General features: G+C 47.2%; 1 protein-coding gene and 1 pseudogene across 1 annotated transcript; one reads left to right on the top strand and one right to left on the bottom strand.

Moving 5' to 3' along the window:
- The first annotated feature begins 36,893 nt into the window (after positions 1-36,893).
- Positions 36,894-142,424, top strand: plg (plasminogen). The gene is made up of 19 exons (XM_072265975.1): positions 36,894-37,129; positions 37,224-37,359; positions 43,897-44,003; positions 64,767-64,881; positions 64,960-65,099; positions 66,453-66,573; positions 75,744-75,862; positions 79,648-79,810; positions 79,970-80,091; positions 82,161-82,317; positions 86,884-87,077; positions 89,671-89,819; positions 91,373-91,469; positions 95,433-95,547; positions 97,887-97,961; positions 107,734-107,871; positions 114,544-114,650; positions 122,545-122,690; positions 140,574-142,424. The coding sequence occupies exons 1-19, from the start codon at positions 37,084-37,086 to the stop codon at positions 140,736-140,738; spliced, it is 2,412 nt and encodes an 803-aa protein (XP_072122076.1). The 5' UTR covers positions 36,894-37,083; the 3' UTR covers positions 140,739-142,424.
- On the bottom strand, positions 59,294-59,869 carry LOC140201964 (polyadenylate-binding protein 1A-like; annotated as a pseudogene).
- Positions 142,425-144,179: the final 1,755 nt, after the last annotated feature.

Below are 144,179 nucleotides of genomic sequence, written 5' to 3'. Positions count from 1 at the left end.
GTGAAGTTCCGCTTGGATATTCGGTTGTGTGAGGTTCCCCGTAGATAATCGGTTGTGTGAGGTTCCCTGTGGATATTCAGTTTTGTAGGTTCTGTGTGGATATTCCGTTGTGTGAGGTTCCCTGTCGATAATCAGTTGTGTGAGGTTCCCTGTCGATAATCAGTTGTGAGAGGTTCCATGTGAATAATCGGTTGTGTGAGGCTCCTTCTGGATAATTGGTTGGGTGCTGTTCCATGTGGATATTCGGTTGTGTACGGTTCCGTGTAGATAATCGGTTGTATGAGGTTCCCTGTGTACAATCGGTTGTGTGAGGTTCCCTGTCGATAATCGGTTGTGTGAGGTTCTGTGTAGATATTCAGTTGTGTGAGTTTCGATGTGGATAATCGGTTGTGTGAGGTTCCCCTTGGATAATCGATTGAGTGCTGTTCCCTGTGGATAATCGGTTGTGTGAGGTTCCCTGTCGATAATCGGTTCTGTGAGATTCTGTGTGGATATTCAGTTGTGTGGGGTTCCGCGCGAATAAACGGTTGTGTGGGGTTCCGCGTGGATAATCGGTTGTGTGAGGTTCCCTGTGGATAATCGGTTGTTTGAGATTCCCTGTGGATAATCGGTTGTGTGAGGTTCTCTGTGGATAGTCGGTTGCCCGTTGTTCCCTGTGGATAATCGGTTGTTGGGGGTTCCGCGTGTATAATCGGTTGTGTGAAGTTCCGTCTGGATAATCCATTGGCTGCGGTTCCCTGTAGAGAATCGGTTGGGTGCCTTTCCGTGTGGATAATCGGTTGTGTGAGGTTCCCTGTGGATAATCGGTTGTGTGAGGTTCTGTGTCGATAATCGGTTGTGTGAGGTTCCCTGTGGATAATCGGTTGTGTGCAGTTCCCTGTGGATAATCACTTGTGTGAGGTAACCTGTGGATAATCGGTTGTGTGAGGTTCCGTGTGGATAATCGGTTGTGTGAGGTTCGCTGTGGATAAACGGTTGTCTTAGGTTCCCTGTGGATAATCGGTTGTTGGGGGTTCCGCGTGTATAATCGATTGTGTGAAGTTCCGTCTGGATAATCCATTGGCTGCGGTTCCCTGTAGAGAATCGGGTGGGTGTGTTTCTGTGTGGATAATCCGTTGTGTGGGGTTCCGCGTGGATAATCGGTTGTGTGAGGTTCTCTGTGGATAATCGGTTGTGTGATGTTCCCTGTGGATAATCGGTTGTGTGAGGTTCCCTGTGGATAATAGGTTGTTTGAGGTTCCCTGTGGATAATCGGTTGTGTGAGGTTCCCTGTGGATAATCGGTTGTGTGATGTTCCCTGTGGATAATCGGTTGTGTGAGGTTCTTTGTGGATAATCGGTTGTGTGAGGTTCCCTGTGGATAATCGTTTGGGAGAGGATCCCTGTGGATAATCGGGTATCTGAGGTTCCGCGTCAATGATCGGTTGGGTGAGGTTCCCGACGGAGAATCGGTTCGGTGACGTTCCCTACGGAGAATCGATTGTGTGAGCTTCCATGTGGATAATCGGTTGTGTGAGGTTCCCTGTGGATAATCGGTTGAGTGAGGTTCTCTGTGGATAATCGGTTGTGTGATGTTCCCTGCGGATAATCGGTTGTGTGAGGTTCCGCATGGATAATCGATTGTGTGAGGTTCCCCTTTGATAATCGATTGAGTGCTGTTCCCTGTGGATAATCGGTTGTGTGAGGTTCCCTGTCGATAATCGGTTCTGTGAGATTCTGTGTGGATATTCAGTTGTGTGGGGTTCCGCGCGAATAAACGGTTGTGTGGGGTTCCGCGTGGATTATCGGTTGTGTGAGGTTCGCTGTGGATAATCGGTTGTTTGAGATTCCCTGTGGATAATCGGTTGTGTGAGGTTCTCTGTGGATAGTCGGTTGCCCGTTGTTCCCTGTGGATAATCGGTTGTGTGAGGTTCCCTGTGGATAATGGGTTGTGTGAGTTTCCGTGTAGATAATCTGTTGGCTGCGGTTCCCTGTAGAGAATCAGTTACGTGCGTTTCCGTGTGCATAACCGGTTGTGTGAGGTTCTGTGTTCATAATCGGTTGTGTGAGGTTCCGTGTGGATAATCGGTTGTGTGCAGTTCCCTGTGTATAATCACTTGTGTGATGTTCCCTGTGGATAATCGGTTGTGTGAGGTTCCGTGTGGATAATCGGTTGTGTGAGGTTCGCTGTGGATAAACGGTCCTCTGAGGTTCCCTGTGGACAATCAGTTGTTTGGGGTTCCACGTGTATAATCGATTGTGTGAAGTTCCGTCTGGTTAATCCATTGGCTGCGGTTTCCTGCAGAGAATCGGTTGGGTGCGTTTCTGTGTGGGTAATCACTTTTGTGGGGTTCCGCGTGGATAATCGGTTGTGTGAGGTTCCCTGTGGATAATCGGTTGTTTGAGGTTCCCTGTGGAAAATCGGTTGTGTGAGGTTCTCTGTGGATAATCGGTTGTGTGATGTTCCCTGTGGATAGTCGGTTGTGTGAGGTTCTGTGTGGATAATCAGTTGTGTGTGGGTCCCTGTGGATAATCGTTTCGGAGAGCATCCCTGTGGATAATCGGATGTCTGAGGTTCCGCGTCAATAGTCGGTTGTGTGAGGTTCCCGACGGAGAATCGGTTCGGTGACGTTCCCTACGGAGAATCGGTTGTGTGAGCTTCCATGTCGATAATCAGTTGTGTGAGGTTCCCTGTGGATAATCGGATGTGTAAGGTTCCCTGTGGATATTCAGTTGTGTAGGTTCTGTGTGGATAATCGGTTGTGTGAGGTTCCCTGTCGATAATCAGTTGTGTGAGGTTCCCTGTCGATAATCAGTTGTGAGAGGTTCCATGTGAATAATCGGTTGTGTGAGGCTCCTTCTGGATAATTGGTTGGGTGCTGTTCCATGTGGATATTCGGTTTTGTACGGTTCCGTGTAGATAATCGGTTGTATGAGGTTCCCTGTGTACAATCGGTTGTGTGAGGTTCCGTGTCGATAACCGGTTGTGTGAGGTTCTGTGTAGATATTCAGTTGTGTGAGTTTCGATGTGGATAATCGGTTGTGTGAGGTTCCCCTTGGATAATCGATTGAGTGCTGTTCCCTGTGGATAATCGGTTCTGTGAGGTTCCCTGTCGATAATCGGTTCTGTGAGATTCTGTGTGGATATTCAGTTGTGTGGGGTTCCGCGCGAATAAACGGTTGTGTGGGGTTCCGCGTGGATAATCGGTTGTGTGAGGTTCCCTGTGGATAATCGGTTGTGTGAGGTTCTCTGTGGATAGTCGGTTGCCCGTTGTTCCCTGTGGATAATCGGTTGTTGGGGGTTCCGCGTGTATAATCGGTTGTGTGAAGTTCCGTCTGGATAATCCATTGGCTGCGGTTCCCTGTATAGAATCGGTTGGGTGCCTTTCCGTGTGGATAATCGGTTGTGTGAGGTTCCCTGTGGATAATCGGTTGTGTGAGGTTCTGTGTCGATAATCGGTTGTGTGAGGTTCCCTGTGGATAATCGGTTGTGTGCAGTTCCCTGTGGATAATCACTTGTGTGAGGTAACCTGTGGGTAATCGGTTGTGTGAGGTTCCGTGTGGATAATCGGTTGTGTGAGGTTCGCTGTGGATAAACGGTTGTCTGAGGTTCCCTGTGGATAATCGGTTGTTGGGGGTTCCGCGTGTATAATCGATTGTGTGAAGTTCCGTCTGGATAATCCATTGGCTGCGGTTCCCTGTAGAGAATCGGGTGGGTGCGTTTCTGTGTGGATAATCGGTTGTGTGGGGTTCCGCGTGGATAATCGGTTGTGTGAGGTTCTCTGTGGATAATCGGTTGTGTGATGTTCCCTGTGGATAATCGGTTGTGTGAGGTTCCCTGTGGAGAATAGGTTGTTTGAGGTTCCCTGTGGATAATCGGTTGTGTGAGGTTCCCTGTGGATAATCGGTTGTGTGATGTTCCCTGTGGATAATCGGGTATCTGAGGTTCCGCGTCAATGATCGGTTGGGTGACGTTCCCGACGGAGAATCGGTTCGGTGACGTTCCCTACGGAGAATCGATTGTGTGAGCTTCCATGTGGATAATCGGTTGTGTGAGGTTCCCTGTGGCTAATCGGTTGAGTGAGGTTCTCTGTGGATAATCGGTTGTGTGATGTTCCCTGCGGATAATCGGTTGTGTGAGGTTCCGCATGGATAATCGATTGTGTGAGGTACCCTGTGGATAATCGGTTGTGTGAGGTTCTGTGTGGATAATCGATTGTGTGAGGTTCCCTGTGGATAGTCGGTTGCGCGTTGCTCCCTGTGGATAATGGGTTGTTGGGGGTTCCGCGTGTATACTCGGCTGTGTGAAGTTCCGTCTGGATAATCCATTGGCTGCGGTTCCCTGTAGAGTATCGGTTGGGTGCCTTTCCGTGTGGATAATCGGTTGTGTGAGGTTCCCTGTGGATAATCGGTTGTGTGAGGTTCTGTGTGTATAATCGGTTGTGTGAGGTTCCCTGTGGATAATCGGTTGTGTGCAGTTCCCTGTGGATAATCACTTGTGTGAGGTAACCTGTGGATGATCGGTTGTGTGAGGTTCCGTGTGGATAATCGGTTGTGTGAGGTTGGCTGTGGATAAACGGTTGTCTGAGGTTCCCTGTGGATAATCGGTTGTTGGGGGTTCCGCGTGTATAATCGATTGTGTGAAGTTCCGTCTGGATAATCCATTGGCTGCGGTTCCCTGTAGAGAATCGGGTGGGTGCGTTTCTGTGTGGATAATCGGTTGTGTGATGTTCCCTGTGGATAATCGGATGTGTAAGGTTCCCTGTGGATATTCAGTTGTGTAGGTTCTGTGTGGATAATCGGTTGTGTGAGGTTCCCTGTCGATAATCGGTTGTGTGAGGTTCCCTGTCGATAATCGGTTGTGTGAGATTACCTGTGGATAATCGATTGGGTGCTGTTCCCTGTGGATAATCGGTTGTGTGAGGTTCCCTGTGGATATTCAGTTTTGTAGGTTCTGTGTGGATATTCCGTTGTGTGAGGTTCCCTGTCGATAATCAGTTGTGTGAGGTTCCCTGTCGATAATCAGTTGTGAGAGGTTCCATGTGAATAATCGGTTGTGTGAGGCTCCTTCTGGATAATCGGTTGGGTGCTGTTCCATGTGGATATTCGGTTGTGTACGGTTCCGTGTAGGTAATCGGTTGTATGAGGTTCCCTGTGTACAATCGGTTGTGTGAGGTTCCCTGTCGTTAATCGGTTGTGTGAGGTTCTGTATAGATATTCAGTTGTGTGAGTTTCGATGTGGATAATCGGTTGTGTGAGGTTCCCCTTGGATAATCAATTGAGTGCTGTTCCCTGTGGATAATCGGTTGTGTGAGGTTCCCTGTCGATAATCGGTTCTGTGAGATTCTGTGTGGATATTCAGTTGTGTGGGGTTCCGCGCGAATAAACGGTTGTGTGGGGTTCCGCGTAGATAATCGGTTGTGTCAGGTTCCCTGTGGATAATCGGTTGTTTGAGATTCCCTGTGGATAATCGGTTGTGTGAGGTTCTCTGTGGATAGTCGGTTGCCCGTTGTTCCCTGTGGATAATCGGTTGTTGGGGGTTCCAGGTGTATAATCGGTTGTGTGAAGTTCCGTCTGGATAATCCATTGGCTGCGGTTCCCTGTAGAGAATCGGTTGGGTGCCTTTCCGTGTGGATAATCGGTTGTGTGCAGTTCCCTGTGGATAATCACTTGTGTGAGGTAACCTGTGGATAATCGATTGGGTGCTGTTCCCTGTTGATATTCGGTTGTGTGAGGTTCCCTGTAGATAATCGGTTGTGTGAGGTTCCCTGTGGATATTCAGTTTTGTAGGTTCTGTGTGGATATTCCGTTGTGTGAGGTTCCCTGTCGATAATCAGTTGTGTGAGGTTCCCTGTCGATAATCAGTTGTGAGAGGTTCCATGTGAATAATCGGTTGTGTGAGGCTCCTTCTGGATAATTGGTTGGGTACTGTTCCATGTGGATATTCGGTTGTGTACGGTTCCGTGTAGATAATCGGTTGTATGAGGTTCCCTGTGTACAATCGGTTGTGTGAGGTTCCCTGTCGATAATCGGTTGTGTGAGGTTCTGTGTAGATATTCAGTTGTGTGAGTTTCGATGTGGATAATCGGTTGTGTGAGGTTCCCCTTGGATAATCGATTGAGTGCTGTTCCCTGTGGATAATCGGTTGTGTGAGGTTCCCTGTCGATAATCGGTTCTGTGAGATTCTGTGTGGATATTCAGTTGTGTGGGGTTCCGCGCGAATAAACGGTTGTGTGGGGTTCCGCGTGGATAATCGGTTGTGTGAGGTTCCCTGTGGATAATCGGTTGTTTGGGATTCCCTCTGGATAATCGGTTGTGTGAGGTTCTCTGTGGATAGTCGGTTGCCCGTTGTTCCCTGTGGATAATCGGTTGTTGGGGGTTCCGCGTGTATAATCGGTTGTGTGAAGTTCCGTCTGGATAATCCATTGGCTGCGGTTCCCTGTAGAGAATCGGTTGGGTGCCTTTCCGTGTGGATAATCGGTTGTGTGAGGTTCCCTGTGGATAATCGGTTGTGTGAGGTTCTGTGTCGATAATCGGTTGTGTGAGGTTCCCTGTGGATAATCGGTTGTGTGCAGTTCCCTGTGGATAATCACTTGTGTGAGGTAACCTGTGGATAATCGGTTGTGTGAGGTTCCGTGTGGATAATCGGTTGTGTGAGGTTCGCTGTGGATAAACGGTTGTCTGAGGTTCCCTGTGGATAATCGGTTGTTGGGGGTTCCGCGTGTATAATCGATTGTGTGAAGTTCCGTCTGGATAATCCATTGGCTGCGGTTCCCTGTAGAGAATCGGGTGGGTGCGTTTCTGTGTGGATAATCGGTTGTGTGGGGTTCCGCGTGGATAATCGGTTGTGTGAGGTTCTCTGTGGATAATCGGTTGTGTGATGTTCCCTGTGGATAATCGGTTGTGTGAGGTTCCCTGTGGATAATAGGTTGTTTGAGGTTCCCTGTAGATAATCGGTTGTGTGAGGTTCCCTGTGGATAATCGGTTGTGTGATGTTCCCTGTGCATAATCGGTTGTGTGAGGTTCTTTGTGGATAATCGGTTGTGTGAGGTTCCCTGTGGATAATCGTTTGGGAGGGGATCCCTGTGGATAATCGGGTATCTGAGGTTCCGCATCAATGATCGGTTGGGTGAGGTTCCCGACGGAGAATCGGTTCGGTGACGTTCCCTACGGAGAATCGATTGTGTGAGCTTCCATGTGGATAATCGGTTGTGTGAGGTTCCCTGTGGATAATCGGTTGAGTGAGGTTCTCTGTGGATAATCGGTTGTGTGATGTTCCCTGCGGATAATCGGTTGTGTGAGGTTCCCTGTGGATAATCGGTTGTGTGAGGTTCCATATGAATAATAGGTTGTGTGAGGCTCCTTCTGGATAATTGGTTGGGTGCTGTTCCCTGTGGATATTCAGTTGTGTGCGGTTCCGTGTAGATAATCGGCTGTATGAGGTTCCCTGTGTACAATCGGTTGTGTGAGGTTCCCTGTGGATAATCGGTTGTGTGAGGTTCTGTGTCGATAATCGGTTGTGTGAGGTCCCCTGTGGATAATCGGTTGTGTGCAGTTCCCTGTGGATAGTCACTTGTGAGAGGTACTCTGTGGATAATCGGTTGTGTGATGTTCCCTGTGGATAATCGGTTGTGTGAGGTTCCCTGTGGATAATAGGTTGTTTGAGGTTCCCTGTGGATAATCGGTTGTGTGAGGTTCCCTGTGGATAATCGGTTGTGTGATGTTCCCTGTGCATAATCGGTTGTGTGAGGTTCTTTGTGGATAATCGGTTGTGTGAGGTTCCCTGTGGATAATCGTTTGGGAGGGGATCCCTGTGGATAATCGGGTATCTGAGGTTCCGCATCAATGATCGGTTGGGTGAGGTTCCCGACGGAGAATCGGTTCGGTGACGTTCCCTACGGAGAATCGATTGTGTGAGCTTCCATGTGGATAATCGGTTGTGTGAGGTTCCCTGTGGATAATCGGTTGAGTGAGGTTCTCTGTGGATAATCGGTTGTGTGATGTTCCCTGCGGATAATCGGTTGTGTGAGGTTCCGCATGGATAATCGATTGTGTGAGGTACCCTGTGGATAATCGGTTGTGTGAGGTTCTGTGTGGATAATCGGTTGTGTGAGGTTCCCTGTGGATAGTCGGTTGCGCGTTGCTCCCTGTGGATAATCGGTTGTTGGGGGTTCCGCGTGTATAATCGGTTGTGTGAAGTTCCGTCTGGATAATCCATTGGCTGCGGTTCCCTGTAGAGAATCGGTTGGGTGCCTTTCCGTGTGGATAATCGGTTGTGTGAGGTTCCCTGTGGATAATCGGTTGTGTGAGGTTCTGTGTCGATAATCGGTTGTGTGAGGTTCCCTGTGGATAATCCGTTGTGTGCTGTTCCCTGTGGATAATCACTTGTGTGAGGTACCCTGTGGGTAATCGGTTGTGTGAGTTTCCGTGTGGATAATCGGTTGTGTGAGGTTCGCTGTGGATAAACGGTTGTCTGAGGTTCCCTGTGGATAATCGGTTGTTGGGGGTTCCGCGTGTATAATCGATTGTGTGAAATTCCGTCTGGATAATCCATTGGCTGCGGTTCCCTGTAGAGAATCGGGTGGGTGCGTTTCTGTGTGGATAATCGGTTGTGTGGGGTTCCGCGTGGATAGTCGGTTGTGTGAGGTTCCCTGTGGATAATAGGTTGTTTGAGGTTCCCTGTGGATAATCGGTTCTGTGAGGTTCTCTGTGGATAATCGGTTGTGTGATGTTCACTGTGGATAATCGGTTGTGTGAGGTTCTGTGTGGATAATCGGTTGTGTGAGGTTCCCTGTGGATAATCGTTTGGGAGAGGTTCCCTGTGGATTATCGGATGTCTGAGGTTCCGCATCAATAATCGGTTGTGTGAGGTTCCCGACGGAGAATCGGTTCGGTGACGTTCCCTACGGAGAATCGATTGTGTGAGCTTCCATGTGGATAATCGGTTGTGTGAGGTTCCCTGTGGATAATCGGATGTGTGAGGTTCCCTGTGGATAATCGGTTGTGTGAGGTTCCATATGAATAATCGGTTGTGTGAGGCTCCTTCTGGATAATTGGTTGGGTGCTGTTCCCTGTGGATATTCAGTTGTGTGCGGTTCCGTGTAGATAATCGGTTGTATGAGGTTCCCTGTGTACAATCGGTTGTGTGAGGTTCCCTGTGGATAATCGGTTGTGTGAGGTTCTGTGTCGATAATCGGTTGTGTGAGGTCCCCTGTGGATAATCGGTTGTGTGCAGTTCCCTGTGGATAGTCACTTGTGAGAGGTACTCTGTGGATAATCGGTTGTGTGATGTTCCCTGTGGATAATCGGTTGTGTGAGGTTCTTAGTGGATAATCGGTTGTGTGAGGTTCCCTGTGGATAATCGTTTGGGAGAGGTTCCCTGTGGATAATCGGATGTCCGAGGTTCCGCGTCAATGATCGGTTGGGTGAGGTTCCCGACGGAGAATCGGTTCGGTGACGTTCCCTACGGAGAATCGATTGTGTGAGCTTCCATGTGGATAATCGGTTGTGTGAGGCTCCCTGTGGATAATCGGATATATGATGTTCCCTGTGGATATTCAGTTGTGTCGGTTCCGCGTGGATAATCGATTGTGTTAGTTTCCGAGTGGATAATCGGTTGTATGAGGTTCCCTGTGCCCAATCGGTTGTGTGAGGTTCCCTGTCGATAATCGGTTCTGTGAGGTTCTGTGTAGATATTCAGTTGTGTGAGTTTCCATGTGGATAATCGGTTGTGTGAGGTTCCCTTTGGATAATCGATTGAGTGCTGTTCCCTGTGGATAATCGGTTGTGTGAGGTTCCCTGTCGATAATCGGTTGTGTGAGATTCTGTGTGGATATTCAGTTGTGTGGGGTTCCGCGCGAATAATCGGTTGTGTGAGGATCCCTGTGGATATTCGGTTGTGAGAGGTTCCGTGTGGATAATCGGTTGTGTGAGGTTCCCTGTGGATAATCGGTTGTGTGAGGTTCTGTGTTGATAATCGGTTGTGTGAGGTTCCCTGTGGATAATCGGTTGTGTCAGTTTCCGTGTGTATAAACGGTTGTGTGAGGTTCCCTGTCGATAATCAGTTGTGTGAGGTTCTGTGTTGATAATCGGTTGTGTGAGGTTCCCTGTGGACAATAGGTTGTTTGAGGTTCCCTGTGGATAATCGGTTGTGTGAGGTTCTCTGTGGATAATCGGTTGAGTGATGTTCCCTGTGGATAATCGGTTGTGTGAGGTTGTGTGTGGATAATCGGTTGTGTGAGGCTCCCTGTGGATAATCGTTTAGGAGAGGTTCCCTGTGGATAATCGGATGTCTGAGGTTCCGCGTCAATAATCGGTTGTGTGAGGTTCCCGACGGAGAATCGGTTCGGTGACGTTCCCTACGGAGAATCGGTTGTGTGAGCTTCCATGTGGATAATCGGTTGTGTGAGGTTCCCTGTGGATAATCAGTTGTGTGAGGTTCCGCGTGGATAATCGGTTCTGTGAGGTTCCCTGTAGATAATCGGTTGTGTGAGGTTCCCTGTCGATAATCAGTTGTGTGAGGTTCCCTGTCGATAATCGGTTGTGTGAGCTTCCATGTGGATAATCGGTTGTGTGATGTTCCCTGTGGATAATCGGTTGTGTGAGGTTCTGTGTGGATAATCGGTTGTGTGAGGCTCCCTGTGGATAATCGTTTGGGAGATTTTCCCTGTGGATAATCGGATGTCTGAGGTTCCGCGTCAATAATCGGTTGTGTGAGGTTCCCGACGGAGAATCGGTTCGGTGACGTTCCCTACGGAGAATCGGTTGTGTGAGCTTCCATGTGGATAATCGGTTGTGTGAGGTTCCCTGTGGATAATCAGTTGTGTGAGGTTCCGCGTGGATAATCAGTTCTGTGAGGTTCCCTGTAGATAATCGGTTGTGTGAGGTTCCCTGTCGATAATCAGTTGTGTGAGGTTCCCTGTCGATAATCGGTTGTGTGAGGTTCCATGTGAATAATCGGTTGTGTAAGGCTCCTTCTGGATAATTGGTTGGGTGCTGTTCCCTGTGGATATTCAGTTGTGTGAGTTTCCGTGTGGATAATCGGTTGTGAGAGGTTCGCTGTGGATAAACGGTTGTGTCAGGTTACCTGTGGATAATCGATTGGGTGCTGTTCCCTGTGGATAATCGGTTCTGTGAGGTTCTGCATGGATAATCGATTGTGTGAGGTGCCCTGTGGATAATCGGTTGTGTGAGGTTCCCTGTCGATAATCGGATGTGTGAGGTTCCCTGTGGATATTCAGTTTTGTAGGTTCTGTGTGGATAATCGGTTGTGTGAGGTTCCCTGTCGATAATCTGTTGTTTGAGGTTCCCTGTGGATAATCGGTTGTGTGAGTTTCCGTGTGGATAACCGGTTGTGTGAGGTTCCCTGTGGATAATGGGTTGTGTGAGTTTCCGTGTAGAATATCCGTTGGCTGCGGTTCCCTGTAGAGAATCAGTTACGTGCGTTTCCGTGTGCATAACCGGTTGTGTGAGGTTCTGTGTTCATAATCGGTTGTGTGAGGTTCCGTGTGGATAATCGGTTGTGTGCAGTTCCCTGTGTATAATCACTTGTGTGAGGTACCCTGTGGATAATCGGTTGTTTGGGGTTCCACGTGTATAATCGATTGTGTGAAGTTCCGTCTGGTTAATCCATTGGCTGCGGTTTCCTGCAGAGAATCGGTTCGGTGCGTTTCTGTGTGGATAATCGGTTTTGTGGGGTTCCGCGTGGATAATCGGTTGTGTGAGGTTCCCTGTGGATAATCAGTTGTTTGAGGTTCCCTGTGGATAATCGGTTGTGTGAGGTTCTCTGTGGATAATCGGTTGTGTGATGTTCCCTGTGGATAGTCGGTTGTGTGAGGTTCTGTGTGGATAATCAGTTGTGTGTGGGTCCCTGTGGATAATCGTTTCGGAGAGGATCCCTGTGGATAATCGGATGTCTGAGGATCCGCGTCAATAATCGGTTGTGTGAGGTTCCCGACGGAGAATCGGTTCGGTGACGTTCCCTACGGAGAAGCGGTTGTGTGAGCTTCCATGTGGATAATCAGTTGTGTGAGGTTCCCTGTGGATAATCGGATGTGTGAGGTTCCCTGTCGATAATCGGTTGTGTGAGGTTCCCTGTCGATAATCGGTTGTGTGAGATTACCTGTGGATAATCGATTGGGTGCTGTTCCCTGTGGATAATCGGTTGTGTGAGGTTCCACGTGGATAATCGGTTGTGTGAAGTTCCGCGTGGATATTCGGTTGTGTGAGGTTCCCTGTAGATAATCGGTTCTGTGAGGTTCCCTGTGGATATTCAGTTTTGTAGGTTCTGTGTGGATATTCCGTTGTGTGAGGTTCCCTGTCGATAATCAGTTGTGTGAGGTTCCCTGTCGATAATCAGTTGTGAGAGGTTCCATGTGAATAATCGGTTGTGTGAGGCTCCTTCTGGATAATTAGTTGGGTGCTGTTCCATGTGGATATTCGGTTGTGTGCGGTTCCGTGTTGATAATCGGTTGTATGAGGTTCCCTGTGTACAATCGGTTGTGTGAGGTTCCCTGTCGATAATCGGTTGTGTGAGGTTCTGTGTAGATATTCAGTTGTGTGAGTTTCCATGTGGATAATCGGTTGTGTGAGGTTCCCCTTGGATAATCGATTGAGTGCTGTTCCCTGTGGATAATCGGTTGTGTGAGGTTCCCTGTCGATAATCGGTTCCTTGAGATCCTGTGTGGATATTCAGTTGTGTGGGGTTCCGCGCGAATAAACGGTTGTGTGGGGTTCCGCGTGGATAATCGGTTGTGTGAGGTTCTCTGTGGATAATCGGTTGTGTGATGTTCCCTGTGGATAATCGGTTGTGTGAGGTTCCCTGTGGATAATAGGTTGTTTAAGGTTCCCTGTGGATAATCGGTTGTGTGAGGTTCCCTGTGGATAATCGGTTGTGTGATGTTCCCTGTGGATAATCGGTTGTGTGAGGTTCTTTGTGGATAATCGGTTGTGTGAGGTTCCGCATGGATAATCGATTGTGTGAGGTACCCTGTGGATAATCGGTTGTGTGAGGTTCTGTGTGGATAGACGGTTGTGTGAGGTTCCCTGTGGATAGTCGGTTGCGCGTTGCTCCCTGTGGATAATCGGTTGTTGGGGGTTCCGCGTGTATAATCGGTTGTGTGACGTTCCGTCTGGATAATCCATTGGCTGCAGTTCCCTGTAGAGAATCGGTTGGGTGCCTTTCCGTGTGGATAATCGGTTGTGTGAGGTTCTGTGTCGATAATCGGTTGTGTGAGGTTCCCTGTGGATAATCGGTTGTGTGCTGTTCCCTGTGGATAATCACTTGTGTGAGGTACCCTGTGGATAATCGGTTGTGTGAGGTTCCGTGTGGATAATCGGTTGTGTGAGGTTCGCTGTGGATAAACGGTTGTCTGAGGTTCCCTGTGGATAATCGGTTGTTGGGGGTTCCGCGTGTATAATCGATTGTGTGAAGTTCCGTCTGGATAATCCATTGGCTGCGGTTCCCTGTAGAGAATCGGGTGGGTGCGTTTCTGTGTGGATAATCGGTTGTGTGGGGTTCCGCGTGGATAGTCAGTTGTGTGAGGTTCCCTGTGGATAATCGGTTGTGTGAGGTTCCATATGAATAATCGGTTGTGTGAGGCTCCTTCTGGATAATTGGTTGGGTGCTGTTCCCTGTGGATATTCAGTTGTGTGCGGTTCCGTGTAGATAATCTGTTGTATGAGGTTCCCTGTGTACAATCGGTTGTGTGAGGTTCCCTGTGGATAATCGGTTGTGTGAGGTTCTGTGTCGATAATCGGTTGTGTGAGGTTCCCTGTGGATAATCGGTTGTGTGCAGTTCCCTGTGGATAATCACTTGTGTGAGGTACTCTGTGGATAATCGGTTGTGTGAGGTTCCGTGTGGATAATCGGTTGTGTGAGGTTCCCTGCGGATAATCGGTTGTTTGAGATTCCCTGTGGATAATCGGTTGTGTGAGGTTCTCTGTGGATAGTCGGTTGCCCGTTGTTCCCTGTGGATAATCGGTTGTTGGGGGTTCCGCGTGTATAATCGGTTGTGTGAAGTTCCGTCTGGATAATCCATTGGCTGCGGTTCCCTGTAGAGAATCGGTTGGGTGCCTTTCCGTGTGGATAATCGGTTGTGTGAGGTTCCCTGTGGATAATCGGTTGTGTGAGGTTCTGTGTCGATAATTGGTTGTGTGAGGTTACCCGTGGATAATCGATTGGGTGCTGTTCCCTGTGGATAATCGGTTGTGTGAGGTTCCGCGTGGATAATCGGTTGTGTGAGGTTCCCTGTAGATAATCGGTTCTGTGAGGTTCCCTGTGGATATTCAGTTTGGTAGGTTCTATGTGGATAATCGGTTGTTTGAGGTTGCCTGTCGATAATCAGTTGTGTGAGGTTCCATGAGAATAATCGGTTGTGTGAGGCTCCCTCTGGATAATTGGTTGGGTGCTGTTCCCTGTGGATGCTCGGTTGTGTGCGATTCCCTGTCGATAATCGGTTGTGTGCGGTTCCCTGTCGATAATCGGTTGTGTGAGTTTCCCTGTGGATAGTTGGTTGGGAGAGGTTACCTGTGGATAATCGGTTGTGTGAGGATCTGCGTGGATAATCTGTTGTTTGAGGTTCCCTGTGGATGATCGGTTGTGTGAGGTTCTGTGTGGATAATCGGTTGTGTGAGGTTCCCTGTGGATAGTCGGTTGCGCGTTGTTCCCTCTGGATAATCGGTTGTTGGTGGTTCCGCGTGTATAATCGGTTGTGTGAAGTTCTGTCTGGATAATCAATTGGCTGCGGTTCCCTGTAGAGAATCGGGTGGGTGCGTTTCCGTGTGGATAATCGGTTGTGTGAGGTTCCCTGTGGATAATCGGTTGTGTGAGGTTCTGTGTCGATAATCGGTTGTGTGAGGTTCCCTGTGGATAATCGGTTGTGTGCAGTTCCCTGTGGATAATCACTTGTGTGAGGTACCCTGTGGATAATCGGTTGTGTGAGGTTCCGTGTGGATAATCGGTTGTTTGAGGTTCGCTGTGGATAAACGGTTTTCTGAGGTTCCCTGTGGATAATCAGTTGTTGGTGGTTCCGCATGTATAATCGACTGAGTGAATTTCCGTCTCGATAATCTATTGGCTGTGGTTCCCTGTAGAGAATCGGGTGGGTGCGTTTCTGTGTGGATAATCGGTTGTGTGGGGTTCCGCGTGGATAGTCGGTTGTGTGAGGTTCCCTGTGGATAATAGGTTGTTTGAGGTTCCCTGTGGATAATCGGTTGTGTGAGGTTTTGTGTCGATAATCGGTTGTGTGAGGTTCCCTGTGGATAATCGGTTGTGTGCAGTTCCCTGTGGATAATCACTTGTGTGAGGTACTCTGTGGATAATCGGTTGTGTGAGGTTTCTTGTCGATAATCGGTTGTGTGAGGTTACCCGTGGATAATCGATTGGGTGCTGTTCCCTGTGGATAATCGGTTGTGTGAGGTTCCGCGTGGATAATCGGTTGTGTGAGGTTCCCTGTAGATAATCGGTTCTGTGAGGTTCCCTGTGGATATTCAGTTTGGTAGGTTCTATGTGGATAATCGGTTGTGTGAGTTTGCCTGTCGATAATCAGTTGTGTGAGGTTCCATGAGAATAATCGGTTGTGTGAGGCTCCCTCTGGATAATTGGTTGGGTGCTGTTCCCTGTGGATGCTCGGTTGTGTGCGATTCCCTGTCGATAATCGGTTGTGTGGGTTTCCCTGTGGATAGTTGGTTGGGAGAGGTTACCTGTGGATAATCGGTTGTGTGAGGATCTGCGTGGATAATCGGTTGTGTGATGTTCCCTGTGGATAATCGGTTGTGTGAGGTTCTGTGTGGATAATCGGTTGTGTGAGGTTCCCTGTGGATAATCGTTTGGGAGAGGTTCCCTGTGGATAATCGGATGTCTGAGGTTCCGCATCAATAATCGGTTGTGTGAAGTTCCCGACGGAGAATCGGTTCGGTGACGTTCCCTACGGAGAATCGATTGTGTGAGCTTCCATGTGGATAATCGGTTGTGTGAGGTTCCCTGTGGATAATCGGTTGTGTGAGGTTCCATATGAATAATCGGTTGTGTGAGGCTCCTTCTGGATAATTGGTTGGGTGCTGTTCCCTGTGGATATTCAGTTGTGTGCGGTTCCGTGTAGATAATCAGTTGTATGAGGTTCCCTGTGTACAATCGGTTGTGTGAGGTTCCCTGTGGATAATCGGTTGTGTGAGGTTCTGTGTCGGTAATCGGTTGTGTGAGGTTCCCTGTGGATAATCGGTTGTGTGAGGTTCTGTGTCGATAATCGGTTGTGTGAGGTTCCCTGTGGATAATCGGTTGTGTGCTGTTCCCTGTGGATAATCACTTGTGTGAGGTACTCTGTGGATAATCGGTTGTGTGAGGTTTCTTGTCGATAATCGGTTGTGTGAGGTTACCCGTGGATAATCGATTGTGTGAGGTTCCGCGTGGATAATCGGTTGTGTGAGGTTCCCTGTAGATAATCGGTTCTGTGAGGTTCCCTGTGGATATTCAGTTTGGTAGGTTCTATGTGGATAATCGGTTGTTTGAGGTTGCCTGTCGATAATCAGTTGTGTGAGGTTCCATGAGAATAATCGGTTGTGTGAGGCTCCCTCTGGATAATTGGTTGGGTGCTGTTCCCTGTGGATGCTCGGTTGTGTGCGATTCCCTGTCGATAATCGGTTGTGTGCGGTTCCCTGTCGATAATCGGTTGTGTGAGTTTCCCTGTGGATAGTTGGTTGGGAGAGGTTACCTGTGGATAATCGGTTGTGTGAGGATCTGCGTGGATAATCTGTTGTTTGAGGTTCCCTGTGGATAATCGGTTGTGTGAGGTTCTGTGTGGATAATCGGTTGTGTGAGGTTCCCTGTGGATAGTCGGTTGCGCGTTGTTCCCTCTGGATAATCGGTTGTTGGTGGTTCCGCGTGTATAATCGGTTGTGTGAAGTTCCGTCTGGATAATCTATTGGCTGCGGTTCCCTGTAGAGAATCGGGTGGGTGCGTTTCCGTGTGGATAATCGGTTGTGTGAGGTTCCCTGTGGATAATCGGTTGTGTGAGGTTCTGTGTCGATAATCGGTTGTGTGAGGTTCCCTGTGGATAATCGGTTGTGTGCAGTTCCCTGTGGATAATCCCTTGTGTGAGGTACCCTGTGGATAATCGGTTGTGTGAGGTTCCGTGTGGATAATCGGTTGTGTGAGTTTCGCTGTGGATAAACGGTTTTCTGAGGTTCCCTGTGGATAATCAGTTGTTGGTGGTTCCGCATGTATAATCGACTGAGTGAATTTCCGTCTCGATAATCTATTGGCTGCGGTTCCCTGCAGAGAATCGGGTGGGTGCGTTTCTGTGTGGATAATCGGTTGTGTGGGGTTCCGCGTGGATAATCGGTTGTGTGAGGTTCCCTGTGGATAATCGGTTGTGTGAGATTCTCTGTGGATAATCGGTTGTGTGATGTTCCCTGTGGATAATCGGTTGTGTGAGGTTCTGTGTTGAAAATCGGTTGTGTGAGGTTCCCTGTGTATAATCGTTTGGGAGAGGTTCCCTATGGAAAATCGGATGTATGAGGTTCCGCGTCAATAATCGGTTATGTGAGATTCCCGACGGAGAATCGGTTCGGAGACGTTCCCAACGGAGAATCGGTTGTGTGAGCTTCCATGTGGATAATCGGTTGTGTGAGGTTCCCTGTGGATAATCGGATGTGTGAGGTTCCCTGTGGATATTCAGTTGTGTAGGTTCTGTGTGGATAATCGATTGGGTGCTGTTCCCTGTGGATAATCGGTTGTGTGAGGTTCTGCATGGATAATCGATTGTGTGAGGTACCCTGTGGATAATCGATTGTGTGAGGTACCCTGTGGATAATCGGTTGAGTGAGGTTCCCTGTAGATAATCGGTTGTGTGAGGTTCCCTGTGGATATTCAGTTTTGTAGGTTCTGTGTGGATAATCGGTTGTGTTAGGTTCCCTGTTGATAATCAGTTGTGTGTGGTTCCCTGTTGATAATCAGCTGTGTGAGTTTACATGAGAATAATCGGATGTATGAGGCTCCCTCTGGATAATTGGTTGGGTGCTGTTCCCTAAGGATGCTCGGTTGTGTGCGATTCCCTGTCGATAATCGGTTGTGTGAGGTTCCCTGTGGATAATCGGTTGTTTGAGGTTCCCTGTGGATAATCGGTTGTGTGAGGGTCTCTGTGGATAATCGGTTGTGTGATGTTCCCTGTGGATAATCGGTTGTGTGAGGTTCAGTGTGGATAATCAGTTGTGTGAGGGTCCCTGTGGATAATCGTTTCGGAGAGGTTCTCTGTGGATAATCGGATGTCTGAGGTTCCGCGTCAATAATCGGTTGTGTGAGGTTCCCGACAAAGAATCGGTTCGGTGACGTTCCCTACGGAGAATCGGTTGTGTGAGCTTCCATGTGGATAATCGGTTGTGTGAGGTTACCCGTGGATAATCGATTGGGTGCTGTTCCCTGTGGATAATCGGTTGTGTGAGGTTCCGCGTGGATAATCGGTTGTGTGAGGTTCCCTGTAGATAATCGGTTCTGTGAGGTTCCCTGTGGATATTCAGTTTGGTAGGTTCTATGTGGATAATCGGTTGTGTGAGTTTGCCTGTCGATAATCAGTTGTGTGAGGTTCCATGAGAATAATCGGTTGTGTGAGGCTCCCTCTGGATAATTGGTTGGGTGCTGTTCCCTGTGGATGCTCGGTTGTGTGCGATTCCCTGTCGATAATCGGTTGTGTGCGGTTCCCTGTCGATAATCGGTTGTGTGGGTTTCCCTGTGGATAGTTGGTTGGGAGAGGTTACCTGTGGATAATCGGTTGTGTGAGGATCTGCGTGGATAATCGGTTGTGTGATGTTCCCTGTGGATAATCGGTTGTGTGAGGTTCTGTGTGGATAATCGGTTGTGTGAGGTTCCCTGTGGATAATCGTTTGGGAGAGGTTCCCTGTGGATAATCGGATGTCTGAGGTTCCGCATCAATAATCGGTTGTGTGAAGTTCCCGACGGAGAATCGGTTCGGTGACGTTCCCTACGGAGAATCGATTGTGTGAGCTTCCATGTGGATAATCGGTTGTGTGAGGTTCCCTGTGGATAATCGGTTGTGTGAGGTTCCATATGAATAATCGGTTGTGTGAGGCTCCTTCTGGATAATTGGTTGGGTGCTGTTCCCTGTGGATATTCAGTTGTGTGCGGTTCCGTGTAGATAATCAGTTGTATGAGGTTCCCTGTGTACAATCGGTTGTGTGAGGTTCCCTGTGGATAATCGGTTGTGTGAGGTTCTGTGTCGGTAATCGGTTGTGTGAGGTTCCCTGTGGATAATCGGTTGTGTGAGGTTCTGTGTCGATAATCGGTTGTGTGAGGTTCCCTGTGGATAATCGGTTGTGTGCTGTTCCCTGTGGATAATCACTTGTGTGAGGTACTCTGTGGATAATCGGTTGTGTGAGGTTTCTTGTCGATAATCGGTTGTGTGAGGTTACCCGTGGATAATCGATTGTGTGAGGTTCCGCGTGGATAATCGGTTGTGTGAGGTTCCCTGTAGATAATCGGTTCTGTGAGGTTCCCTGTGGATATTCAGTTTGGTAGGTTCTATGTGGATAATCGGTTGTTTGAGGTTGCCTGTCGATAATCAGTTGTGTGAGGTTCCATGAGAATAATCGGTTGTGTGAGGCTCCCTCTGGATAATTGGTTGGGTGCTGTTCCCTGTGGATGCTCGGTTGTGTGCGATTCCCTGTCGATAATCGGTTGTGTGCGGTTCCCTGTCGATAATCGGTTGTGTGAGTTTCCCTGTGGATAGTTGGTTGGGAGAGGTTACCTGTGGATAATCGGTTGTGTGAGGATCTGCGTGGATAATCTGTTGTTTGAGGTTCCCTGTGGATAATCGGTTGTGTGAGGTTCTGTGTGGATAATCGGTTGTGTGAGGTTCCCTGTGGATAGTCGGTTGCGCGTTGTTCCCTCTGGATAATCGGTTGTTGGTGGTTCCGCGTGTATAATCGGTTGTGTGAAGTTCCGTCTGGATAATCTATTGGCTGCGGTTCCCTGTAGAGAATCGGGTGGGTGCGTTTCCGTGTGGATAATCGGTTGTGTGAGGTTCCCTGTGGATAATCGGTTGTGTGAGGTTCTGTGTCGATAATCGGTTGTGTGAGGTTCCCTGTGGATAATCGGTTGTGTGCAGTTCCCTGTGGATAATCCCTTGTGTGAGGTACCCTGTGGATAATCGGTTGTGTGAGGTTCCGTGTGGATAATCGGTTGTGTGAGTTTCGCTGTGGATAAACGGTTTTCTGAGGTTCCCTGTGGATAATCAGTTGTTGGTGGTTCCGCATGTATAATCGACTGAGTGAATTTCCGTCTCGATAATCTATTGGCTGCGGTTCCCTGCAGAGAATCGGGTGGGTGCGTTTCTGTGTGGATAATCGGTTGTGTGGGGTTCCGCGTGGATAATCGGTTGTGTGAGGTTCCCTGTGGATAATCGGTTGTGTGAGATTCTCTGTGGATAATCGGTTGTGTGATGTTCCCTGTGGATAATCGGTTGTGTGAGGTTCTGTGTTGAAAATCGGTTGTGTGAGGTTCCCTGTGTATAATCGTTTGGGAGAGGTTCCCTATGGAAAATCGGATGTATGAGGTTCCGCGTCAATAATCGGTTATGTGAGATTCCCGACGGAGAATCGGTTCGGAGACGTTCCCAACGGAGAATCGGTTGTGTGAGCTTCCATGTGGATAATCGGTTGTGTGAGGTTCCCTGTGGATAATCGGATGTGTGAGGTTCCCTGTGGATATTCAGTTGTGTAGGTTCTGTGTGGATAATCGATTGGGTGCTGTTCCCTGTGGATAATCGGTTGTGTGAGGTTCTGCATGGATAATCGATTGTGTGAGGTACCCTGTGGATAATCGATTGTGTGAGGTACCCTGTGGATAATCGGTTGAGTGAGGTTCCCTGTAGATAATCGGTTGTGTGAGGTTCCCTGTGGATATTCAGTTTTGTAGGTTCTGTGTGGATAATCGGTTGTGTTAGGTTCCCTGTTGATAATCAGTTGTGTGTGGTTCCCTGTTGATAATCAGCTGTGTGAGTTTACATGAGAATAATCGGATGTATGAGGCTCCCTCTGGATAATTGGTTGGGTGCTGTTCCCTAAGGATGCTCGGTTGTGTGCGATTCCCTGTCGATAATCGGTTGTGTGAGGTTCCCTGTGGATAATCGGTTGTTTGAGGTTCCCTGTGGATAATCGGTTGTGTGAGGGTCTCTGTGGATAATCGGTTGTGTGATGTTCCCTGTGGATAATCGGTTGTGTGAGGTTCAGTGTGGATAATCAGTTGTGTGAGGGTCCCTGTGGATAATCGTTTCGGAGAGGTTCTCTGTGGATAATCGGATGTCTGAGGTTCCGCGTCAATAATCGGTTGTGTGAGGTTCCCGACAAAGAATCGGTTCGGTGACGTTCCCTACGGAGAATCGGTTGTGTGAGCTTCCATGTGGATAATCGGTTGTGTGAGGTTGCCTGTGGATAATCGGATGTGTGAGGTTCCCTGTGGATATTCAGTTGTGTAGGTTCTGTGTGGATAATCGGTTGTGTGAGGTTCCCTGTCGATATTCGGTTGTGTGAGGTTACCTGTGGATAATCTATTGGGTGCTGTTCCCTGTGGATAATCGGTTGTCTGAGGTACCGCGTGAATAATCGGTTGTGTGAGGTTCCGCGTGGATAATCGGTTGTGCGAGGTTCCCTGTAGATAATCGTTGTGTGAGGTTCCCTGTGGATATTCAGTTTTGTAGGTTCTGTGTGGATAATCCGTTGTGTGAGGTTCCCTGTCGATAATCAGTTGTGTGAAGTTCCCTGTCGATAATCAGTTGTGAGAGGTTCCATGTGAATAATCGGTTGTGTGAGGCTCCTTCTGGATAATTGGTTGGGTGCTGTTCCCTGTGGATATTCGGTTGTGTGCGGTACCGTGTAGATAATCGGTTGTATGACGTTCCCTGTGTACAATCGGTTGTGTGAGGTTCCCTGTCGATAAACGGTTGTGTGAGGTTCTGTGTAGATATTCAGTTGTGTGAGTTTCCCTGTGGATAGTCGGTTGCACGTTGTTCCCTGTGGATAATCGGTTGTTGGGGGTTCCGCGTGTATAATCGGTTGTGTTAAGTTCCGTCTGGATAATCCATTGGCTGCGGTTCCCTGTAGAGAATCGGTTGGGTGCCTTTCCGTGTGGATAATCTGTTGTGTGAGGTTCCCTGTGGATAATCGGTTGTGTGAGGCTCCTTCTGGATAATTAGTTGGGTGCTGTTCCATGTGGATATTCGGTTGTGTGCGGTTCCGTGTAGATAATCGGTTGTGTGAGGTTCTGTGTGGATAATCCATTGGCTGCGCTTCCCTGTAGAGAATCGGTTGGGTGCGTTTCCGTGTGGATAATCGGTTGTGTGAGGTTCCCTGTGGATAATCGGTTTGGTGTTGTTCCCTGTGGATAAACGGTTGTGTGAGGTTCCCTGTGGTTAATCGGTTGTGTGTGCTTCCCTGTGCCTAATTGGTTGGGTGCTGTTCCCTGTAGATAATTGGTTGGGTGCTGTGCCGATGTGTGTGGTTCCCTGCTGATGGCCAGGAGGTGTCTGTTTTTACCTTCATGTCATCCACAGCCATTCGACAATACCGGATGAAGGAGTAAAGGGCTGTTGTTCCTCTTTGTGAGCAGTCTGTGGAGGACTGTGCGAGTGAGAACAGAGGTGGAATGTTATCTGATACCTTTGCTTCTGAGAGGTGACTTGATAATAGATAATAAAAGTCATAGACTGACTGAACAGCCAGAGACTTTTTTCCCAGGTTGGAAATAGCTAATTCAAGGGGACATAATTTTAAGGTGATTGGTGGGAAGTATAGAGAGGATGTCAGAGGTAAGTTCTTTACACAGAGAGTGGTGGGTGTGTGGAACTCCTGCCAGGGGTGGTGGTAGTGGAGGCAGATACATGAGGGACATTTAAGAAACCTTTAGATAGGTACATGGCAGGACACAGTGAGAGTGAGGAGTGAAGCTGTGTTACCTGGAGCGTCTGCAGGACTGGAGAAGCTATGAATGTTCTCAGAGCAGGGAAAGTAAAGTGGGAGATCTCAAGGGGCCGAATATGCTGCATTACTGCTCGATACGGAAACTGCACTGCGACAGACAGTAAGGCTCGACAATGGGTGGTCAAAACTGTCCAACGCATCATCACACTGACCCTTCCCATCAAGGACACACATACAGAAAGGTGCCGGAAAAAAAGCCAGCAATATCAATGAAGGATCCAACTCGCCCTGCTCATGGACCATTTACCCCATTCCCATCAGACAAGCATCCTCACCCAGACCAGCAGACTCAAAAACAGTCACTCTCCCCAAGCAGTCAGGCTGATCAACACCCCCACCCACTAACCCACCCCTCAGCACCCCCACCCACTGACCCACCCCACCTTCAGCACCCAACCCCTCCACAACTCCACCCACTGACCCACCCCTCAACACCCCCGACCACTGACCCACCCCTCCACACCCCCACCCACTGACACAACCCTCCACACCTCCACCCACAGACCCACCCCTCCACACCCCGCCCACTGACCCACCCCTCAGCACCCCCACCCACTGACCCACCCATCCGCACACCCACCCACTGACCCACCCCTCCACACCCCACCCACTGACCCACCCCCATCCACTGACCCATCCCTCCACACCCCACCCACTGACCCACCCCTCAGCACCCCCACCCACTGACCCACCCCTCCACACACCCACCCACTGACCCACTACTCCGCACACACACCCACTGACCCACCCATCCGCACACCCACCCACTGACCTACCCCTCAGCACCCCCGATCACTGATCCACCCCTCCACACCCCCTCCCACTGACCACCCCTTCACACCCCACCCACTAACCCACCCCTCCACACCTCCACCCACTGACCCACCCCTCAGCATCCCCGATCACTGACCCACCCCTCCGCACACCCACCCACTGACCCACCCGTCCACACCCCACCCACTGACCCACCCCTCCACACCCCCACCCACTGACCCACCCAACACCCCCACCCACTAACCCACCCCTCAGCACCCCCACCTACTGACCCATCCCTCCGCACACCCACCCACTGACCCACCAATCAACATCTCCACTCACTGACCCACCCCTCCACACCCCCACGCACTGACCCACCCCTCAGCACCCCCACCCACTGACCCACCCCTCCACACCTCCACCCACTAACCCACCCCTCCACACCTTCACCCACTGACCCACCCCTCCACACACCCACACACTGACCCACCCCTCAGCACTCCCACCCACTCACCCACCCCTCAACACCTCCACTCACTGACTCACCCCTCCACACCCCCACCCACTGACCCACCCCTCAGCACCCCCACCCACTGACCCACCCCTCCACACCTCCACCCACTAACCCACCCCTCCACACACCCACCCACTGACCCACCCCTCCACACCCCCACCCACTGACCCACTCCTCCACACACCCGCCCACTGACCCACCCCTCCACACACCCACACACTGACCCACCCCTCAGCACTCCCACCCACTCACCCACCCCTCAACACCTCCACTCACTGACCCACCCCTCCACACCCCCACCCACTGACCCACCCCTCAGCACCCCCACCCACTGACCCACCCCTCCACACCTCCACCCACTAACCCACCCCTCCACACACCCACCCACTGACCCACCCCTCCACACCCCCACCCACTGACCCACTCCTCCACACACCCGCCCACTGACCCACCCCTCAGCACCCCCACCCACTGACCCACCCCTCAGCACCCCCACCCACTGACCCACTCCTCCACACCCACTCCCACTGACCCACCCCTCAACACCCCCATCCACTGACACCCCTCCACACCCCCACACACTGACCCACCCCTCCACACCCCACCCACTGACCCACCCTTCAACACCCCACCCACTGACCCACCCCTCCGCACCCCCACCCACTAACTCACCCCTCCACACCCCCACCCACTGACCCACTCCTCAACACCTACACCCACTGACCCACCCCTCCACAGCCCCACCCACTGACCCACCCATCAACACCCCACCCACTGACCCACCCCTCCGCACCCCCACCCACTAACCCACCCCTCCACACCCCCACCCACTGACCCACACCTCCGCACACCCACCCACTGACCCACCCTTCCATACCCCACCCACTGACCAAACCCTCCACACCCCCACCCACTAACCCACCCCTCAGCACCCCCACCCACTGACCCACCCCTCCACACCTCCACTGACTGACACACCCCTCCGCACACCCACCCACTGACCCACCCTTCCATACCCCACCCACTGACCAAACCCTCCACACCCCCACCCACTAACCCACCCCTCAACACCCACCCACTGACCCACCCCACCACACACCCACCCACTGACCCACCCCTCCACACCTCCACCCACTGACCCACCCCTCCACACCCCCACCCACTGATCAACCCCACCACACCCCCACCCACTGACCCACCCCTCAACACCCACCCACTGACCCAACCCTCCACACCTCCACCCACTGACCCACCCTTCCACACCCCCACTCACTGACCCACCCCTCAGCACCCCCACACACTGACCCACCCCTCAACATCCCCACCCACTGACCCACCCCTCCACACCTCCACCCACTGACCCACCCCTCAACACCCCCACTTACTGACCCACCCCACCACACCCCCACCCACTGACCCACCCCTCCACACCCCCATCTACTGACCCACACCTCCACACCCCCACCCACTGACCCACTCCTCCACACCCACACCCACTGACCCACCCCTCAACACCCCCACCCACTGACCCACCCCTCCACACCCCACCCACTGACCCACCCAACACCCCCACCCACTGACCCACCCATCAACACCCCACCCACTGACCCACCCCTCCGCACCCCCACCCACTAACCCACCCCTCCACACCCCCACACACTGACCCACTCCTCCGCACACCCCCACCCACTGACCCACCCCTCAACACCTCCACCCACTGACCCACCCCTCCGCACCCCCACCCACTGACCCACCCATCAACACCCCACCCACTGACCCACTCCTCCGCACCCCCACCCACTGACCCACCCCTCCACAACTCCCACCCACTGTCCCACCCCTCCACACACCCACCCACTGACCCACCCCTCCACACCCCCACCCACTGACCCACCCCTCAGCACCCCCACCCACTAACCCACCCCTCCGCACCCCCACCCACTGACCACCCCTTCACACCCCACCCACTAACCCACCCCTCAACACCCACTCACTGTCCCACCCTTCAGCACCCCACCCACTGACCCACCCCTCCACACTCCCACCCACTGACCCACCACTTCCGCACCCCCACCCACTGACCCACCCCTCAGCACCCCCATCCACTAACCCACCCCTCTGCACCCCACCCACTGACCCACCCCTCCACACCCACACCCACTGACCCACCCCTCAGCACCCCCACCCACTGATCCAATCCTCCACATCCCCACCTACTGACCCACCCCTCCACACTTGCACCCACTGACCCAACCCTTAAATCCCCCATCCACTGACCCAACCCTCCACACCCCCACCCACTGACCCAACCCTCAAATCCCCCACCCACTGACCCACCCCTCAACATCCACACCCACTGACCCATCCCTCAGCACCCCCACCCACTGACCCACCCCTCCACACCCCCACCCTCTAACCCACCCCTCCACACCCCCACCCACTGACCCACACCCACTAACTGACCCACCCCCCCACACCTCCACCCACTGACCCACCCATCAACACCCCACCCACTGACCCACCCCTCCACACCCCCACCCACTGACCCACCCCTCCACACCCCAGCCACTGACCCACCCCCCACACCCCCACCTACTGACCCACCCCTCAGCACCCCCTCCCACTGACCCACCCCTCCACACCTCCACCCACTGACCCACCCCTCCACACCCCACCCACTGACCCACCCCCCACACCCCCACCTCCTGACCCACCCCTCCGCACACCCACCTACTGACCCACCCATCCGCACACCTACCCTCTGACCCACACCTCAGCACCCCCGATCACTGACTCACCCCTCCATAATTCCACCCATTGACCCACCCCTCTACACCACCACCCACTGACCCACCCCTCAGCACCCCCGACCACTGACCCACCCCTCCACACCGCACCCACTAACCCACCCCTCCACACCTCCACCCACTGACCCACCCATCAACACCTCCACCTACTGACCCACCCCTCAACACCCCCGACCACTGACCCACCCCTCCACACACCCACCCACTGACCCACTCCTCCACACCCCCACCCACTGACCCACCCCTCCACAGCTCCACCTACTGACCCACCCCTCAACACCCCACCCACAGACCCACCCCTCCACACCCCCACCCACTGTCCCATCCCTCCACACCTCCACCCACTGACCCACCCCTCCACACCTCCACCCACTGACCCACCCCTCCACAACTCCCACCCACTGTCCCACCCCTCCACACCCCCACCCACTGACCCACCCCTCCACACCCCAACCCACTGACCTACCCCTCCACAAGCCCACCCACTGACCCACCCCACCACACCCCCACCCACTGACACACCCCTCAACACCCACCCACTGACCCACCCCTCCACACCTCCACCCACTGACCCACCTCTCCACACCCCACCCACTGACCCACCCCTCAGCACCCCCACCCACTGACCCACCCCTCAACACCCCGACCCACTGACCCACCCCTCCACACCTCCACCCACTGACCCACCCCTCAACACCCCCACCTACTGACCCACCCCTCCACACCCCCACCCACTGACCCACCCCTCCACACCTCACCCACTGACCCACCCCTCCATACCCCACCCACTGACCCACCCCTCAGCACCCCCACCCACTGACCCACCCATTCGCAAACCCACCCACTGACCCACCCATCCACACCCCACCCACTGACCCACCCCTCCACACCCCACCCACTGACCCACCCCTCAGCACCCCCACCCACTGACCCACCCATCCGCACACCCACCCACTGACCCACCCCTCAGCATCCCCGATCACTGACCCACCCCTCCGCACCCCCACCCACTGACCCACCCCTCCACACCCCACCCACTGACCCACCCCTCCACACCCCCACCCACTGACCCACCCAACACCCCCACCCACTAACCCACCCCTCAGCACCCCCACCCACTGACCCACCCCTCCACACCCCCACCCACTGACACACCCCTCCACACCCCACCCACTGACCCAACCCTCCACACCCCCACCCACTGACCCACCCCTCCACAACTCCCACCCACTGTCCCACCCGTCCACACCCCCACCCACTGACCCACCCCTCCACACCTCCACCCACTAACCCACCCCTCAACACCCCCATCCACTGACCCAGCCCTCCACACCCCCACCCACTGACCCACCCCTCAGCACCCCCACCCACTGACCCACCCCTCCGCACCCCCACCCACTGAACACCCCTTCACACCCCACCCACTAACCCACCCCTCAGCACCCCCACCCACTGACCCACCCCTCCGCACACCCACCCACTGACCCACCCCTCCACACTTGCACCCACTGACCCAACCCTCAAATCCCCCATCCACTGACCCACCCCTCAACACCCACACCCACTGACCCATCCCTCAGCACCCCCACCCACTGACCCACCCCTCCGCACCCCCACCCTCTAACGCACCCCTCCACACCCCCACCCACTGACCCACCCCATCAACACCCCCACCCACTGACCCACCCATCAACACCCAACCACTGACCCACCCCTCCACACACCCACCCACTGACCCACCCCTCAGCACCCCCACCCACTGACCCACCCCTCAGCACCCTCACCCACTGACCCACCCCTCTCTCCACATCCCACCCATCAACACCCACCCACTGACCCACCCCTCCACACACCCACCCACTGACCCACCCCTCAGCACCCCCACCCACTGACCCACCCCTCAGCACCCCCACCCACTGACCCACCCCTCCGCACACCCACCCAACGACCCACCCCTCCACACCCCCACCCACTGACCCACCCCTCCACACCCCCACCCACTGACCCACCCCTCCACACCTCACCCAGTGACCCACCCCTCCACACCCCCACCCACTGACCCACCCCTCCACACCCCCACCCACTAACCCACCCCTCCACACCTCCACCTACTGACCCACCCCTCAGCACCCCCACCCACTGACCCACCCCTCCACACCCCACCTACTAACCCACCCTACCACACCTCCACCCACTGACCCACCCCTCAGCACCCCCCACCCACTGACCCACCCCTCAGCACCCCCTACCCACTGACCCACCCCTCCACACCCCCACCCACTGACCCACCCATCAACACCCCACCCACTGACCCACCCCTCCGCACCCCCACCCACTAACCCACCCAACACCCCCACCCACTAACCCACCCCTCAGCACCCCCACCAACTGACCCACCCCTCCACACCCCACCTACTAAGCCACCCCTCCACACCTCCACCCACTGACCCACCCCTCAGCACCCCCACCCACTGACCCAACCCTCCACAACCCCACCCACTGACCCACTCCTCCACACCCCCACCCACTGACCCACCCCTCCACACCCACACCCACTAACCCACCCCTCCACACCCCACCCACTGACCCACCCCTCAGCAACCCCACCCACTGACCCACCCCTCCACACCCCCACCCACTGACCCACCCCTCAGCACCCCCACCCACTGACCCAACCCTCCACACCCCCACCCACTGACCCACCCATCCGCACACCCACTGACCCACCCCTCCACACCCCCACCCACTAACCCACCCCTCAGCACCCCCACCTACTGACCCACCCCTCCACAACTCCACCCACTGACCCACCCCTCCACACATCCACCCACTGACCCACCCCTCCACACCCCCACCCACTGACCCAGCCCTCAGCACACCCACCCACTGACCCACCCCTCCACACCTCCACCCACTGACCCACCCCTCAACACCCCCATCCACTGACCCACCCATCAACACCCACCCACTGACCCACCCCTCCGCACCCCCACCCACTGACCCACCCCTCCACACCCCCACCCACTGACCCACCCCTCCACACCCACACCCACTGACCCACCCCTCAACACCCACCCACTGACCCACTCCTCCACACCCCCATCCACTGACCCAACCCTCCACACCTCCACCCACTGACCCACCCCTCAGCACCCCCTCCCACTGACCCACCCCTCCACACCCCCACCCACTGACCCACCCCTCCACACCCCAGCCACTGACCCACCCCCCACACCCCCACCTACTGACCCACCCCTCAGCACCCCCTCCCACTGACCCACCCCTCCACACCTCCACCCACTGACCCACCCCTCCACACCCCACCCACTGACCCACCCCCCACACCCCCACCTCCTGACCCACCCCTCCGCACACCCACCTACTGACCCACCCGTCCACACCCCCACCCACTGACCCACCCCTCCACACCTCCACCCACTAACCCACCCCTCAACACCCCCATCCACTGACCCAGCCCTCCACACCCCCACCCACTGACCCACCCCTCAGCACCCCCACCCACTGACCCACCCCTCCGCACCCCCACCCACTGAACACCCCTTCACACCCCACCCACTAACCCACCCCTCAGCACCCCCACCCACTGACCCACCCCTCCGCACACCCACCCACTGACCCACCCCTCCACACTTGCACCCACTGACCCAACCCTCAAATCCCCCATCCACTGACCCACCCCTCAACACCCACACCCACTGACCCATCCCTCAGCACCCCCACCCACTGACCCACCCCTCCGCACCCCCACCCTCTAACGCACCCCTCCACACCCCCACCCACTGACCCACCCCTCCACACCTCCACCCACTGATCCACCCCTCTCTCCACACCCCCACCCACTGACCCACCCATCAACACCCCCACCCACTGACCCACCCATCAACCCCCACCCTCTAACGCACCCCTCCACACCCCCACCCACTGACCCACCCCTCCACACCTCCACCCACTGATCCACCCCTCTCTCCACACCCCCACCCACTGACCCACCCATCAACACCCCCACCCACTGACCCACCCATCAACACCCAACCACTGACCCACCCCTCCACACACCCACCCACTGACCCACCCCTCAGCACCCCCACCCACTGACCCACCCCTCAGCACCCTCACCCACTGACCCACCCCTCTCTCCACATCCCCACCCACTGACCCACCTCTCCACACCTCCACCCACTGACTCACCCCTCCACACCTCCACCCACTGACCCACCCCTCAGCACCCCCACCCACTGACCCACCCCTCCGCACACCCACCCAACGACCCACCCCTCCACACCCCCACCCACTGACCCACCCCTCCACACCCCCACCCACTGACCCACCCCTCCACACCTCACCCAGTGACCCACCCCTCCACACCCCCACCCACTGACCCACCCCTCCACACCCCCACCCACTAACCCACCCCTCCACACCTCCACCTACTGACCCACCCCTCAGCACCCCCACCCACTGACCCACCCCTCCACACCCCACCTACTAACCCACCCTACCACACCTCCACCCACTGACCCACCCCTCAGCACCCCCACCCACTGACCCACCCCTCAGCACCCCCTACCCACTGACCCACCCCTCCACACCCCCACCCACTGACCCACCCATCAACACCCCACCCACTGACCCACCCCTCCGCACCCCCACCCACTAACCCACCCCTCAGCACCCCCACCTACTGACCCACCCCTCCACAACTCCACCCACTGACCCACCCCTCCACACCTCCACCCACTGACCCACCCCTCCACACCCCCACCCACTGACCCACCCCTCAGCACCCCCACCCACTGACGCACCCCGCCACACCTCCACCCACTGACCCACCCCTCAACACCCCCATCCACTGACCCACCCATTAACACCCACCCACAGACCCACCCCTCCACACCCCCACCCACTGTCCCACCCCTCCACACCTCCACCCACTGACCCACCCCTCCACACCTCCACCCACTGACCCACCCCTCCACAACTCCCACCCACTGTCCCACCCCTCCACACCCCCACCCACTGACCCACCCCTCCACACCCCAACCCACTGACCTACCCCTCCACAAGCCCACCCACTGACCCACCCCACCACACCCCCACCCACTGACACACCCCTCAACACCCACCCACTGACCCACCCCTCCACACCTCCACCCACTGACCCACCTCTCCACACCCCACCCACTGACCCACCCCTCAGCACCCCCACCCACTGACCCACCCCTCAACACCCCCACCCACTGACCCACCCCTCCACACCTCCACCCACTGACCCACCCCTCAACACCCCCACCTACTGACCCACCCCTCCGCACGCCCACCCACTGACCCACCCCTCCACACCCCCACCCACTGACCCACCCCTCCACACCTCACCCACTGACCCACCCCTCCACACCCCACCCACTGACCCACCCCTCAGCACCCCCACCCACTGACCCACCCATCCGCAAACCCACCCACTGACCCACCCCTCCACACACCACCCACTGACCCACCCCCATCCACTGACCCATCCCTCCACACCCCACCCACTGACCCACCCCTCAGCACCCCCACCCACTGACCCACCCCTCCACACACCCACCCACTGACATACCCCTCCGCACACCCACCCACTGACCCACCCATCCGCACACCCACCCACTGACCCACCCCTCAGCACCCCCGATCACTGACCCACCCCTCCACACCTCCACCCACTGACCCACCCCTCAGCATCCCCGATCACTGACCCACCCCTCCGCACCCCTACCCACTGACCCACCCATCAACACCCCACCCACTGACCCACCCCTCCGCACCCCCACCCACTAACCCACCCCTCAGCACCCCCACCTACTGACCCACCCCTCCACAACTCCACCCACTGACCCACCCCTCCACACCTCCACCCACTGACCCACCCCTCCACACCCCCACCCACTGACCCACCCCTCAGCACCCCCACCCACTGACGCACCCCTCCACACCTCCATCCACTGACCCACCCCTCCACACCCCCATCCACTGACCCACCCATTAACACCCACCCACAGACCCACCCCTCCACACCCCCACCCACTGTCCCACCCCTCCACACCTCCACCCACTGACCCACCCCTCCACACCTCCACCCACTGACCCACCCCTCCACAACTCCCACCCACTGTCCCACCCCTCCACACCCCCACCCACTGACCCACCCCTCCACAGCTCCACCTACTGACCCACCCCTCAACACCCCACCCACTGACTCACCCCTCCACACCCCCACCCACTGACCCACCCCTCCACACCCCAACCCACTGACCCACTCCTCCACACCCCCACCCACTGACCCACCCCTCCACACCCACACCCACTAACCCACCCCTCCAAACCCCACCCACTGACCCACCCCTCAGCAACCCCACCCACTGACCCACCCCTCCACACCCCCACCCACTGACCCACCCCTCAGCACCCCCACCCACTGATCCACCCCTCCACACCCCCACCCACTGACCCACCCATCCGCACACCCACTGACCCACCCCTCCACACCCCCACCACTAACCCACCCGTCAGCACCCCCACCCACTGACCCACCCCTCCACACCCCCACCCACTGACCCATCCCTCCACACATCCACCCACTGACCCACCCCTCAGCACCCCCACCCACTGACCCACCCCTCAACACCCCCATCCACTGACCAACCCATCAACACTCACCCACTGACCCACCCCTCCGCACACCCACCCACTGACCCACCCCTCCACACCCCCACCCACTGACCCACTCCTCCACACCCCCATCCACTGACCCAACCCTCCACACCTCCACCCACTGACCCACCCCTCAGCACCCCCTCCCACTGACCCACCCCTCCACACCCCCGCCCACTGACCCACCCCTCCACACCCCACCCACTGACCCACCCCCCACACCCCCACCTACTGACCCACCCCTCAGCACCCCCTCCCACTGACCCACCCCTCCACACCCCACCCACTGACCCACCCCCCACACCCCCACCTACTGACCCACCCCTCCGCACCCCCACCCACTGACCCACCCCTCAGCACCCCACCCACTGACCCACCCCTCCACACCTCCACCCACTGACCCACCCCTCAGCCCCCCCACCCACTGACCCACCCCTCCACACCTCCACGCACTGACCCACCCCTCAACACCCCCACCCACTGACCCACCCCTCCACACCTCCACTCACTGACCCACCCCTCCACACCCCCACCCACTGACCCACCCCTCCACACACCCACCCACTGACCCACTCCTCCACACCCCCACCCACTGACCCATCCCTCCACTCCCCACCCACTGACCCACCCCTCCACACCCCCACTCACTGACCCACCCCTCCAGACCTCCACCCACTGACCCACCCCTCAGCACCCCCACCCACTGACCCACCCCTCCACACCCCCACCCACTGACCCACCCCTCCACACCCCACCCACTGACCCAACCCTCCACACCCCCACCCACTGACCCACCCCTCCACACACCCACCCACTGACCCACTCCTCCACACCCCCACCCACTGACCCACCCCTCCACACCCCACCCACTGACCCACCCCTCCACACCCCCACTCACTGACCCACCCCTCCAGACCTCCACCCACTGACCCACCCCTCAGCACCCCCACCCAATGACCCACCCCTCCACACCTCCACCCACTGACCCACCCCTCAGCACCCCCTCCCACTGACCCACCCCTCCACACCCCCGCCCACTGACCCACCCCTCCACACCCCACCCACTGACCCACCCCCCACACCCCCACCTACTGACCCACCCCTCAGCACCCCCTCCCACTGACCCACCCCTCCACACCCCACCCACTGACCCACCCCCCACACCCCCACCTACTGACCCACCCCTCCGCACCCCCACCCACTGACCCACCCCTCAGCACCCCACCCACTGACCCACCCCTCCACACCTCCACCCACTGACTCACCCCTCAGCCCCCCCACCCACTGACCCACCCCTCCACACCTCCACGCACTGACCCACCCCTCAACACCCCCACCCACTGACCCACCCCTCCACACCTCCACTCACTGACCCACCCCTCCACACCCCCACCCACTGACCCACCCCTCCACACACCCACCCACTGACCCACTCCTCCACACCCCCACCCACTGACCCATCCCTCCACTCCCCACCCACTGACCCACCCCTCCACACCCCCACTCACTGACCCACCCCTCCAGACCTCCACCCACTGACCCACCCCTCAGCACCCCCACCCACTGACCCACCCCTCCACACCCCCACCCACTGACCCACCCCTCCACACCCCACCCACTGACCCAACCCTCCACACCCCCACCCACTGACCCACCCCTCCACACACCCACCCACTGACCCACTCCTCCACACCCCCACCCACTGACCCACCCCTCCACACCCCACCCACTGACCCACCCCTCCACACCCCCACTCACTGACCCACCCCTCCAGACCTCCACCCACTGACCCACCCCTCAGCACCCCCACCCAATGACCCACCCCTCCACACCTCCACCCACTGACCCACCCCTCCACACCCCCACCCACTGACCCACCCCTCCCTCAGCACCCCCACCCCTCCACACCCCCACTGTTGTAGTCTGAGCTGCTGTCCACACAAATGGCTGCTCAGTGACTTCACTGATTCCCCACATCGCAGTGTGCTGTCTTCCTGCCCCTTGTACAGGACCCCACGTTGCCTCGATATTCACACAGCTCCATTTGAATTCTTTAATTCACAGCTTTATTTTGTTGTGCCAGAAAGAGGCCACCTCGACAAACATGCCAGACACCCCAAAAGTGATCCATTCTCTCCAGTTTCAATTACTCAGCATCACAAATAGGCTCACAGCTGCTAACAGACTTTAAGAAGCAATCACAGTAGGTGTCCCACATGTTCACACACAGCCACCATTTAATACACCAACCCCACCCTCCATGTTCACAGTGACACAGAATCTGCCGGCAGGCTGGGCTGGATTATATTTTCCGGACTCCCATGTTACTGGCTGTCAATAACGATGAGGTGGCAGTACCAGTGACTTTCCCCTTCTCTGTTCATATCAGTTCACCCAACAGTTCCCTTCCCACTCTCCTTGCGGACAACCGGTTCTCTGTTCAGCCACCATCTTCAAATCGTCTCCACCTTTTCAAATCTCTCACTAGCTGCATGCCTTTTCCCAAATTTCCATTCTTGCTCATCCCCAAGTTTTCTGTGGGTGTGTATTTAGCTGTCAAGACTCACAGCTTGGGAAAGCGATGGAACTGATGGCTTTGTGATACAAAGATAGTTGGAGGGCCAGGTAGTGTTGAGGAAGCAGATAGGTGCAGAAGGACTTAGACAGATTGGGAGAAAGGGCAAAGAAGTGACAGATGAAACATAGTGTGAGGAAGTGTATGGTCATGCACTTAGGTAGAAGGAACAAAAGTGTAGACTAAACCCTCTATGTTCTATTGTCATAGACACAAGTACATGTATGCATAAGTGCAATGAAAAAGCTACTTGCAGCAGTATCACAGACATAGAGCATCAGATGAGCAGAATTCACAAGAAGAAACATAAATTTTATGCACTGGCAAATCTGTTCAGGTATGCAAAGATAAGACAGGGCACTTCTTGGGGCTCCAACCTTGCATGCAGCCTGGGTCTATTGTCCGACTCTGCATACGCCAGTGAATGCCAAGTTCCCTCACGCTGCATCTGTGCTCAAGCACGTCCACCACCAGAGCAGATCCAACTGAGTGAACTTTGACACCAGCATGGGCCTCGGTTTTGTAACCAGATTTCTCTGACACTCAAAAATAAGGCTGGCGAAGGTGAGCGTTCTAAGTGGTCGGGGAACACTGGCAGGGTTTGTGAACTCTTTGTTTAGAGAAGGATCCACTATCTCGAAATGCAAAGTTACCCTGTGTGCCTCGGGATGTTTGTTCATTGAAGCAAGAATTCCTGTCAGCAACAAGGACCCACAGGCTTAACAAGCACTCCCAACTTGTCTGAAACCTGGATTTAAAATGCTTCTTTGTTTGAGACTCTTTTTACTGACTTTGGCATATTATGGTGAGTGAAATTCATCACTGATTTGGCAGCTCTTATGTGAGAGGTGATTGTTATCAGCAAAACATAATAATACAGAAGCTTATTTTTTTCACAGTGCAAGGTGATATATTGAGTGACTATGCTGAAACAAAAGGAGCCTGGATTTCTTCTGTGAGAGAAGTGAGGTATCCCCTGCTCAGTGTTGAAGAATGTGCAGCAAAGTGTAATGCGGAAAGCACCCTTCTCTGCAGGTAAACTTTACTTCTTATAAAATAGAACTTCCCTCATACAGGACTGGTTTGTTAATAAGTTTAAAAATATACTGGACAACAACTTTTTTGAAGGCTTGTTTCCTCAGTTTTGTTTTGGTCATGATGGACCACTTGAAGCTGAACACAAATATAATTTCAGACTACTTGTATCACAGAGGAACTTGGAGAAACAAGAAATTAACTTTTATTGAATATAATGTGTTAAATTGCATAATGGTGCTGATATTTTCAATAGTGCAACTAAGGTAAAAATGTTTTGTTGATGGTTTTCATTTGTACTCAATGTCTGAGGCTTCCTGCTTCAGTGTCCAACAATAATTAGCCAGAATCGATGGATTCCAGTTGCCCTGATACCATTTCTCCATGACCGCAATGTCCTGGTGAAACCTTTCACCATGCTCGTCACTGACAGCGCCAAGATTTGCAGGGAAGAAGTCTGAATGGGAATACAGAAAATGAACCTTTAGTGACATGTTGCACTTCATGGTTTTGTCTGCTTGGAGCATGTTGTCAGCCAGCTGTACGTACCTTGGTGCTCTGTAGTTGCCAAGGAAATTTTCAGACGACATCCATGCGATTTTCTCTGGTCCCACCAGAAGTTCTTTGAATTGCCTGCCATTGATGACCTCTTCCATTTGTAGACCATCAATTAATCTTAGCATCAGTTATTCTGACTTGAATTATGAATTGAAATAACAAATATAGGTGATTTCAATAAAATGGTGTGTGATAGGGAAATTTCATGGCGATTTTCATGACCAGCAGCCCAAAGTCCATCAGATACACACAAAAATATTCAACAAGCAAAATCTTTGTCCTTCGGTGATATCCATCAGGTGGTTTGCACTTGTGTTTCTCAACCAGAAGACTGGAGACCTGTGTGGTGTCCTGAGCAGTTGCTGCCCAGCGAGAATGGGGTAAAACTCAGCCTCTTGCTTGCAACACTGTGTGTCCGACAGAGTGATCAGCAGCACTGGGGCTCCACAGAGGACTGTCCTGTCTCCCTTTCTCTTCACCATTTACACCTCGGACTTCAACTACTGCACAGAGTCTTGTCATCTTCAGAAGTTTTCAGATGACTCTGCCATAGTTGGATGCATCAGCAAGGGAGATGAGGCTGAGTACAGGGCTACGGTAGGAAACTTTGTCACATGGTGTGAGGAGAATTATCTGCAGCTTAATGTGAAAAAGACTAAGGAGCTGATGGTAGACCTGAGGAGACCTAAGGTACCTGTGACCCCTGTTTCCATCCAGGGGGTCAGTGTGGACATGGTGGAGGATTACAAGTACCTGGGGATATGAATTGACAATAAACTGGATTGGTCAAAGAACACTGAAGCTGTCTACAAGAAGGGTCAGAGCCGTCTCTATTTCCTGAGGAGACTGAGGTCCTTTAACATCTGCTGGACGATGCTGAGGATGTTCTACGAGTCTGTGGTGGCCAGTGCTATCATGTTTGCTGTTGTGTGCTGGGGCAGCAGGCTGAATGTAGCGGACACCAACAGAATCAACAAACTCATTCGTAAGGCCAGTGATGTTGTGGGGATGGAACTGGACTCTCTGACGGTGGTGTCTGAAAAGAGGATGCTGTCTAAGTTGCATGCCATCTTGGTCAATGTCTCCCATCCACTACATAATGTACTGGGTGGGCACAGGAGAACATTCAGCCAGAGACTCATTCCTCCGAGATGCAGCACAGAGCGTCATAGGAAGTCATTCCTGCCTGTGGCCATCAAACTTTACAACTCCTCCCTTGGAGGGTCAGACACCCTGAGCCAATAGGCTGGTCCTGGACTTATTTCCTGGCATAATTTACATATTACTATTTAACTATTTATGGTTCTATTACTATTTATTATTTATGGTGCAACTGTAACGAAAACCAATTTCCCCCGGGATCAATAAAGTATGACTATGACTACTACTACTACTACTCTTGTGCTCTCCTGGCTTGGAGTACTAAGGCACTGCTTTGATGAAGACACAAGAGACTGCAGATGCTGGAGCTGCAACCAGCATTCTGGAGGAACTCGGAGGATTAGGCAGCATCAGTGAGGGGATAGGTCCCTCATGAAGCGTCCACATTTCCTCTCAGTCCACAGATCGGAATCAGGTTTAACATCACTGGCATATGTTGGAAATTCATTGTGTTACTGCAACAATACAAAACATAATAATATAAAAACAATAAATTAATGTATCTGCCTTTACTACTTCCCCAACAGTGCATCCCACATACCCACCACTCCGTGTATAAGTCCCACCTCTGATATTGCCCCCCCACCCCTATATTTTGCTCTCATCACCTTAAAGTTTTGCCCTGGGAAAAGATCAGAATCAGGTTTAATATCACTGGCATATGTTGTGAAATTTGTTATTTTGTGACAGTAGTAAAAATAATCAACAAACTATAAATTACAATAAGAACTATATATAAAAAATTAAATTAAATAAGTAGTGCAAAAATAGAAGAAAAAAATAGTGAAGTGCTGTCCACGGGTCCGTTGTCCATCAGAAATCTGATGGTGGAGGGCAAGAAACTGCTCCTGAAACTTTGAGTGTGGGTCTTCAGACCCCTGTACCTCCTCTCTGATGGTGGAATGAGAAGAGGGCCGGCATGTGCTGGGTGGTATTGCTCAACTTGCTGAGTGCCTCCGGCGTATTGCCCTTTGTTCTTTTGATGACACCATCTCTATTCTGGTCAAATCCAATATGAAAAAAGAACATTACTCTCTGTTTCACTGGCAATTAGAAAATTTAATTGTTCCAGAGCATCCTCCCTGGATATACAACAGATTTCTCTGACTGATTGTCTGGTTATTTGCCTCGTGCGTAGGAACCTTTCCTTCAGTTCAAGGAGTATGTAACTGACGGATTAGTACTCGGGCAGTGAAAATCTTCCCAGCAAGGGAGAGAGCAGATTCACACTTAGAATACGATTCTCTTCTCAGTGTTTCGACACTTGTTAAGCCTCATGCTTATTTCAAGTACTTGCAGTTATGATATGACACCTTCAGATTTTAAAATGCGATAGGACGCAGCAACAGAGTGGGTCACTGTGACCTGGAGCCTGTGGCTGTGACAACATAAAATGTTTGAAGCAAATTTCAGCCCTGTAGCTTCAGTGGTGGAACAATCAAATTGCTTGAGATCCAGCTTTTCAAAGTAGTGTGGAATAGGACTCCAGGGCCTTAAATTCTGCAGGAGGTCCAGTGCATCATTAGTAAAGAGGGCTTCTACCAAATTTATGGCTGTGCAAAAAGAAGTCATGTGACCAATGCAAGGCTAAAAAGGCCCTGAGGACCATTACACAACATCTTTACGCTTTTATAAACCAGCGTAGAAACAGTGGAATCACAAGAGACTGCAGGAGCTGGAAATCTCAAGCAGCACACAAAGGAGGTGAAGGACATCAGCAGGTCAGGCAGTGCCTATGAAGGCAGACGGACAGTTGATGTTTCAGGTTGAAACCCTTCATCAGGACCAGAAAGAAATGGGGGTGGGGTGGGGTGGAGGTTGGGCTCGCCAGTATAAAAAGGTGGATGGAAGGGGTGGAGCAGGAGCTGGCAGGTGATAGTGGATCCAGATGTAGGTGATGATGGGCAGGTGAGGGAGGGAGGGGAGAGAGTGAATGACGTAAGAAGCTGGGAGGTGATAGGTGAAAATGACAGCGGGCTGAAGAAGATGGAACCTGATAGGAGAGGACAGTGGAGGGAGGGAGGTGGCAGGGGGAGCCAGTGGGAGGCATGTATCGGTGAAGGGCAGATGGAAAGTGTGGGGTAGGGAAAAGAGGGTACAAATAAAACAGTGGGAAATTATTGTAAATTTCTATTACATGGCAGAGTTGATGAAGAACACTTAAAAAGCTGCTTTCTGCACTGAATGGCATTGGCCTCGGTGTGTTCAGTCTTGCCTATGTTGCTGAGGTAACGGTGATTGTGAACAACATCAGAACAACTGGCTAATGCCCAGCTGTCCTGATTTTGAAATGAAGATTGGGAGTTTGGGATTTAGAGCAGGCTCCCTGTGGTAGCACCTCAAATCAAAATCTCCCCGGTGGCTTGGTGTGGATTCCAGCTCATCACAGTGTATTCTGTTTGGTGTGGATTCCAGCTCATCACAGTGTATTCTGTTTGGTGTGGATTCCAGCTCATCACAGTGTATTCTGTTTGGTGTGGATTCCAGCTCATCACAGTGTATTCTGTTTGGTGTGGATTCCAGCTCATCACAGTGTATCCTGTTTGGTGTGGATTCCAGCTCAGCACAGTCTATTCTGTTTGGTGTGGATTCCAGCTCATCACAGTGTATTCTGTTTGGTGTGGATTCCAGCTCAGCACAGTGTATTCTGTTTGGTGTGGATTCCAGCTCAGCACAGTGTATTCTGTTTGGTGTGGATTCCAGCTCATCACAGTGTATTCTGTTTGGTGTGGATTCCAGCTCATCACAGTCTATTCTGTTTGGTGTGGATTCCAGCTCATCACAGTGTATTCTGTTTGGTGTGGATTCCAGCTCATCACAATCTATTCTGTTTGGTGTGGATTCCAGCTCATCACAGTCTATTCTGTTTGGTGTGGATTCCAGCTCATCACAGTGTATTCTGTTTGGTGTGGATTCCAGCTCATCACAGTCTATTCTGTTTGGTGTGGAGTCCAGCTCATCACAGTGTATTCTGTTTGGTGTGGAGTCCAGCTCATCACAGTGTATTCTGTTTGGTGTGGGTTCCAGCTCATCACAGTGTATTCTGTTTGGTGTGGATTCCAGCTCATCACAGTGTATTCTGTTTGGTGTGGAGTCCAGCTCATCACAGTCTATTCTGTTTGGTGTGGATTCCAGCTCATCACAGTGTATTCTGTTTGGTGTGGATTCCAGCTCATCACAGTGTATTCTGTTTGGTGTGGATTCCAGCTCATCACAGTGTATTCTGTTTGGTGTGGGGTCCAGCTCATCACAGTCTATTCTGTTTGGTGTGGATTCCAGCTCATCACAGTGTATTCTGTTTGGTGTGGATTCCAGCTCATCACAGTGTATTCTGTTTGGTGTGGATTCCAGCTCATCACAGTGTATTCTGTTTGGTGTGGATTCCAGCTCATCACAGTGTATTCTGTTTGGTGTGGATTCCAGCTCAGCACAGTCTATTCTGTTTGGTGTGGATTCCAGCTCATCACAGTGTATTCTGTTTGGTGTGGATTCCAGCTCATCACAATCTATTCTGTTTGGTGTGGAGTCCAGCTCAACACAGTGTATTCTGTTTGGTGTGGGGTCCAGCTCATCACAGTGTATTCTGTTTGGTGTGGATTCCAGCTCATCACAGTGTATTCTGTTTGGTGTGGATTCCAGCTCATCACAGTGTATTCTGTTTGGCGTGGATTCCAGCTCATCACAGTGTATTCTGTTTGGTGTGGATTCCAGCTCATCACAGTGTATTCTGTTTTGTGTGGATTCCAGCTCAGCACAGTCTATTCTGTTTGGTGTGGATTCCAGCTCATCACAGTGTATTCTGTTTGGTGTGGATTCCAGCTCATCACAATCTATTCTGTTTGGTGTGGAGTCCAGCTCATCACAGTGTATTCTGTTTGGTGTGGAGTCCAGCTCATCACAGTGTATTCTGTTTGGTGTGGATTCCAGCTCATCACAGTGTATTCTGTTTGGTGTGGATTCCAGCTCATCACAATCTATTCTGTTTGGTGTGGAGTCCAGCTCATCACAGTGTATTCTGTTTGGTGTGGAGTCCAGCTCATCACAGTGTATTCTGTTTGGTGTGGATTGCAGCTCATCACAGTCTATTCTGTTTGGTGTGGATTCCAGCTCATCACAGTGTATTCTGTTTGGTGTGGAGTCCAGCTCATCACAATCTATTCTGTTTGGTGTGGGGGCCAGCTCATCACAGTGTATTCTGTTTGGTGTGGGGTCCAGCTCATCACAGTGTATTCTGTTTGGTGTGGATTCCAGCTCATCACAGTGTATTCTGTTTGGTGTGGATTCCAGCTCAGCACAGTGTATTCTGTTTGGTGTGGATTCCAGCTCATCACAGTCTATTCTGTTTGGTGTGGATTGCAGCTCATCACAGTCTATTCTGTTTGGTGTGGATTCCAGCTCATCACAGTGTATTCTGTTTGGTGTGGAGTCCAGCTCATCACAATCTATTCTGTTTGGTGTGGGGGCCAGCTCATCACAGTGTATTCTGTTTGGTGTGGGGTCCAGCTCATCACAGTGTATTCTGTTTGGTGTGGATTCCAGCTCATCACAGTGTATTCTGTTTGGTGTGGATTCCAGCTCATCACAGTGTATTCTGTTTGGTGTGGATTCCAGCTCATCACAGTGTATTCTGTTTGGTGTGGAGTCCAGCTCATCACAGTCTATTCTGTTTGGTGTGGATTCCAGCTCATCACAGTGTATTCTGTTTGGTGTGGATTCCAGCTCATCACAGTGTATTCTGTTTGGTGTGGATTCCAGCTCATCACAGTGTATTCTGTTTGGTGTGGATTCCAGCTCATCACAGTTTATTCTGTTTGCCAGGGCCTTCCTCTATAATCCAAAGGATCAGGACTGCATCCTGAAAGCGGAAAACAGTCGCATGCAGGAGGAGCTGAGAAGAACAAACACTATCCTCTATGAGAAAAAAGGTAAAGTTTAACTAGCTGAAAAATACGCAGACAACATATTGCAAGTTAAACACCAAGAAGTGTAAAATAGCAACAGTAATTACAGGTAGCAGCATCGAATAGAATCCTGGAGTCATACAGCATGAAACAGGTCCTTCAGCACAACTGGACCATGTCTTCCAAAGTTCCCATCGCAGCTAATCACATTTGCCCATGTTTGTCCCATATCCCTCTAAACCTTTCCTATCCATGTCCCTGTACAAGTGTCCTTTAAATGTTAATGTACCTGCCTCAGCCACTTCCTCCAGCTTGTTCCATACATGTACTCCCCTCTAGGTGAAAAAGTTGCTTACTTACACCCCCCCAAAAAAATTCTCCCCTCTCATCTTAGACCTCTGCCCTTCAATTTTTAATTCCCTGACCCTGGAAGAAAGGATTGTGGAATACTTATAGAAGATAGAAGAGTGTGGCACAGAGACAGGACCTGCGGCTCACGATGCCTGTGCTGACCAGGATGCTAATTTTTACCAGTTCCATCTGCCCACACCCAGTCTTTTACCCTCCATTTGCTGCCTATCTTAAAGAAAAGCTAATTCCAGTGAGATTTGAAGACCAGATAATGGGGGAGCACTGAGTTTGTGATAGGCTCTGGGTGTGTGATCAGTCTCCCCATTCAGCCAACCCCCTACCCCGCTAAAATGGTCAACAACTTACAAGGAGGTTGCTCGGACTTGAGGACCTGAGTTATAGGAAAAGAATAAATAGGTTAGGACTTTATTCCCTGGAGCGTAGGAGAATGAGGGTAAATTTGATAGAGGTTTACACAATTTTTGGGTGTACAAACAGGGTAAGTGCAAGCAGGCTTTTTCCACTGGGGGTGGGTGAGAGTTAAACCAAAGGTCACGAGCTAAGGGTGAAAGGTGAAATGTTTAAGGGAGACATGAGGGGAAACTTCTTCATTCAGAGGGTGGTGAGAGTGTAGAATGAGCTGCCAGCTGAAGTGGCAAATGCACGTTTGATTTCAACACTTAAGAGAAGTTTGGATAGGTACATGGATGGGAGAGCTATGATCCGGATGTAGGTCCATGAGACTAGGCAGCATAATAGTCGGCATGGACCAGGTGGCCAAAGGGCCTGTTTACGAGCTGCAGTGTTCCATGACCCTCTGACTCCAATTCTATGCTTTCCAGCATCCTCTGCATCTCTGGCAAAACATTCCAGTGACCAAGGTCCTCTCTACTGTCACATCTTTAGTAGAAATTCCACAGTAGGGGCCAACTTTCAGTTTGTTAAAAATTGAAATTACTATTGATATTGTCTTATTTCAAAGTTCAAAGTTCAAAGCAAATTTATTGTCAAAGTACACTTAAGAGAGCTTAAAGGAGAAGTCTCTTAGGGGAAAGTGATCATAATATGACCAAATTCACCCTGAAATTTGGGAAGGGGAATCTGAAGTTGGATGTGTATCAGTATTGCAGGAGGGTAAAGGGAATTACAGAGGCATACAAGAGGAGCTGGCCAGAATTGATTGGAAAGGAATACAGGCAAGGATGATGACAGAACAGCAATGGCTGGAATTTCTGGAAGCAATTTGGAAGGCACAGGATATATACATCTCAAAAAGAAAGAAGTATTCTAAAGGCAAGATGATATAACCATGGCTAACAAGAGAAGTCAAAGCCAACATAAAAGCCAAAGAGAGGGCATATAATAGAGCAAAAATTGGTGGGAAGTTAGAGGATTGGGAAGCTGTTAAAAACCACCAGAAGGTGACTAAAAAAGTCCTCAAGAAGGTAAAGATAGAATACAAAAGTAAGCTAGTCAATAATATTAAGGAGGATACCAAAGGTTCTTCAGATACATAAAGTGTAAAAGAGAAATGAAAGTGGATATCGGACCATTGGAAAAGGATACTGGAGAGGTAGTAATGGGGACAATGGTGGGCACACTGAATAAGTATTTTGCATCAGTATTCAATGTGGAATACATTAGCAGTTTGGTGGAAATTCCAGGTGTCGGTGTCATGAGGCGTGTGGGGTTACCATTACTAGAGAGAAGGTTCTTTGGAAACTGAAAGGCTTGAAGATAGCTAAGTCACCTGACCAGATGGTGTACACCCCAGGGTTCTGAAAGAGGTGGGTACAGAGATTCTGGATGCAGTAGTAATGATCTTTCAAGAATACTAGATTCTGGAATGGTTCTGGAAGACTGGAAAATTGCAAATGTCACTCCACTCTTCAAGAAGGGAAAGAAGCAGAAGAAAGGAAACTATAGGCCAGTTAGTCTGACCATAGTGGTTGGGTGGACGTTGGAGTCAATTATTAAGGATGAGGGCTCAGGGTACTTGGAGGCACATGAAAAAATAGGCCATACTCAGCATGGTTTCCTCAAAGGAAAATCTTGCCTGAAAACTCTGTTGGAATTCTTTGAAGAAATAACAAGCAGGATAGACAAAGGAGAATTGGTTGATGTTGTGTGCTTGGATTTTCAAAAGGCGTATTTCAAGCTGCAACACATGCAGCTGCTTAACAAGCTATGAGCCCATGGTATTACAGAAAAGGTTCTAGCAGGGATAAAGTAGTGGTTGATAGGCAGAAGGCAAAGAGTGGGAATAAAGACTGTCTTTTCTGGTGACCCACAATGGTCTGTGTTGGGACCCAGTTTTCTTACGTTATATGTCAATGGTTTGGAGGATGGAATTGATGGCTTTGTTGCCATCAATTCCATCCTCCAAGATAGGTGGAGAGGCAGGTGGTTTTGAGGAAGTAGAGAGGGTACAGAAGGACTTAGACAGAATAGGAGAATTGACAAAGAAGTGGCAGATGGAATACAGTGTTGGGAGCTGTATGGTTATACACTTTGGTAGAAGAAATGAACGGATTGATTATTTTCTAAATGGAGAAAAAATACAAAAAAATTGAGGTGCAAAGGGACTTGAGAGTCCTTCTGCAGGTTTCCATGAAGGTTAATTTGTAGTTGCAGGTTGAGTCTGTGGTGAGGAAGGCAAATGCAATGTTAACATTCATTTCAAGAGGACTAGAATATAAAAGCAAAGGATAGAATGTTGAGACTTTATAAAGCAGTGGTGAGGCCTCACTTGGAGTATTGTGAGCCATTTTGGGCTCCTTATCTTAGAAAGGAAGTACTGAAACTGGAGAGGGTTGAAAGGAGTTTCACGAAAATGATTCCTGGATTTAATGGCTTGACATATGAAGAGTGTTTGATGGCTCAGGGCCTGTATTCACTAGAATTCAGAAGATTAAGGGGTGATCTAATTGAAACCAATCAAATGGTGAAAGGCCTTGATCGAATGGATGTGGAGAGGATGTTTCCTATGCGGGGAAAGTCTCAGATCAGAGGACACAGCCTCAGATTAGAGGGGTGTCCTTTCAGAGTGGCAATGAGGAGGAATTTCCTTAGTCAGAGAGTGGTGAATCTGTGGAGTTCTTTGCCACAGGGAGCTGTGGAAGCCAAGTATTTATGTATATTTAAGGCAGAGGTTGATAGATTCTTGATTCATTTGGGCATGAAGGGATAGGGGGGAAGGCAGGGGATTGGGGAGGCGGAGGAAAATGGATCAACCATAATAACATTGCAGAGCAGACTCGATGGGACAAATAGATTCTGCTCCTATATCTTATTGTCTTATTGTCCTTGAAAGCGAGGCTGTCGGTTCATATGTATAGGTCAGACGTACCAAGAGGCAGTGAAAAGTTTTTGTTGCATGTTTTCAAATACATTATTCGTTACAAAAGTGATCAAGGTAGTAAATAGGATGAATGCAGAACACAGTGTTGCAGTGCAGGTAGACTGATAAGGTGCAAGGGCTGGATGAGACGGTCCTGGAGAGGAAGGCAGAAGAGACTTACTGGAAAATATCCAGGGTTGAGCAGCTTTCAGCACCTGAGGTTGATGGGACAAACTGGGCCTGTTCTCCCTGGAGCAAGGTAGGCTGTCAGGAGATCTGATGAAGATGGAATAGATCATGATGGATTTAGCAAGGTAAAGGAGGGAGTGACGAGTAATCTGCTGGAGGTATTTGGCAAGTTGAACAGTAACTGTGGGGGTGAGTGGCAACGGGTGGGGCAGAAATTGTTGCCATTTTTTGGGTCAAAATCCTACATCATGGCCCGAAATATTGACAATTCCAAAAGCCCGTGTGGAGGCCCCCTACTGGAATTAATCCAACCCCTCTTCCCAATCCCCCATTCTGAGGAATTAGGAGAGGGAAAACTCAGTGGAATGAGAGGAGATACAAGCAGGGTAAAGCAGAACCAAAGCAACTGACGACAGAACAAGATCTTTAAGAAAGAAGATATTTCTCCTGAGGCTCACACCACAGTCTCCCTCACTGTCTAGAGATCTGTAGGATAACCCAGCAGTGTGATCAGACCCTTCTATTCCCTCTCAAATTGAACCAGATGAATTCTGTCTGTTCCCATAAGTACATTCACATTTTCCAGCCTGGGAATGTCTTCCACCCCGCTACCACCCCCTCTACTGTTCCTCATCCACTTTTCTGAACATGTGTGCCCTCCCTACTTTCAAGTCACTTTTCCATTATTGACACAACATCAAATTCCCAAACATCCATCTGTGCTTATAGTTCACTGACCATCTACACTGTCCTTTGTGGCTTTAGACATTCTAGAACCTCACAATTCACTCTGTCATGGCTTTGCACCTTACTGTCTGCCTGTACTGCACTGCAATTTTTCTGTAAGTGTACTATAGATTCTATATGCTCTCATTACTTTTCCCCTGTTCTACCTCAGTAGAATATAGAACATAGATCATTACGGCTTTGGGTAGGCCCTTTGGCCTACAATGTTGTGGTAAATTAATTAAACCAATGATTAGAAATTAATATAATCCTTCTCTTCTTATTAACCACATCCCTCCATTCTCTGTAAATTCAAATATCTTTCCAAAACTCTTTCAAGCATTTGTATGCTCTCTACCTCTATCACCATCCCTGGCAGCACTCTGTATAAAAATGCTAGCCTGCAGATCTCCTTTGTACTTTATTCCTCTCACCTTAATTATCCAGTACTAGATATTTTGACTGCAGGAAAGGCACACAGGCTGTCTCCTCTATCCATGCCTTGCATAAATGTATAAACTTCAATCAAGCCTCCACTCAGCCTCCACAAACTGTAGCTTGTCCAACATCTCCTCATAGCACAAGTCCTCCAAAGCCAGACAGTTTCCTGATAAACCATCTCTGCACTCTCTCCAAAGACTTCACAGACCTTCTGTAATTGGGTGACTGAAATGAACACAATACTTGAAATTTAGCCTAACCAGAGTTCAAAGTCAAAGTAAATTTATTATCGAAGTGTGTATCTGGCACCATATGTTACCTTGAGATTAATTTTCTTGCAAGCACTTACAGGAAAATATAGGAATACAATAGAATGTATGAAAAACTATACATAAACAAAGACCGACAAACAGCCAATGTGCAAGAGAAGGTATATTGTGCAAATAAAACAATAAATAAGTAATACTGAGAACATGAGTTGTAGAGCCCTTTAAAGTGAGTTTGTAGGTGGTAGAATCAGTTCAAAGTAGGGGCGAGAGAAGTTATCCACATTGGTTCAGGAGCCTGATGGTTAAAGACTACTAACTGCTCTTGAACCTAGTGGTGTGGGATCTAAGGCTCCTGTATCTTCTGCCAAATGACAGCAGTGAGAAGAGAACATCTCCTGGATGGTGGGTGCAATGAGCTCTTTGGGCCTGTGTGGAGCACTGGAGAGCATTGGGTTCCAAGAGTTTTTAGAGCTCCTGAATTGTTTAACTGTTGTTTAAAGAGATTTTTTTGTTTGGAGTTCCTTGTGCTTTCGCTCGAGCGACATACTCTTTATAATGCAGTCTCCTGGTGTTTTCTGTTTAAACTTGCTAAGTTTATTTTGATAGGCTTGAGGATTCTGTATTACTTGTAATATTTAATGGGACGCCTGATTAGCACTAATCGTGGGGTCCTAGTTTAGAGAATGCCAGATCTTGCAGTGTCACTCAGCCAAGCTACCGATGTTCTGTTGGAATCCTTATGAACAAACTTTGGTCGCCATCTCTACATTGGAGTCTGTCTTTCCTCCGCACTTGGGTTCCAACACTGCCTGTGCACATTGTGACAGGTGGGGCTCCTTGATGATGGATGCTGCTTTCTTGTGGCAGTGCTCCTTGTAGATGTGTTCAGTGGTGGGGAGAATTCTGCCTGTGATGGACTGGGCTCTATCCACCACTTTCTGTCGACTTTTCCATCTATGGGCATTGATGTTTCCATAGCAGGTCGTGATGCAAGTAGTCAGGATACTATACCTTAACTAATGAAACCAAACATGCCAGATGCCTTCTTTACCACCGCATCAATCTGCACAGCCGCATTTAGGGAGCCATGTACCTGAATCTCAAGATCCCTTCATTCATCAGCACTGTTAAGAATCCTGAAAAAGTACTTTTAGAACAGAACAGGCCCTTCAGCCCATCATGTTGTGCCAACATTTGAACCTACTCCAAGATCAATCTAACCCTCCCTCCCGCATAGCCCAGCATTTTTCTTTCATCCATGTGCCTATCGCAAGTGTCAAGTACTAGAAGAAATAGGTGAGAGATGTGGAACTGAGAGGCGGAAAGCAAGGGAAAGATAATGAACAAGGACACAAAGAGAAAGGAGATTCATCTCACCTCCTCACTCCCTCATCACTGGGCCAATCAGTCTGGTTTCCCAGAGGAGAAATGGCAAATAGTAGAGGGCTTATTCATTATGTGGTGGTGTTGAGTTGCTGCCACGTGATTGGCTGATTAGATATTTGCATCAACAAGGAAACTGGACAAAGAAGTGACAGATATGATATGGTGTCAGAAAGTGTATGGCCATGTTCTTTGGTTGAAGGAATAAAGATGTAGACAAGTTTCTAAATGGAAAGCAAATTCAGAAATTGGAAGTGCAAGGGGACTTGGGAGTCCTCATGCAGTATTCCATAAACTTTAAACTTATGCTGTCAAGTTTTTGGTTTCCTGGGAAAAAGATAGTATGCATTCAGATGACGATGTAATTAGTGAGTTATCACCACCAATAGTGCATGGAGAATTACCTCACCCTTTACTGTCAGTGGCATTGATGAATGTTCCAAAACCACGGCCAAATGAAATGCGTTATGGACGTTCCTCATAACATTGACATTATCAAAAGCTGTGCTTTCTCCTGCCTTCAAATCTTCCCCAGTTTTTGCCGAGCATGAGCTTCTAAGCAGGAACTTTAATGAGAAACAATGTTTGCCAAGATGTTCTCCCCACTCATTCCTTCACCTGTTCATCCCACCTTCACTCCCTATCCTTCTTCACTCCTATCCACCAGCACTTGGACCATTAATGTTTAACCGGGAGGAAGTTGGAGTTTGACTAATAATCAATAGGTTTCATACAGTCCTAGAGGTTAAACAAACATGAAACCAAAATTTACAAACACACTGTTTGAAATCCAGAATGGTCTTGGACTGAAATATCAACTCTTTATTCATTTCCATAGATACTGCCTGACCTGCTGAGTTCCTCCAGCATTTTGTGTGTTACTTTGTCTTCCAGCATCTGCAGAATCTCTGGTGTCTACAAACATACTTTTTGGATCATCATATTGCAGATTTCAGATCTCTTTTTGGAGACAATTCTTTTTGTTATCCAATGAATGGCAAACCACTCTGTAGAAAAATTTGCCGAGAACAATCATGGACATAGAAAGACCATGGCCGACCTCATCATACGACAAGGCACATAATGAATGAACAAGCTTCCCATTATGCTAAAAGGCTGCAACTCATTCCATCGAAAGTAGAGAAAATTATACCGTCTGAATTTATTTTGCAACTACGTCCTTCCAGGCAGCATCTGGGGAATTTGTCACACTGGCCTCTGTTCAATTTCGGCCACATTTAGTTTTTGCTGCCGCAGTGATGACAGTAGGGAAAACTGAGACCTCAAGCTAGGTAACCGGGTTCAGAATGGAAGCCACATGTCATTCAAAGCTCTAAATAATACCCCTGATCTTGATGGGTGATTGTAACCACAGTTAAATAATTACATTTTATTTGAACAGTATGCTACAAAAGAATGCTGAACTGCTTCAAAGCATAACCCATTCCCATTCATTGCTGCATCCCCATCTACATCCTCGTTACCTGCTGACTTACCAGTGGGTAAGCTGCACTCTACTGTCTTGCTCCTGGGTGTGGGGATCCGGAGGGTGGCTGGGGCGTGCATCCAGATTCAGGGCCGCAGTCCCTCACATTGCGAGGCAGCAGCTCTACCCTGCCACTCACTAACACACGAGACAGGGAGAACTTAACTAACCAGTAGCCCAGCCATCGTCAGGAGGTGTGTGAGTTTCTCACCTTGGATTAGACGAAGAAGTGTGACCATTTCCCAATCCTGTAACTGCTGTTCCTGATATAAGCTGCGGTACCATGTTGTATGATTTTGGATATAAAAGAGGATTAGAATATAAAAGCAAGGATGTAATATAATATAAATAATGTAATATAAAGGCTTTATAAGGCATTGGCCAGACTATACTTGGAGTATTGTGAGCAGTTTTGGGCCCCTTGTCTAAGAAAAGATGTGCTGGCAACACACACAAAATGCTGGAGGAACTCAGCAGGCCAGGCAGCAACTATGGAAAAGAGTACAGTCAATGTTTTGGGCTGACAAGATGTGCTGGCATTCCAGAGAGTCCAGAGATGAATCACGAGAATGGTGTCAGGAATGAAAGGGTTAATGTATGAGGAGCATTTGAAGGCTCTGGGCCTGTACTTGCTGGAGTTTAGAAGAATGGAGGTGGGGGGGGGAGGGAAGATCTCATTGAAACATACTGTATATTGAAAGGCCTAGGCAGAGTAGATGTGGAGAGGATGTTTCCTATAGTGGGTGAGGACACAGCCTCAGAATACAAGGACATCCCTTTAGAACAGAGATGAGGAGGAATTTCTTTAGCCAGAGGGTTGTGAATCTGTGGAATTCATTGTCATAGATGGCTGTGGAGGCCAAGTCATTGGGTATTTTTAAAGTGGAGGTTATAGACCCTTGATTAATAAGGGCATCACTGGTTATAGAGATACGGCAGGAGGATCAGGTACAGAGGGGTTATAAATCAGCCATGATGGAATGGCGGTGCAGACTTGATTGGCTAGATGGTCTAATCTTTCTCCTACGTTTTATGGTCTTTTGGTCTCATGGATTCATGGATAAGTCAGCCATTGGTATTAGACGAAAGCCTTAGCACAGGGAAGTAAGAGTGAGGAATCTATGGATGTGACGTAGCTGAGGAGTTTGGTGCTGTTTTAGTGGTAAGGCAGAAACCAAGTCTAAGGGTAAAGAGAATGGAGCCCTCAAAACGGAATGATACTGATTCAAATTCAGATTTATCACACATACGTCGAAAAATACAGTGAAATGTGTCATTTGCATTAACAACCAACACACCCATGGATGGGCAGGGAGTCGTCACACATTCTGGCACCAGCGCGGCATGTCCACAATGTTCAACACAGCACACAACAGAGCAAAATAAGAAAATAAGTCCCTTCTCCACCCTGCCAGCCCCTCACTCACACTACCCCTCCTTCATCCCGATGACAGGTGGTCGATATGATTTTTAATTTTGTGTGCCAGCTGTGTGTGGACCTCATGGGACAGTGGCCAATTTCTCACGTGCCAACAAGAAAAGAGTCCATCAGCCTGCGGCTGAATGTGCAGTGCCCCCAACAGCTTTGCTGGCTGTCAAGCAACTGGGCAGGACCCCCTCCCTCACTATGGTGTGCATTAATCTGAGGGTATATTTAAACTGGAGGTTGAAGTGTTCTTGTTTAATAAGGGCACTAAAGGTTACGGGGAGAAGGCAGAAGAATGGGGTTGAGAGGGATAATAAATCAGCCATGATGGAATGGTAGAGCAGACTTGGTGGGCCAAATGGCCAATTTCTGTTCCTATGTTTTATGGACTAAATCAGGAGAACACTATTGGGCTCAGCTACTGGATGACAAAGAGAGAAATCTCCCTATCTGAAATCCGTAATTTGTAATATCCAATGTTCTATGTCCCATCTTCTAGATACCACTGGTAAGCAGTTTGTTGCCACGACGGCTGACACCTCATTGCTAGTGTTAGCTGGAATCATGGGAGACGGGTAGCTCATGCAGGGAGTTGTAGCAAGGCCAAAGCAGCACACACAAAATGCTAGAGGAACTCCACAGGCCAGGCAGCATCTAATGAAGAGAGTAATAGTCAACACTTTGAGCTGAGAACCTTCATCAGGCCAGTTCACTGAACTCCTATGGTTCCGCAGGAGAGAAAAGCACTGCACAGGTCATAGTAAAAAAAAAGTGTGATATCGCTAAGGCTTCTATAAAAGTGGATAAGTCTCCAGGTCCGGACAAGATATTCCCTAGGATCTTGAGGGAAGTTAGTGTGGAAATAGCAGGGGCTCTGACAGAAATATTTCAAATGTCATTAGAAACGTTGATGGTGCCGGAGGATTGGCGTATTGCTCATGTGGTTCCATTGTTTAAAAAGGGTTCTAAGAGTAAACCTAGCAATTATCGGCCTGTGAGTTTGACGTCAGTGGTGGGTAAATTGATGGAAAGTATTCTTAGAGATGGTGTATATAATTATCTGGATAGACAGGGTCTGATTAGGAACAGTCAACATGGATTTGTGCGTGGAAGGTCATGTTTGACAAATCTTATTGAACTTTTTGATGACGTTACTAAGAAAGTTGATGAGGGTAAAGCGGTGGATGTTGTTTATATGGACTTCAGTAAGGCCTTTGACAAGGTTCCACATGGAAGGTTAGTTAGGAAGGTTCAATCGTTACGCATTAATATTGAAGTAGTAAAATGGATTCAGCAATGGCTGGATGGGAGGTGCCAGAGAGTAGTAGTGAATAACTGTGTGTCAGATTGGAGGAGGGTGTGTAGCGGTGTGCCTCAGGGATCTGTACTGGGTCCGATGTTGTTTCTCATATATATTAATGATCTGGATGATGGGGTGGTAAATTGGATTAGTAAGTATGCAGATGATACTAAGATAGGTGGCATTGTGGATAATGAAGTAGGTTTTCAAAGTTTGCAGAGAGATTTAGGTCAGTTTGAAGAGCGGGCTGAAAGATGGCAGATGGAGTTTAATGCTGAAAAATGTGAGGCGCTACATTTTGGTAGGACTAATCAAAATAGGACATACATGGTAAATGGTAGGGCATTGAAGAATGCTGTAGAACAGAGGGATCTAGGAATAATGCTGCATAGTTCCCTGAAGGTGGAATCTCATGTGGATAGGGTGGTGAAGAAAGCTTTTGGTATGCTGGCCTTTATTAATCAGAGCATTGAGTATAGGAGTTGGGATGTAATGTTGAAATTGTACAAGGCATTGGTGAGGCCAAATTTGGAGTATTGTGTACATTCTGGTCACCAAATTATAGGAAAGATGTCAATAAAATTGAGAGAGTACAGAGGAGATCTACTAAAATGTTACCTGGGTTTCATCTCCTAAGTTACAGAGAAAGGTTGAACAAGTTAGGTCTTTATTCCTTGGAGCATAGAAGGTTGAGGGGGGACTTGATAGAGGTATTTAAAATTATGAGGGGGATTGATAGAGTTGACGCGGATAGGCTTTTTCCATTGAGAGTGGGGGAGATTCAAATAAGAGGACATGATTTGAGAGTTAAAGGGCAAAAGTTTAGGCGTAACATGAGGGGGAACTTCTTTACTCAGAGCGTGGTAGCTGTGTGGAACGAGCTTCCAGCAGAAGTGGTTGAGACAGGTTCAATGTTGTCGTTTAAAGTTAAATTGGATAGATATATGGACAGGAAAGGAATGGAGGGTTATGAGCTGAGTACAGGTCAGTGGGACTAGGTGAGAGTAAGAGTTTAGCACGGACTAGAAGGGCCGAGATGGCCTGCTTCTGTACTGTAAATTGTATATGGTTATATGGTTATATACTGCGCAATGGACCAGCCTGAACCAGGCTCAGACAGGGTTGGATGCCTTGTGGGCGATTGTGCTGGCCAGTGGGGAGATTTGAAAAGAACTTCACTGACGTTGGTTCTGTACTGCAGCCAAGGTGAAAGAGCAGCCAAGAACTGTGGTGACAGGTTCATCCAAGAGTCCAACAGCAGAGGGATTGAGCTGTCCTTGAACCTTGAACATGATCTCAAGCCTCTTTATCTTTATAGGTTTCAGGAGTTATGGCTAATGTTGGGAAATGCACCCACTGAATTCACGTCACGGACAGTTAATGTAAATCCTTCATCCAAGAATATGTCATGTCTGCAATAGGGTTATTGAAAACTGTGGAATTTGTCAATACTGGGTCTCGCACTGTGGAGCTATTAAGTTTTGTTTATCCAGTGTTGTGGTTGAGAGAACTGGAAAATGAGCAGCTTCATGTTAAAATAGGTTTATAGTTTTCAACTGTGTTTCAATGGGTTCATGTCAATAACAATTTCTTTTTGTATTGTAATTGATTAACTAATTTAATATAGACAGACAGTTATTCTTAGCGACACACACAAGATCTCTGCAGGTCAGGTAGCATCTATAGAAATTAATAAACAATCAACATTTCAAGCTGAGACCCTTCTTCAGGACTGAAATGGAAGGGGTCAGAGACCAGAACAAAAAGGTGGGAGAAAGAGAAGGAGGCTAGTAGGTGGTGATTGGTGAAGCTAAGTGGGTAGGAAAGGTAAAGGGCTGGAGAAGAAGGAATCTGATAGGAGAGGAAAGTGGAGCATAGGAGAAAGGGAAGGAGGAGGGGACCCAGGGGAGGTTATAGGCAGATGAGAAGAGGTAAAAAACCAGAGTGGGGAGTAGAAAAAGGGGGAGGGAAAAATAAATTACCGAAAGGAAAAATCAATGTTCATGTCATCAGGTTGGAGGCTTTGCAGATGGAATGTAAGGTGTTACTCCTCCACTCCGAGGTTGGCCTCATCTTGACACAAGAGGAGGCCATGGACCGCGATGACAGAACAGGAATGGGAATTGAAATGTTTGGCCACCAGGAAGCTCCACTTTTGGAGGATGGAGCAGAGGTGCCCCAAATTACAACAGGTCTCACCAAAGTATAGGAGGCTGCATCGGGAACACCAAACTCAATAGAAGACTCCAGCAGATTCACAGGTGAAGTGTTGCCTCACCTGGAAGAACTGTTTGAGGGATGAGGTGAATGGGGAGATGTAGTAGTTAGTCCCCTAGCAAGGATAAGTTCCAAAGTTCCATGAGGGAGTTTAATGGGGACGGACTAATGGACTAGGGAATAACGGAATGAATGATCCCTACGGAAAGTGGGGGGAGGAGGTAAAGATATGTTTAGTGGTAGGATCCCTTTGAAGATGGCAGAAGTTGCAGAGGATGATGTGTTGGATGCAGAGGCTGATGGGGTGGTAGGTAAGGACAAGAGGAACTCTATCACAGTGGGAGGATGGGGTGAGTGTGGATGTTTGGGAAATGGAGAGGATGCGGGTGAGGGCAGCGTCAACAGTGGAGGAAGGGAAACTCCACTCTTTAAAGAAGGAAGACATTTCTGATGTCCTGGAAGGGAAGGCCACTTCCAGGGAAAAGATGCGGCAGAGGTGAAGAAACTGAGAAAAGAGAATAGCATTTTTCAAGGAGAAAGGGTGTGAGGAAGTACTGTATAGTCAAGATAACCATGGGAATCAGTAGGTTTATAAAAGACGTTGTTTGACAGTTTGTTTCCAGAGGTGGAGAGAGATGGAGACAGAGAGATCAAGAAAAGGGAAGAAGGTTTCAGAAATGGACCAAATGAATTTAAGGGCATGACGGAAGTTAGAGGCTAAGTTTATAAAATTGATGAGATCTGCATGGGTGCTTGAAGCAGTAACAATGCAATTATCAATGTAGTGAAGCAAGAGGTGGGGAGTATTATTAGGGAAGACTTGAAACATAGGCTGTTCGATGTAGCCAATGATGAAACAGGCATAGCTGGAACCCCTCAAGTCTGGGGGAAGTTGGGGGAGCCAAAGGAAAAATTGTTGAGCGTGAGGATCATTTTCACCAGACGAAGGAGAAATAATTGGTTCTTTTGCTAAGAAAGAAGCAGAGGGCTTTGAGGCCTTCTTAATTGGGGATAGAAGTGTAATGGGACTGAACATCCATGGTAAAAATGAGGCAGTCAAGGACAGGGAATTGAAAGTTACTGAGGAGAACAAGAGCATGTTATTCTGGTTCTCTTGTCCCAGGCTTTGAGACGTACGCTCTGCGGCCATTTTGTTACCACACGTGCCCAATAAAGTGGCCACTGAGTCTGTGTCCAAGGGCTTCTGCCACTGCAGCCTGTCCACTTCAAGCTTCGACATGCTGTACGTTCAGAGATGCTCTTCTGCACACTACTGCTGTAACGCTTGTTTATTTGAGTTACTGTCACCTTACTGTCAGCTTGATCCAGTCTAAATGTCCTCCTCTCACCTCTCTTATTAACAAGGCATTTTTGCCCACAGAACTGTTTTTTGCACCATTCTCTGTAGCTCTAAAGACTGCTACGCATGAGAATCCCAGGAGATCAGCAGTTTCTGAGATACTCAAATCAACCCCTGGGGAACCAACAATTAAAGTCATTTAGATCACATTTCTTCCACATTCTGATACTTAGTCTAGTCTGAACAACGACTGAACCTCTTGACCATGTCCGCATGCTTTTATGCACTGAGTTGCTGCCACGATTTGCTGATTAGATATTAGCATTAACAAGCAGGTGTATGGATGTAAGGATAAAGTGCCCACTGAGTGTACATTAAATGTGTTTACTAATTTTAAGATCTATGTGATACATTCCAGGCATCACTGTTAGTTGAGCACTGTTGATCTTCAATAAACAATGTTTAGTTACAGGCACGACCCTTGTCACTTGTCCTACTGAACAGCAGTACAAAAGGGTCTACTTTCTCCTTCTTCAACAGACCCTTGGGATCGAGGGTGACTTGCTCCCACCCTGGTTCTGGGGTGTCTGGTGAGGGCCAAGTGAGCACAGCGGGGTCTTCCCACAGACATTAACCACTGGGACAGGCAGGTGAGTAGCACATTAAGTGGTGGACACCTTCCAACAGTTAAACACTCCTTCTCCATCAGGGGTTCCCAGACTGGGGTCCATGGACCCCTTGCTTAATGGTATTGGTCCACGGCGTAAAAAGGTTGGCAACCCCTGCTCTGCATATTCCCAGTGTGGTTGTCAGCACAATTCCTGAATGCGCCATCTCCTCTCTGAGCGACTGTGGGCCTGCGGCTGCCAGGAGTCCATGGGAAAGGTTAATCATACATGAAACATCTGAAATACAGTATATATTCAGCTTCGCGTTCTTTGCGGGATTTAAATCAACCTACAAAAAGTTTACAATCATTAAGAAGCATGCTGTTCATTTTTTCCATGGCTCGCTCTGCTGCCTCATGGGTCTCAAAGTGAACAAATCCATAGCCCTTGGAGCCATTTTCATCGCAGACAACCTTTCAAGACAGGATGTTCCCAAAAGCTGAAAATGTGTCATACAATGCTTTGTTATCAATTGAATTATCCAAGTTCTTAATAAAGATGTTGCCAACTCTAGATTTCCGCAAAGATGGATCAGGCTGAGACCACATAGTACAAACAGGCTTGCCTTTGATAACATCAAAATTCATTGTATCCAAAGCCCGCTCAGCGTCGGCCGGCTGCTGGAAGTTGACGTAGGCGTAGCCAAGTGAGCGGCGGGTGATCATGTCCCTGCAGACGGGGATGGAGAGGATGGGCCCGGCCGGCGAGAACTTCTCGTAGAACATCGCCTCGGTCATGCTGGGGTGCACGTCGTCCACGTAGAGCGAGGCCATGGGGTAGCTGGGCGCGCTGGAGTTTATCGCGGCCGAGGTTGCGTGTGTGTGTGTGTGTGTGTGTGTGTGTGTGTGTGTGTGTGTATGTTGTTATGGGGGGTGAAGGGAGACGGCTGACTGGTCACTCCGGACTCACTCGAGCTCGATAGCAGTGCGGGCGGGCCTTGCAGATGGCGCTCCTCTTTTCCCCCCAAAAAAAAGCATGCATGCATGTTTAAAAGAATGAACAGATTACAGAAATTAAACAAGAAAAAATGAGGAAGTTGGAGGAAGGAAATGAGGGCATACGGAGACGGCGTTGAGCGGCGGCGGGGTCCCAGGAGGAGGTGGCGGCTGGGCTGGGAAGAAGGGTAGTTATGGAAAGTATGACAATTAAAGAAGAGGAAGTACTGGAGCTTTTAAGGAATATAAAAGTGGATAAGTCTCCGGGTCTGGACAAGATATTCCCTAGGACCTTGAGGGAAGTTAGTGTGGAAATAGCAGGGGCTCTGACAGAAATATTTCAAATGTCATTAGAAACGGGGATGGTGCCGGTGAATTGGTGTATTGCTCATGTGGTTCCATTGTTTAAAAAGGGTTCTAAGAGTAAACCTAGCAATTATCGGCCTGTGAGTTTGACGTCTTTGGTGGGTGAATTGATGGAAAGTATTCTTAGAGATGGTATATATAATTATCTGGATAGACAGGGTCTGATTAGGAACAGTCAACATGGATTTGTGCGTGGAAGGTCATGTTTGACAAATCTTATTGAATTTTTTGATGACATTACTAAGAAGGTTGACGAGGGTAAAGCGGTGGATGTTGTCTATATGGACTTCAGTAAGGCCTTTGACAAGGTTCCACATGGAAGGTTAGTTAAGAAGGTTCAATCGTTAGGCATTAATATCAAAATAGTAAAATGGATTCAGTAGTGGCTGGATGGGAGATGCCAGAGAGTAGTGGTGGATAACTGTGTGTCAGATTGGAGGATGGTGTGTAATGGTGTGCTTCAGGGATCTGTACTGGGCCCAATGTTGTTTCTCATATATATTAATGATCTGGATGATGAGGTGGTAAATTGGATTAGTAAGTACGCAGATGATATTAAGATAGGTGGTGTTGTGGATAATGAAGTAGGTTTTCAAAGCTTGCAGAGAGATTTAGGCCAGTTAGAAGAGTGGGCTGAAAGATGGCAGATGGAGTTTAATGCTGAAAAATGTGAGGCGCTACATTTTGGTAGGACTAATCAAAATAGGACATACATGGTAAATGGTAGGGCATTGAAGAATGCTGTAGAACAGAGGGATCTAGGAATAATGCTGCATAGTTCCCTGAAGGTGGAATCTCATGTGGATGGGGTGGTGAAGAAAGCTTTTGGTATGCTGACCTTTATTAATCAGAGCATTGAGTATAGGAGTTGGGATGTAATGTTGAAATTGTATAAGGCATTGGTGAGGCCAAACTTGGAGTATTGAGTACAGTTCTGGTCACCGAATTATAGGAAAGATGTCAATAAAATTGAGAGAGTACAGAGGAGGTTTACTAAAATGTTACCTGGGTTTCATCTCCTAAGTTACAGAGAAAGGTTGAACAAGTTAGGTCTTTATTCTTTGGAGCGTAGAAGGTTGAGGGGGGACTTGATAGAAGTATTTTAAATTATGAGGGGGATAGAGTTGACGTGGATAAGCTTTTTCCATTGAGAATGGGGGAGATTCAAACAGGAGGACATGAGTTGAGAGTTAAAGGGCAAAAGTTTAGGCGTAACATGAGGGGGAACTTCTTTACTCAGGGAATGGTAGCTGTGTGGAACGAGCTTCCAGCAGAAGTGGTTGAGGCAGGTTCGATGTTGTCGTTTAAAGTTAAATTGGATAGATATATGGACAAGAAAGGAATGGAGGATTATGGGCTGAGTGCAGGTCGGTGGGACTAGGTGAGAGTAAGAGTTTAGCATGGACTAGAAGGGCCAAGATGGCCTGTTTCCGTGCTGTAATTGTTATATGGTTATGTGGTTATATAGAGTATATGAACTATACTGAATATTGAAACGCCGAGATAGAGTGGACGTTTCCTATAGTGGGGGGGGGGGCGGGGGGGACACCAGGACCAGAGGGCGCAAGGATGCCCCTTTAGGACAGAGATGAGGAGCAATTTCTTTTAACCAGAGGGTGGTGAATCTGTGGAATTCAGTGCCACAGATGGCAGTGAGGTAGAGTCATTGGGTATATTTAAAGCGGAGGTTGATAGGTTCTTGATTAGTAAGGACTGCTTCGAGGCAGTGACTGGGTCGCATTGAAGAACTGATCTGAGGACCTGAATGACTACACCAGGGTCGTTACAGACTTTATGAAAACAGCTGTAGATTATTGTGTCATTCAGTGTCCACCCCAATCAGAAGCCCTGGATGAACAGTGAAATCCAGAATCTGCTGAGAGCCAGATCAGAGGCATTCAAGTCTAGAGATCAAGAATGCTACAAGAGATGCAGGTATGATCTCAGGAAAGCCACCTCTCAGGGAAAGTGGAGATTCTGGACCAGACTGGAATCAGGGAGGGATGTTCAACAGCTGTGGCAGAGTTTGGATGTTATAATCTTCTGCAAAGTTAAATCTAGTGACATGGGGAACCACAGAGCTTTGCTTCTAGATGAGCTCAATGTCATCTATGCTTGCTTTGACCACCAGAACAGGGAGGAACCATTACACACCCCCAAGTCTCCCGATGATCCTTTGGTCTCGTTATCTGAAGATGACGTGCAGGCTGCCTTCAAGAGAGTGAATCCAAGGAAAGCATCCAGTCCGGCGGGGTAACTGGCCGAGTACTGAAGACCTGTGCAGACTAACTGGCTGGTGTGTTCACAGATATGTTCAACCTCTCGTACTGGCAGTGTGTGGTACCCACCTGCTTCAAGCAGGCTTTAATCGTACCAGTGCCCAAGAAGAGTGTGGTAACCTGTCTAAATGACTATTGCCCAGTGGCACTTACATCAGTAGTGGTGAAGTGTTTTGAGAGGCTGGTGTTGAAGCCTATCAGCTCCTGTCTGAATGGTGACTTGGATCCGCTCCAATTCACCCACTGAATCAACAGCCCTGGAACATCTGGACAGCAAAGACCTATACATCAGGATGCTCTTTATTGATTACAGCTCAGCATTTAACACCATTATTCCCTCAAAACTAATCAGTAAACTCCTCGATGCTCCTTGTGCAATTGGGTCCTGGATTTCTTCACTTGCAGACCCCAGTTAGTTTGGATTGGCAAAAACATCTCCTCCACGATCTCCATCGGCACAGGTGCACCATAAGGCTGTGTGCTTAGCCTCCTGCTCTACCCGCTTTACACACATGACTGTGTGGCTAAGTACAGCTTCAACACCATATTCAAGTTTGCCGATGACACCACTGCTGTGGGCTGTATCAAAGCTAGTGATGATTCAGCATTTAGGAGGGAGATTGAAAACTTGGCTGAGTGCTATCATTACATCAGCCTCTCAAGGGGCCCAAAGGATCATTGGGGACCTGAGTCACCCCAACCACAAACTGTTCCAGCTGCTACCATCCGGGAAGCGGTACCACAGCATAAAAGCCAGGACCAACAGGCTCCGGGACAGCTTCTTCCACCAGGCCATCGGACTGATTAATTCATGCTGACACAACTGTATTTCTATGTTATATTGTTGTATATACTATTTATATAAATAACTATAAATTGCACATTGAACATTTAGACAGACATAATATAAAGATTTTTACTCCTCATGTATATGAAGGATGTAAGTAATAAAGTCAATTCAATTGAATTCAATTCAATGTCATAAGACCAAAGAATTGATTGTAGGTTTCTAGAGAGGAAAACCCAAAGTTCATGAGCTAGTAATCATCAGTGAATCAAAGGTGGAGGCAGTCAGTAACTATAAAATCTTGGGTGTCACTATCTCAGAGGACCTGTAAATATAAATGCAAAGAAAGCACGACAGCTCCTCTACTTCCCCAGGAGTCTGCAGAGATTTGGAATGTCATCGAAAACCTTAACAAACTTCTACAGATGTGTTGTGGAAGGTGTGCTGATTGGTTGCCTGGTATGGGAACACCAATGCCTTTGAGCAGAAAATCCTACAAGTGGTAGTAGATTTGGCCCAGTACATCATGGGTAAAATCCTCCCAACCACTGAGCACATGAACATAAAACATTGCTGGAGAAAAGCAGCATCCATCTTCAAAGATCCTCACCACCCAGGCCATGCCCTTTTCTCACTGCTGCCATCAGGTAGAAGGTACAAGAGTCTCAGGACTCTCACCACCAGGTTCAGGAACAGTTAACACTCCTCAACCATCAGCCTCTTGAACAAAAGAGGATAACTACACCCGTTTTATTTCGGATGTTCCAACAACCAATGATCTCCCTTTAGGACTCGTTATCTTATTATTCATGATCTCATTATTTTTTGCTATTCATTTATATTTGCATTTGCACAGTTTGTTGTCTTCTATGGTCTTGCTCTTTCTACTACAGTAAACTGTCCTATAGATTTGCTGAATACACACGCAGGAAAAAGAAGCTCAGGGTTGTATGTGGTGGCATGTAGGTACTCAGATAATAAATTTTACTTTGAAATTTGAACTTTGAACTTCAAACTGAGGTGAGAACTAGTAGAAGTTTGTAAGACTATGAGAGACATAGTTCAGGAAGATGGATGGTATCTTTCTCAAAGTCTCCAGTACCAAAAGATTGAGGGTTGCTCTCATTAAAGCCTGTTGAATATTGACACCTTTAAAGGTCAAGGGTTACACGAAGAAGGCAGGAGAATGAGGTTGAAAGGGATAATAAATCAGTCATGATGGAATAGTGGAGCAGACTCGATAGTCCGAATGGCCTACGTCTAACTGTCTTATAGACACTGCTGAGTATAGCATCACTGACAGGTTTGTTCTCTATTCGCCCAGTTTTTCTCTTGGAATGCAAATCAGGCAATGGAGTCACCTACAGAGGAACGGCCTCAAAAACTCGCTCGGGAAGGACCTGCCAGACCTGGAACAGCATGCAGCCACACATACTGAAGTTTGTATTCAGCTAAAAGTCTGAAAAGTTTCTAAAACGGGTTTGATAACTGAGATTTAACACTTTATTGTCATTTAGCTACACACCAGAAAACAGTCCACACGCGGATCTGGAGGCAAACTATTGCCGAAATCCTGACAATGATACAAAAGGCCCCTGGTGCTACACTCAAGATCCGGGAAGGCGCTGGGAGCACTGCCAGATACCCAGCTGTGAAGGTACAGGCCTGCGGGGAATACTGGGTCGCCTGTAGACTATGACCTCAGAAAGTGGGAGCCAACTGGCTTCCTGGAAGAAGGAGGAGAACAAGGTCTTATAGCTGGCAAGGTGTTCCACAGAACCCAGCAGCTGCTGTCCACAGCCTACTCACATGACGTTGGGCTTTGTAGATGGCAGCAGGCTGGTTAAAGTGATTTATGGTGGGGAGGATTTGCAGAATATCAGAAGATGTGGAGGCTCTTGGAATATTGTGCAGGATTCTGTTCACTCCATTATAGGAAAGGTGGGGAGGGTGGAGAGAGTTCACAGGTCTACTGGGATACTGCTTGGTTTGGAGGACATGTGCTACAAGGAGAGGTTGGACTTACCAGGGTCGTCCGTGGAGCAGCAGAGGCTGATGGGAGACCCTGTGAAATTTTAGGCTATTATGAAAAGCTTAGTATCTTGCTCCCAGGCTCAAAATGTCTAACACTAGAGGGCATTCATGTAATTAGAGAAAGGGGAAGTTCAAGGATAAGGCATGGGGAAATTTTTTTGCAGAGAGATATTAGTACCCGGAATGTGTAGCAGTGGAGGGAGATATGATAGTGGCATTTAGGAGACTATGCTGGCCAGTGGTCGAGTGGCATCAGCACGGAACTTCCAGGCAAAAGGTCACGAGTTCGAATCCAGCCGGCTCCTTGCACACTTTCCATCCGTGCTGGGTTGAGCGTCGAGCTAGCAACTCGGCCTCGTAAAACGAATGTTAAAATGCCGCCCAATGCATCACAAGGCGCGGAGAGGAACAAGAGTTAGGAGGCTCTTAGATAGGCTTATAAAAGTACAGTAAATGGAGGGATATGGACACTGCAAACTTTAGGTATCATTAGCATAGTTAGTTCAGCTCAGTGTCAAGGGGCTGAAGGGGCTGTTCCTGTGTTGCACTGTTTTATGTCCTGCATTCTAATAGATTAGTAATGTCTGTATGCAAATGAAATTCGAAGTACAGCATTTCCCTGAACGTAGCCCTGAACAACGGTGGGTTTTATTTTTGGACTGGTCGTCATTAAAAGACAAATAAGTTGTACTAAACTTAACTTAACCAAGCCAGGAGAACTATGATCCCTGTTATAAAAGTAAGGGTGTGGAGTTAATGCAATAACTGTGCTTACCAAGAGGGACCAAGTGACCAGGAATTGTTGCAGTTAAGTGGAGGAACTGCCTGCAATAGATCTCTCCCACTAAACACATAAGAGAGAGGATTAAAGAAGACCCTGGCATACATCAAAGTGTAATTGGGGAAGTAACACTCAGCGGTACTTGACAGATATCCTGTTGCCGCGGTAACGGCTATCTTTTGCTTTTGATTACAGCGGACTGCATGTTCTGCAGTGGAGAGAACTACCGCGGGAGAGTTTCCCAAACAGAAGACGGCATCACGTGCCAGCATTGGGACTCACAAAGACCCCACCTCCACGGGTACAATCCAACCTCGTAAGTCAAAGGTCAATGGGAGACACCATAAACATGTGAGATTCTGCAGGTGCTGGAAATCCAGAGCAACACACACAAAATCCAGAGTAACACACACAAAGTGCTGGGGGAGCTCAGCAAGACAGGCAGCATCTATGGAGAGAAACAAAGAGTCGACAGTTCAGATGGAGACCTTCTCCATGGATTCTGCCTGACCTGCTGAGTTCCTCCAGCAGATTGTGTATGACAGACACCACTCGAGCCACCAACAATCCAGAAATTCCTTCCTATTTTCTCTACTTTCTTGAGGTCAAGAGGTCAGAAATATTGGAGCTCACACCTTGATCATTTGTTGAGGCAGATGGGTGGGAAGGAACTACAGACTACCAGATACAGGAGGTTATTCATCAATGTGGAACATATGCATGGAGCAGGAACGATAACACAGTAGTGGGATTAAACATTTTTACTGAGTCCCATTAGCCATGATATACTCTGAGGAACTTACAGTGCAGAAGCGATGAACTGCACCTGTCAAGACAGAAACACGTGCACTTGAAAACCCGTGCAAAGGGAGTGGGCCTCCCATGCGCAGGAGGCTCAGCTGATTCATTGTACAAACAAACAGCTGCATGCACACTTACCACATTCTCGCCATCCATCCGATACAGTTTAACCAAGAGTGCGAGGGTTACTTAAACTTTGTGACCCTGTCTCTTCCTCCTAAGACGAGTGCCCCTCTCTGCTGGTGAAGAGGCTTCCTGCCACTTTGCTCTCCAATTCGCCTTGACTTCTTTTTCAGACACGATTCTTGCTCTTCTGTCTCCTGTCAAAGTCAAGATCAAGTCAATTGTCACGTGCACAGATACACTTGCACAGGGGTGATGGAAAACTTACTTGTTGTGGCCCGAAATGTTGCCTGTTTATTCCTCTCCATGGATGCTACTCGGCCTGCTGAGTTCCTCCAGAATTTTGTATTTTCCAGTGTCATAGGCATACCATTCACAAGAAGAAATAAATTATGCATAACTTTTACAAGAAAGAACACAACTGGAACAAAAAGTAATCAAAGTCCAATCTGGTGCAAAGTGATCAAAGTAATCATAGTATTGCTATACTGAGATAGTGATTAGATTTTTGCTGGTTAGCTCAGCAGGATGGTTGAAGGGAAGTAGCAGTTCTTGAAACTGGTGGTGTGGGACTTCAAGCTTTTGTACCTGCTGCCTGATGGTAGTTGTGAGAAGTGAATGACAATGTTGACAACAGCTGTTCAGACCAACAACCAGAGAAGGTGCCATTCACCAGGAATTTGAAGTTAAGATTCATGGTTCAATTTCACCCAACATTCAGGATTCAAGTTTATTTGTCACTGCTACATACAGTGAAATGCATAATTTGAGTTAACAACCAACACACCCAAGGATGCACTGACGGCAGCCTGCAAAAGTCGCCACACTATAGGATGTTTACTATTGTGGGGAAGTCGAGGACCAGAAGACACAGCCACAGAATTGAAGGACGTCCCTTAAGAACAGAGATGAGGAGGAATTTCTTTAGCCAGAGAGTGATGAATCTGTGGAATTCATTGTCACAGATGACTGTGGAGGCCAAGTCATTGGGTATATTTCAAATGAGTCTGCTCTGCCCTTTCTTCATGGCTGATCCACTTCCCTTCCCAGCCCCAGTCTCCTGCTTTCACCCCATACCGTTTCATGCCATGAATATAGCCAATGACTTGGCCTCCACAGCTGCCTGTGGCAAAGAATTCCACAGATTCACCACTCTCTGGCTAAAGAAATCCCTCCTCTACTCCGTTCTAAAGGACGCCCCTCTATTCTGAGTCTGTATCCTCTGGTCTTAGACTCTGCCATCATAGGAAACATTGTCTTTACATTCACTCTATTGAGGCCTTTCAACAGTTGTTAGGTTTCAATGAGGTCACCCCTCATTCTTCTGAATTCCTGTGAGTGGAGGCCCAAAGCCATCAAATGCTCATCATATGATAAGCCTTTCAATCCTGGAATCATTTTCATGAACCTCCTTTGAACCTCTCCAATATCAGCATATCCTTTCTTAGGTAAAAGGCCCATAACTGCTAACAACACTCCAAGTGAGGCCTCACCAGTGCATTATAAAGCCTCAACATTACATCCTTGCTTTTATGAAGATTCTAGTCTTCTTGAAATGAATGCGAGCATTACATTTGCCTTTCTTACCACCTGACTCAACCTGCAAATTAACCTTTAGGAAATTTTGCACAAGGACTCCCAGGTCCCTTTGTGCTTCAGATTTTTGAATTTTCTCTTCATTTAGCAAATAGTCTACACTTTTATTTCTTCTACCAAAGTACATGATCATACACTTCCTGACACTGTATTCCATCTGCCATTTCTTTGCCCATTCTCATAATCTGTCTAAGTCCTTCTTCAGCCCCTCTACTTCCTCAAATCTACCTGCCCCTCTACCTATATTTGTATTGTCTGCAAACTTGGGCACAAAATCATCAATTCCGTCATCTTAGTCATTGACATGTAATGGAAAAAAGAAGCGGTCCCATCGCAGACTCTAGTGCAACACCACTATTCACTGGCAGAAAAGGCTCCCTTTTTTCCCACTCTTTGCCTCCCACCAGTCAGACAATGCTTCATCCATGCCAGAATCTTTCCTGCAATACATAAGCTCATTGCTTGAAAAGCAACCTCATATGTGGCACCTTGTCACTGATTCTCCTTTGCCTAATCTGCTTGTTATTTCTTCAAAGAATTCCAACAGATTCGTCAGACAAGATTATCCCTTGAGGAAACCATGCTGACTGTGGCCTATTTTACCATGTGCCTCCAAGTACCCTGAAATCACATCCTTGACAATCGACTCCAACATCTTTCCAACCACTGAGATCAGACTAACTGGTCTATATTTTTCTTTCTTCTGACTCACCCCCTTCCTGAAGAGTGGAGTGACATTTGCAACTTTCCAGTCCTCCAGAAACATACCAGAATTTAGTGATTCTTGAATATATCATTACTAATGGCTCCACAATCTCTTCAGCCACCTCTTTCAGAACCATCTGATCCAGCTAACTTATCAACCTTCAGACCTTTCAGTTTCCCAAAAACCTTCTCCCTAGTAATAGCAACTTCACCAACTTCTGACCCCTAACCCTCTTGAACTTCCACCATACTGCTAGTGTTTTCCACAGTGAAAACTGATGCAAAATATTTCTTCAGTTCATCCATCATTTTCTTGTCCCCCATTACTACCTCTCCAGCACCATTTTCCAGCAGTCCATATCTACTCTCACCTCTCTTTTCACTTTATGTATCTGAAGAAACTTTTGGTATCCTCTTCAATATTATTGGCTATCTAACCCTCATAGTCCATCTTTGCCTTCTTTATGACTTTTTTAGTTGGTTTTTAAAAGCTTCCCAATCTCCTAACTTCCCACTAATTTTTGTTCTATTACATGCTTCTTTCGCTCTTTGACTTTTTGTCAGCCATGGTCGTGTCATCCTGCCTTTAGAATACTTTTTCCTCTTTGGAATGTAAATACCCTGTGCTTTCTGAATTGCTCCCAGAAATTCCAGCCATTGCTGCCTTGTCATCATCCCCGCCAGTGTTCTTTTCCAATCAACTCTGGCCAGCTCCTCTCTCATGCCTCAGTACTTCCCTTTACTCCAAAGTGATACTGATACATATGACTTTAGCTTCTCCTTCTCAAACTGCAGGGTGATTTCAATCATATTATGATCACTTGTCCCTAATGGTTCATTTACCTTAAGCTCTCTAATCAATTCAGATTCATTGCACAACACCCAATCCAGAATAGCTGATCCCCTAGTGGGCTCAACCACTAGCTGCTCTAAAAATCCATTCATAGGCATTCAAGAAATTCCTCCCAATCTCCCTGCACATTGAAATCCCCCATGATAATCGTAACACTGTCCTTTTGACTTGCATTTTCTATCTCCAGTTGTAATTTGTAGACCACGACCACATCTTTGCTATTGTCTGGGGATCTGTGTACACCTCCCATCAGGGTCTTTTTACCCTTGCAGTTCCTTAGCTCTAACCACAATGATTCAACACCCTCTGACCCAATGTCACCCCTTTCTAATGATTTAATTTCATTTTTACCAACAGAACCACACCACCCCTTCTGGCCTACCTGCCTGTCCTGTCGATACAATATATATCTTTGAATGTTAAACTCCCAGCTGTGATCTTTTTTCAGCCATGACTCAGTGATGCTCACAACATCATGCATGCCAATCTGTAACTGTGCTACACGTTCATCTACCCTTATACTGTATATTGTGCAAATTCAAATATAACACCTTCAGTCCTGTATTCACCCTTTTTGATTTTGTCCACCTTTTACTTTGTAACTCATCCAGTTGACTGCAATTTTGTGCTGTCATCAGGTTCTCCTTGCTAGTCTCACTACCAGCTGCCTCTGTTTGTAAACCAGCTACCTCATCTTCAGCACTATCACTCTGGTTACCACCCCCCTGCTTAAACAAATTAGCTTAAACCCTCTTGAACAACTCTAGCCAATCTGCCTGCAAGAATATTGTCCCGTCTATGGTTCAGGTGTAGCCTGTCCCTTCTGTAAAGGTCATACCTTCCCCAGATCCAATGATCCATAAATTTGAACCCCTCCCACTGCACCAGTTCCATAGCCACACACTCATCTGCCAAATCAAATGATTTTCATCATCTCTGGTGTGTGGCATGGTCAGCAATCCAGGATTTCTACCCTGGAGGTCCTGTTTTTCAGCTTTCTACCTAGCTCCCTAAAATCTCTCTTCAGGACCTCCTTACATTTCCTACCTACGTCATGGTGCCAAAATATACCAAGACCATAAGACCATAAAACATAGGAATAGAATTAGGCCATTTGGCCCATTGAGTCTACTCTGCCAGTTCATCATGGCTGATCCAAATTTCCTCTCAGCCTCAATCTCCTGCCTTCTTCCCATATCCCTTCATGTCCTAACTAATCAAGAATCTATCAACCACCGTCTAAAATAGACCGAATGACTTGGCCTGTGGCAACAAATTCCACAGATTCACCACTCCCTTGCTAAAGAAATTCCTGCTCATCTCCATTCTAAAAGGACATCTCTCTATTTTGAGGCTGTGTCCTCTGGTCTTAAACATCTCCGCCATAGGAAACATCCTCTCTACATCCATTCTATTGAAACTTTTCAACATTCGATAGATTACAATGAGGTCACCCCTCATTCTTCCGAATTCCAGTAAGTAGAGGTCCAAAGCCATCAAATGCTCTTCATTTGACAAGCCTTTCAATGCCAGAATCTTTTTTGTGAACCTCCTTTGAACCCTCTCCAATGTCAGCACATCCTTAAGGGTCCCAAAATTGCTCACAATACTCCAAGTGAGGCCTTGCTAGTGCTTTATAAAGCCTCAATATTACATCCTTGCTTTTATCTACTGGCTGATCACCTTCCCCCTTTGGAATGCTATGGACCCAATCTGAAACATCCCTCACCCTGGCGACTGTGAGGCAATATACCCGCCGGGTGTCTGCATCGTGTCCACCACAGAATCTCATCTCTGTTCTTCTGACAATGGAATCTCCTATCATCACTGCAAGTATCTTCTCTTCTGAACTGAAACACCAGACATAGTGCTAGGCTCCCTCCAGTAGGTTGTCTCCATCAACAGTATCCAAAGCAGTATACTTATTGTTGAGGGGAGCGGCCGCAGGTGTACTCAACACTGGCTGCCCACTTCCCTTCCTTCTCCTGACAGTCACCCAGTTACCTGTCTCCTGCAATCTAGCTCCTGTCTATCACCTTCTCATTCTCTCATATGAGCCGAAGGTCATCGAGCTGCAGCTCCAGTTCCTTGACATGTTCTCTGAGGAGCTGCAGCTCGGTACATCTGATGCAGGTGTGGTTATCTGGGAGGCTGGAGGTCTCCCAGAATTGTCTTGTCTTGTCCTGTCTTGTCCATACTGTACCAACCGCCACCGCTGGCCTATAAATGTGCAGGAGCAATGTGTGGTTAAGTGCCTTGCTCAAGGACACAACACATTGCCTCAGCAGAGGCTCGAACTCGTGACCTTTACATCACTAGTCCAATGCCTTAACCACTTGGCCACACGCCAACACACAGAGAACAAAACACTGCCCCTGAGGCCATCCCCATGGCACAAACTTTGCCCTAAATGAGCAATGAATAACTAAGAAGAAAAAGAGAGAAACTTACCAGATACTTACCTCGCCAAAGCCTGATCTCACCTAAGCCTAATGAGCAAATGCCACTCCAAACACCAGCCCGCTCAAAAGAATGGCTGCTCCAGGAATTGCCGCTCCACTTGTGCTTGCGTTATTTTTATTCACTCATTCTAATGAATCCTGCTCAGTGATTGGTCGCAGTCCAACTCCAAAATGTTGCTGTGAAGATCTGCTTTATAATCCTGAGTGGGAACCTGAGTGAAAAGGTAGCTGCCTTTACAAACTTCTGCTCAGTGATTGGCTGCAGCGCGATGCCTATGATATTCAGCCATGGCAGAATGGCAGAGCAGGCTCAATGGGCATAATTCTGCTCCGATGTCTTATGGTCTTATTCCTATGCCAACATAGCATCCCCACAATGCTCAGCAGAACAACACAGAATGCAACAAGCAACAGACAACAACAGCAAAACAAGCCCCATCCCTCCCTACCACCCACACACATACTCAGTCCTCTAACCTCAAAGGACTGTTCTCCTTTGGCTTCCAGCCACCAATGGACTTAGATTTGGACTTGCAGACACTGGACCTTTGACTTCCCCAGTGTACTCCCAGAGACTTGCAGATTCTGTGCTCTGGCCAATGGGCCTAAACTTCCGGACTTCCGATTCAGTCCTTGGCATCAACCCCAGGACCCGGCGATCAGGCCTCGAACTCCTGACTTGCCGACGCTGGGATCCCAGAGGGTCACTGGACCTCGTTCCTCCTGCCCACACAGAACTCCAGAACCCACCAACAACTCTCTTACCCCGACGGTCCACCACTCCATCCACACTAATCTGCTGGACATCTCAGATAGGTCCACAGATGTGCCACCTCTGCATTGCTGGCCTTCAAACATGGACCGGAGGCGTAGACTCCAACCTGTCCTCCAGGCTTGGCCTGCTGAATTCCTCCTGCATTTTGTGTGCATTCTTTGTCTCTGAAACCATCTCTATGAACCTGAAAGAAACACTAAAGAACAACTGAAATTGAGGTTTCTGCTCAATGCCATCTCGAAACATTCATCCAAAGGGGATGTATTTTCTTTTATTCATTCTTCAGTATCTCATGTATTGCCTTTCTCTGACCGCCCTTGATGGAGTGGCAGTGAGCTTCCCTCTGGTCCTCCTGGTGAAGGTGCTGTTGGGCAAGGATATCCAGGATTTAGATCCAGTGACAATGACGAGCCAGCAATATGTTTCTGCACCAGGATGATGGGCAATGTGGAGGGAAGCACAAAGATGGCAGTGTTCCTGTGTTGCATTACCCTAATCACACCACGCAAGTCATTGGTACGGGTGGGTAATGGAGTTGCGGCTGCTACCCCACATTTCCTGTGACCTGTGCTCGATCCCAGTCTCAGGCACTCTCCGTTTGGAGTTTGTACATCCTCCCTGTGGCCTCATGGCTTTTCTCCGTCTGTTGCAGTTTCCTCCTGGGTCGCAGTGATGGAGCGATTTGCAGTGTAAATCGCCCCTGGAATAGTTAGCAGTGTCAGGACTGGGGGCTGTTACGGGCACATGGGAAAGGACAGGCTGCGGGGAGCAAAGGCACTGATGGCAGCTAGCATAGAGTCGATGGGGTGAAGGGCCTCCTCCTATGTCGCAAGTATCTATTGTCATGTACCCCGTGACGGGGTAAAGAAACCAGCAGAAATAGAAACCACTTTGGAGTCCAGTATTGCTAAAACTAATAATATTTATTAGTAACTACGCAATACAGTAATATAAATGAAGATAAATCACACAGGTTAGCAATGAATATATATATAAGTACATAAATCAGTAAGTGTGGAAATATATGTATGAAAACCAAGCTTCTTTAAGTCTAGGGGTAAAAAGATACAGTCTTACGATGTTGAGTAAAGTTCAGTTCAGTTCAGTTTGTGGTATTTGAGTAGTGATGGAGAGAGAGAGAGAGAGAGAGAGAGAGAGAGAGTTGAGTCTTCAGGTGAGCTGATGCCGTCGATCTTCTCGTCCTCCGAAATCTTTTACAAGTCACCGACTGTGATTTTAACCAGGGGGACCAGTTTTCCTGTGGTGGAGCTATCACCCCAGCAAGGGTGGACACATAGACAGCTCCCCACCAGTCAACTCCTTCTTCACTGTTGGAATAGCAATTTGGGATCGATCCTCCAAAACCCACTTTCTCTGCTGGCACAACAATGCTCATTCAGTGTCCAGAACATGTGTCTGAGGTCTGTATCATCTAACCTCCTATTTATTTCTCTGTGCTGAGCATCACCGGTCATTCAAAGAGTCTCTCCTTCCTTTGTCTGCAAGGAAATGCAAGCAGGCAACAAGTCCTTCAAAGTAACATCAACAACCTGCCTTTGGTCACCATAGCAACTTTCGAGCTGCTCGGTGCTGTCTCCAAACCCAACTCAGTAGAAATCCAAAGTTACTTCCAATGCCTTAAAGTGACAGTCCAACCGTTAATCTCCCTCTCTCTCTCTCTCTTTCTCTCTCTCTCTCTCTCTTTTCAAAGGCAACATATCAGTGGTAAATAACTCTTTCTCTTCAAAAGCACAGTTAATAGGAGTACTCCAGGATCTTCTCACACTATCTATCTAGATAGATATTATATAGATATAATTGTGTGGGCACATGGCCATGTGGTTAAGGCTAGCTACCTGAAGGTCGTGAGTTCCAGCCCCAGCCGAGGGAACGTGTTGTGTCCTTGAGCAAGGCACTTAATCACACATTGCTCTGCGATGACACTGGTGCCAAGCTGTATGGGTCCTAATGCCCCTCCCTTGGACAACATTGGTGTCGTGAAGAGGGGAGACTTGCAGCATGGGCAACTGCTGGTCTTCCATATAACCTTGTCCAGGCCTGCGCCCTGGAGAGTGAAGACTTTCCAGGCACAGATCCACGGTACCGCAAGACTAACGGATGCCTTTAAATAATCAAAGTGAAGAATATCCAAACAATGTTCCTCCCTTCAGTTTTCCTGATAAATATCTGGAGGAGAACTACTGTCGGAATCCAGACGGGGAGCCCAGGCCATGGTGTTTAACGACAGACCCCCAGAAAAGATGGGCATTCTGCAATATCACGCGTTGTGGTGAGTGCTCTCATTCCTTTGCTGACTCTTCCAGATCCAGGGGAAGAGTGAATGATCATCTTTTTGTCCCCTTTCCCAAACCTCCAGCCGCTATTCACTGATATACTCTATGTCCCCCTCAAGCTCCTGGCTCCATCCACCCACCACACAAACACCTCATCCACAGCATGTTGATCAGCAAGTGAAATTATGATACTGTGGCCAGTCACGAGACGCAGTTACTGGAAGGGTAGGACTGGCAGCTCAGTGTTAGATTCCATTGTTTTAGGCATGATAGAGGGGGAGGTATTAAAAGGGGAGGGAGGGGTGGCATTACTCACCAGTTTCAGACAGGGCAGATGGGAGAACTCATCTACTGAGTCAACATGGCTGGAACTGAGGAATAAGAAAGAGGTGACCACGTTAATGGGATTATATTATAGACCCACCCAGTAGTCAGCAGAATTTAGAGAAGCATTAGTTGTAGAGAGATAGCAGATTGTTGCAGAAAAATAAAGTTGTGATAGGTGACTTTAGCCTTCCACATATTGACTGGGACTTCCATACTGTAAAAGGATTGGACGGGATAGAGTGTGTCATATGTGTCGGAGAAGGTTTCCTTATTCAATATATGAAGGTACCAACAAGAGAAAGCACGATACTGGATCCACTGTTAGGGAACGAGACAGGACAGGTGACAGAGGAGTGCTTGGGGGAATACTTCGAATCTCGTGATCATAACTCAATTAGTTTCAAGATAATTATGGAGAAGGATAGGGATGGTCCTTGGGTTGAGATTCTAAATTGGAGAAAGGCTAATTTTGATGGCATTGGAAAAGATCTGGCAGGTCTGGATTGGGATAGGTTGTTTTCTAGCAAAGCAAAGCTTGGTCATTGGGAGGCCTTCAAAAGTGAAATATTGGGAGCACAGAGTTTGTATGTTACTGTTAGAATAAAAGGCAAGGCTAACTGATTTAAGGAATCTTGGTTTTTGAGGATATTGCCGTCTAGTTAAAAAGAAGAGGGAGGTGAATAGCAGGTATAGGCAGCAAGGAACAGGAACACTTGAGGTACTTCAGGGGTATAAGAAATGCAACAAACATTTAAATCAGGAAGGCTTGAAAAAGTGTAAGGCTGCACTGCCAGACAAAGTGAAGGAGAATTTCAAGGGCTTCCACGGACATTTTAAGTGCAAAGGGATAGCAAGGGACAAAACTGGTCCACTTGAAGATCAGCGTGATCATCTATGCATGGAGCCAAAAGAGATGGGTGAAGTTGTTGCCTCTCTTGTGATTGCAAGACCCTCTTGGACGTTGGTGGTATGAAATGCTGCAAGTCCAATTCCTTGGTCTATTGGTAAACAGTGGGGGTGGAAGGCACGGGACTTGCTGGCTTCAGTGATGGTAAGGACTGGGCCTTAAGCAGCAGTGTCGCCTGTTTGCAGCAGTCCAGGAGAAGGCGTTGAAGCCAACATGGCGTTCACGCTGGAGTCGGTGCTGCCCCCTAGTGTTTGCTTGGCAGAAGATAAGTTGAATTGCGTTTAACTGCAGTCCGCTACAACATTCATGGACTCAGGGACTTGGACTATATTTTATTGGGTGACTGTATTTTACTGCTATCTTATATGTGATTGCTATCTTATCTGCCTGGTGCTGTGTGTCATTGCTGGTACTGCGTTTTGAACCCTGGCCCTGGAGTAACGTGTTTCATTTGGTTGTATTCTCGGGTACTCATGTACGGTTAAATGACAATCAAACCTGAACTTAAACTAATGCAGAAATTGCAGGCACCTTGGAAGAGGTATTTAAAATCCTTAACCATGGGTAAGATGTCAAAGGACTGGAGGGTAGTTTAGTTCAGCTGCTCAAGAAAAGCTCCAAGAGTAAATTGGGAAATTATAGGCCAATGAGGCTGACGTTAGTAGTGGCTAAATTATTGGACAGAATTCTAAGGGACAAGATGTATACATATTTGGAGAGATAGGGTCTGACTAGGGATAGTCAACATGGCTTTCTGCATGGTAAGTCAAGTCTAACCAATCTTATAAAGAGCTTCAAGGAGGCTACAAGGAAAGTTGATGAAGGAAAAGCGGTGGACATTATACATGGCCTTTGACAAAGTCCTACATGGGAGGCTGGCCAAGAAGGTTCAATCAATTGCATTTAGGATGAGGTGGTAAATTGGATTCAACATTGGCTTAGAGGGAGAAGCCAGAGCGTGGTAGTAGATGGTTACCTCACTGATTGGAGGCCTGTGACTAGCGGTGTGGTGCAGGGATCGGTGCTGTTATTTGCCATCTGTTTTTAAGATCTGGATGATAATGTAATAAACTAGATCAGCAAATTTGCAATGACACCAAGATTGGGGGCATAGTGGATAGTGGGGAAGGCTATCAAAGCTTGCAGTGGAATCTGGACCAGCTAAAAAAATGGGCTGAAAATGGCAGATGGGATTTAATACAGACAGGTGTGAGGTATTGCACTTTGGGAAGACAAACCAGCGACAGGTTTGCACAATCAATAGTTGAACACTGAAGACTGTGGTAGAACAGAGAGATCCGGGAAAACAGATCCATAATTCCTTGAACGTGGCATCACAGGTAGATAGAGTTGTGAAGAGAGCTTTTGACACATTGGCCTTCATAAATCAGAGTACTGAGTACAGGAGTTGGATGTTATGTTGAAATAGTCGTAAGATGTTGGTGAGGCCTAATTTGGAGTATTGTGTGCAGTTCTGGTCACCTACCTACAGGAAAGATATCAATAAAATTAAAAGAGTGCAGAGAAAATTGAAAAGGGTGCTGCTGGGACTTGAGTACCTGAGTTACAGGGAGAGATTGAACAGGTTAGCACTTTATTCCCTGGACCGTAGAAGAATGAGGAGAGATCTGATAGAGGTATATAAAACTATGAGGGGTATAGATAGGGTAAATGCAAGCAGGCTTTTTCCACTGTGGCTGGGTGAAACTAGAACCAGAGGTCATGGGTTAAGGGTGAAAGGAGCAATACTTAAGGGGAACCTGAAGGAGAACTTTTTCACTCAGAGGGTGGTGAGAGTGTAGAATGAGCTGCCGTTGGAAGTAGTGGATGCAGATTCAGCTGCAACATTGAAGAGAAATTTAGTTAAGTCGGTGGATGAGAGGGGATGGAAGGTTATGAGCCAGGTGCAGGTTATGGGACTGGGCAGAAGAGCAGTTTGACAGACTAAATGAGCCAAAGTGCCTGTTTCTGTGCTTTAGTGCTCTTTGACTCTATAGTTTCCCCATTACCACCAATTCCCTCGCTACTATTACCGCTCCCTTAAGTCTCACCTCCTTTGCTTAACTGAATCCAGTACCTGAATCTGAATCTGACTCTGGTAGGGCTTTGTGTTCCTGGTTTTCATCTTCCTCCAGCAGTCGTCTTTCATCTTCACACTCTCCTCACTCCACCTTTGTCCTTCTGTCATCCACCTGCCACTGACTCCCAGCTCTCCCTCCCTTCCTGTCATCTTACATCCCTCCGCAGTCCTCCAATTGCCTCCAAACCCTATCTCACCACTCCCCCTCTCCTCTTTACACTGTCCATCTTCCCTCTACAGTCTCCGTGCTGTTGCAGTGTTTCAACCCAAAATGTCCACAGTTCCTTCCATCCCCGGAGATGCTGTTCGACCCGATGAGTTCCTCTACCAGATTGTTTGTTGTTTTGTTCTTTTGGTCCGCCCTGTCCTTGGGAAAGTAGGAGCAGCTCCCCCTGATGTTACCCAGATGAGAGTGCAACCCCTCAGTAGTATAACAAGTGCTGTTGTTTCTTCCGCTGACCCTCCAGAGGAAGATCCTCCTGCCATTGAAGCAGAGATGGAGTGTTACACGGGCAAGGGCCATAACTACCGGGGAACCGTATCAACAACCATTTCCGGTGAAACCTGTCAACGCTGGAGCTCTCTAGTCCCGCACAAACACTTGAGAATCCCCGAGAATTACCCCTGCAAGTAAGTGGTCATCTGACTCCATCCCTGAATCTCCCGCCTGACTGATTCAGGTTAGATTGCGTGAGAGGGAAATCCTATGTGGGAGGCATCGGGAGGAGGGTCGGCGGGGGGGAGAAATTCCTCCTTTTTGATAACCCACTGCTCCTCTGTCCATTTCAGAGGACTGGAGGCTAACTACTGCCGGAACCCAGACAACGAGAAGGAGCCCTGGTGTTACACATCCAACCCAAGCATCCGATGGGAATACTGTCAGGTGCCAAAGTGTGGTGTTCAGCAAGCAGGTGAGGAAATCCTCAGATCCTGAGAAAGGAAGAAGATTTGATCGAGGTTTACAAAATGATGAGGGGGCGTAGATAAGGTAAACACAAGCAGGCTTTTTATGCTGAGGTTGTGTGAGGCTGGAACTAGAGGTCATGGGTTAAGGGTGAAAGGTGAAATATTTTAAGGGGAACCTGAGGGGCAACTTCTTCACTCAGAGGGTGGTGAGAATGTGGATCGAGCTGCCAGAGGAAGTGGTGGATGTGGGTTTGATTTGAACTTTTAAGAGAAGTTTGGATGAGTACGTGGGTGGGAAGGGTATGGAGGGCTATGGTCTAGATGTGGGTCAATAGGACTGGTCAGAATAACAGCTCAGCAGGGATTAGATGGGCTGAAGGTTCTGCTTCTGTGCTGTAGTTCTCTATAACTCTTTCCCAGTTCCCGCCCCGACTCTCTCCACAGGGATCTGAAGTAGGTAGCTCTCTACATTGGTCATTGATGCAGTTTGGGTCAACCGTTGCCGCTGGGTGGATCTGGGATGGTGCTGTTTTCTCACATCTTTGCAGCTATTATTATTTTCCCCAGATGCCACCCAGAGATAATGAAGCTTCTTGTTGCTTTGATTATTTGTGCATCTGGATGGGAATATGCATGCCCCCTGCTTCTCCCTACCCCAACATGACCATGATAACTCCTTCTCACCAGCTCCCAGTTGCCAATTCAGCCTCCATGTCCTCTGGTAGACAGGGTGGGGGGAGGGCATCTCACATCCATCCCTTTACAGTTTATCCTCTCTAGGAATCTCACAACAGAGTTCCCCATCCCCCAGATAACACCTCCACCTGCCCAAGAAAACAGCAGTTCAGCTGAACAGTAGCCCATCCTTCTTGTGCAAAGAGCTCTTCAAATAGTCCCCATCCCTCCTAGCCCACAACTGTCCCTTTTAAAAGAAGTATCCATTTCATTTTTGAAACCAGCCTGAGACATTAACCACAGTCCGCTTTGGATGCTACCTCACCTGCTGAATAGTTCTGGACCCACAAAGTAAGAAAAATTCAGTTAAGCATCTCCAAATTTAGCCAGCTGTCAAATTTGTCTCACACCTAGAATTTTTCCGAGTGTCCTTCAGAACTTGGAACATAATCAGTGAATGTTTTTAAAGGTCTGTAAAGGTTAGAAAAAAAGCTAAACTTCAAAAATACCCTTTAAATAATTAAAGTAACATCAACAAATTAAGACCATGCAAAATAGCTAATATTTACCAGGGCCCCTCCCAGCCACCCCTCTCTTCTTGCTGTATCTATGGGGAGATTTCCCATATCTGTAATTGGCAGTGCATTGGCAATAGATACTCCCAGCAACAGAGTTTGGAAATAAATTAATAACTGATTAAAAATAGTAAACCATAGATTTTCTATCTGTTTATGGATAATCATCATTTTCAATAAGTTACCTTGTGAAGCCAGTAGATTAAAATAGGGACACATGAGATTCTGCAGATGCTGGAAATCCGGAGTAACACACACAAAATGCTGGAGGAACCCAGCAGGTCAAGCTGGAAAGGAAGAAACAGTTGACGTTTCAGCCTGAGACCTTACTTCAGGACTGGAAAGGAAGGGGGAAGTGACCAGAATAAGAAAGTGGGGATAAAGGAAGTACAAGCAGGTGACACCAGGTGAGGAAGAAGTTGAGTGGGTGGGGGAGCGGTGATGAAGTGAGAGCTTAAAGGTGATAGTTGGAAAAGATGAAGGGCTGGAGAAGAAGGAATCTGCTAGGAGTGGAGAATGGACCATGGGAGAAAGGGAAGAAGGAGGGGCACCAGGAGTGAGGTGATGGGCAGGTGAGGAGAAGAGAAAGGGTAAGAGGGGAGCCAGAATAGGGAATGGTAAAAGAGAGGAGGGGAAAGGGGAAGAAATTGCCTGAAGGTAGAGATATCGATATTCATGCCGTCAGTTTAGAGGCTACCGTGAGGGAATAAAAGGTGTTGCTCCTCCAGCCTGAGAGTGGCCTCATCTTGGCGGTAGAGGACACTGGCAATGGAAAGCCAATGCTTGGATCAGAATGTTCCCAAAATTTTGCTGTTTATTTTTAGTGTCAGTTCATGAAGGTGGACCCACTGACTGCTATGTTGATAGCGGGTTGGACTACCGCGGAACTACTGCTGTGACCTTGACAGGGAAACGATGCCAGGAATGGGCGTCAATGAGACCACACAGACATGAAAAGACACCGAGGAATTTCCCTGAAGCGTACGTAATACAGAAACATTTAAATTATACTAGACTCTTAGGTTCAGTAAGAATAGAATTTAAAAGCATTCTCAGGACATTTCACACCATATTACGTCTGGGTAGCCTCCAACCTGTCAGCATAAACATCAATTCCTCTAACTTCTGGTAATTTCTTCCCCCCTCCCCTTCTCCCTTTTTCCATTCCCCATTCTGGCTCCCCTCTTTTCTCCTCACCACCCTCTGATGCCCCTCCTCTTGTCCATTCTTCCATGATCCACTCTCCTCTCCTATTGAATTCCTTCTTCTTCAGTACTTTACCTCTTCCACCAATCATCTCCCAGCTTCTCATTTTATCCTCCCTCCCCCATCCACCCACCCACCTTACCCCTCATCTGGGGTCACCTATCGCCTGCCAGCTTGTACTCCTTCCCCTCCCCCCATCTTCACCCATCTTCTCTCAGAAGTTTTCATGTTTTATTGTTCTACAACATTGAAATCACAGTAGATTTCATCAGGCTGATCAACAGAAAAAGACTCTTTGTGTCAAAGTGAAAACAGGTCTCTACAAAGTGATCTAAATTAATTACAAATCTAAAACACAAGATAATTGATTGCATAAGTACTCACCCCATTCAATATGACACACCAAACTATCACTGGTACCCAGCCAATTGGTTTTAGAAGTCAAATAATTAGTTAAAAGGAGATCATTCTGTGCAATCAAGGTGTTTCAATAGATTGTAGTAAAATACACCTGCATATGGAAGGTCCAGTTATTTGTGAATCAGTATCCTGGCAAAAATTACACCACAAAGACAAAATAACACTCCAAGCAACTTCACAAAAAGGTTATTGAAGTCAGGACATGGATACAAGAAAATTTCTAGGTCACTGAATACCTCTTGGAGTACAGTTACTTAATCATCAAGAAATGGAAAGAATATGGCTCAGCTGTAAATCTGCCCAGAGCAGGCTGTCCTCAAAAACTGAGTGACCGTGCAAGAAGGGAACTAGTGAGGGGGGCCACCAAGAGACCTGTGGCAACTCTGGAGGAGTTACAAGCTTCAGTGGCTGAGATGGGAGAGACTGCACATATAACAACTGTTGCCCGGGTGCTTCACTAGTCACAGCTTTACGGGAGTGTGGCAAAGAGAAAGCCACTGTTGAAAAAAAAAAGTCACATGAAATCTCGGCTAGAGTTTGCTTGAAGGCATGTGGAGACTCTGAATCAGCTGAAAGAAGGTTCTATTTTCTGATGAAAACAAAATCGAGCCTTTTAGGCATCAGACTAAATGTTATGTTTGGCGTAAGTCAAACACCACACATCATCAAAAACACACCATGCCTACCATGGTGGTGGCTGCATCAGGCTGTGGGGATGCTTCACTGCAGCAGGCCCTGGAAGGCTTGTGAAGGTAGAGGGTAAAATGAATGCAGCAAAATACAGGGAAATCCTAGAGGAAAACCTGATGCAGTCTGCAAGAGAACTGTAACTTGGGAGAAGATTAGTTTTCCAGCAAGACAACGACCCCAAGTACAAAGCCAAAGATACTCAGGAATGGCTTAAAAACAACAAAGTTAATATCCTGGAGTAGCCAAGTCAGAGACCAGACCTCAAACCAACCGAGAATTTGTGGTTGGACTTGAAAAGAGCTATTTACTCACGATTCCCCTGCAATCTGACAGAGCTTGAGCAGTTTTGTAAAGAAGAATGGGGAAGAGTTCCAGATGCCCACACAGATTCAAGGCTGTAATTGCTGCCAAAGACCCATCAACTAAATACTGACTCGAAGAGGATGAATAATTATGCAATCAATTATTTTATGTCTTATATTTGTAATTAATTTAGATCACTTTGTAGAGATCTGTTTTCACTTTGACAAGAAAGAGTATTTTTCTGTTGACCAGTGTCAAAAAAGCCAAATTAAGTCCACTGTGATTCAACGTTGTCAAACAATAAAAGATGAAACTTTTCAGGGGGTGAATACTTTTTACAGGCACTGTGCTGTCCTGCTGACCACTATCCTATATATTCTATGGATGTTCTATAGATTTCTGAATCTAAATGGCCAGATTTCCATGAATCTGGATGAGGCTCCCATGTGGAACCTTGTCAAATGCCTTATTAAAATCCACGTAGACAACATTCACAGTTCTACTTCATCAGTGTTTCCTTGTCGCTGGTCTTAAACCCTGAAAATGCCTTTCTTACACCTCTTCAAGAGTGCCTTCAGATAGACTGCAGATCAAGTTTATGGGCGTAAATGCCATGAAAATTGGCTTCTTGCAGCAGCAGTGGCTCGATGCTGAGATGCATCCCAGGACGCTCTGGGATACACTATCAGTGATGTAACCTGGGGAAATCGGGTGTTTTGGCTCTTTCAACACCAGACACTCTCTCCCAGCCTGGGCTGATCAGGTCCGGGCTTGTGTCCTAGTAACATTGGTCCATGGGTCACACCTCTTGATCCTCAGCCATCTGGAGGCTCACTCAGCGTCTCTGTGACAGTTCTGATGGCTCTTTTCTTTGCCACCCTGGTAATTCTAAGGAGAGAGTAGGTTCTGCAGGGCAAGCAGCCAGCAAAACCTCTACACCCCACCTCTACAGACTCACATCGTGCCCTCCAGCCCTGTCGCTGGCACTGTTCTACCAGCTCCTGGTACTTGGCTTTCTTACACTTTGAACCTCCTCAATCCGGTCTTCCCAAGGAACTGTCCGCTCTACCATGACGACCTGTGTCGAGGTTTCTGACAGAATGACCATGTCAGGTCTCAGTGATGATGATACAATGAAGTCAGGGATCTTTAATTGCTTGCCAAGATTGACTTTCAGTTACCAGTCAGATGCAGTGGCGAGCAAGCCTGCCGGTGACCTGGGCTGAGGCTGTGGTTGGTCTCCAGCTTTGACAAAGGCTATGGGCTTTCTGGGTTAGTGGAGGTGCCTGCTGTTGTTAATGGCCGAGGTGACTGCCTTCAGCACCTGATCATGGCACCAGTGCCAGCGGCCTTTTCCCAAGGCTTCTGGGCAGCTGCTGAGGATATGGTCCATTGACAGTACATTACAAACATGCTGATCATGGATTACAAAAGCTTTAACATTATAGCTTACACAACACAACAGACAAAAATAACATAACAGCATTAGTGCATCACATCTATGTCACTTTCAGGTTAAATACACAAAGTCTGAATTACAGACAAGTCTCAAAGAAAGAACAAAGAACAATACAGCACAGTACAGGCCCTTCAGCCCACAATGTTGTGCTGACCCTTAAACCCTGCCTCCCATATAACCCCCCCACCTTAAATTCCTCCAAATACCTGTCTAGTAGTCTCTTAAATTTCACGAGTGTATCTGCCTCAGGCAATGCATTCCACGCACCAACCACTCTCTGAGTAAAAAACCTTCCTCTAATATCCCCCTTGAACTTCCCACCCCTTACCTTAAAGCCATGTCCTCTTGTATTGAGCAGTGGTGCCCTGGGGAAGACGTGCTGGCTGTCCACTATATCTATTCCTCTTAGTATCTTGTATACCTCTATCATGTCTCCTCTCATCCTCCTTCTCTCCAAAGAGTAAAGCCCTAGCTCCCTTAATCTCTGATCATAATGCATACTCTCTAAGCCAGACAGCATCCTGGTAAATCTCCTCTGTACCCTTTTCAATGCTTCCACATCCTTCCTATAGTGAGGTGACCAGAACTGGACACAGTACTCCAAGTGTGGCCTAACCAGAGTTTTATAGAGCTGCATCATTACCTCGTGACACTTAAACTCTGTCCCTCGACTTATGAAAGCTAACACCCCATAAGCTTTCTTAACTACCCTACCTACCTGTGAGGCAGCTTTCAGGGATCTGTGGACATGTACCCCAGATCCCTTTGCTTGTCCACACTACCAAGTATCCTGCCATTTACTTTGTACTCTGCCTTGGAGTTTGTCCTTCCAAAGTGTACCACCTCACACTTCTCCAGGTTGAACTCCATCTGCCACTTCTCAGCCCACTTCTGCATCCTATCAATGTCTCTCTGCAATCTTTGACAATCCTCTACACTATCTACAACACCACCAGCCTTTGTGTCATCTGCAAACTTGCCAACCCACCCTTCTACCCCCACATCCAGGTCATTAATAAAAATCACAAAAAGTAGAGGTCCCAGGACCGATCCTTTTATGTTTTGTACCTTCAAAACATTAAACTTTTTTTTTATTTCAAAATATACTTTATTCAAAAATAAAACTATATACAATAAACCATTCAATAACTTTCCATCCTTTACATATGTTGCCATTATAGTCAGTACGTATCCGTACTTAGGCCACCCACATTAAACTAATTCAAAGGAAAACAAGTGAACCAAGAGATACGAATCTAAGCAAGTCGCGCACATATCATATGTTAGTGTCATGACGTATGCCACACGTATTGGATGAACAAAAATGCTTAATCAAACAATATACTTACAATATGACTCAAATACTACTGAACCATTAAATACGTTAACATCTCTCTCCAAGTAGGCTCAGACTGTACAGATACTCAGCCCTGAGAGGCTGCTGATTTCTTTCTACTTTAAATCCGCAGGGGGCTGGTTAACAATTTTTGCCGAAACCCTGACGATGATGAGGCACCTTGGTGCTACACAACCAATCCACTCGTCCGGTGGGAATACTGCAGGATTTCCAAATGCGAGACCCCGGAATCTCAACGGCCTCAAGTAAAACCCGTCCCTGTAGCTCCCACAGCAGAGGCAGAGCAGGTCCCCGCCGCCTCAGAGGGTAACTTAATGTAACGTTTTATCCTTGTGTCCAGTGTGGAAACCTGAAATCAAAACAGAAAGCTTTGAAATACTAGGTAGATCATATTTATGGAAAAGGAAAGACAAATTATTAATGGGAAGCATTAATTCTGTTTCTGTCCCCACAGATTATTGACCTATTAAATTTGTTTCTCTTTTCCCTGGATGCTGACTGGTGTGCTGAGGGTTTCCAGCATAGAGCCACAGAACACTGTAGCACTCAAACAGGCCCTTCCCATCTGTGCCGAACTGTAATTCTGTCTCGTCCCATTGACTTGCACCTGTACTCATGGACTCATCCAAATTTTTCTTAAGCGTTAAATCAAACCCGCATCCTCCACTTCAGCTGCAAGCTCATTCCACACTCGCACCACCGTCTGAGTGAAGACATTCCCCATCAGGTTTCTCTTAAATATTTCACCTTTCACCTTTAACCTATTGGTCCTAGCTTTACCCAGCTTCCGCAGAAAAAAGTCTGCTTGCATTGATACCCCTTATAATTTTGTATCTCTCCTCATTCTCCTATGCTCCAAGGAATAAAGTCCTAACCTACTCCCTGGTTTTTTATTGCAAAAGGTTTTGCATTTCACTGCAGCAGACCAAAAAACACTGTAATCTTTCTTTGAATTCCTTCTCCTTAGTCTAAATACACCACTGTGTAACTGGGTGTTGGACTTCCTAACCAACAGACCTCAGGCAGGGTGAACAACCACTCCTCCCTCCCCATCATCCTCAACACGGGCCCGCCCCCAGGACTGATGGCTGAGCCCATTGCTGTACACTCTGCTCACACACGACGGCATGGCAGGAGGGCTCGAGAACGGGTGGTCAAAGCCGCCCAACACATCACTGTCACCAGCCTACCCACTCTCGAGGACACATGTAGAAAAGGGTCTGGAAAAGGGCCAGCAATGTCATGAAGGAATCCACACACCCTGCTCATGAACTGTTTGTCCCACTCCTGTCAGGGAGAAGGTTATGTAGCATCCACGCCAGGACCACCAGACTCAGAAACAGTTACCTTCCCCAAGCAGTGAGGCTGATCAACACCTCCTGTCAGTCACCTTATGTACAGCACAGCGTCACTTTACGGGCTCACAATCAATCTATGAATACTTGTATAAGCTGTCTTATGCATTTATATTTATCCTGTCTTTTTTCGTTATTGTGTTCTTGATCTTTTGTGTTTTATTTTGTGCAGCATCGGATTCGGAGTAACAATTATTTCTTTCTCCTTACACTTGTCTACAGGAAATGACATTAGATGATCTTCAATCTTAACTGAGATCAGCAGTTTCTGAGATACTCAAACCACCCCTTCCGGCACCAACAATCATTCCACGGTCAAAGTCATTTAGATCACATTTCTTCCCCATTCCGACGTTTGGTTTGAACAACAACTGAACCTCTCAACCGTGGCTGCATGCTTTTATGCATTGAATTGCTGCCTCATGTTTGGCTGATTAGGAATTTGCAATAATAAGTAGGTGTACAGGTGTAGTCACTGAGTGTAAAATGAACAGGATTTGCTCTCAGGCAGAGGTGAAACCTACCTATGAGGCAGTGATATGATCAGTGCAGTACAGACTCCATCAGCAGTTTGTAACACACCACAAGTGTTCCCAGGGTCTACCTTCTGGGGTATGCAATGGCTGTGCATTCAAGGGATATAATTGATGTCTTTCCCATGCTGGTAGATCTGACTGTCAATATTGGTTTATGATCCATCTTCTCCTTTTGGTATAGGGTGTGAAGGGGGTGGAGCCACATCTCTACGGAAGGAGGTATAAGGCATTCCTTTCCTCTGCTAATCTGCAGGTCACTCTTGGGCAATGTGTAGCACCTGCTTAGCCCCCTGATCAGGGTCATATAAAGCCATGAGAGAAGGTGGTGGATGGTCCTATGAGCAGCTGGTGCAGATCACAAATCCTGGTTATGCGACCACTGATACCAACCAGACAACCTCTGGGGTCACCCATCTTATAAAGGCACTGCCCAGAAGAAGACAATGGCAAACCACTTCTGTAGAAAAATTTGCCAGAGACAATCATGGTCATAAGACCATGATGGACCACTCATACAACACAGCACATAATAATGATGATGACATAATATGGAGAGAAATGAAATGGGCTTAGAGCGGATGGTTTCTCAATGATCAGCACTGACTCATGGGGGCTGTATCTATGTTGAGTGACCCTTCCCTAACTGAAAGGGCATGTGACCTCTGTCGAGCATTCCCATTGGCTCACATGGGTTGTCTGGGGAGCATAATAATTCTGGGGCCTCCCCACCCATGAGCTGTTGATGAGAAACTCATTTGGACTCCAGTGGAGTAACCACACATTCAAGCCAAATTTCAGGGTGAAAATTAAAAGAGATAGGTAGCCATTATGATCAGTACAGCAGAGTTGGGCCAAAGAGCCTATTTCTGTGCTTTGACTCAATGAGTTGTTGATACCTTCTTCCTTCTCAGTTCATTAAGACCCCCCCCAACACCTTGTCTCAGAGATCATACAAACATAGAACTCACTTTGTCCTCCCCCCTCCAAATTTTAATTATGTTTTGTCAGATTGTATGATCAGTAACGGAGAGACATATCGTGGGACCCGCTCGACCACGTCAAGTGGCCGGACTTGCCAAAACTGGTCATCGATGACCCCCCACTTCCACAGAGCCTACACCCCCGACTCCCACCCTGAAGCGGGACTGGAAAGAAACGTGAGTTGAGCAGGGGTCTCGGGCTGGAGTGGCACAACAATGCAGCGAATCTACATCGCTGGTTCCATACTGTCCCAGTCCCCTGTTAGAGGGGCTGAATGGTCTCACTTATAAAGCAGGAGGGGGAAACTGAGGGTATGCAAGCCATCCTTGCAAGCTGAGCACCAGCACAATGTATTGAAATCCTACTTCACCTCACTTTTCACGCTTTCCCTCTTTCATTTTGTGTCCTGCGTTATATCAAGTTCCTGTCAATGGCTGGATGTGGCAAAGGAGTAAGAGCCCTGGCCATTCACTGCATGCTTCTGCTCTTTTCATTCACACAGGCGGAAACACTAATGCTTCTTTTACAACCATGAAAGGATTAATATGTAAGGAGCATTTGCTCCCCCTGGGCCTGTACTTGCTGGAGTTTAGAAGAATGAGGAGGAATCTCATTGGAACCTATCGAATATTGAAAGGCTTAGATAGATTGGAGAAGATGTTTCCTATAGTGGGGGTCTAGAACCAGAGGGCACAGTCTCAGAATATAAAGAAGTCACTTTAGAACAGAGATAGGTAAGAATTTCTTCAGCCAGAAGAGACTTATTGCCTGCAGAGGCCAGGTCACTGGGTATATTTGAAGGTTGATAGGTTCTTGATTAGTAAGGGTGTCAAAGGTTATGGCGAGAAGGCAGGAGAGTGCAGTTGAGGGGGATGATAAATCAGCCATGAAGGAATGGCGGAGCAGACTCAATGGGCCAACTGGCCTAATTCTGCTCCGATGTCTTATGGTTACCTGTGCAGTGATAGACATCCTTGTCCCCTAAGCTGTCTCTGACCTCACCCAGTTCCTTCTCGCTTCAACTCTTCCTTCCCCCATCATGTTGGTTGGGACTGAGCCACCAATGAGAGACCGTGTACTTCAGTTGACCACCAATGAGAGACCGAGAGCATCAGCTGACCACCAATGAGAGACCCTGTGCTTCAGTTGACCACCAATGAGAGACCCTGTGCTTCAGTTGACCACCAATGAGAGACCTTGTGCTTCAGTTGCCCACCAATGATAGACCACGTGCTTCAGCTGACCACCAATGAGAGGTCATGTGCTTCAGCTGACCACCAATGAGAGGTCATGTGCTTCAACTGCAAACTGGATGACCAGAGGCAGCTAACTGTGAAGGCCAGTGTTGTGTCATTACAATTCCAATAGGGGTACAACTATGAGTGTACACCTTGGCAGAATCCATGACTGACTTGGAGAAACATTTCCAAGAGGTGCTTCTTTAATTCCTGCTTTTTGCAAATCCCCCTGCCTTAAAAATTGACAATTAGCGTAATATGTCACAGAGAGAACGTACGAACTCCTTACAGACAGCAGCAGGAATTGAACTTGGGTTGCTGGAGCTGAAATAGCATTAATCTAACCGCTATGCTACCATGTTGCCCCACTATCTCTTCACGTGGTTCAGCAGCCAAATTCATTATATAACATTGTTACCGTATTTATATATTATTCTGTTTATATCAAGCTTTTGTTACTGCTGTTCTAAAATGCTTCTGTTTAAATACAGTATTGCCGAAATCCAGACAGGGATCTCAGAGGCCCATGGTGTTACACAACAGATCCAGATAAGCGATACGACTATTGTGATAATATTCCACGATGTGGTAAGTTGCATTGCTGTGCTATCTCTGTATGTCTAGCACAAAGGGCCGTCAGTAACCCTGATTGCGTATCTCCACTGTCCTCAATGAAGTCAACTTGAGTTTACTGTCAAACATGCAAGTATCTGTCTGCACAGGTGAAATGAAAAACCTATTTGTAACAGTATAGCCATCCGTCCCACAACCTTTGACTTCCTGCCATCGGGCAGAAGGTATGGCAGTATGAAAAAAGGGCCTGTCAGGCTGGGCAACGGCTCCTTCGCCCAAGCTGTGAGACTTCTCAACACCCTGCTACCACCCCGTACACATTAGTTATCACAACGGCAGAAGCAGTAGTATTGCTGTATGTTTAACTGGATGTCGTACATGGACCTTATGTCAACTTGTGGTTATGACGGGTTGTATCTGTTATACAGTGTCTGATGATGATAGTTTGATTTGCGCAGTTCTGCTGTGTGTTCGAAGGGGGCTGCTGAGTCCACGTTGTCAGTGACATAATCGTGCACAATAAGGACATGAAAACTGTGCTGGATCTGCAAGTGGTGCTGCTGCTATTCTTTACTTCTCTCTCAGGCAGTGATTAGTACCGCTTGGTGTCTCTCCTCCAGGATCTTGTGAGTGGTTCAAACCAAGACTCTGATCTTGCGCATTCTGTTCCAGCCACAATAAACTTGAAAATCAAATCAAAGTCCGTTGAAGTGCAAAGTGGTCATGTTCTGGTTCTACTGAGGTAATGTCTCAGGTTTTACTGGTTGGTCCAAGAACTGAATGGTTGAAGTGAAGAAGCTGTTCTTGAACTTGGTGGTGTGGGACTTTAACTCCTGTTTGATGGTGGCTGTAAGAAGGTGGCATGGCCCAGGCGGTGGGGATTTTTGATGATAGATGTTGTCTTCTTGGCAGAGTCTCCCGCTGGTGGAGAGCAATGTGCCCATGATGTATTGGGATAAGTCCGCTACCTTCTGCTGTTTCTTACATTCCTGAACATCTGCATTGGCTCATCAGACCATGATGGAATTGGTCAGGATCATTTCAAATAGCTGGTGTCAGTGATAATGTTTCCTGTAATCACCAATGGATATAAATTCTACCTTGATAACTGTACTTCTGTGAGCAGAAGCTCTGGTTATTAACAAATAAACATTATGTACTTGGAGAAAAAAAACTGCACATATAAAATCCATAAGATGCTGAAAATGCTCGTCAAATTGGGAAGTAAGTGTGGAGAGAGGAAGCAAGCCTGGATTTAAGTTCAAGGGACTTTCATCATTGCTGACAAGGTTCTTTAAGTAGTGGAGTCAAAATTGTCAAAAACTTCACCTGTTCCAATAAAGAATCCTGAAAATGAAATGTTGACTTTGTCTCCCTGCACGTCATGCTGCCTAACCTACTGCTTGCCTTCTGTTTAGTCAAGCGCTCTCTATTCTCACCTATTGAAAGCTACAGTGGCTGGGGTTAGGTTTGGCATTTTGGCGGTAACGTGAGCATCCCACAACAGGGCATGTTGAATATTCTTTGTCCGTTCCTAGCCCCGAGGCAGCAGCAGACAAGGAGGCTGGACAACTGTCATGCTGGGAATCTGTGACGAAAAGCCCTAATGAGCAGAAGTGATTATAGGTGATGAGAAGGAGAAAAGAGGTAGGAAAAGGTGCAGGAAGGATGCTGCTGCCTCCAAGCTCCAGAGTCTCAGGTTCAGTGCTGATCTCTGGTACTGCCTGTGTGGAGTCTGCATGCTTACACAATGGGTTTTCCTTGGGCAATGTAGATGCCTTCCACATGTGCCAGTAGGCAGGTCAATCATTTGGTTAGTAGTTTAATTTTCAGCATTGTTTAGATGATTGGTAGATCTTCATCTTTGGTAGGTAGGTAAATTTGTTTACATTAGGTGGCATGGGTTAATTGGTTGCATGGTAGGTTAATTACTTGCATTGTTTGGCTAATTTAATATTGCATGCATTACTAAATGACAACAAAAGAGGACTGCGTGTCCTCATAATCTAATCTAATTTGTTGTAGAGTTGGCAGCTAAATGGATTGCATTGTTTGCATGTTTTCCCTGGGGTTTTCCTTGGGCATTCGAGATTCCTTCCACATCTGGAGGATGTGTGGGTTGGTAGGCTAATTGACTACTGAACTTTGCCCCAGTCTACAAGTGATTTTTAAAGCAGCAAGGTGGAATATCACCTAAATGATGTCTCCTTGATACAGGAGGTAGAGGGGTTGTACTACAGAGGTAGAGGTTCTATACAAAGGATACAGGGCTTGGGGGTGTGATACAGGAGGTAGCAGGGTTGTACTACAGAAGTAGAGGCCGTATACTGAGGATACAGAGCTTAGGGAGTGTGATACAGGAGGTAGAGGGGTTGTACTACAGAAGATACAGAGGTAGGGGATGCAATAGAGGCATAATGGGGCAGGCAGATATGTTATCTGCTGCTGGTAAACCCCTGGCTCCAATGAGCATGACCTTCCCAATGATATTGGGAAGTAAGGTATTCAGCAAGTCAGGTAGCATCGGCGGAGGGAAATGAACAATGGACTGTGTTTTGGGTCGAGATCCCTCCTCTGGACTGAAGCACTGAGAGGATAATGTCAATATTAAATTGTGGAGTGTGGGAATGGAGCAAGAACTTGTCGGCCACACGTGGACCCAGTTGAGAAACAGTTTGGATGCAAAGTCTGCTTTAAGCTTGGTACTCTTCTCTGTAAAGACAATTTGTTTCTGTGCTATATTTATTGCTGAGATTGATATGTTGTTTTGTTCTAAGTTCTTGAGAGTTTTGAGTAAAAGTACAAGTTAGCTCACTGAGCAGCCATCTCAATGAATAGCAGAGCCGGCTAAAGCATGGGATCCTGCTGTTCCTGCACTCCTTTGAATGCCCTGTTTGGAGCAGCTCAACCCTAACACTCAAAGGCAAGGGAAACATTTTGTAGCTGACAGAGATATCCCAATGTGCACTAACGTACAGCACCACAAGTAAGGGAGAGGAAGCTGCTTTAAGGATGAGTTTTTCTGTCCCCCAGTCATGGAAGGGGGCAATGCAGATTGAATCCAATCATATTGCATCAGATCAAGTTCACACCAAGTGCCTTAAAACAGTAATAAAGTAGAAAAGTGGAATATAAGTTAAAGCACACTTGGAATATTGTGTTCAGTTCTGGTCGCCTCATTATTAGAGAGGGTCCAGAAGAGATTTACTAGGATCCTGCCTGGATTGGACAGCATATCTTATGAGAATAGGCTGAGTGATCTAGGCTGTTCTCTTTGGAGTGAAGAAGGATAAGAGGTGACTTGATAGAAGTGTACAAGGACAGACAGAGAACTTTTCCCAGGATAGAAGTGGCCAATTCAAAGAGGCACAATTTTAAGGTGATTGGAGGAAAGTACAGAGGAGATGTCAGAGTTAAGTGTTTTATACAGAAAATGGTGGGTGTGTGGAACTCTGACCATAAGACAGGAGCAGAATTAAGCCGTTTGGCCCATCAAATCTGCTCTGCCATTTCATCACGGCTGAGTTATTATCCCTCCCAACTCCATTCTCCTGCCATCTCCCCATGACCTTTGACACTCTCATTAATCAAGAGCCTATCAACCTCTGCTTTAAATATACCCAATGACCTGGCCTCCACAACCATCCTGTAGCAAAGAACTCCACAAATTCACCGGCTTCTGGTTAAAGAAATGTCTCCTCATCTCTGTTCTAAAGGGACATCCCTGTATTCTGAGGCTGTGCACTCTGGTCCTAAACCATGGGAAACATCCTCTCCATGCCCCTCTATCTAGGCCTTTCAATCTAGATAGACACATGGAAAATAGAAAAATGGAGGGCAGCGTATGAGGGAAGGATAAAATGTTAGAGTAGGATAATATGTTAGCACAACATCGTGGGCCAAAGGGTCTGTATGGTGCTGTAATAGTCTATGTAACGAGATGTACAATTGAGGTAATTTTTTTTTTTGCATTTTCAGTTCTCACTGAATGTGGAACACCTGTTATTGAACCCAAGAAATGCTTTGGACGTATTGTTGGTGGCTGCATATCCAAACCACATTCCTGGCCTTGGCAAGTCAGTGTACGCACTAAGTGAGTGACCTTCCTGATTATGGTGGAAAATCAACCTAGAATGAATTTGCAAGGTAGTGTTGCAGCACTAGTGGGTGGGACTGGAGGGTGTTTTGTCCTTGGATGGGAATGAGTAGAGGGGTCAATGGTGTGCTGCCCAGGGGACCTCACTTACATAGGAGAACAGAGAATTTAATAGCAGGTTTAATTGGGTTGCTCAAAACTGAGATAGGATAAACTGAACAAAAGATATTCTGGAGATCCAGAGCAATACACCAATGGAGAGTAATAAACTGTGGACGTTTCTGGCTAAGACCTTCACCAGGACTGGAACAGAAGGGGAAGGAAGTGGGTGGAGGGGAAGGGGGATAAAGTGGGTGGAGGGGACGGGGGATGAAGTGAGAAACTAGGAGGCGATAGGTGGAAGAGGTAAAGGGCTGAAGAAGAAAGAATCTGATCAGAGAGGAGAGTGGACCATGAGGAGAATGGGAAGGAGGAGGGGCACTGGAGAGAGGTGATAGGCAGGTGAGGAGAAGAGAAGGGTGAGAGGGGAGCCAGAATAGGGAATTGAGAAAGAGAGAATGGGGAGGGGAGAGGAAATTCCCTGAAGTTAGAGATCTCGGTGTTCATACAGTCGAGTAGGAAGCTAATCAGACAGAATATGAGACATTGCTCCTCCAATCTGCGAGTGGCCTCTTCGAGAGGTGGAATTGTCTGGAAGGAGAATTAGTATCCGTATTGGGGATTGTTATGGAAAAGGGGGACCTTGGAGCAGAAATGAATAGTTCCTGGAGGTGAGATGACAGGTAGACAGGGTGGTGAAGAAGGCGTTTGACATGCCTCAGGGCATGGATTATAGGAGTCAGGACATTATATTAGAGTCATGTAAGACATTGATGAGGCCACACTCAGAGTATTGGTCACCCCGTTATAGGAAAGATGTTATTAAACTAAAAAAGAGTGCTGGGATGTTGCCAGGACTTGAGGGCCTGTGTTCCTTGAGGAGATTGTGTAAACCATGACTTTATTCAGTGCAACGATGGAGTTTGAGAGGTGACCCAATAGAGGCATATCAGCTCATAAGGGATGTAGCAGGGTGAAAGTAGTGCTATGAACAAGAGAGCATAGGTTCAAACACAGGAGATTCTGCAGATGCTGACACACATAAAATGCTGGAAGAACTCAGCAGGTCAGGCAATGTCGACGTTTCAGGTCAAGACCCTTCTTCAGGACTGGAAAGGAAGGGGGAAGTCGCCAGAATAAAAACATGGTGGGAGGGGAAGGAGGATAATTAGAAGGTGAAAGGTGAATCCAGGTGGGTAGGAAAGGTAAAGGGCTGGAAAAGCAAAATCTGACAGGAGGGAGTGGACCGTGGGAGAAAGGGGGGGAAGGAGGGACAGTGAGGGAAGAGATAGGCAGATAAGCTGAAGAGGTAAGAGGCCAGAGTGGGGCATAGCAGAAGAGGGGAGGGGGGACGGAGAAACAAAAATAGGGAAAACAATTACTGGAGAGAGAAATGGATGTTCATGCCATCAGGTTGGAGGTTTCCTAGACCCAATATAAGATGTTGCTTCTCCTCCCTGAGAGTAGCCTCATCGTGGCAGAAGAGAAGGCCCCGTATCGATATGTTGGAACTTCTATCCCCTCCCTGGCCTCTTACGTCTTCTCCTCACCTGCCTATCACCTCCTCCTGGTGACAGCCCTTTCTCCCAGGGTCCACTCTCCTCTCCTTTCAGATTCCTGCTTCTCCAGCCCTTTACCTTTCCCACCCACTTGGCTTCACCTATCACCTTCTAGCTATCCTCCTTCCCCACCTCCCACCTTTTTAATCTAGTGTCTTCCTCCTTCCTTTCCAGTCCTGAGGAAGGGTCTCGTGCCAAAATGCCGACTGTTTATTCATTTCTATAGATGCAGCCTGACCTGTTGAGTTCCTCCAGCATTTTGTGTGGGCACAGGTTTAAGATGAGAGATGAGAGATTTAAGAAGGACATCACAGGCAGCTCCTTCATGCAGAGGGTGGTACAAATTTTGAATGAGCTGCCAGTAATGTTGCATATCAGCAACATTTAAAAGCTGTCTCTGTATGTACACAGATAGGAGAGGTTTAGAGGATTATAGGCCTAATGTGGGCGGATGAGACTGACTTGCTGAGCAACACAGTTGGCATGGAAGAGTTGGGCCAGGAGGATCTGGTTCCATGTTGCATGACTCTATGTTTCTATTGTAGCTGTTGAAAGAAGATAGAGGTGAGGAGAATCCTTAAGTTTATTTACTTTCATATTTCTTTTATGAATGGCTTATTTTGTGAATCACTACAAATTTTCAATCAACCAATGTCATGATGCCCATGTATATTGCAGCACTGGTATGCATTTCTGTGGAGGAAGTCTTATTGATCCCGAATGGGTCCTCACAGCTAAACACTGCATTGACCGGTAAGGATGTGACGTATTGCATCAGATGATTGGAAAGTTTAAAGGTTATATACAGAGTTGTTTCTGTTGGCTGTCGATCCAGTGACATCTCATTCTCCCTGGTCTTCCTTAGTTCTGATAACTCTTCTGGCCTGATACCCTCTGAGATTGTTCCACTTCTCTCTATCTGATCCCTGATTTAATCACTCCACCGTTGACTGTTAGTTGTCCCTGCAGCACCCTCACTGAAACTAAGCTTCTTCCCCCTTTAACATAAAATTTCAGGGCAGTGTATAAAGGGCCAAGGGGTGAGTTGGATCCTGAGGGAGGCAGCCAACTTGTTGCTTATGATCATTTTATTAAGCGTTACAAGAGCAAAAAGGAAGAGGGGAGAAGAAGCATGGTAAGAGACAAAGGGAAGAGAAAGACTAAAAAGGAATGTGGTCTCCTCATACCAGACCAGAGATAACGTAAAATTCCACTGATAACAGTTAACCAATAAGATAGCTAGATTCACTCACCACTGAAACCAAGAACAAAGGCAACTGCACTGGGATTACTGGAAAATTCTGTGAACAACCTTGTGTATGTGGGTGATGATAGAAAACAATAAAACCAAGTGTAGGAGAGTTCAACTACAAGAAAAATACAAAATAAAATTATACACCACCATCAAACAGATGGAAGCAGAGAAACACTCTGGCAGAGAGAGATAGAGCTGATGGGCTGAATGTCCTTCTTTACTGTAAACATTCTACAATGCATTAGTGGCATAATTTAGTTGAACTTCTGCCTCACAGCACCTAGAGACTTGGGTTCAGTCCCATCCTCAGGCACTGTCTGTGTGGAGTTTGCACTCCTCTCTTGTGGCCACATAGCTTTGCTGCAGTTTCCTCCCACATCCCAAAGCCACGTAGGTTAGTGGGTTAATTGGCCACTGTAAATTGCCCCGGTGAGGGGTAGAATCTCGGAGGGCAGTGATAGGAATGTGGGGTGAAAGAAATTTTGGGGTAGTGTAAATGGGTGGTTGATGATCAGGTAGACTCGATGGGCTGTAGAGCCCATTTCTGCTATACTGTAAGAATGCAAGCTATAATATTAGCCAACATAGGAAGGCCAACCTCCAATGGCAGTCAAGGCTGTAACTTTGCTCTAATGCTTGTCAGTCATTTTCACTGCAACCTTGAACATCACCTCCAACACGCATATGGCAGATGTAATTTCCCTGGTTCTCTCCGCAGCCGTGGATCATCTGGACAGTACCCAGACCTACGGTATGCCATTCTGCTGTTCATTGATTACAGCACACTGCATTCAACACCATCATAAGTGCAGTATTAATCAAAAACCTAGGCCTCTGTAACTCACTCTGCAACTGGATCCTTGACCAAACACAGTCTTTGCAGTTGGGAAATAACATCTCCTTCTCACTGACAAACAACATTGGTGCACCTCAAGAATGCATGCTTTAGCCCACTGCTCTACTCTCTCTACACCCACAATTGTGTGGCTAGGCACAGCTAAAACACCATCTATAAATTTGGCAACAACGCAACTATTGGCAGAAATTCAGATGGTGACAAGCAGGCATATAGGATTGGGCTAGATCAGCTGTTTGAGTGGTGTTGCAACAACAACCTTGCACTCAACGTAAGACCAAGGAACTGATTGTAGACTTCAGGAAGAAGAAGTCAAGGAAACACACATCTGTCCTCATTGAGGAATCAGCAGTGGAAAGGGTGAGCAGTTTCAAGTTCCTGGGTGACAACAACTCTGACGATCTATCCTGCGCCCAACATATTGACGCAGTTACAAAGAAGGCATGACAGTGGCTATATTTGAAGAAACGCACTCACAAATTTCTACAAATATACTGTTGAGCATTCTAACTGGCTGCATCACTGTCTGGTACAGAGGGGACATTGTCACAGGATTGGAAAAAGCTGCAGAATGTTGTAAATTCAGCCAACTTCATCACGGACACCATCCTCCCCAGCATCGAGGGTGCCTTCAAGAGGTGATACCCCAAAAAGGCAGCATCCATCATTAAAGAACCTCATCACCCTGGATATGCTCTCTTCCCATTGCTCCAATACAGGAGCCTGAAGGCACACACTCAATGATTCAGGAACAGCTTCTTCCCCTCTGCTGTCAGATTTCTGAATAGACATTAAACCTATGAACACTACTCCTTTGCACTACTTATTTAACTTATACTTATAATATCTAGAACCATAGAACCACGGAACATCACAGCATGGAAACAGGCCTTTTGGCCCTTCTTGGCTGTGCCGAACCATTTTTCCGCCTAGTCCCAATGATTTGCACCTGGACCATATCCCACCATACACCTCTCATCCATGTACCTGTCCAAGTTTTTCTTAAATGTTAAAAATGAGCCCGCATTTACCACTTCATCTGGCAGCTCATTCCACAGTCCCACCACTCTCTGTGTGAAGAAGCTCCCCCTAATGTTCCCTTTAAACTTTTCCCCCTTCACCTTTAACCCATGTCCTCTGGTTTTTTTCTTCCCTTGCCTCAGTGGAAAAAGCCTGCTTGCATTCACTCTATCTGTACCCATCATAATTTTATATACCTCTATCAAATCTCCCCTCATTCTTCTACGCTCCAGGGAATAAAGTCCTAACCTATTCAACCTTTCTCTGTAACTCAGTTTCTCAAGTCCCGGCAGCATCCTTGTAAACCTTCTCTGCACTCTTTCAACCTTATTAATATCCTTCCTGTAATCTGGTGACCAAAACTGTACACAATACTCCAAATTCGGCCTCACCAATGCCTTATACAACCTCATCATAACATTCCAGCTCTTATACTCAATACTTTGATTTATAAAGGCCAATGTACCAAAAGCTCTCTTTCGACCCTCCCTACCTGTGACGCCACTTTTAGGGAATTTTGTATCTGTATTCCCAGATCCCCCTGTTCTGCTGCACACCTCAGTGCCCTACCATTTACCTTGTATGTTCTACCTTGGTTTGTCCTTCCAAAGTGCAATACATCACACTTTTCTGTACTAAACTCCATCTGCCATTTTTCAGCCCATTTTTCCAGCTGGTCCAAATCCGTCTGGAAACTTTGAAAACCTTCCTCACTGTCCACTACACCTCCAATCTTTGTATCATCAGCAAATTTGCTGATCCAATTTACCATATTATCATCCAGATCATTGATATAGATGACAAATAACAAAGGACCCAGCACTGATCCCTGTGGCACACCACTAGTCACAGGCCTCCACTCTGAGAAGCAATCCTCCACTACCACTCTCTAGCCTCTTCCATTGAGCCAATGTCTAATCCAATTTACTACCTGTCCATGTATACCTAGCGACTGAATCTTCCTAACTAACCTCCCATGTGGGACTTGTCAAAGGCCTTACCGAAGTCCATGTAGACAACATCCACTGCCTTCCCTTTATCCACTTTCCTGGTAACCTCCTCGAAAAACTCCAATAGATTGGTCAAACATGACCTACCACGCACAAGGCCAATCTACTTACTGTAATTCACAGATTTTATTATGTTTTGCAATGTACTGCTGCCGCATAACAACAAATTTCATGACATATGCCAGTGATATTAAACCTAATTTTAATTCTGATTCTGATAACTTGAAGGTGTTGGGAGCAAAGTATAGGGGGAGGATATCAGAGGCAGGTGTGTTACACAGAGTGGTAGGTGCATGGGAAGCACTACTAGGGGTGGTGATAGAGGCAAGTACAGCAGTGCCATTTAATAGACACGTTGATGGAGAGCTATGTTGAGAGGGAAACTTTAGATTGATCTTGGAATAGGATGGAATGTCAGCTCAGCATTGTGGGCTAAAGGGTCTGTACTGTCTTCACTGCTCTATTTTCTATGTTCTATCACACATCTCAAGGAACTTGAAAAAAGCATCAACATTGTCTTGGAACATGCGCAAGGAGGTTAAGCAAACTACTGTCAGTGCCCTCTCCCAGTATCCGTAGTAATGAGGCCCTACTAAGAGTAGCTAAGGTCACTGGTGTGCCCAACACCAAACTTCCAAAACAAATGTTCTATTCCAAACTCTGTCCTAGTAAAAGAACACCAATGACAGAAGTTCAAAGATGAGCTCAAAATTCCTTGAAGGAAGGCAACATCCCAATGATCTTTGGGGAATCCAAGTCGTCAGGTTAATGTGAGGTACAGTTATAATGTAAAACTTAATTGCAGTGGCGTCACAGGAACATAGGTACAGATAATAAGACATAGGAGCAGAATGAGGCTATTCAGCCCATTGAGGCTGCTCCACCATTCCATTATGGCTGACTCATTATCCCTCTCAATTCCATTCTCCTTCCTTCTCCCCATAACCTTTAATGCCTTTACTAATCAAGAACCTATCAGCCTCAGCTTTAAATATACCTAATGACTTGGATTCCACAGCATCTGTGGCAAAGAATTCCACAGATTCACCATTTTCTGGCCAAAGAGATTCCTCCTCGTTCTTGTAAACTCTGTCATCTCAGACAACATACAAAATATCGATTGTACATAAATTTCTTCCATAGATTAACCATGCAAAAAAAAGGCACAGTCAAAAACAAATTCTATGTAGTGCAATAGATGGTCCATCATGTTCCATTGCTATGACGGGGTTAGGGTGGTGTAGGCCAGTTCATCAAACTCATGGTAAGTAGTTGCTCCTGGAGGAGAACCACAAGCTTCTGTACCTCCGACCCTAATGGTAGCTGTGAGAAAACGGCATGCCCCATATGGTGGCGAATCCTAGATGGTAGAAGCTGCTTTCTCGAGGCAGAACCTCCTGTCAATGGTGTCAATGGTGGTGGTGGGGGCGGGGGCGGGGCTGTGCCCATGATGGACTGGGCTGTAGCCAAAATTCTCCACAGCCTCTTGCGTTCCTGTACATTGAAAATGTTATACCAGGCCATGATGCAGCCAGTCAGGATACCTTCTGCAGTGCATTGGTAGAAGTTTGTTACAGTGTTTGAAGGCATGCCAAATCTTCCTCAAGCTCGTAAGGAAGTAGAGACCCAAGTGGAGAAGAAGGGTGTTGAGGACTTTGAGGCCATGCACTGGGAGCACATAAAAGGTCTGCATGAGCAGTGGAGGGAGTGAAGCATGCCACAAACTCCTCTCTCATATATTTCCTACTCCATCTGCCATTTTCCAGCTGGTCCAGACCCCGCTGCAAAACCGATTTGTTGGTGAAAAAAATCGGCACGTACGCACATGTGCACATCACATGCGCACACAGGTGCCCTCGCAAGGCTCCATGGTCATGGTAGCCTTTTCTGGGGTAAAGTGTCCCGGGACTTGACTGCTACCTTTGTCCCTTATTTAGGAGTGAGAAAGTTGGCAACCCTAACTGTAAAAGACATGTTGAGGTGAGTTTAACCCTACTTGAACACCCCCCCCCACCCCCAGTCGGCCGGTCCGCAAGAGTATTGTCAATATTAAAGCGGTCCGCGGTGCAAAAAAGGTTGGAGACCCCTGTCCTACAGCACTTCACCTGTCGCTAAGGATGATTTAAATATCTCTCCTAGGGCCCCGGTAATTTCTGCACTGGCCTCCCAAAGGACCTGAGGGACCACCTTGTCAGGCCCTGGGGATTTGTCCACCCTAATTTTGTCTCAAGATAGCAAACAACCTCCTCCTATGAAATCTGTATGAAATCCATGATGTTGAGGTAGTTTTGAAAAAAATGTATTTAAGGCCTCCCCCACCTCTTTGGCTCGACGTTTAGATTACCATTCTGGTCTTCCAGAGTCTAATTTTGCTCTTAATATGTCTCTTAATATATTTATCTGTTAAAGATGGCGCTGGTAACTGGCGACTTCGCGCGTGCTCTCCTGAGCAAACTGCCCTCTCCACTATCCTATACCCGAGAAACCCTTCTAAACCTCCAATCTAGCAAGATCAAGATCAATAACACCCTGGCAAAGCTACTGACCCAGCTGGAGACCACCGTGCCAGAACTGCTGCTTAAACTCCAGACCGCACCTGGACCCGACAAGCGAGGCCCACCACATTCCCGGAGACCCGCGGTCTGCTACTGTGCCGGAGTGCTTGGAGACACGGCCCATTCCGACCAGCACCTCTCTGGAGCAGACAACCACACAGAAGTGACGGCAGAGACCTCAAGGTGCCCCAAACGCTTCCCTGGAGTGACCACCATAAAGCCTCGTTGGTGGCCATCCACAGCTGCCGGAAGTGAGGCCTCCGCTGCTGACCTCAGAAATCGAGCCCGAGGCTCGGCTAAAGCGGAGGCCTCCACAACCGTGACTCAGCTTAAGGACTTGTTTCAGCCAGGAGCCCGGCCATCCAGGAATAAATGTCGGCTTCGGGGCCCAACCCAATTGACAGCCCAGGCCCCCGGCAGCTGGAAGTGACAGCGGAGCCTCCCCCGTTACTCGGCCCGACCTGGCACGCACGACGACGCGACCCGCCGATCGATTCCCACGGGACGCATCAACCTATCTCAAAGAGCTGACAACAACACACTGCATCAATGGAGACCTGGAAAGATGCACTTCTTACCGAGGAAGCATGGGAAAAGAGCTGGGCTGCTGGTCAGATTGAAGCTGAGGGGCTTCAGGGTCCCTATGCCCACCATCCTACTAGCTAATGTGCAAGCCATAGAGATCAAGGCGGATGATCTTAAGGGGAGAGTCACCTACTGCAGAGAGATGCAGAACTGCTGTGTATTCTGTTTCACCGAGACCTGGCTCTCCCCTGCCACCCCTGACTGTGCCATCTGACTGGAGGGATTTTCGATCCATCGGATGGACTGCACGGCATCTTCGGGTAAGACGAGGGGAGGTGATGTCTGCCTACTGATCAACACTGGGTGGTGCTCGGACACAGTGGCACTGACAAGCTTCTGCAACCCGGACCTGGAACACCTGTCGGTGAAGTGTCGTCCCTACTATCTGCCACGGGAATTCACCTCAATCGTACTGACAGCGGTCTACATTCCCCCCCAGGCAGACGTGGAGTGTGCTGTGAACATACTGTATGCCAACATCAGTGAACTTGAGACCAGGTATTCGGAGGTTTTGCTCATTACAGCCGGGGTCTTTAACCAGGCCAACCTCAGAAAGGCGCTGTCAAGGATGCCTACCGCTCCGTCCCACGACTTCACTTCGGAAAATCGGACCATCAGGCCATACTCCTCCACCCGGCTTACAAGCTTACAAACACAAACTGAAGCCGGAGGTCAAAAGTAGTGTCGCGTTGGACGGAGGAAACGGATGAGGTCCTCCGTGACTGCTTTGAAGCGGTGGACTGGTTAGTATTCAAGGACTCGGCAGCTAACCTCGATGAGTATGCCTCAGCTGTCACGGACTTTATTTGGAAATGCACGGAGGACTGTGTGTCTTCCAAGACAATCCGGGTATTTCCTAACCGGAAACCCTGGATGAATTATGAGGTCAAGTCCCTTTTAAAGGCTAGAGCTGCGACTTTTAGGTCCAGTGATACCGGTCGCTACACGGAATCCAGGCGTGAACTCCGAAAAGCCATTAATGACGCCAAGAGGCAATATTGAGCCAAGTTGGAAGCCCAGGCTAACTACAGGGATGCCAGTAGACTATGGCAGGGTCTAAATGAGATCACTGGGCGCAAAGAAAAGGCTGGGAATATCAATAACATTGGCACTTCTCTTCCTGACGAACTTAAAGTATTCTATGCAAGATTCAAACAGAAGAGGAGCATCCTGCTCCCTCCGGATGAACCGGACCTGGTGACACCAAGATCCATTGTCACCGAGGAGGACGTTAGAAGGGCCTTCCTGAAGATAAATCCAAGGAAGGCGATGGACCCAGATAGTGTCCCAGGACGGGTCTCCGGGCCTGTGCAAACGAGCTAGCTGGAGTGTTTGCTGACATCTTCAACTGCTCCTTGCTTCAGTCTAAGATCCCCTCATGTCTTAAGAAGGCAACGATAATCTGAGTGCCGGAGAAGAGCAAGGTGGCATGCCTGAACGACTATCGACCTGTGGCTCTGACATCAATTGCTATGAAGTGCTTCGAGAGATTGGTTATGGCACACATCAACCACAGCCTACCAGTCAACCTCGATGCTTTGCAATTCGCCTACCGGAGCAACAGGTCAACGGCAGATGCCATCTCTCTGTCCTACATTCCTCCTTAGAGCACCTGGAGAATAAAGACACATACATAAGGCTCCTTTTCATTGACTACAGCTCTGCCTTTAATACCATCATTAAAAATAAACTGATTCCTAAGCTCCGGAACCTGGGCCTTAGCACACAGATCTGCAGCTGGATCTTCAACTTCCTCACAGACAGGACCCGGGCTGTAAAAATAGGGGACAAGCTCTCCTCTACAATCACTCTGAGCACTGGTGCCCCACAAGGCTGTGTGCTCAGCCCCCTGCTGTACTCACTGTACACCCATGATTGTGTAGCCAAGTTTCCATCAAACTCAATATATAAGTTTGCTGATGACACAACAATTGTAGGCCGTATCTCGGGTAATGATGAGTTTGAGTACAGAGAGGAAATTAAAAACCTGATGGCATGGTGCGAAGACAATAATCTATCCCTCAACGTCAGCAAGACGAAGGAATTGGTTGTTGACTTCAGAAGGAGTAGCGGACCGCACGACCCAATTTACATCGGTGGTGCACAAGTGGAATAGGTCAAAAGCTTTAAGTTCCTCGGGGTCAATATCACAAATGACCTGACTTGGTCCAATCAAGCAGAGTTCACTGCTAAGAAGGCCCACCAGCGCCTTTACTTCCTGAGAAAACTAAAGAAATTTGGCCTGTCCCCTAAAACCCTCACTAATTTTTATAGATGTACCGTAGAAAGCATTCTTCTAGGGTGCATCACAACCTGGTATGGAATTTGTCCTGTCTAAGACCGAAAGAAGCTGCAGAAGATCGTGAACACGGCGCAGCACATCACACAAACCAATCTTCTGTCCGTGGACTCACTTTACACCGCACGCTGTCAGAGCAGTGCTGCCAGGATAATCAAGGACACGACCCACCCAACCAACACACTTTTCGTCCCTCTTCCCTCCGGGAGAAGGCTCAGGAGCTTGAAGACTCATATGGCTAGATTTGGGAACAGCTTCTTTTCAACTGTGATAAGACTGCTGAATGGATCCTAACCCGGATCTGGGCCGTGCCCTCCAAATATCTGGACCTGCCTCTCGTTTTTTTTTGTAATACCTTACTTTCCCTTTTTCTACTTTCTATTTATGATTTATAATTTAAAATTTTAATATTTACTAATTTTAACTATTTTTAATATTTTTAATATTTAATATTTGTAATCCAGGGAGTGGGAAGCGCAGAATCAAATATCGCTGTGATGATTGTACGTTCTAGTATCAATTGTTTGGGGACAATAAAGTATAATGTATAGAATCCCTGAGGGTACTCCTCCACCTTGTCTGCTAAAGCAACCTCATGCCTTCTTTTTCCTCTCCTATTTTCTTTCTTGTACTCCATAAGCACCTCCTGTGATGGACTGGGCTATATCCACCACTTTTCGTAAGGTTTTCTGTTCATGGATTCCACAAAAGCTGGTTGGAAATAAGTCATTTACAGACTCTCTCCGAAAACTTCACACTAATTCTCTCCCCTCACTTGAGATACTCCAACCTCATTTTCTGAGCTATGCTCCTAATAATTCATTAACTTTGCTAATTAAAATACCATAGGACGTATTACTGTGTTAAAGAGGAAATGTAAATAAATACTTTTTTTCTGTTTAAAAGACAGAGACAAGATATTGATAGCTACTTCTATCATTTCAGGTTATATGGACCTTCAGCTCTCAAAATCTACCTTGGAATACACAAAGAGAGTGCCAGGGAACCATCAAGACAAATAAGAGATGTTGAAGATTATTTTGCTCATCCCCGGAGTGACCTTGCCTTGTTAAAGCTCCAACGGTACATATTTGCATTTTCTTAAATATTTCCTAAAGATTTTCTTAAAGAATTCTGAAAGCCATGATAGAATGGTGGAGCAGACTTGCTGAACAGAATGGTCTAATTCTGCTCCTATGCCTTTGGGTCTCATAGACTTTCAAGTTAACTTTTAAGTTTATTACCATATGCACAAGTACATGTGGAATGTGGAATGACAATCTTACTGGCAGCAACATCACATGGACACATCATCATATAAGCAGCTTCCCAGGGAAAAAATAGAACAAACATGTATTATAGACAATTTTTGCAAGAAAGAATAACAAATGCCCATTTTAATGCGAGGTGACTATAGTGATTAGGGTTGTGCAGGTTGTTTTAAGAACCAAGTGATTGAAGGGAAGTAGCATCACTCTAATCCCAAGCAGTAGCCACTTCCAGCAAGAGAGTCTGTAACCTCCTACCTTGGCATTCAATATTTAAGTCGCCGTTGACTCAACTGTTGGATCAGACTCTTTAACTCTTAGATTAAACTGTTTAATTGTTATTTTCTTTCCAGTGTAACATGTAATTATTTGCTTCTATTTTAAGTAGCTCTTATATACATTTGTACATGCAACAGTTTATCATGCTTCCTTTTGCACAATACTGTAGTAATTTTATGTGTTGCACTGTATTACTGCCTCAAAAAAAACAGATTTCATGATGGATACAAGTGATAGTAAACCTGATTCTGATATGGCTCTCTATTGTGGACTGAGAGTGAAGTGAATATTAATTATCACTTATCATCCTCTACCAAACATTGCAGACGTCTTGCAGGTGCTAATTTACTGATTGAGGATTTTGTGAATGAAAGTATAGAGATGAGGACAGATTTCTTTAGCTGGAGGGTGGTGAATGTGTGGAATTCATTGCCACAGATGGCCTTAGAGGCCAAGCCTCTGGGTATGTTTGAATCGGAGATTGATAGGCTCTGTATTAGTAAGGGTGTGAAGGGTTATGGGGAAAAGGCAGGAGAAAGGGCCTGAGAGGAATAATAACGCAGTCATATTGGAATAGTGGAGAAGATGTTGGAGAATCGATGTTGTCATTTAAAGTTAAATTGGATAGATATATGGACAGGAAAGGAATGGAGGGTTATGGGCTGAGTGCAGGTCAGTGGGACTAGGTGAGAGTAAGAGTTCGGCACGGACTAGAAGGGCCGAGATGGCCTGTTTCCGTGCTGTAATTGTCATATGGTTATATGGTTAAGATTTGATAGCCCAAGTGGCCTCATTCTAAGGAAACTGGCATGAAGTCTATGGAATTAAGGGAAACAAGTAGTGAGATCATGGAAACTGTACAGATTGAAAAGGAGGAGGTCCTTGCTGGCTTGAGGAAAATTAAAGTGGATAAATCCCCGGGACCTAACAGGGTGTTCCCTCGGACCTTGAAGGAGACTAGTGTTGAAATTGCAGGGGCCCTGGCAGAAATATTTAAAATATCGCTGTCTACAGGTGAGGTCCGGAGGGTTGGAGAGTGGCTCATGTTGTTCCGTTGTTTAAAAAAGGATCGAAAAGTAATCCGGGAAATTATAGGCTAGTAAGTTTAATGTCGGTAGTAGGTAAGTTATTGGAGGGAGTACTAAGAGACAGAATCTACAAGCATTTGGATAGACAGGGACTTATTAGGGAGAGTCAACATGGCTTTGTGCGTAGTAGGTCATGTTTGACCAATCTATTGGAGTTTTTCGAGGAGGTTACCAGGAAAGTGGATATTGTCTACATGGACTTCAGTAAGGCCTTTGACAAGGTCCCGCATGGGAGGTTAGTTAGGAAAATTCAGTCGCTAGGTATACATGGAGAGGTGGTAAATTGGATTAGACATTGGCTCAATGGAAGAAGCCAAAGAGTGGTGCGATCCATCTCTGCACCTCTTCTGCCAAGCTCCAACCTCAGGTCTGATACTGTTGCTCCCTCTGAGGATGAAAATTGGGGCTGTAGGAAAGATGAGCAACCGAATCGTGTTTATGGAGCCATTCAAGAGGGGGGAGAGAAGGGAATTGTATGTAGTTGTAATTGGGGATCGAATAGTTAGCAAAGTAGGCACAATTCCCTTTCACAAGCATGAGAGTGTTGAAGGCTTTGTTGTCATTTGACCTGCTGAAGAATTTGGAGTGGTTAGGGAATAATCCATGTGGGTACCAACAACACAGGAGAAAGGTTCTGCTGAGAGAATTTGAGCAGCTAGGGACTAAATTAAAATGCGGCACTACAAAAGGTAGTAAGCTTTGGATTGTTACTTTAACCACGTACAAATTGGCACAGAGTAAATAAGATCAAAGAATTCATTATGTGGCTCAAAGATTGGTGTGGGAGAAGAAAAACTGAATTTGTGGGACATTAGCATCAGTACTGGGGAAGGAGGGAGCTGTTCTGATGGGAAGGGCTCCACTTGAACTATGCTGGGACTAGGGTCCTGACTGTGGATAGGGCTTTATCAAATTGAATTCTGGAGTGGTGGGGGGGTTGGATTCAACAGCTTGGAAAAGTGAGGATAAAGTAAAAGGGAAGGAGAGTGCAGGAGAGATTACTGAATAAAAAAAAGACAAAGACATTAGAAGAAATTTTACTTCTGGTAACTTAAAGACAAAATTGAAAAGGTTGATGAATACAGGACTGAAGGTGTTACATCTGAATGCACATAATATATGGAATAAGGTAGATGATCTTGTAGCACAGTTCGAGATTGACAGATATGACAATGTGGACATCACTGCGTTGTGGCTGAAAGAAGTAACAGTACGGAGCTTAACATCCAAGGATACACATCGTATAGGATGGACAGGCAGAATGGCAGGGGGTTGCAGGGGTGGGGGGGGGCTCTGTTGGTAAAAAATGAAATTAAAACCGTAGAGAGAAGTAACAGGATCAGAAGATGGAGAATCATTGTAGGTAGAATAAAGGAACTGCAAGAGTAAAAACACCCAGATGGGAGTTATATACAAGCCTCCAAACTGTATGCCAGGATGTGGGATACAAACCCAACAGAAGATAGAAAAGCCATGTAAGAGGGGCAATGTTATGATAGTCATGGAGATTTCAATGTGCAGGTAGATTGGGAAAACAGGTTGGTTTGAATTGCAGGAGGGGCACTTTATAGCATGTTTATGAGATAGCTTTTTACGGCAGCTTGTGGTTGAGCCCACTGGGGAAAAGGTAATTCTGGTTTAGGTACTGTGTAAAGAACCAGATTTGATTAGGAAGCTTAAGGTAGAGGAACCCTTCAGAGCCAGTAATCGTTATGTAATAGAATTTATCCTGTAGTTTTAGCAGGAGAGGATGTATCAGTGTTACAATAGAGTAAATGGAATTCCACAGGCATGAGAAAGGAGCTGACCAAAGTTTATTGGAAAAGGACAACAGCAGGGATGATGGCAGAGCAGAAATAGCTACTGTTTCTGTGAGCAATGCAGAAGACGCAGGATCAGTTCAGTCCAAAAAAGAAGAAGCATTCAAAATGGAGGTTGATGCAACTGTGGCTGACAAGGGATATCAAAGGCAGCTAAAAACAAAAGTTGGAGGACTGAGATGTTTTTAAAAACCACCAGAAGGCAATTAAAAAGCAATAAGGAGGGAAAAGATGAAATATAAAGGTAAGCTAGTTAATAATATAAGGAGATACCAAAAGTTATTTCAATATATAAAAAAGTAATGTTCCCCAATGTTCTGAAAGAGGGAGCTGAAGAAATTGTGAAATTGTGATCTTTCAAGAATTACTAGATTCTGAATTGGTTCCAGAGGACTGGAAAATTGCAAATATCACTCCATTCTTTAAGAAGGGAGGGAGGGAGAATTATCCTGGCCAGTGGCTGGAAAGATCTTGGAGTCCATTATTAAGAATGAGGCTTCAGGGTATTTGAAGGCACATGATAAAATAGGCCAAAGTCAGCATGGTTTCCTTTAGGGGAAATCTTGCCTGACAAACCTGTTGGAATTCTTTGAGGAAATAACAGGCAGGATAGATAAAGGAGAGTTAGTGGATGTTGTTTACTTGGATTATCAGACGGCCTTTGACAAGGTGCTGCACATCAAACTGCTAAAAAAGGAAGGTAAGAGCCCATGCTATTGCAGGAAAAATACCATCACAGAAAGAAGATTGACTAACTGGCAGGAGGCAAAGAGTGGGAATAAAGGGGACTTCTTCTAGTTGGTTGCCAGTGACTAGCATTGTTCTTCAGAAGACAGTCAAGTCTTCGGAAGACAGGTACAAGAGGAAGCTTGAGTGGAAACTTCAGCAGGACAACATGAGAGAGGTCTGGAGGGGGATGAGGACCATCACTGGGTTCCGGCAAACTAGCAACAGAGGAGCTGAGGGCAGTGTGGACAGGGCCAACGAACTTAACCTGTTCTTTAACAGATTTGACATTGTGACCCCTGCCCATCCCCCACATGAGCCATCTGTTGTCAGCCCCCAACCAACACATATTCCACTCTCCCCTCCTACCCCTCCTCATAGTCCCCCACCTTGCTCTCATGACTATACCCCTCCCCCACACAAAACCACCGCGGTGGGCTTCACGGCTGAACAGGTGAGAGGACAGCTGAAACCTCTCAACCCAAGCAAGGCTGCAGTACCGAGGTGCTCAAAGCCTGTGCCCCTCAGCTATGTGGAGTACTTCGCCATGTATTCAACCTGAGCCTGAGGCTCCGGAGGGTTCCTGTACTGTGGAAAATGTCCTGCCTCGTCCCTGTGCCGAAGACGCCGCGCCCCAGCGGCCTCAATGACTACAGACCGGTAGCATTGACCTCCCACATCATGAAGACCCTGGAGAGACTTGTTCTGGAGCTGCTTCAGCCTATGGTCAGGCCACACTTAGATCCCCTCCAGTTCGCCTACCAGCCCCAACTAGGAGTTGAGGATGCCATCGTCTACCTGCTGAACTGTGTCTACGCCCACCTGGACAAGGCAGCGAGCACTGTGAGGGTCACGTTTTTTGACTTCTCCAGTGCATTCAACACCATCCGCCCTGCTCTGCTGGGGGAGAAGCTGACAGCGATGCAGGTGGATGCTTCCCTGGTGTCATGAATTCTTGATTACCTGACTGGCAGACCACAGTACGTGTGCTTGCAACACTGTGTGTCTGACAGAGTGATCAGCAGCACTGGGGCTCCACAGGGGACTGTCTTGTCTCCCTTTCTCTTCACCATTTACACCTCAGACTTCAACTACTGCACAGAGTCTTGTCATCTTCAGAAGTTTTCGTATGACTCTGCCATAGTTGGATGCATCAGCAAGGGAGATGAGGCTGAGTACAGGGCTACGGTAGGAAACTTTGTCACATGGTGTGAGCAGAATTATCTGTAGCTTAATGTGAAAAAGACTAAGGAGCTGGTGGTAGACCTGAGAAGAGCTAAGGAACTGGTGACCCCTGTTTCCATCCAGGGGGTCAGTGTGGACATGGTGGAGGATTACAAATACCTGGGGATACAAATTGACAATAAACTGGACTGGTCAAAGAACACTGAGGCTGTCTACAAGAAGGGTCAGAGCCGTCTCTACTTCCTGAGGAGACTGAGGTCCTTTAACATCTGCCGGACGATGCTGAGGATGTTCTACGAGTCTGTGGTGGCCGGTGCTATCATGTTTGCTGTTGTGTGTTAGGGCAGCAGGCTGAGGGTAGCAGACACCAACAGAATCAACAAACTTATTCGTAAGGCCAGTGATGTTGTGGGGATGGAACTGGACTCTCTCACGGTGGTGTCTGAAAAGAGGATGCTGTCTAAGTTGCATGCCATCTTGGTCAATGTCTCCCATCCACTACATAATGTACTGGGTGGGCACAGGAGTATATTCAGCCAGAGACTCATTCCTCCAAGATGCAGCACAGAGCGTCATAGGAAGTCATTCCTGCCTGTGGCCATCAAACTTTACAACTCCTCCCTTGGAGGGTCAGACACCCTGTGCTGATAGGCTGGTCCTGGAAAATTCATAATTTACTGGCATAATTTACATATTGCTATTTAACTATTTATGGTTCTATTACCATTTATTATTTATGGTGCAACTGTAATGAAAACCAATTTCCCCCGGGATCAATAAAGTATGACTATGACTATGACTATGAGTCCGCTTCTTTTCACGTAGTGATTTCACGTCAGTGATTTGAATAATGGAATTGATGGCTTTCTGATCAAATTTGCAGATGATACAACGAAAGGTGGAGGGGCAAGTAGTGTTGAGGAAGCAGGGACTTAGACAGATTTGGAGAATTGGCAAAGAAGTGGCAGATGGAATACAGTATCAAGAAGTGTATAGTCATACATGTTAGTAGAAGAAATAGAAGTGTAGTCTATTTACTAAACTCAGAAATCAGGGGTGCAAATTGACTTGAGAATCCTTGTGCAGGATTTCCTAAAGGTTAACTTGCAGGTTAAGTCAGTGGTGAATCAGTAGAATTCATTGCCACAGAAGGCTGTGAAAGCCAAGTCATTCGGTATATTTAAAACAGAGGTTGATAGATTCTTGATTTGTAAGGGTGTCAAAGGTTATAGGGAGAAGAGAGGAGAATGGGGTTGCGAGGGATAATAAATCAGCTAATATTGAATGTTGGAGCAGACTTGGTGGTTTGAATAGCCAAATTCTGCTCCTTTATCTCTGTGTCATATGCCTTATGACACCAGTAATTCAAATTGCACCTTTTGATTTCAGGCCAGCGGTCGTGAACAACGAGGTCAATATAGTCTGCCTGCCTGAATCGGGTTTTATATTATCGAGTGGAGCAGAATGCTACGTTACAGGCTGGGGTGATACACAAGGTACATTGGTGCACTGTATGCATATTTGAGTCCTTTTTATGAACACACATACTGTTGTTTTCCTTCCTTCTCCTAAGTTAGATTTTCCTGGGCTGGTCCCTGCAGCTTGCATGCTAAAATCTTTCTTGGTTGATCAAAGCTGTTTGACCACATGAGGCATCTCCAATAGCAGCTAACTCCGCTCTGCATAATCCAACACCAAAAGAAGTCCTCAAGCAGGCTGGAGAGCCAAAATTCCAGGAAAGGAAGATCTGCTAACTTGGACAACTGTCCCACTGGCACTGGATACAGCCATTCCATTATCACTAAAACTATTCTCAGTGCCCAAATGCCACTAGACCAAAGGAGTCCTTGGAGAGCTGATGGGCAGGTGAAATTGCATGGTTACAGGGAAATAACGAGAGTGGGGAAGAAACTGATGGGCTTGTTATGCTGGTAGCCAGCATAACCTTGAGAGGTTGAATGGCCTCCCTCAACTTTGGAGTAAGTCATTCGCCAAGACCCCTTGGGAGCTGCCAGTAAAGTAATGCTGTCCTGTAGAACATAGAACATACACTCAGTTCCCACTTTACTTGGTACCTCCTGAGTGTATGTTTGTGGTCTTCTGCTGCTGTTGCCCATCCATGTCAAGGATCAGTGTGTTGTTCATTCCGAGGTGCTCTTCTGCACATCACAGTTGTAATGCATAAGTATCTGAGTTGCTGTCATCTTCTTGTCAGTTTGGACTTGCCTGGCCATTGTCCTCTGAGTTTGCTCATTAACAGGGCATTTTCGCCCACAGAAATACTGTTCACTGTATGGGTTTTTTGCACCATTTTCTGTAAACTCTAGAGACTATTATGTCTGAAAATTCCCAGGAAATCAGCAGTTCCTGAGATACTCAAACCACCCTGTCTGGCACCAACAATCATTCCACAATCAAAGTCACTTAGATCACATTTCTTCCCCATTCTGATGTTTGGTCTGAACGCCTTGACCATCTCTGCATGCTTTTATGTATTGAGTTGCTGCCACATGATTGTCTGATTGAATATTTGCATTAATGAGCAGGTGTAGATGTGTACAGGTGTGCCTAATAAAGTGGCCACTGAATCTAGAATATTACAGCACAGTGCAGACCCTTTGGCCCATGACGTTGTTCTCTCCTGCATAGCCCTCCATTTTTCCTTTATCCATGTGCCTACCCAAGAGTCTCTTATATGTTCCTAATGTATCTGCCTCGACCAACACCCCTGGCAGTGTGTTCAACTTCACCAACTTCAGCAGATCTAAGGATGTGAATCCTAAGATCCCTCTGTTTCTCCACACTGCTAAGTACCCAGCCATTTACTATGGTCACTCTGCTTGACAGGTGAGACTTGTGGCTGTGAAACAATGAGAATGAGAATCAGAATCAGCTTTATCATCACTGGCATGTGTCGTGAAATTTGTTAACTTAGCAGCAGCAGTTCAATGCAATACATATAGAAACAAATAAATATCTTACAGAAAAAATATATATGTTGAATAAATTAAAAATAATGCAAAAACAGAAATAATATATATTTTAAAAAGTGAGGTAGTATTCACGGGTTCAATGTCCATTTAGGAATCGTATGGCAGAGGGGAAGAAGCTGTTTCTGAATAGCTGAGTGTGTGTCTTCAGGCTTCTGTATCTTCTTCCTCCTTCCTGACGGTAACAACGAGAAGAGGGCATGCCCTGGGTGATGGGGATTCTTAGTAATGGACATTGCCTTTCTGAGGCACTGCTCCCTGAAGATGTCTTGGGTACTATGAAGGCTAGTACCAAGATGGAGCTGACTAATTTTACTACTCTCTGTACCTTCTTTCGGTCCTGTGCAGTAGCCCCTACCCCCATGCCAGACAGTGAAGCAGCCTGTCAGAATGTTCTCCATGGTACATCTATAGATGTTTTCGAGGGTTTCAGTTGACAAATCAAATCCCTTCAAACTCCTAATGAAATATAGCTACTGCCTTGCCTTCTTTAAAGCTGCAGTGATATGTTGGGACCAGGTTAGATCCTCAGAGATCTTGACACCCAGGAATTTGAAAGTGCTCACTCTCTCCACTTCTGATCCCTCTATGAGCATTGGATTTTGTTCCCTTGGTTCTACCCTTCCTGAAGTCCACAATCAGCTCTTCCATCTTACTGACAATAAGTACAGGATTGTTACTGTGACACCACTCAACTAGCTGGCATATCCTCACTCCTGTATGTCCTCTCTTCACCATCTGAGATTTTACCAACAATGGTTGTATCATCAGCAAATCTATAGATGGTATTTGAGCTATGCCTAGGCGCACAGTCGTGTGTATAGAGAGAGTACAGCAGTGGGCTAAGCACACACCCCTGAGGTGCACCAGTGTTGATCGTCAGCAAGGAGGAGATGTTATCACCAATCTGCACAGATCGTGGTCTTCTGGTTAGGAAGTCGAGGATCCAATTGCAGAGGAAAGTACAAGGGCCCAGGATCTGCAACTACTCAATCAGGATTGTGGGAATGATGGTGTTAAATGCTGAGCTATAGTCGACGAACAACATCCTGACATAGATGTTTGTATTGTCCAGGTGGTCTAAGGCCGTGTAGAGAGTCGTTGAGATTGCGTCAGCTGCAGACATACTGGCGATAGGCAAATTGCAATGGGTCCAGGTCCTTGATGAGGCAAGAGTTGATTCTAGCCATGAGCAACCTCTCAAATCGTTTCATCACTGTAGACGTGAATGCTGCTGGGTGATAGTCATTAAGGTGGTTCACACTACTCTTAGGCACCGGTATAATTATTGCCCTTTTGAAGCAGGTGGGAACTTCCGACCATAGCAGTGAGAGGTTGGAAATGTCCTTGAATAGTCCTTCGAGTTGGTTGGCACAAATTTTCAGAGCCTTACCAGGTACTCCATTGGGACCTGCCACCTTGTGAGGGTTCACCCTCCTGAAAGACGACCTAACATCTGCCTCTGAGACAGATATCACAGGATCACTGGCTGCACTATGGATCTTCACAGCTGTACTTATATATTCCCTTTCAAAGCGTGCATAGAAGGCACTGAGCTCATCTGGTAATGAAGCATCACTGCCATTCATCCTATTGGGTTTTGCTTTGTAGGAAGTAATGTCTTGTAAATCCTGCCAGAGTTGACGTGTATCCGACTCACCTGCATGCTCAGTCAGAATTGTCTCTTTGCCCTTGCAATAGCCCTCCGCAAATCATGTCTAGTTTTCCTGTACAGACCTGGGTCACCAGACTTAAATGCTACAGATCTCACCCTCAGCAGATGACGTACCTCCTGATTCATCCACAGCTTTTGGTCTGGGAATGTACAGCAAGTTTTCGTAGGCACACACTCATCCACACAGGTTTTAATAAAGTCGGTAAGAACTGTGGCATATTCATCCAGATTCGAAGATGGATCCCTGAATACAGTCCAGTCCACCGATTCAAAGCAGTCCTGTAGATGCTCCTGTATCCATAATTTCTTGGTCCTCACTACTGGTGCTGCAGTCTTCAGTCTCTGCCAATGATCAGGAAGTAGAAGTACAGCCAGGTGATCAGACTTCCCGAAGTGAGGGTTGATCACAATAAGGTCGAATTGAGGAACAATCTCAGGTTCTGGGGTCTCCTCCGTTGTGGTTATAGGAGCTGGCTCTGGGAATGCTGCAAGTGCCCCTGACCAGTCTAGACACACTTCTTCTCGAACAGTTGACTCTGAGTGCATGGGCAGCCTTGCAGCACCTGGTTCATGGCTTTCTGCCAGAGTACAGGTGCAGATGCTATTCCAAAAATTCAAGTCTGGCAACGCAGGCCTGTACCAGAAAACCAGGTAAGATTTGCAGAGGGCTATTTCAAGGCCGAAGGGACAATTTCAAATGAGGTTGGAGGTGATATCAGATGCACGGCAACTCTGGCAGGGACTGCAAGGCATTACTTCCCACAAAGTGAAACCCAATAGTATGAATGGCAGCGATGCTTCACTACCAGATGAACTCAACACCTATGCACGCTTTAAAAGGGAGAACACAACTACAGCTGTGAAGATCCCTGCTGCCTGTGATCTCAGTCTCAGAAGCCGATGTTACACTGTCTTTAAAGGGAGTGAACCCTCACAAAGCAGAAAGTCCTGATGGAATACCTGATAAGGCTCTGAAAACCTGTGCCAGCCAACTAGCAGGAGTATTCAAGGACATTTTCAACCTCTCACTGCTACTGGCAGAAGTTCCCACTTGCTTCAAAAAGGCAACAATTATATCAGTGCCAAAGAAGAATATTGTGGGCTGCCTTAATGACTATCACCCGGTAGCACTCACACTGACAGTGATAAAATGCTTTGAGAGGTTGGTCATGACTAGACCAGCAAGGACCTGGATCCATTGCAATTTGCCTAACGTCACAATAGGACAACGGCAGACGCAGTCTCCATGGCTCTTCACAAGGTCTTAGACCATCTAGACAGCACAAGCACCTATGTCAGGATGCTGTTCATTGGCTATAGCTCAGTATTTAACACCATCATTCCCACAATCCTGATTGAGAAGTTACAGAACCTGGGCCTCTGTACCTCCCTCTGTAATTGGATCCTCAACTTCCTAACCAGAAGACCACAGTCTGTGTGGATTGGAGATAACATATCCTCTTCGCTGACGAGCAACACTGGCACACCTCAGGGGTGTGTGCTTAGCCCACTGCTCTACTCTCTGTATACACATGACTGTGTGGCTAGGCATAGCTCAAATACCATCTACAAATTTGCCATTGATACAACCATTGTTGGTAGAATCTCAAGTGGTGACGAGAGGGCGTACAGGAGTGAGATAAGCCAACTCATGGAGTGGTACCGCAGCAACAACCTGGCACTCAAGACGGAAGAGCTGATTGTGGACTTCAGGAAGGATAAGATGAAGGAACACATACCAATCCTCATAGAGGGATCAGAAGTAGAGAGAGTGAGCAGCTTCAAGTTCCTGGGTGTCAGGATCTCTGAGGATCTAACCTGGTCCCAACACATTGATGTAGTCGTAAAGAAGGCAAGACAGCAGCTATACTTTATTAGGAGTTTGAAGCGATTTGGCATGTCAACAAATACACTCAAAAACGTCTGCAGTCGTACCGTGGAGAGCATTCTGACAGGCTGCATCACTGTCTGGTATGGAGGGGCTACTGCACAAGACCAAAAGAAGCTGCAGCAGGTTGTAAATCTAGTCAGCTCCATCTTGGGCACTAGCCTACAAAGTACCCAGGACATCCTTAGATGTCTCAGAAAGGCAGCATCCATTATTAAAGACCTCCAGCATGCCCTTTTCTCACTGTTACCATCAAGTAGGAAGTACAGAAGCCTGAAGGCACATACTCAGCAATTCAGGAACAGCTTCTTTCCCTCTGCCATCCGATTCCTGAATGGACTTTGAAGCTTTGGACACTACCTCACTTTTTTAACATTCAGTATTTCTGTTTTGCACATTTTTTAATAATCTGTTCAATATATGTACTTGATTTACCTGTTTATTTATTATGTTTTATTTTATTTATTATTATTGTTATTATTTCCTCTCTCTGCTAGATTATGTATTGCATTGAACTGCTGCTGCTAAGTTAACAAATTTACATCACATGCCGGTAATAATAAACCTGATTCTGATGCTGAAATAAGCCTATTATAGTGATAAAGCTCTCTGTGAGTATTTATGGTGAGAAGCACTTTAGACTCTTCTTCCATCTCCATCTGTAGATAGACCTCAGCTACAATCACTTTGCCGGTGTTTTCTTCCAGAAAGATTTACAAAAATATCTACTATCCTGGGTAGACGGTTTTGATCTACTTTCAGTACACAGTTGATGGTGACCTTAAAATCACCTCAGATTCTGACAGACCCATACTTGGCTATTGGGACTATTGGTGTTAACCATGGATTCATTCAATCTTAGAATGCATTCCTTCGGCCTCCATACAATCTAGCTCACTGGCTACTTTATCATGGATGGTATAAGGAACTGGATGAGCTTTGTAAAACTTAGGTGTGGCATGTTTAGTTTACCCATGATATGTTTTGAGTTTTCCAGTGCCATCTTTGAACACTACTGTGGTATCATCCAGTCCCTTTCTTAATTCACTTTCAGTTGACTCTACTGCAGGGGGTGTGGCATACAAATGGTTGATGGATACCCAATCAAGTTGTAGTTGTCTCAGCCAATCACAGCCCCACAAGGCTGGCCGCCTGTTTTTTTTTACCACATACAAGCCCAATGTGGCTTGTTGGTTGTTACATTCCACTGTTATGGAAGTCATTCCCACGGGAGTTATCTTTTCTCCAGTGTAAGTCCTTAGTTGGATATCTGCAGGCTTCAGTTCATTATCTTTGAAATGCTGTTCAAAGTCATTTTGTGTGATGAGTGAAACAGCCAGACCAGTATCCAATTCCATTTCAATTAATTTGCTGTTCACATCTGCTCTAAGCCATGTTGCTTCTTTCCTGTTAGTTTTCACAATGTGAATCTCAAGGCTACTCAGTCCTGTATCACTCTCATCATTATCAGATTTTTCATCAACAGCATGCAGATTAGTGCTCTTTTGGAAACTGTTACTTGACTCTTTACCTTTTTCTCTTCCCTGTGTTGTCCATTTATTTTTGTCAGCCCTCATGGTCTTTGCATGTGTCTTACTTTGTTGCATTCTCTGCAAGTTTTGCCTTTAAACCTGCACTGGTCTGGTGTATGTGACCCCCTGCCACAGCAGTAACAAAATTTGTTCAGTCAGGCAGGTTTTCTGTTTAGACATTGCAATTTTGTTCATGTTCACTTTTATTCCTGACTGTAACTCAAATTGCGTTTCCATTGATACAGTGATTTCAACTGCTTTTTTAAATGTGAGTTGTGCTTCAATTAGGAGGCAATTTTGAAAGCTTTCTTGTAAGATTCCACAAACTACACAATCTGTCACTATATCATTAAGCCCATTACTGAAATGACAATACTCAGGCAATTTCTTTAATTCAGCTTTCACATGCTGAAATGCACTCCCCTTCCTTTTGATTTTGCTTATGAAACCTAAAACATTCAGCAGTCAACAATGATTTTGTTTCTAAGTGTTCCTGCATTACATTCATGATATCAGCAAAAGCTCATTTCGGCTGGTTTAGTTGGAGCAGTCAAAGTTGTAAGCAAACTGTATGTTTTCCACCTATTACACTCAGTAACACTAACACTCATTTCTCATTGGCTGTTTCATTTGCATCAAGATACTGTTCAATGCATTCAGTATAAAGCATCCAATTATCTGTTGTGCAATCGAACATGTCTATCCTTGCAATGTAGCCAGCAACTTCCGCTTTTATTTAATTTATTATCACCTGCTATTCACTGTTTATGAATCCATGAATTTCATCCATTTTCTGCCTTTTATTTACCTCACCCATCTCTCTCCCCTTCTGAAGAAACATGTGTTATGCTTTTTTTAAACCCAACCATTTCCCTCTCTCTCTCTTCTGAAAAAAAAGCTGTACTTTTTAAAAAACTCTAATGTCTCATTTCAGCAGGTACGTAGTCGCCTCTGTTATGTTTTGTAATTTCAGAAACTAATTAAAAGAAAATCACATGAGCCTTTACTTCTGTGAGGGGTTCACATAAAATGCGGTGGCATAATGACATATGCCATTCACATACTTTTACATATAATCCATAATGAATTATGTAAACAGCAAAGAATACTTCGTCAGGCAATATATTTACAATATTAGTTCGGTATTACTGAAATATTAAATATGCTACACTTCAGTGGAGTTCATGCTACTTAATTATGGTGAAGATTCTGTTCATGTTGACCTCCACCAGTAAGGTGGTGTTAGTACATCTGTCCTTTCAGTTAATCTGCCGTTTGATTCCATTTTTTTTCTGTGACATTCAGGAACAGGTGGAGCTGGGGTTTTAAAAGAGGCAGGATTCCCTGTGTTTGAAAATAAAGTCTGCAATCGCCCCGAGTACTTGAACGGAAGGGTGAAGAACTCGGAGCTGTGCGCTGGAAATGTGGATGGAGGTGTCGACAGCTGCCAGGTATGTGATCTCTCACCTGGGCACAAAGTGCAGAACGGCTTCCAGTGATGGGTTACATTGACAAGAGGTTACTGTTTGAACTGGTCCCTGTTTTTAACATTCCCGTCCCATCATCTCACTATTACCTCTGGGAACAGACACAGTGGGAGACAAGGAAGTGATAAGTTTCAGGTCCAGGTCATCTACACTACCTGCCTTGAATCCACTTGCACTTTCACTCATTCCTGGTGAAACTCGTGCGAGTCAGGAGCAAGATACTGAGGATGCTCGAAGTCTGAAAAAGTTCTGGTGGGGGTGCAAGGTCTCACTCTGAAATGGTGATAACTTTTTTTGCACAGATACAGCTCAATCTGCTGTTTGTTGCTTTTTAAATGTAATTTGTGAGTTTATCCAACCACTGCATGCTTCATTACTTAATAGCTTCCATTGTTTCTGGCTTCTGATTGAGCTCTTTTTCAGTCTTCGTATAAAATTCAGTAATATTCTGATATATCTTTCTTAAAATCTCCTGGATTCAGTCTACCCATTAACCCTTTCTCATTATACTCGACCTACTGTATAAGACCCACTCCTAATGGAATGTATTTAATGAGTTCACTTAATTAATTTCAAGTTTATTGACATTCAAGGTCCGCGATATCTCGGATCAAGTTCTCGGTATTCTCAAGAGGGAGGGTGAGCAGCCGGATGTCGTGGTCCATGTAGGGACCAATGATGTGGGTAGGAAGAGTGAGGAGGTCCTGAAAGGTGAGTTTAGGGAGTTAGGTGCCAAGTTAAAGGACAGGACCTCCAGGACAGCATTCTCAGGATTGCTATCAGTGCCACATGCAGGCGGGTTTAGAAAAGTAAGATAGCGCAGATCAACACGTGGCTGAAGACATTGTGCAGGAGGGAGGACTTTACATTTATAGATAATTGGGCAGTTTTCCAGGGAATGTGGGACCTGTTCCTGCAGAATTGTTTACATCTGAACTGGAGGGGGACAAATATTTGTGCAGGTAGGTTTGCTAGAGAGGCTCTGGTGGATTTAAACTTGATACAAGGGGGGAGGGGAAACAGAGCGTAGGAACAGATGTAGGGGAGAAGGAAGATAAAGAAAATAGTAAAGTTTTTTGTACTGTTAGTGACAAACAGAGAGAAAGATGTGGAAAATTTCTGAAATGCATTTATTTTAATGCTAGGAGCATTATAAGAAGGGTGGATGAGCTTAAAGCATGGATTGGTACCTGGCAGTATGATGTAGTAGCTATTAGTGAAACATGGTTACAGGAGGGGTGTGATTGGCAACTAAATATTTCTGGATTTAATTGCTTCAGGTGTGATAGAATTAGAAGGACAAGAGGGGGAGGTGTTGCATTGATTGTCAGAGAAAGTATTTCAGTGGTGCTCTGGCAGGATAGATTAGAGGGCTCGTCTAGGGAGGCTATTTGGGTGGATTTGAGAAATGGAAAAGGTGTAATAACACTAATGGGGGTGTATTATAGACCACCAAATGGGCAGCGAGAATTGGAGGAGCAAATTTGTAAGGAGATAGCAGATATTTGTAGTAAGCATAAGGTTGTGATTGTGGGAGATTTTAATTTTCCACACATAGACTGGGAAGCCCATACCGTAAAAGGGCTGGATGGTTTGGAGTTTGTAAAATGTGTGCAGGATCGTTTTTTGCAGCAATTCATAGAGGTACCAACTAGAGAAGGGGCAGTGTTGGATCTCCTCTTAGGGAATGAGATAGGTCAGGTGACAGAGGTTTGTGTTGGGGAGCACTTCGGATCCAGTGATCGCAATGCCATTAGTTTCAGTACAATTATGGAGAAGGATAGGACTGGACCCAGGGTTGAGATTTTTGTTTGGAGAAAGGCTAACTTTGAGGAGATGCGAAAGGAATTAGAAGGAGTGGTTTGGGACAATTTGTTTCATGTGAAGAATGTAATAGAGAAATGGAGGTTATTTAAAGGTGAAATTTTGAGGGTACAGAATCTTTATGTTCCTGTTAGGTTGAAAGGAAAGGTTAAAAGTTTGAGAGAGCCATGGTTTTCAAGGGATATTGGAAACTCGGTTCGGAAAAAGAGAGATATCTACAATAAATATAGGAAGCATGGAGTAAATGAGGTGCTCGAGGAACATAAAGAATGTAGAAAGAATCTTAAGAAAGAAATTAGAAAAGCTAAAAGAAGATATGAGGTTGCTTTGGCAAGTAAAGCCTAGTTTATACTTCTGCATGGACTGGACGCCGTAACCTACGCAAGTGGCCTACGCGTGTTGTGAGCATTTATACTTGTGGGTTGGTGTGTCTGCGTCGCTCGGCAATTCGTGCACATCACGCATGAGCACTCACCTGCCCACGCAAGGCTTCATGGTCATGGTAGCCCTGGGGTAAACAAGATGCCAGCGTCTTTTTTTGTGCAAAATGTGTCCTCCATAATTTCCTTTTGCTATTAATATAACTGTAGAAACCCTTGGGATTCATTTTCACCTTAAGTCTGGTTTATACTTCTGCATCAACGCGTCGCCGCAAACCCTACACAAAGCCAACGTGGAACCCTACGTGAGAGCTTGCATTGCTACGATGTGCACCTCTCTCAAAATATAACCGCGCGTCGCGGCAATGCAGACCGAACAACTGTGATTGGTCTGCTTGGTAGCATCGCATGTCATCCCACGCTGCAATAGCTTCCCATTGGGCGACTGAAGGCAGGGAAGGAACTCTGGCTGCAATGCTTTCCATAAAGGATAGTGAGGGATAAAACTGGTCCCCTGGAGAATTAGAGTGGACAGATATGTGTGGAGCCGAAAGAGATGAGGGAGATTCTGAACAATTTCTTTTCTTTGGTATTCACTAAGAAGTATTTTGAATTGTGTAAGATAAGGGAAACAGGTAGGCAAGTTATGGAAACTATGATGATTAAAGAAGAGGAAGTACTGGCGCTTTTAAGGAATATAAAAGTAGATAAGTCTCCGGGTCCTCACACAATATTAGATTAGATTATGAGAACACTCAGTCCTCTTTTATTGTCATTTAGAAATGAATACATGCATTAAGAAATGATACAATGTTTCTCCGGAGTGATAGCACAGAAAACAGGACAAACCAAAGACTAACACTGACAGAACTACATAATTATAACATATAGTTACAGCAGTGCAAAGCAATACCATAATTTGATGAAGAACAAACCATGGGCCCGGTAAATAAAGTCTCAAAAGTCCCCGAGTCAATTGACTCCCAAGTCCCCGCTAGCAGGCGGGAAAAGGGAGAAACTCCCTGCCATAAACCTCCAGGCACCATCAACTTGCCAATGCCTTGGAAGCAGCCGACCACAGCTGACACTGAGTCTATCCGTCCGAAAAATTCGAGCTTCCGACCAGCCTCCCGAGCACCATCCTCTGCCGACTGCCTTCGACCTCTCCCCGGCCACTGAAACACGCAAAGCTGAGGATTTCGGGGCCTTCTGCTCCGGAGATTCTGGTTACCACACAGTAGCAGTGGCAGCGAAGCAGGCATTTCAGAAATTTCTCCAGATGTTCCTCCGTACTCTCATGTCTGTCTCCATCAAATCAGAATTGTGCACGGTCCCTACTTGACAGATAACAGACATCACCACTGAAGTGGCCGCGCGCGCTGCCATCGCGCCGCCATCTTCTCCTCCTCCTTTATTCCCTGGGACCTTGAGCGAAGTTAGTGTGGAAATATCAGGGGCTCTGACAGAAATATTTCAAATGTCATTAGAAACGGGGATGGTGCCAGAGGATTGGCGTATTGCTCATGTTGTTCCTTTGTTTAAAAAGGGTTCTAAGAGTAAACCTGGCAATTATCGGCCTGTGAGTTTGACATCAGTGGTGGGTAAATTGATGGAAAGTATTCTTAGAGATGGTATATATATAATTATCTGGATAGCAGGGTCTGATTAGGAACAGTCAACATGGATTTGTGCATGGAAGGTCTTGTTTGACAAAACTTATTGAATTTTTTGAAGAGCTTACTAGGAAAGTTGACGGAGTTATAGCAGTGGAAGCTGTCTATATGGACTTCAGTAAGGCCTTTGACAAGGTTCCACACAGAAGGTTAGTTAGGGAGGTTCAATCGTTAGGTATTAGTATGGAAGTAGTAAAATGGATTCAGCAGTGGTTGGATGGGAGACGCCAGAGAATAGTGGTGGATAACTGTGTGACAGATTGGAGGACGGTGTGTAGCGGTGTGCCTCAGGGATCTGTACTGAGTCCAATGTTGTTTGTCATATACCTTAATGATCTGGATGATGGGGTTGTAAATTGGATTAGTAAGTAAACTAGGTGGAGTTGTGGATAACGAAGTAGGTTTTCAAAGCTTGCAGAGAGATTTAGGCCAGTTAGAAAAGTGGGCTGAAAGATGGCAGATGGAGTTTAATGCTGATAAATGTGAGGTGCTACATTTTGGTAGGACTAATCAAAATAGGACATACATGGTAAATGAAGAGGAATGCAGTAGAACAGAGGGATCTAGGAATAATGGTGCATAGTTCCCTGAAGGTGGAATCTCATGTGAATAGAGTGGTGAAGAAAGCTTTTGGTATGCTGACCTTTATTAATCAGAGCATTGCGTATAGGAGTTGGGATGTAATGTTGAAATTGTACAAGGCATTGGCGAGGCCAAATTTGGAGTATTGTGTACAGTTTTGGTCACTGAATTATAGGAAAGATGTCAACAAAATAGAGAGAGTACAGAGAAGATTTACTAGAATGTTGCCTGGGCTTCATCTCCTAAGTTACAGAGAAAGGTTGAACAAGTTGGGTCTTTTTTCTTTGGAGCGTAGAAGGTTGAGGGGGGACTTGATAGAGGTATTTAAAATTACGAGGGGGATAGATAGAGTTGACGCGGATAGGCTTTTTCCATTGAGAGTGGGGGAGATTCAAACAAGAGGACATGAGTTGAGAGTTAAAGGGCAAAAGTTAGGGGTAACATGAGGGGGAACTTCTTTACTCAGAGCGTGGTAGCTGTGTGGAACGAGCTTCTAGCAGAAGTGGTTGAGGCAGGTTCAATGTTGACGTTTAAAGTTAAATTGGATAGCTATATGGACAGGAAAGGAATGGAGGGTTATGGGCTGAGTGCAGGTTGGTGGGACTAGGTGAGAGTAAGAGTTCCGCACGGACTAGAAGGGCCGAGATGGCCTGTTTCCCAGCTGTAATTGTTATATGGTTATATGGTCACATGTATACCGCCAAACAAAACAATGTGCATACTTCATTACTTAAGTTTCCATTGTTTCTGGTTTCAGATTGAGCTATTTTGTCAGTCTTCATATAAAATTCAGTAATATTCTGATATATCTTCCTTAAAGTCGTCTGCTTTCAGACTACCCATTAACCCTTTCTCATTATACTTGACCTACTCTATAAGACCTACCATATAAATGAATGTATTTAATGAATTCAATTAATTCAAGTTTAAGTTTATTGACATTCAACCGTATACATGTAAACCGCCAAACAATGTCGGCGGTTTCCACAACAATTCATATGGAAAGGGTGCAGAGGAGATTTGCAAGGTTATTGCCTGAATTGGGGAGCACGCCTTATGAGAATAGGTTGAGTGAACTCGGCCTTTTCTCCTTGGAGCAGCGGAGGATGAGAGGTGACCTGATAGAGGTGTATAAGATGATGAGAGGCATTGATCATGTGGATAGTCAGAGGCTTTTTCCCAGGGCTGAAATGGCTAACACGAAAGGGCATGGTTTTAAGGTTCTTGGAAGTAGGTACAGAGGAGATGTCGGGGTAAGTTTTTAACACAGAGAATGGTGAGTGTGTGGAATGGGCTGCCGGCGACGGTGGCGGAGGCAGATACGATAGGGTCTTTTAAGAGACTCCTGGATAGGTACATGGAGCTTAGAAAACTAGAGGGCTATGGGTAACCCTGGTAATTTCTAAAGTAAGTACATGTTCAGCTCAGCATTGTGGGCTGAAGGGCCTGTAGTGTACTGTAGGTTTTCTATGTTTCTCTGTTTCTAATGTTCCTCTGGACCAAGGAGCACAACCCAATACGTATAACTCATACACAACATAAAGTGATATTACCACAGATAAAGTAACAAATAATAAGCTGCATTTATGGCACACTATAACTCAGCTGGCACTTCATACGTGATGATACCTGGCTGGTGGCAGGGAGTTCAGTAGTCTCACAGCCTGGGGGCAGAAGCTGTTCCCCAACCTAACAGTCCCCATGCTAAGGCTTCAGTACCTCTTGCCTAATGGTAAGGGGTCAAAGATATTGTGGTACGTGTGGGAGGGGTTATTGACAATGCTGAGGGCCCTGCGTGTGCTGTGCTCCTGATAAATATCTCTGATGAGTGGAAGACAGTCCCCGATAATCCTCTCAGCAGTCCTCACAATCCTTTGTAGGGAGTTGCAGTCAGATGTCTTACAATTCCCAGACCAGGTGGTGATGTTGCTGGCTAGGACACTCTCAATGGTGCTCCTGTAAAATATGGTTAGAATTGGGGGTTGTGGGGGAGCTTTGCTTGCCTCAATATCTTCAGGAAATGGTTATCTTTTTGCTTAATTCTTCAAACAGAAATATTACATATAGTTTACCAAACTACACTCTGTAGTCAGGTTCTCAGTGAGAGCTGCACAGTGTGTTAGGACGTAGCAAGCACCTGGCTACATCACAGTGATTTAATCACCATGACACTACTCAATATTATTGCTGTTGCTATTGAGCGACAGCTTGAAGACTACGTGGAATGAGAAATTATGCCCCAGGGTACTTTGTTCAAGGAGGGGAGGGTGGTGTGATGAAAGTGTGGAGGGAATTATAGAGATATGGAACTAAGACTGTGTCAGATTTCGTGTAGTTCCCTGATCTGCCCGACCTGCTCATCAGCCTCTCACACGGACCAGGCTAACCAACTGAGTTGACCACAAATAAATTAACAAATAATACCATGCATTTACAACACAAGTTAAAATGTAACCAGCATGATCTGAGATGATGATTCGGGAGACACTGGAGAAAGCTGGCCCCAGGCTCTTCCCAATCTGGACACAACGTATTGATGCAGCTATAAAGAAGGCAAGATAGTGGCTATATTTCACTAGAAATTTGAGGGGATTTGATTTGTCAGCTAAAGTACTCAAAAACTTCTACAAATGTACCACGGACAGCATCCTGACTGGTGGCATTACCATCTGTTATGGGGGTGGGGGCTACTGCACAAGATGAAGCAAGTTGCAGAAACTTGTAAAATTAGTTAGTTTCATCATGGGTACCAGCCTCTATCGTATCCAATACATCTTCAAGGAGTGGTGCCTTAGAAAGGCGGCGTCCATCATTAAGGATCCCCACATGCCCTCTTCTCATTGTTACCGTCGGGAAGGAGGTACAGAAGCCTGAAGGCACACACTCAGGGACAGCTTCTTCCCCTCTGCCATCCGATTCCTAGATGGACATTGAACCCATGAAAATTACCTGACTACATTAGTAATTTGCATTACTATTTAATACACATACATATTTACTATAATTTAGTTTTTTCTCTATACTTCTTTATCATGTATTTCATCGTACTGTTGCCATAAGTTAACACATTTCACAACATACGCTGGTGATATTAACCCTGACTCTGATTCCCACCCACCTGCTCTCAAGTTTTGTGGCCCAGGGTCCAGGTTTCTTTGTTAGATTCAGATTCAGATTTAGATTTACTACATGTACATCAAAATGTACAGTGAATGTATCATTTGCGTTAGCAACCAACAGAGCCAAGTATGTGATTAGGGCAGCCGCAGGTGTCACCACACATTCTGGTGCCAACAGAGCATGCCCACCATGCTCAGCAGAGCAATACAGGTCACAACAAAACAGAACCTCCTGTGTGAACAAGCAACAGCAGGAAAACAAGGCCCATACCTGCCTCCCAACAAACAGATACAGTCCTCTAACACCAGGACAGGCCATCTTTGGCCTCCAGCCTTTAGTGGATTCATGGATTCAAAGACATTCAGCCTTCGACTTCAGGAAGCATGTTTGAATCATGGCCTACATCCCAGTAACAGATTGCCAATAATCAGCCAGCCCAGCACTGAACAGATCAAGATTCTCCTCGCAAAGTTAGCCGACAGTTCATTGCAGCAAGATTGTCACAGGTTGATAGGGTTATCTGGTACGTTGGCTTTCATTAGTCAGTGGATTGAGTTCAGAAACCGTGAGGTAATGTTGCAGCTCTATAAAACCCTGGTTAGGCCACACTGGGCATATTATGTTCAGTTCTGGTCAGCTCTTTATAGGAAGAATATGAAAGCTTTAGAGAGGGTGCAGAGGAGATTTACCAGGATGCTACAGGGTATGTCTTATGATGATAAGCTGAGCAAGCTAGGGCTTTTCTCTGTGAAGTAAAGGAGATCATAAGACATAGGAGTAGAATTAGGCCATTCAGCCCATTGAGTCTGCTCTACTATTCCATCACAGCTGATCCCAGATCCCATTCAACCCCATATCCTTTGAGTCTGCTCTACCATTCCATCACAGCTGATCCCAGATCCCACTCAACCCCATATTCTTTGATGCCCAGACCAATCAGGAAGCTATCAACTTCCACCTTAACAATACTCATGGATTTGACTCCACCGCAGTCTGTGGCAGAGCATTCCACAGATTCACCACTCTCTGGCTAAAAAAATTCCTCCTTACTTCCATTCTGAAAGATCACCCCTCAATCTTGCGCCGTCTAGTTCTGAATACCCCCACCACAGGAATCATCCTCTCCACGTCTACCTTATCTAGTCCCTTCAACATTCGGTAGGTTTCAATTATGTTTCCCCGCCCCCCCCCCCCCCCCCCACATTCTTCTAAGTTCCAGTGAGTACAGGCCCAAAGCTGGCAAATGCTCTTCAGGTGTTAACCCCTTCATTCCCAGAATGATCCTCGTGAGCCTCATCTGGACTCTCGCCAATGACATCCTTTCTGAGGTATGGGGCCCAAAACTGTCAACAATACTCCAAGAGTGGCCTGACTAGTGTCTTATAAAGGCTCAACAGTATCTCCTTGCTTTTATATTCTATTCCCTTTGAAATAAATGCCAACATTACATTTGTCTTCTTTACCACAGACTCAACCTGTAAATTAACCTTTTGGGAATCTTGCATGAGGACTCCCAAGTCCCTTTACACCTCTGATGTTTGAAACTTCTCCCCATTTACGTAATAGTCTGCTCTATTGTTCCTTTTTCCAAAATGCATTTCATATGTTTCCCAATACCGTATTCCATCTGCCACCTTTTGCCCATTCTGCCAATTTGTCTAAGTCCTGTTGCAATCGCTTTGCTTCTTCAGCACTACCTACCCCTCCACCTATCTTCGTATCATCCACAAAGTCATCAATTCTATTATCCAAATCATTGACAAACAATGTAAAAAGTAGTTGTCCCAATACTGACCCTTGAGGAACACCACTAGTCTCTGGCATCAAACTGAAAGAGCCCCCTTTACTCCCACGTGCTATCTCTTGCCTGTCAGCCATTCCTCTATCCATGCCAATATCTTTCCTGTAACACCATAGGATTTTATCTTGTTACGCAGCTTCATGTGAGGAACCTTATCAAACGCCTTCTGAAAATCCAAGTAAATGTCATCTACTGCCTCTCCTTTGTCCACCCTGCTTGTCACAGATTTGTCAGGCAAGATTTCCCTTTACAGAAGTCATGCTGTCTTTGATTTATTTTATCATTAGTCTCCAAGTATCCCTCATCCTTAATAATAGTCTCCAACACTTCTCCAACCACTGAGGTTAGGCTAACTAGCCTATAATTAACTTCCTTTTGCCTTGCACCTTCTTAAAGAGTGGAGTGACATTTGCAATCTTCCAGTCCTCTGGGACATGCCAGAATCAAGTGCTTCTTGAAAGATCATGACCAATACATCTGTTATCTCTTCAGCAACCTCTCTCATGACTCTGGGATGTAGTCCATCTGGTCCAGGTGACCTTAAGACCTTTGAGTTTGCTTAGCACTTTTTCCTTTATAATAGCAATGGCACTCACTCCAGCTCCCTGACACTCACGGACCTTTGGCACACTGCTAGTGTCTTCCACAGTGATGACAGATGCAAAGTAAGTTCAGCTGCTGTTTTTAGTCCCCCTTTATTACCTCACCAGAGTTATTTTCCAGTGGTCCAATATCAATTCTCACCTCCCTTTCACTTTTTTTATAACTGAAAAAACTTTAGTATCCTGCTTTATATTATTCACTAGTTTGCCTTCATATTTAGTTGCCTTTTTTAAAAGATTCCTAGACATTTAGCTTCCCACTCACTTTTGCTACCTTATATGCTCTTTCCTTGACTTTTATGTAGTCCTTAACTTTCCTTGTCAGTCACAGTTGCCTGTCCCTGCAATTTGGGAACAACTTCTTCTGTAGGTGATATCTATCCTGCGCCTTGTGAACTATTCCCAGAAACTTCAGCTACCTCTGCTCCACCATTATCTTCAACAGTATCCCCCTCCAATCCACCTGGGCAAGCTCCTCTCTCAAGCCTCTGTAATTCCTTTTATTCCATTGTGATACTGATACATGTGACTTATGCTTCTCCCTAGCAAATTGCTGTATAAATTCAATCATATTATGATCACTGTCTCCTAAGGGTTCCTCTACGTTAAATTCTCTAATAAGATCTGGGTTATTACACAACACCCAATCTAAGATAGCCTTTCCCCAAGTCAACTCAACTACATGCTGTTCTAAAAAGCCATCTTGTAGGCAATCAACAAATTTCCTCTCTTGCGATCTGACACCAACCTGATTTTCCCAACCCCCTTGCATCTTGAAGTCTCCCATTACAATTGTACATGCCTTAATACATGCCTTTTCCAGCTCCCTTTGCAATCTCAACCCCACACCTTGCTTACTATTTGGAGGCCTATATATGATACCGACAATGGTTTTTTTTTAACCCTTGCAGTTTACCCTCCACCCGGAAACATTCAGAGAAACATTCTCTGACCCTAAGTCACCTCTTTCTAAAGATGTAATTCCATCTCTTACCAATAGAGCCACATCACTGCCTATGCCTTCCTGCCTGTCCTATCGATACATCTTTTGATGTTAAGCTCCCAACTTCTTTCAGCCACAACCTAGTGATGCCTACAATGTCATACCGACCAATCTTTAATTGTGCCATGAGTTTGTCCACGTTGTTCCGAATGCTACGCACATTTAAATACAGCACCTTCAGTCCTGCATTCTTCACCATTTTGAATTTTGCCCCTGTGGTACAATTTAACTCTTTGCTCTGTCTGCATTTGCACCATTACATTGTCCTTCCTTACGTTCATGTTACAACCATCATCTACTTGTAAAGCTGCTGGATCATCCTCAGCTCTATCACACTGGTTCCTATCCCCCTGCCATATTAGTTTAAACCACTCTCAACAGCTCTAGTAAACCTGCCCGCAAGGATATTGGTCCCTTCGGATTCAAATGCAACCGTCCCTTTTGTACAGGCCCCACCTGCCCCAGAAGAGGTCCCAATTATCCAGAAATTTGTCTCCCTGCCTCCATTCCAATTCATCAGCCACACATTTATCTGACACCTCCTTCTATTCCTATCCTTACTGTCACGTGGCACAGGCAGCAATCCTGAGATTACTACCCTTGAGGTCCTGCTTCTCAGCTTCCTTCCAAACTCCCTGTATTCTGTTTTCTCTTCCCTGTTTCTACCCACGTCGCCGGTACCAATATGTACCACGATTTCTGGCTGCTGACCCTCCCTTTTCAGAATATTGTGGACGTGTCCAGAAACATCACAGACCCTGGCACTGGGGAGGCAAACTACCATTCGCATTTCTTTTTGATGTCCACAGAATCACCTCTCTGTCCCCTTGACTATAGAGTCCACTATTACAAACACAAAATACTCTGCAGGTGCTGGGGTCAAAGCAACACTCACAACATTCTGGAGGAACTCAGCAGGTCGGGCAGCATCCATGGAAATGAACAGTCAATGTTTTGGGCCGGAACCCTTCGTTAGGACTGAAGAGGGAGGGGGCAGGGGCCCTATAAAGAAGGTGGGGGGAGGGTGGGAAGGAGGAGGCTGGTAGGTTCCAGGTGAAAAACCAGTAAGGGGAAAGATAAAGGAGTTGGGGAGGGGAAGCAGGGAGGGGATAGGCAGGAAAGGTGAAGAAGGAATAGGGGAAAACACAATGGGTAGTAGAAGGAGGTGGAACCATGAGGGAGGTGATAGGCAGCAGGGGGAGGGGCAGAGTGAAATAGGGATAGGGGAAGGGAGGAGGAGGGAATTACCAGAAGTTGGAGAATTCAATGTTCATGCCCAGGGGCTAGAGACTACCCAGACAGTATATGAGGTGTTGCTCCTCCAACCTGAGTTTGGCCTCATCATGGCAGGAGAGGAGGCCATGTATGGACATCTCTGAATGGGAATGTGAAGCAGAGTTGAAGTGGGTGGCTACTGGGAGATCCTGTCTGTTGTGGCGGACGGAGCGGAGGTGCTCGACGAAGCGGTTCCCCAATCTGCGTCAGGTTTCACCGATGTAGAGGAGGCCGCGCTGGGAGCACCGGATGCAATAGCTGACCCCAACAGATTCGCAAGTGAAGTGTTGCCTCACCTGGAGGGATTGTTTGGGGCCCTGAATGGTGGTGAGAGTGGAGGTGTAGGGCCAGGTGTAGCACTTACGCTTACAGGGATAAGTGCCGGGTGGGAGATCTGTGGGGAGGGACGTGTGGACCAGGGAGTCACAGAGGGACCGATCCCTACAGGAAGTGGAGAGGGGTGGAGAGGGAAAGATGTGCTTAGTGGTGGGGTCCTGTTGAAGGTGGCGGAAACTGCGGAGGATAATGTGCTGGATCCGGAAGCTGGTGGGGTAGTAGGTGAGGACAAGGAGAACTCTGCCCTGGTTGTGGTGGCGGGAGGATGGGGTAAGGGCCAAAGTGGGGGAAATGGAGGAGATGCAGGTGAGGGCATCATTGATGACGACAGAAGGGAAACCACGATCCTTAAAGAAAGAGGACACTTGAGATGTCCTGGAACAGAAAGCCTCATCCTGGGAGCAGATGCGGTGGAGACAGAGGAACTGGGAATAGGAAATGGAATTTTTGGATTTGGCGGGGTGGGAAGAGGTATAGTCGAGGTAGTTATGAGAGTCAATGGGCTTGCAGAAGATGTCAGACCGAGATGGAGACCGAGAGATCGAGAAAGGGGAGAGAAGTGTCCGAGATAGACCAAGTGAATTTGAGGGTTGGGTGGAAGTTTGAAGTAAAGTCGATGAAGTTGATGAGCTCAGCATGGGTGCAGGACGCAGCACCAATGTAGTCGTCAATGTAGCGAAGGAAAAGTTGGGGAGCAGTACCAGAATAGGTTTGGAGCACAGACTGTTCCACATAACCAACAAAGAGGCAGGCATAGCTGGGGCCCATGCAAGTGCCCATAGCTACACCCTTAGTCTGAGGAAAGTGGGAAGAGTCAAAAGAGAAGTTATTAAGTGTGAGTACCAGTTCCGCCAACCGGAGGAGGGTAGTGGTGGTGGGGAACAGGTGAGGTCTATTGTCCAGAAAGTTGCGGAAGGCTTTGAGGCCTTCTTGATGGGGAATGGAGGTGTATAAGGATTGGACATCCATAGTGAAAATGAAGTGTTCGGGACCGGGGAACTGGAAGTTATTGAAGAGGTGGAGGGCATGGGATGTATCCCGGATGTAGGTGGGGAGGTACTGAACTATGGGTGACAAAATGGAATCCAGGTAGGCAGATACAAGTTCGGTAGGACAGGAGCAGGCAGAAACTATGGGTCTACCGGGACAGTCAGGCTTGTGGATCTTGGGGAGGAGGTAAAACTGAGCAGTGTGTGGTGTGGGAATGATGAGTTTTGTGGCTGAGGATGGAAGGTCTCCGGAGTTGATAAGGGCGGTGATGGTACGGGAGACAATGGTTTGATGTTTTTTGGTGGGGTCCTGTTCCAGGGGTAAGTAAGAGGAGGTGTCAGAGAGCTGCCTCAGTGAGGTAGATGTCCGTCCGCCAGACCACTGCGGCACCACCTTTGTCAGCGGGTTTGATGGTGAGGTCGGGATAAGTGCAGAGAGAGTGGAGGGCAGTGTGTTCAGATGGAGTGAGGTTGGAACAGGAGAGAGGAGTGGTGAAGTTGAGACGGTTGATGTCTTGGCGACAGTTTGAGATGAAAAGATCGAGTGCAGGTAGAAGGCCCGGGTGGGGTGTCCAGGAGGAGGAGGAGAGTTGAAGATGAGAGAAGGCGTCATCAGTGGGGAGAGGGGAATCCTTGCCAAAGAAGTAGGCTCGGAGACATAGGCGACGGAAGAAGAGTTCAGCATCATGGTGGGCACGGAACTCACTGAGGTGTGGACGGAGGGGGACAAAAGTGAGGCCCTTGCTAAGGACAGAACGTTCTGCCTCAGAGAGATGAAGGTCAGAAAGGATGGTGAAGACATGGCAAGGGTTGGGGCTGGGGTCAGAGGAGGGTAAAGAGTTGGAGGTCTCGGCGAGGGGTTGGGATATTCAGGGAGAGCGGGGTTAGGGGTGGATGAGGGATCAGAGGAATGGGGGGCAATGGGGGTAGAGGGAAGGTTGGGAGTCGCGGGGAGGAAAGTGGGCAGTGGGGGAATAAGTCCCCTATTACTGCTGCCATCCTCTTCAGCTCCCTACCCTTCTGAGCCAGAGCTGCTTCCCCCATGTAGGTCATCCCCCTCAACAGTACTCAAAGTGGAATACTTACTGTTGAGGGGGATAGCCACAGGGGTGCTCTCCACTATCTGACGCTCCCCCTTCCCTCTCCTGACAGTCACCCATTTATCTGTCTCTGTAGCTCCTGTCTATCACCTCTATCAGGTCATTGAGCTGCAGCTCCAGTTCCTTAACACGAGGATGAAAAGCAGTTTGATAGAGGTGTACAAGATGATAAGATGGATAGACAGAGACTCTTTCCCTGGGTGGAAACGGCTAATGAGAGGGCATAATTTTAAGATGAATTGGAGGAAAATACAGGGGCAGGGATGTCAGGGTAAGTTCTTTACACAGAGAGTGGTGAGTTCTTTACACAGAGAGTGGTGACTGCCGGGGTGATGTTAGAGACAGATATATTAGGGACATTTTTAAAAAACTCTTAGTTAGGCACATGGATTTTAGAAAAATGAAGGGTTACGTAGGAGGGAAGGGCTACATTTATCTTCAAAAAAAAAGTCAAAGTCTGTCTCGAGCCTTGTGGCCCATCAGGCCGGTGCTTATGCCGGTTTCTGTGGCGTGAAGCGACTGTGAGTACGAGACTCCCCCCCCCACCCCCCCATCCGCCCTGGATAGGACGCCAGTCTGTCGCGATGTTAACCCCCAGCATTTGCCGGTACGCATCTTCAGCTGGGTGGACTGGAGCAGTGTGTGGTTAAGTGCCTTGCTCTAAGACACAACACGCTGCCTTGGCCAAGACTCGAACTCACAACCTTCCGATCGTGAGCCCAACGCCCTAACCACGTGGCCATGTGCCACACTACATTTATCTTAAATGTATGTTAAACATTAAAAGTATGTTAAAATGTCGGCACAACGTTGTGGGTCGAAGGGCCTGTACTGTGCTGTAGTGTTCTATGACAGGTAAAACACTTAACAGCTGAAGGATTCCAGTCACGGGGTATGAGGTAAGGGGTGTAGGACTGAGAGAAGGAGAAATTCCTTCACTCAGAGTATGGTGGACCTGCAGAGAACTGTGCAGGAAAAATTGCTGAATGTGTTTGAGGAGGAGAAAGATCAACTTCTTGTTACAAAAGGCATCAGGGGCTTATAATTAATTTAAATAGGCAAGGCATAGAAAGATATTAACCTTGTGCAGGGATGTGGAATTATTTACCAGTTGTTCCTGAGTTACCAACACGCACTACATACAAGCAAGATCTCATGGTATTTTAAAACTCAGAAGTCTGGTATATGAACATACATTCATTCCAAAAAACAACAGAACTATTCTCATTCTCTCACTCTCCCTCCCTCCCTTTTCATTTTTAGTCATTGTTCTTTTGTGGTGGTCATTTGTACTTTTAGTGATTCATCAAAGAGCAATACAGCATGGATCCAGGCCCTCAATCAACCGAGTCAATGCTGACCATCCAGTGACCTTGCGTTAGGCCCATATCCCTCAAAGCTCTGCCCCTCCATGTACCTGTCCAAGTACTTCATAAATCGGACTATTGTTCCTGCTTCAACAACTTCCTCCAGCAGCTTATTTCATATACTTATAGGAAAATAGAGGGCTATGCGGTAGGGAAATTCTAGGCAGCTTCTAGAGTAGGTTACATGGTCGGCACAATATTGTGGGTCGAAGGGCCTGTAATGTGCTGTAGACTTTCTATGTTCCAGCTTCTCTGTGGAAAAAGTTGCCCCTCAAATCCCCTTTAAGTCTTTCAACTCTCATGCTAAATCCATGCCCCTTAGTTTTGGTCTCCTGTACCCTGGCAAAGACTTACCGTCCATGTCTCTTATAATTTTAAACATTTCTATCAGGTCACCCTTTATTCTCCTAGGTTCCAAGGAATAGAGACCTGGTCTGACAAGCCTCTCCCTGTAACTCAGGCCCGCGAGTCCCGGCAATATCCTCATAAATCTTCTCTGCACGCTATTGATGCCATTCATTAGAAGGTGACCATATCGAGTGACTTCTGTACATTTTCTGACCTGTTGTCAAAATCATCTGGAGGCCAGTCAGCACCCAAGGTTTGGCCTGTAGATGGGTAAAAGGGTTAGCATGGACAGTGTTCGGCACGGACTAGAAGGGTCGAAATGCCTTGTTTCCGTGCTGTAATTGTTATATGGTTATATAGTTAAAGGATCCATTTCTGTATGACTCAATTACACTATGGTTACAGAGTGAGAGGGGGAATACGGTTCTCAATTGATTAGGGTCATTAGAGTCATAGAACATAACAGCACAGAAACCAGCCCTACAACCTATCTGGTCCGTGCCGAACTACTATTCTGCCTAGTCACATCAACCTGCACCTGGACCATAGCCCTCCTTAGCCCTCTCATCCATGTACCTATCCAAATTTCTCTTAAATGTTGAAATTTACCCCGCATCCAGCCTTCCGTTGGCAGCTCGTTCCACACTCTCACCACCCTCTGAATGAAGTAGTTCCCTCTCAGGTTCCCCTTAAATTTTTCACCCTTAACCTGTGATCTCTAGTTTTAGTCTCACCCAACCTCGGTGGAAAAAGTCTGTTTGCATTTACCCCATCTATACCCCTCATCATTTTGTATACCACTATCAAATCTTCTCTCCGTCTCCTCTACTCCAGGGATTAAAGTCCTAACCTTTCCCTATAACTCAGATCCTCAAAGCCTGACAACTTCTTCTTGGGCCCTTAGCTCCCAGTGGAGCAAAGGCCACCGATGACTTCCCATCTCCATCGTCCTCTGCTGTGAGCTAGTTTCTTGAAAATGGACCTGGAATGTTCCCATTGTATAATTTCAGCTTCTACATCTCTCCTCCATGTGTTCTTTGGACATTTTTCTCTTTCCTTGGGGATTCTGCCTGGTGATGTTGTTGGATGGCTTCCTCAGGGTTTGGCCAACCCATCTCCATTTCCTTTTGCGTATTTGTATCTCAATGGATTGATGGTTGGTGTTTTCCCACAGTGCTTGGTTGGTTACTTTGTCAGTCCATCTGATGATTAGGATCTTTCTTGGGGACTGGTTGGTGAAAGCCTGCAGCTTTCGTAGTGTCTTCTTTGTTGTTCTCCGGGTTTCGGAGCCAGATTGGAGCCCTACCTAAATTTTCACTGTACTCTTTCAACCTTATTGACATTAAGATTGAAAGAGTTCAATCTTTCAATCTTAATCTGCTTTTTATGAATGAAGTTAAGCCTGTGTTGCCCTATCATCTCATGCCTCAATTATGGTGTTTTCTAGGGTGACAGTGGAGGTCCATTGGTCTGCCCGGATGCCCAGGGCAGATACATCCTCCAAGGAGTGACATCATGGGGACTCGGCTGCGCAATGCAGATGAAGCCAGGAGTTTATGTTCGGATATCTTTTTTCATTGACTGGATTACAAATATCATGAGAGATGGTTAGGCCGGATGCAGCAGTGTATAATCAATACATGTTCAATCAGGACATGAAATTCTAACCTGTGAAATAATAAGTTCTTTTATTCTTATACGTTTGACTTTTACTTCACCAGGAGGACTTTAGGTAGTTCCTTGACACCATGAGGTTAATACTCGAGATGAATGGGGTGGGGAGGGGGCAAATGTAGCTGTTTAATCTCGAGTATTGATGTAATCTGGCATAGTCAACTGATAAAAATGACAGGTTTAACTCAATCTGTTCATTATTCATAGTCTTTAATAAAAAAATATAAACTTGTATGGATGGATTCTGAATGGCCAGATTAGTTGTGGTAGCATCCATGAAAATACTGACTGAATGTTCAATGGTATAGACAGGGAATTAATGGTGTGGGCATGCACATGTCGAACCTGGAGTCTGTTTTCTGGAGAAGAAATGAATATTAACCTCCTTATGTAACTACCACATCTACATAATCGCACACGTAAATTGTTCTCTCCTCTCTTATGAAATGGCAAATAAAGAGAAGTGCACTAACAAAACTGACTTCCAGCCACGAGTGTTTCCCTGAAGAGGCAGTGCTGAGAACTGACTAGGCTTGCACAGCCCTTTTAAATGTAAAAAAATATACAAGTTGTTAGTGTGGGTCTGGAGCCATGACCTCCTGTACCTTGTAAAGTGGTCATTGAGTGTATGTTCATGGTCTTCTGCTGCTGCAGCCCATCCACTTCAAGGTTCAATGCACTTAGAGATGCTCTTCTGCCCATCACTGTTGTAATGCGTGGTGCTTTGAATTACTGTCACCTCCCTCTCAGCTTGAACTAGTCTGGCCACTGTCCCCTAACCTCTCTCATTAACAAGGCATTTTCACCCACAGAACTGCTGCACTCTGGATGCTTTTTGTTTCTCTCATAATTTTCTGTAAATTCTAGAGACTGTTGTGCATGAAAATCCCAAGAGATCTGTGATCCCTGAGACACTCAAACCACCCCGTCTGGCACCAACAATTATTCCATGGTTAAAGTCACTTAGATCACATTTCTTTCCCATTCTGATGTTTGGTCTGAACATCAATTGAACCTCTTGATCATATCTGTATGCTTTTATGCACTGAGTTGCTGCCACATGATTGACTGATTAGATATTTGCATTAATGAACAGGTGTACCTAATAAAGTGGCCACTGAGTGTACATAATCACTCACTTAACACACTGGTAGTTCTTGCTGTCAGCATTATTAATGACTGGTTGTTACTCCAAATTATAAATGGAATTCCACAGTTAGTACAATGGGATTGGCCTTACTGAGAATAAAACATACAGAGAGATTGACAGAGAGCTATTAACATTTGGTGGTACACACAGCAGATTTAATTTTATCTTGTCGATTCTGACATCAGTATTTTTTTTCTTTTATTCTGATTCAGTGCTGTGATTTGCCGCCAATAAAGATGGAGGGAAGATAACAATTACAGGGATGGAAAGTATTGTGGAACTAAGGGAATATACACAGGTGGAGGGAAATTATAATTAAGCACCTTGTTGTAAAGAGGTTTTGGGGAAGAGTGATCATAATATGATTTTGTATGGTAATGTTTTTCAACCTGAGAATTGGGTCTTTAAAGTATAGAGGGGAAATTGGCTGTGGTAGACTGAGAAATTAAAAGACATGATGGCTGATGCACAGTATCTGGTATTTACAGAAGTTACATATTATGTTAGAACAATTCTTTAAGACTCAAAAATTTATTAGAAAAACTAAGCAAAATGTAACCAAGAAAGTGAATATATAAAAAAAAAAGTCAGTAAACTGGTAAGCTTCTGTGGGTATGTAAGAAGAAAAGAAGACAAAAGAGGCAAAATTTGTGTCCTTTGTGGACAAAGACTGGGGAATTTATAATATGAATAGAAATTGACTTAAGCACATACTTTGTGAATGTCTCTACAGAAGAAAACAAAAAAGTCTGCTAGAAATATCAGAGAACTGTATATTTAGCAAGACAGAAGAAATGAAGAAGACGTGTAAAAACATGGTGCTGGAAACATTAGTCAAAAGAAAAGCCAACAAATCTCAGACTCCTGAAGAAGGTGAAAACTAAGTTGTAGGATGTAACACACACAAAATGCTAGAGGAACTCAGCAGGCCAGGCAGCATCTATGGAAAAGAGTAAACAGTCAATGTTCCAGCACAAAACTTTGATTTCCAGCATCTGCAGACTTTCTCTTGTTTGAGACATTGGATGCTTTGTCCAAAATTCTGGAATTTCTCCTACGAAATGGAGGGCTGCGACTCAAGAAAGGAGGGCATGTAAAAGCAGGGAGTAACCGGTCTGTTCTCCTAAGGTCAGTAATAGAAAGATGCAGGTACCTGTGTCAATGCATATAGTAACACAACACCCTGAGGACTGAGTGGGGTCAGCATGGACTTACAGAAGAAAAATCTTGTTTTGAGGATCTTGCTGGTACAATAGGTGGGGGGGGGGGGGGGCGGTGCAATATGTTTATAGGAGACAATAAAGTCCCACATAACAGGCTGATTAATGAGGTGAGAAAACATTGAGTTGGTATAATAATTGGTCAACACAAACAAAATGCTGGAGGAACTCAGCAGGCCAGGCAGCATCTGTGGAAAAGAGGAAATAGTCAACATTTCAGTTCCTGATGAAGGGTCTCAGCCCAAAATGTTGACTATACTGTTTTTCATAGAAGGTGCTGCTTGGCCTGCTGATTTCATGCAGCATTTTGTGTGCGTTGCTCAGATTTCCAGCGTCTGCAGATTCTCTCTTGTTTGCGGCATGGATTGAGAACTGGTTATTGAACAGAAAGCAAAGAGTGTGAGTAACGGGGTCAGTCTCAGAGTTGGGAGTTTGTGATTGGTGGGGTACAACAGGCACTGGTGCTCGGGCCTCAGTGACTCGTGATCTGTATCCTCAATTTGGCTGAGGGTATCAAATGTCATCTTTCCAAAAAGGAAGATAATGCACAATTATGTGGGATTGAGAATAGTAGGGGGGAGGGAGGGAGGATGTGGAAGTAAATAAGTTTCAAGGGAATGTGGTTAAATGCAGTGAGTGGATGAATTAACGACCGGTGGAATATAATTGTGGAAATGTACATAACTAAAACAAATGATGAGAGTTTGGGTAATGTCAATGCACAAAGGGGCCTAGATGTACACGTCACTGAAAGCAAAGGAGTGGAAAGGGATTAGGAGGGCAAATGGTTGGTGATGAGAAGACAAAGTATACACACAGCAACAGTCAGAGCCTGCACTATCCTCAGGCTTATCACCCCCTCCCTCAGAGACAACCTGCCTCAGGACCCCTACTGAAATACAACATGCAGGACACTGTGAAGCCCACAAAGGCTCCACTGACAGGGTGAGGAACATTGAATTGTTGGTCAACACTACTTTTACCTGAGGGGTTGTTTGGCTGAAGTATG

Source organism: Mobula birostris, chromosome 8 (assembly GCF_030028105.1).
Source record: "Mobula birostris isolate sMobBir1 chromosome 8, sMobBir1.hap1, whole genome shotgun sequence".
Taxonomy (NCBI): domain Eukaryota; kingdom Metazoa; phylum Chordata; class Chondrichthyes; order Myliobatiformes; family Myliobatidae; genus Mobula; species Mobula birostris.
Note: the sequence above shows the minus strand (reverse complement) of the source record. Positions and strands in the feature narration are given on the sequence as shown.

Excerpts from the sequence above, each read along its gene's own strand:
- plg (XM_072265975.1), top strand. The coding sequence starts at position 37,084 with ATGCTTCTTTGTTTGAGACTCTTTTTACTGACTTTGGCATATTATG. Across the intron at positions 97,962-107,733 it reads GCTAAACACTGCATTGACCG|GTTATATGGACCTTCAGCTC; the intron begins GTAAGGATGTGA and ends CTATCATTTCAG. Across the intron at positions 122,691-140,573 it reads GAGGTGTCGACAGCTGCCAG|GGTGACAGTGGAGGTCCATT; the intron begins GTATGTGATCTC and ends GGTGTTTTCTAG.